The 115,041-nt window shown below is 41.7% G+C and overlaps 4 long non-coding RNA genes and 1 other non-coding gene across 6 annotated transcripts; 3 read left to right on the top strand and 2 right to left on the bottom strand.

Annotated features, from left to right (window-relative positions):
* Nucleotides 1-10,240: 10,240 nt before the first annotated feature.
* Nucleotides 10,241-15,325, top strand: LOC125753526 (uncharacterized). The gene is made up of 2 exons (XR_007405573.1): nt 10,241-11,182; nt 14,806-15,325. It is a non-coding gene; the product is annotated as an uncharacterized LOC125753526 (long non-coding RNA).
* Nucleotides 15,326-20,576: 5,251 nt separating this feature from the next.
* Nucleotides 20,577-20,680, top strand: LOC112674322 (U6 spliceosomal RNA). Its single transcript, XR_003145373.1, has one exon. It is a non-coding gene; the product is annotated as a U6 spliceosomal RNA (small nuclear RNA).
* A 17,457-nt stretch (nt 20,681-38,137) lies between these two features.
* On the bottom strand, nt 38,138-48,344 carry LOC112673357 (uncharacterized). The gene is made up of 3 exons (XR_003144743.1): nt 48,201-48,344; nt 38,745-38,941; nt 38,138-38,531 (listed from the first exon to the last, which is right to left on the bottom strand). It is a non-coding gene; the product is annotated as an uncharacterized LOC112673357 (long non-coding RNA).
* Nucleotides 48,345-60,723: 12,379 nt separating this feature from the next.
* On the top strand, nt 60,724-97,403 carry LOC125753545 (uncharacterized). 2 transcript variants are annotated; one of them, XR_007405629.1, is made up of 3 exons: nt 60,724-60,970; nt 93,161-93,238; nt 97,013-97,403. It is a non-coding gene; the product is annotated as an uncharacterized LOC125753545 (long non-coding RNA). The 2 variants fall into 2 exon arrangements; XR_007405630.1 differs by lacking the exons at nt 93,161-93,238; nt 97,013-97,403 and adding exons at nt 66,267-66,440; nt 68,066-71,802.
* On the bottom strand, nt 96,204-113,621 carry LOC112673356 (uncharacterized). Its single transcript, XR_004808874.2, has 3 exons — nt 113,070-113,621; nt 112,847-112,990; nt 96,204-97,085 (listed from the first exon to the last, which is right to left on the bottom strand). It is a non-coding gene; the product is annotated as an uncharacterized LOC112673356 (long non-coding RNA).
* Nucleotides 113,622-115,041: the final 1,420 nt, after the last annotated feature.

Here is a 115,041-nt window from a genome sequence, read left to right as displayed (position 1 = left end):
GGGCACTGTGAAAGGCTTCCTGGGTGGTCCAGTAAGAGCGGTGCCAGGCCAATCAGTTCCTGACCACCCTGGGGCAGGGCTGAGGGCAGCGCCCATGGGGGGTGTCACTCAGGTGCCTGAGACTCAGGCGCTCTGGGAACCAGAGCAGGGCTTAGAGACCTTTTGATCACATGGTTAGCTTCCAGAACAGGAAGGCAGCAGAGTGGGGGTTTGGGACAATACTGATGCCCCGTGCAGGCCCCCCAACTCCCTAGAGGGTCACAAGGCCGGGCTTGTATTTAGTTAGTGGTAATGATCTCGTTAGGGGTATGAAGGGGCCACCACCAAGACATCCGCTCTTGCCAGTGGGTCTCCCCACCCAGCTCTGCCTCTCCTGTGTGGCCTCACAAGGGACGTGAACTGTGATTAACAGACTTCTAGTGCTTTAGTAATTTGCAAAACAGCATTAAATAACGGAAGTAGAGGACAATAGGAATGGGCCACTGGCTGGGCAGGAGGTGGCTACCAGTAGAGCCAGGAAAATCCCTGGAGCAGGGCCCTCGCACAGCTGGCAGGGCACAATGTCACAGCTGGCTGCTGGCAGGGCGCCCGGCGACAGGGCCTCTCGTCTGCCCAGGTGGTCAGACTGAGCTGGCCTTTTAACTTCTCAAATTTTTTAGAAAGGGAAACAGCGGGGGGCGGGGGAGGGAGAGCGAGAGCAAGAGACTCTTTTTTTTTTTTTTTTTTTTTAAACTCTCTTGTATCTTCAGTAGGAGAGAAAGTAAGAGAGGCTATTGAGCAAGAGAAAGAGATTAAGGAGGAAACAAAGTGACAAGCAGATCATAGAAACCCCCTTCAATGCTGGTAATCCCTGACATCCAAGGACAAATATGAATACTTTTGTTCTTGAATTTAGATTAACTTGGTGTCAGGAGGGAAAGTGAAAGGAACGTTGGTCTGGTTGGGCCTCCCGTGAAGCTCAGGAAGGCCGGCTGCCTGGGACGGACCAGGCCGCTCTCAGAGGTGTGCACCAAACACCACAGCAGCCCCAGGCCTCCGCAGCGGGCAAGTTATTAACTGTGCAATGGGAGGGTGTCCACCCTGCCTTCCTTCTCCTCTGGACCCCAAACACAAGGTCACCTCAGCCCTGTGGACGCAGCTTAGCATTCAAAAATCATAAAAGTTTGGTCTTTTTAATATCCATCTCATGCGGAAGATCTGATTTTTATCAATGTGTATTCAAACTTCCATGTATCGAGGCCATTATCCACAGGTCTCAGAGCAATAGGAACCTGGTTTTCTAGGAGCCTCATAATGAGGAGACTGGTTTGATTCGAAGAAACTTAATGACTTATTAAGACCCAGGGAAAGGACACAATAAATCAAGAATTGTCTGGGCGGGATGCGTTTTCAGCTTCTTGTAAGTGCCATCTCTGAACCTGCTGGAGGAGTCCAGCATTCAGCTTGGGTAGCACTGATTTATCTCCCATCTACTGCTTGGAGTAAACAAACCCGACACCTTCTTCCAAGAAGTTCACCTCGGGCTAAATGTATTTTACCGCTGGAATAGTCAGCAATGCTGCTGCCAACCCAAACAGCACACTGCGGTTCCCCTGGGAAATGTCTTTATGGCTTTAAAAATGGTGCGCCAGTTGGCACATTGGGCTTGCCCATGGGATTCATGATGGGAGTTGGCAAAATGGGTTCTTAGTTTCATAAAGAACCTGTCTGGAGTGACGATTGGAGAAAGGAAAAAGGATGTGCTCTCTGTGGGGCAATATCCAACATGCGAGGTGCTTCAGTGGGGAGGTATCCACACAGATGACCACTGGTAACTCAACATTGTTTCTCATGATCAAGGTTAAGAGATAATCTTCCTTGAAAAGAATGGCATAGTGCAGCCAGGACTGAGACCAGAGTAATGTTGGTGGTGGAGGTGCCAGAGAGGGGATAAGGACTTGGCAGGGGGGCACGGTGGGTGTCATCGGGTAGTGACACAGTGACATTTCATGGATGCTATATTTTTAGGGCCACATGGCATGCAGTCAGGATGACTGACAGCCTTATTCTGTGATTTACTGAGGAGCTAGGGATTTGTCTTGACAGCATGCTTGATGTGTCCCTCTGCAGGACTGGCAGGCTGCAGAAAAAAGAGCCTGGGGACCACCAACCCCCCTCACCTCTGGTGCAGGCCGGAGCTGGTGTACATTCTGCTCCTCGGAGTCACTGTGTCAGCCTCGGAAACCCCTGCTACAGGCTTCACATGGGGCCCCTTAGAGTCTCTTCCTGATTCAAAGAGAAGAACAAAATGTTTTTGCTAGGACTCTTGTTTTTGTTGTTGTTGTTGTCGTTGTTGTTTTTTTCCCCAAGGAGATCCTCCTTCAGCCAGCCAGGGCTGCTGTGCCATAACACGGTACTACCCACTGAGGTGGCTTAAACAACAAAAAATCAATTTTCTCACAGTTTTGGAGGCTGGATGGTCCAAGATCAGGATGTCACAAGGGTTGGTTTCTGGTGAGGTCTTTCTCCTTGGCCTGTAGGCAGCCACCTCTTCACTGTGTCCTCACACAGCCTTTCCTCTGTCAGTGCGAGGAGAAAGATGGAGATTTTTGGTGTCCCCTCCTCTTCTTCTAAGGACATCAGTCCTATTAGGTCCGGGCCCCACCCTTATGACCTTATTCAGCATTAATTATCTCCTCAAATGCCCCATTTCAAATCTCATTTAGAGTCAGAGTTTCAACATATGAATTTGGGACAGGGACATAATTCAGTCAGTAACAGACCCTTTTCTAGAAAGGTGTGAAGCGGGTACATCCTGGGAATTCTGAAAGAATTAAGGGTAGTTTCATCTTCTTCAGCCAAAATAACTGCTTCAGGAGAATTGCTGCTTCTTTAGCCAATCAAAATTGGATTTGTACAAGGTTCTCAATTTTACATGGGAAGAGGGTCTTCCTGGGAGAATAGCTAAAAATAGCAGTTTTTAAAAAGCTTTGGGAATTCTGTATGATACAGTGATGATGAACATATACCATGAAGAACATATACCATCATACATACAGAATGTAGAACACAAAGAATGAACCTTAATATAAACCTCAGACTTTAGTTAATAATGTATCAATATTGGATCAATGATATCAAATAAACCACATTGATAATAATACTAATACTAGGAGATTCTGTGGGCAGGGACTATCAGGAACTCTGTGCTTTCTCATCAGTTTTTCTATAAACTTGCCATAAAGATTCTGTAAACCCTTCTGCAAAACTTCCCTTAAAAAGTAGTCTATTAATTTAAAAGCAAACAAACAAAAAAGCATGGGGTTGAGTTTTAGCCAGAGTGGAGAATTTTAGTTTTTATTTTTATTTATTTATTTATTTATTTTTTGAATTTTAGTTTTTAATCTGTAGCCACAGGGTGCTGCACACAAGGCTATGGATCCCCTGTATCCCCTCAGTGCTCCCCACCACTCACACATCCAGCACATCCCTTCAATCTGCAGGCACCCGTTCCTCTTTGCTGGGGCATTTTCTGGCCCGTAGTGTGGGGCAGGTCAGATATACTAGGAGGAAATCTTCAAATAATGACTCAGAGATGTTGGTAGAGAAATGCCAGCTCCCACACCCATGGGCAGAGTGCTCCGATGTTTTCTACACTGTCCCCGGGGGACCCCAGAGGGATGGAGCCTCCATTGCTCGCTGTAGAAACCTGCTTGTGAATAAATGCCTTTTATCGACTCCCTTCCTCTCCTTGGTTTATTTCCTCATGCTTTCTTGATGTTGCCTTAATTCACAGCCAGTTACTAGCTCTCGCTCACATTAGTGTCTAGGAGAAAAGCAAACACAGTGTGGATTTCTGCTGGATGGATAATCTTTGTTGGAGGCCAACAGCATTCCTGCAGGTGCTTCCTGACTATCTCAGACACATGGCTGTCTCAGACACATCCCCATGAGAGATGCTGACGTTGGAGTCCTTCTATGGGATGCTAATTTACTGAATTGAACAAGTATATAGGTATTTTAGGTTGAAGTTATTAAAAATTTCTCTTTCTCATGCGTGATTAGGTTTACAAAGTAGGAAAAACTGCACTCCTACTTCACAGGCTATCTTGGAATCACAGGAAGAAACTACTGTGTAGCACTATGCTACCTGGGAGTGTTCTTGCTAACTTTACCGCTGGCACGATCACTATAAAGCCAGATGTGAAAACCAAATAAATTAGCTAAGTAGTCAACAAGATACATGTCCTAGGTGCAAACTTAGTTGGATTGAATACTCCACACGGGAAGGACTTAAAATTTGAAAAAACAATGCTAAAAAAAATTTGGAAGATTTGCATCTAGGAAGACAGTCTCTTTAAAACAAGGCACCTGATCACTATGGCATCTTTCGGCCAGCTTTAGTGAGCTAAGGCATATGGGCACATAAGACGTTGTCGCTAATTTTGCTACTTTGGTTTGTATTTAAGGCTCCAGCCAGGAGCACTTAGGACCTTCCCGGAGAGGAGCCCTTGACAGTTTTAGGGCTTCCTTTGTTGTCATTCAGGACTGGTGCTAACAGGCTCAGGCAGGAGGCTGCTGGGAGAGGCTCTGGCCATGTGCCTCCACTCCTGCAACATCTGCCATGGGACAGATGGATGCCATGCTGTGGGTTCCTGAGAGGATGGTTCTCCTTCTCTAGAGAAGCACCGAACCAGCTATTCTTAGCCTACATGGTTACTTCATGTGAACAGGGAAGTCTGAATATGATACAATTATTCAAACAGGAATAATAAAAGACAACAGAGACATTCTCCTCTATTCCCAGGCTTTAAGTTTTGCTTTCCTGAGACAAGCCGGGTTGTAGTTCCTCCTGTATTCATGCAGATATATTTTATGTGTATTTTGCATATGTTGTTAAAAGCAACCAGTAGTGTGGGAGGTCCCAAGTAATCCTCTCCTTACGCGTGGTCGATGGCGAAGATGATGGGATGTCCTTCCCATCATTAGGTAATTCCCCTTACCTCGGACTCCACCATAGTGGACCAAAGGGAGGTGTTCCTGCTGGCCTTGAAGCAAGGGCTGTCATGTGCGGGGGAACCATGTTGCTGGGATTGAGGGTGGTCCATGGGAGCCGAGGGTCAGCAAGAATCAGATTCTGCCAACAACCAGCTTGGAAGAGGAGCCTAAGTCTCAGGTGGGCTCCGGCTCCCACTCCCGCTGGGCTGGCAGGTGGTGGAAGCAGAGGGGCCAAAAAAACAAAAACAAAAACAGAAACAAAAAACCCTAACAATCCATCTTGGAAATGATTCCAATCAGTACTTTCTTTAGCTGCTTCTAAACAGCTGTTTGTCTGATGTCTGATTAGTTAAGATCTTTCTTAAAGAAGGTTATGTTTCATGAATCAAAGCTTAGTAGCAGCAGCACTTGATAATAGTCTTAGGCTGTCAACCAGGCAATGCTAAAATAATTTGGCCAAGATAATTCCTGATCTGTTTTTATTGGTTGGCTTATTGGCTTGAAGGTCAAATTCATGAAGATCCTTAAAGATTAAGGTAATTTCTAATGGCACGTACTTAATAAATGAATTTATCCTGCTATGATTTTAATATGCAGATGCATTTTCTTCTCTTAGGAAAGCCACACCAAAGACATTAGGGACGTCTCGCAGACACTAGTGAGTTTTTCACTGACTCAGTTTCCCTTTCCTCTGGCAAGTAGCTAGACCTCGTGTCTCAGTCACTTGGGTTCAGTTTGGTTGTGACTTCTGGTCAGTGAAAAATGGTGGAAGTGATATATGCTTTTTTGGGTCTGGTCCACAGAAACCTCCCATTGGATCTGCCACACTCTCTCCTTCCTCCCACTGGCCAGCTGGAAGCAGAAGCATCAGGAGAGAACGTCAGGTTCTAAAGGATGGTGAAACCACAGGCTGAAAGGAGACTGGTCTCAGAATCACCACGAGGAAGGCTGCCTCTCCTGAAGCATTATGTGAACGAGAAAGAAACTTCCATTGTGTTAAGCTCCTGAAATTAGGGGGTTCAAATTTCAGAGATCCTCTCCCAGCTGATAGAGGGCTGAAAATTTGCTTTCAAAAAGGGTTCTTTGTTTTTAACCTTTGTTTTTAACCTAAATCACACTGGGATGTTTTTAAATTGCAGGGTGGCCTTATAGAGGTGATGGGATGCCATTTCTTACAAACTGACTTCAGGGGCCCATTGGTTGTGCAGCTGTCAGCACTTTCAGGGTCATGCTCAAAGTGGATGTTCGGCAAACCTTATGCACTGAGTTCTAGGGGTCAAATACACACAGTGGTATTTGTGGTGGTTCTGACTAACCTCATGATCTCCCAATAATTAGTTGCACACAAATGCTAGGTCTTTGTTTTCCTGGACATGTTGAATCCACCTTGTTCTCTTAGTTTTTCAACTTATCCTCTTGTTTTTCACCTTATTATTTGATTTCCCAGAAGCAATATTTGAATTCAACACAAGGCCATCAAAAGAATTCCCTGCAATTCTGTTATTTTTTTTTTCCCCATAGGAATATACACTCTTCAGGAAAGCCAATCTACAAGTGGCTCCCACTGAATTCAAAGGACTTGGCCTTTTGATCAATGAAATACTTTTAATACTAGTTACTTATTGAGTGGATAGTTTGCACTCCGTGGGATTCTGGAAATTTATATGCATTTTTCTGCTGGACTTTGAGCTCTGGGAGGTCAGGGATCATGGCCTTTCTTTCTTTAGCCCTAACTTATGGCTCAGAGGCTCATGTAATTTATGGTCAATAAATTCCCACTGAATATAAGAATTCTTCAATCAAAGGCCTTTGACTTTTATGGACACATATATGCTAGTTTCACCCACATGCTGAAGATGACTTCAAGCTTGATGTGTATTGGAAGAAGGATAGATTCAGTCAAGAATCCTGGTTTGATAAGGTTGAGATTCCAGTTCAATGATTCATCTTCTGTCTAAGGTCATGGAATGAGGATTGGATGGATAGACCTTGGCTTAAGAGTCTGGAAGAATCAATAAACTACCCACAGGGAGGAGAGGAAGCTTTGGAGAAAATGGGAAGGTTCTCCTTAGGAGTAAGAAATACTTGCCTTGAAAAGTAAGGGGAATTACAAATATTTGCCTGAGGCCAATTTTTCTGAAAATTTGCTGTTGGCAGCTATGAGAATTCACTTGACTGGACAATCCTGTGAAAGCAAAGAATTAATTCCAGGAATAAGCCTAGGGAACCTGAGATCATTGCTGCTTGCCTCCTTTTAAGAGAAGATGCAACAGGCTCAATTGGCTTGGCAGGGAAAGAAGAAGGAAGGAGAGATGCCACTCTTCCTTTGGGAAATTGCCACACCAGCACTAGTGTGGCCTCATGGTTGTGCCAGCTGAGAACTTGAGTCCTTGGGGTGGTGTGCGCAGCTACTTAGGAAACCCAAGGTGGATGGGTTATTGGATTAATTATTTTTTGATGAGGGTATATTTTACAGGCTTCAGTAGAAAGAATGGGGGAGGCAAGGTAGTACAAAATCACAAACGATATTGGGATGAAGGAAGGAGCATAGAACTGTGTTCAAGGACACTTCATGCTTTCGGTTGAGTTCTATTTCTACTGAACCATGTGTCATTTCCCCACGTGCAAAATTAAGGAATGTAATGAGCTGAAGGTTTCCTTTCCACTTATCCTAGTGAATCTGGAGGAATGGTTAGTCAGCCCAAAGAAATCTTCACTGTTCCAAAGGCCAGAGTCAAAGGTTCTTTGTTATAGTACTATAGGTTGAAATGTAAGATAGCGACCTAGTCTTCTTGTAAAAGAAACTTGTGCATATTCCATAGTCAAAAATTCACTCCTAGGACCAAGTTGTACTCCCTCATTTTTCTTTGCCTATTTGGGAATGGCCTTGGCTCCAGATCCTCATTAATTTCCCTTGAAAAAGAAGACTGTGCTATTGCATTTCAAGACATTATAGGATGGCAGGGATTCCTGTGTGACCAACCGAGACACAAAGTACCTAAGAAAGCCAGTTACAAAGAAAGCCATTGTTGAAGCTGAGGAATAGAAAGCACATGGGGGAGAGGGGTGAATTTTGCAGAGGGAAATAGACAATTTGAGCAGGCCTATGTGATTTGTTTCTATTGCTACTTTTGGGCAACTGCCATTGGCTGAATTTTCAACTATTTCCTTCTGTTTTTCCTATGTAAGAACAGCACATGACGACTTTTGATGTTTTCAAGATTTAAAAGTGTGGTGGAAAGGGTCAAGTATTGGTTGACAAAACAGAAACAAAGCAAAATAAAAGTCATGTTAGAACTTCCGGTCCCCTCCCCGCCCCCCAAGAAAAAGAACTTCTGGTTTCCATCTCAGGCTGATTATTAGTGTGTGCAAGTCCCTGCTTTTGTCTGAAAGAAAGTAGGTGTTATTAGATGTTTGTTGAAGCTTAGTTCAATATATCTGTTTATTAAATATTAATCTCCTAACTATGCTGTAGCATAAAAGAGTATTTTCTTTTCGATAGGAAAATTCTTTTAATGAATGATCACAATCATGTTTCTCCCACTTAAATTCCATGAGTTAAAAAAAATGTTGAACATCCAACAACACAAGTCCGAAATTTAATGGCCTTCACGTTATGAATACCACTACAATAGAAAATAAACTCATCACTAGATTTCAATTTACTTACAAAAGATCCCAGCTGTTGCTCAATGCCAAAATGGGTAGAGACTGTTTGGTTCACAGGACTGGATCTCTGGCTATTGAAAAAGCATTTATAGGCATTCTTAGCAAGAAGAATCAGCCTAGTGAATAATACAATCATGAGCTATGGTTCAGATATTCAAGTGCAAGTGTCCAGAAGGTGATGTAGCAGCTAATCTCTGAGGGTAGTTTTGAAAATAATGACATTTAACTTATTAGAGCAATTGTTTTCATAGAAAGCAATGAACTTCTGTAATGAATAATAAAATCCAGCATTAAAATTACATCCTGATGGTAGAAATCATGAAACTGAACACAGTTGGTTTTGCCATATGAAGTCGCCCATATGGGGGAAAAATCAATGCATCTAAAAGTACTTAGGGAACTTATTTAAAGAGGAAAAATACTAATGCACCGCTGTTTCTTCTGTGTATTTCTAGACAACATACTTGCCAAATTCACTAAGAATAATTTTAATGATTATTCAAAGCATAACATGAAGGAACGGGTTTAATCTGATTACGGTAATGACATTTCTAATGTATTTATTTAGAGTAGTGATTGCTGAATTGCACTGATATTAGCAAGCTTGCCCTGTTTACTGGAATGCTGATACATATTTAAAAATCTGTCTTTGAATAATGCAGCCTGAGCATGTGGACAATAGATGGGGTCTTCTGCTTCCCTCCTTTATGTCTTATCTGATCTGCCTGCCTTGATTTGGAATGCACCGCCCCCCCCCGCCCCCCCCCCCCCAGCTTTGCTATTGTCGATGCCTTTGCTCTCCCCCACGTCCCGGGTTTGGCCTTACTGAGCCCTGATGTCTGATACACTTGCAACACCTTGAAGGAATGCAGCTGAGAATTCATTGTTCCTCTTCTTGCTTTTTAAACATCCTCACGAACTCTCCTCTTTTTGCCTGTTTAGGAACAATTTCTCACGCTTGATTAGTTGATTGACCAACCTTAAAATTAGTGCATCTGTAATTTGTGAGTAGGATCAATTACCTCAGACATTCAGCTCATGGCTCTTTCGGCCCCATGTGAGAGAAGCTAGCTTTAGGACTCTCCCACCTGAGGCTTTTTACAAAATAGTACTTTCTGATCTGTACCTAGTCCTCATCATATGTCCAATCCCTTCTGAAATTGTAAACTCAACCGTACTAATTCCTTTCATTCTGTACTTTCAGAGTCTTCAGTGGAACTTGAAAGTTTTAATCCATCAGATGTTAAGAATGAGATTGGTATGTATTTTTAAAAGAGTGGGGTGGAGATCCAAAAGGACAAAAGAGGTCTAATCCAAGTCATTAGGTATTGGAATCCTCTCCTATATAAAAGCCTTTTGTTTATAAGAGAGCTGAGTGACTTGAAGACCTGTAGCTAAATCATCCTTTGGATTCCACTGAATTGATGGGGTGATAGTTGTGTCAATCAGTTGATGTCTGAAGAACACCAGCTACATTCCAGGCTGTGGACACCAGGGCAGCTATGACAGGTAATGTCTATTCATGCTCCCATGCAGCTTTCTGGCATATCATTGACTCCTGCTGGAGTGTGTATCCTGGGAGATACAGGTCAGTAACCATGTGGAATTGCATCAAGTTTGCATGTGAGTGCAGGATGATGGTTTCCAATAAGCGTCGTACTGCCTGTACTGATGGTCATTGAAATGCTTCCAGTCTGATTGGTATAAAAATGACTAGACTTGGCCATACATAAAGAACCTGGGAACAGGGCTCCTGTGGAAGTGGGTGGCCCTTGGCAACCCTCAGTAGACCAAGGTGGGGATGGCAGCAGGGCAGCAAGGCCTGGGCAATGCCTATCCATTGCCCTGGGGAAGACCTGCATGGTGGGAACTGCAGGGCAAGCAGGGTGGTAATCTTGTTGTCAGGAGGTGAAGCTCCAGGGTGTGTGCCATGTCAGATATGCAGGCTAAGGTACGATGCTCCTTCCAGCTGCAAAAAATGACCCAGAACTGGGGACCTAATGACTACCAATTTAATAAGAAAGAGCTTGATGAGTTTTCCTGTGTTATATCATGCAGACAAAGGTTGTCTATGTATGGACCTTGTCTGTCATTCTCGCTGTAGAATTCCTAGCACCTACCACAATACCTGAGCTGGAGCAGGTGCTCAGTAGTATTCAGCTAGTGACAGTAAGTTAAACCAAATGTCACACTAACAAGTCTAAACTCAGAAAAAAAAAAATATATATATATATATATTAGAATGACTTGATTAGCTGTAATTATATTACTTGATAAGAAATTTTATTATAAGATATATGAGTATAACAAATTATGGGATATAGAAGATAAATATATACATAAATCTAGCTTATTTATAAATTTTAAAGATTTATATGTTGATTTGTGTATTAATTTATATTACTTAGCAATTCTCAAAATTGTTAAATTTTCTGAATGTTATCATCTGTCTATATATGGATTTTTCAGGAAACACATAACCACGGCTTCTAGCAAAATTTCAAGTGGTTCTACTATTGGCAAAGCCCAGCACAAGGTACAGATGGAAGCTGCCATAACATATGTCTAGATATCTGAAACTTATGCATCAAACTTTTAATAAGGGTTTATCCTCCCACCTTGAAAAATATTCCTTTGTAAAATGACCTAGAAGACCAGGTTTGTAATCAGGACTCTTGGACTCCTCTGAGTTCCTATCAGCATGCAGAAAAGTTAGCCCCTAGTCCTCAGCAGATGACCATCTTTCCCACTTCTTGGAGGACTTGAACAGAGCCCATAGTTATCATGAACCCACATTTCTGGATTTTCTGAGATGGCTTAAATTTTAATTATTTTGTCATATGATCCTTTTTAAAAATTCATTCCCAGGTTATCTTATCTGGACCCATGGGATTTTATTTTTAACTTTTTGTCTTGAAATAATTATAAAGTCACAGGTAATTGCAAAAATAGACCCATGTACCCCTTAACCTATTTCCTCCAATGGTGATATCTTGTACAGCTTTAAGGCAATATCAGTTCATGGATCCTACCCAACTACATGTTGATGACTCCTCATTTTATTTCCAGCTCAAACAGACTCCTCTGCCCTGAGCTCTAGATGCATCTATTCCTATCTGTTCTGCATTTCCATCTGGATGTCAGTTATTTCACATTTCATATATCCACATAGAACCTTGATCCCTGGCTTTCCTAATTCAAACAAATATTCATTTTAGTAAATGGTCCTGCCAGCTACCAAATTGCCAAGATCAGCAATGATCTTGTAGTACATTTGCTTACTTGTTCATTGTTGGTTTATCTCCATGGGCACTTGACAGAGACCTCATCTGTCTTCTCCACTATAGAATTCCCAGCATCTCCTATAATACCTGGGCTGGAGCACATGCTCAGTAATATTTGTTAAATGAATTATTATTCAGGGGTGCCTGTGTGGTCTAGTTTGTTGAGCCGACTCTTGGTTTTAGCTCAGGTCATGATCTCAAGGTCTTGAGATTGAGGCCTGTTTCAGGCTCCCAGCTCAGTGGGGAGACTCTGAGTTTTTTTCTCTCCCTGTGTTTCTCCATGCTGCCCCCACCTTCATTCATGGGCTCTCTTCTCTTTCTGTCTCTTTCTCTCTAAAATAAATAAATAAATCTTTTTAAAAAAGAAATATTATTCACTTAACAAATATTTGTTAAATAAATAGATGATTTTGGCAGAGATAATATGGCAATGTTATGGTCTCAGATGACACCAAGTCTCAGGATTTGGTTTTCTGAGTCATGGTTTACATGCTTATGGGATAGGTGGCTGTAAAGGGATAATGTGTATCTTACAAAGTGATTGAGAAAAAATATATTGGCCTGGTTAGGAAAACTTCAACCTGAGAATTTAATGAAAAGCAAAGATAAAATGAAAACCCAGTAACCTCCCTCCTCCACTTCCCTCCCTCCATCCCTCCCTCCCCTCCCTCCCTTTCTCCCTCTTCTCTGTTGATTGCCCAGAGTCCATTTTCAAGTAGTCTTTTGAAGAGAGTACACTGGACTTGTTCTTATTTTTGCATGTTTGACTGACAGTATCTTTCTTTGACTTCACATACAAAAGAAAATGAAACTGAACATACCTTGTTTGTTCAGCATATCGTAGATACCATTCATTGTCTTCTGGCATTTAGTATGGTAGTGAAGTGAGGTCAGCTGATATGCTTTCCTCTTTTGATCCCTGTCTGGATGTTTGAAAAATATAGCAAAATGGTTAATGTTCATGGGTTCTGGAAATAGGCAGTTTGGACTCCAGTTTCTATTTATGACCTCAGACAAATTACTTCATTGCTATGAGCTTTACTTATCTCATCTGAAAATGTGGAGTACAGCACCCATTTCATGCAGTCACCATGAGAATCAAATGAAATACAAATGTTTTAGACTAGTGCCTGGCATATAGCATATGCTCAAGAATACAATGCTTTACTTGTCCTTGTAATTGAAAACATTTGCCAGGAGGAGGCCAGATATTTATTACTATTGTTAATTTTTGCCTGACATACAACCTGACTACTCAGGTTTTGGTCTTGTTTATCTTTACCTTTGTTTCTCAGGATATAGAATTCTCTGCTTCAAGCAGCGATCCTGCATCAGTTCTGTGTTGTTCAAGGGGTTGCTTCTAGGTCTCTCAGAAGCTGAAGTCCCAGTTGCTGTTGCCTTCTACAGGACAGCAGCCCAGCAAGCTGGAGGCCCCAGTATTATATGTACTGTTTTGTGTTTTTGTTATATTTCTTGTTTGCAAAGATGAAGAATCACTGCTTGTCTCTTCATATCTCATGCATCACTGCCCTGTGTTTGGAAAAGCAGGGTTTTTTGAAGTTGGAACTCAGTGCTCATCTTGACCAGAAAACTCACTTGCGCTATCAACTTTATTTTGCCTCCATCACCTGTTCTTAGCCAGTTCCTTGGTTACTCTGGGCTCCTCCTCCAGGAATTGTGCAGGCTTTATTCTCCATCTTGAATGCTCTTACCCACCGCACTCCCAGCATAGTGCTTCTCTCCAGCCCTTCCACATTGGCTCATGCCAATGGCTCTTCTTCAGAGAGTGGCTATCAGGTAACTGAAGCCACTTTGTTCCCAGAGAACCAGAGTGCCAAGGAGTTCACAGGCCACAGGCAGTAGCCAACAGATGTGTATGACAGCTCAGTCCCTTTTCATGAGTGACACAAACTCTCGGCCAGACCTTACATCCCAGAGTCCCCTGTAGGATCAGTCCAAAAGCACCCTCTTCAAGACTTTGTCCTAGATAGCCTGCTGTGGGGCTCCCCATTGCCTTTTTGTCCTGCTTCTCATATCTTGCTGATTTTTCCTGGGACCACCCTAATAAATCTTTTCACAGTCAGTAATTAGATATTCAAGTATTTGTTTGCTAGTTTCTGTCATTTTTCCCCAAAACTTTAAGTCCCAGGACAGGAATCCATATTTGAACAACGAATGTGGGACGTGACATTCAGTGACTGCATATTCAATAAATTAACAAAGAAAGCCACAAAGAGACTGAGCAAAGTCATAAATGCATGAATGTAATTGGCCTATACCCAAGTTTGGGAGTCCAGTCCTCTCTTCCCAAAGCCTCGAACGCACAGAAGCCTTGTTTGAAGATATAAATACCCTTCTATAACAAGGTGACATCACACATACTCAAGCTTTCCTCTCTTCATTTATTATAAGGCTAGCTGAACACTTCAATGCATTTAATTCACCATTACTTACTTGTTCTTTATTACCTCCATATGCATCATGTGAGTTTGTGCATGTATATTTATACAAACTCTTATTATTCAGGTTCATAAAATATCCTTTATAAGAGGAACTATATGTGACTGACCCAGATGCACAAGAGGATATGTTTCATTTCTCAAGAAGAACCTTCTGTGCACCCTGCCGCCTCCCTGCTCCATGAATTTACCCATGGGACCTAATGGTTCTAAAAATTGAAGCAGCTGCATGGGCCATAATTTACTGACCTACTGTGTGCATGACAAATGGGTCTTAACTATAACCAGCTGGGGCTATTTTTTGTCAAAACCAGATTTTGAATCCTGCACTTGAAAGCTTCTAAGTTATTTTTCTGGTACTCATGATTGTGTGTGTCTGTGTCTTTATACCTGTCTGTCTGTCTGGGTACGGAAAGAGGGATAGAGACGTACCTGGAGAGGAACTCAGGTAAGTGGATTCTTATTAATCACAGGCAAACATATTTTCTCATTTAGCAAAGTCAGGCTGGCATATCCAACACTTGTCTGAAAAAGAAAAAGTTGCCATTTATATTAAACTCCAATTGCAAGGTCAAAAGCATCCTGAACCTACAAAAGGTTATATTTACAAGAAAAAAAGCCATTTAAAGCTGGGCTAGGAGGAATGTGTTATCTCTGTTGTGTAGCTACAATTAGCATATACTTTATACCATTTAAAAATAAATATTAAGTGGTTTCAATTAAATCGTTATTAATCTGAAAAGATCAACATTTGAGGAAAGTGACAGTGCTCTCTCCACAACCTTTCTGAAGTCTATAAACAACAAGCTATAAAGAGTGGTTGCTAACTTTGGTGGGGGGTTATGGCTCCTTGGAAATCTAATGAAAGCTATGAACACTCTCCCCAGAAAAAAAAAAAAAAAGACCCATAATTTTGCAAACAATTCCCAGGGGTTTGCTGACCATCTGAAAGCCATGCATGAGTCTCACATTAAAAATGCCTTCTCTAAAGGAAACATAAGATGTAACCATAATTTAAAGGAAGTCATGATCTTGTTAAAGAACCTAAGAAATTGCTTATTCATACTCTCACTTTCCAGATATGGGGAGAGATCTGAAGACGGTATGAAAGTCACACAACAAATTGGTGGCAGAGTTAGGAATTTGGATGCTATTTTAAGTTGGCTTCCTTAGAAGCAGACCCTGGAACAATGATTGGCGGGAAAGTGATTTATTAAGGAAGTGCTCCCCGGGGATACCAGCAAGGGCATAGAAAAGGAGCAGGTCAGGCAGGGGTGCCTCTCACGCAAACACCTGCCAGGGATAGGGTCCCATGGGGAGCTCTGGAGTAAAAGTTGTGCCAAAGGAATGGATCAGCTTTCATACCTGTACACCCTCTTTACAGGTTAAAAAGTAGGAGGAATTGGACTTCCAGTAACAGTCCTCCAAAAAAAAAAAAAAAAAAAAAAAACTGCAGATGTCAGGTGGGGGCAGAGCTCAGAAACCATAAGAGGGGACTCCAAAACCTGCCAGATGGAAGGTAGCTAATGTGACAGCCAAGTTTCCTTGACCCAATGCTGTGGCCCCACCCCACCACACACACACAAAAGAGGCACATATAGACTTTTTGGTAAATGACCCATTGCTCACTCTCCCAAGATTAAAGAGATGTGTAGTATTCATTTTAAACTTTAGTCTGGAGCATGATGAAGGTTTTTCGATCTTTAAATGTAAGCTTTGTGCAGAGTGGCACCAATGTCAATAACTGCCATCTGGGCATCTTCTGGAGTTTCCACGATGCACGGCCTCCAGGGGTCCCATTCTGTCCCACTCTATAGAGGCACCCTAAACTCTGCCCCTGATAGCACCCCCACCTCCAGCCTTATGTATGCCTCGAACAAGAACCAGACAGGTTTGCTTTGTTTCTGCAGAGAACTTTATTTTGTGGGGTTGAAAATCCCTTTTTCCTCCTGTGCAACATAACTGTGTTGCAGGAGAGACCATCCACACATGTTTCTTAGTCTTGAAAAGTCTCCCCACTATGCCAAGTCTTCAAACTACCAGGAGAAAAGATCAACAACCCAATAGAAATCTAGGTAGCAGAAACAAAAAAAACAGTTGGGAGGCCAGATAGACTGACACACATGGCCAGACCCTACCTGAAAATAGAAATGTAATTCACATTGTGCAGCAACCAGTTTAGGAAGCCAAAACCACCATCTCTGCAGCAACTGGCCCCAAAGAGCCAGGACAATCAATAACTGATAGCTTCCCTAATTTATGCCCCTGCATCCAACTTGGGACCGACTAGAGAAAGTCAAACATGTACCTCTAACCAGTCATGCAGGATGCTGGCTGCTAGTTAGCCCCCCCGCAGCCTCCCTAGGCCAACAAACTGCAATCAGGGCACACTTGACCTGAAGCCTTCCCTTTTTCCCACTGCAAATCTTTCTAACCCCTCTGCCTGCCTTTGAGTCTCTGCCAAACCCCCCAAATGGTGGCCAGCTCCTTTGCTCTAGCAAGCCCTGAATAAATCACCTTTAATTGTTCTCATTTGGGTAGTCCTTGTTTATTTTCATACCATTCATAGGAAAGGCCACTACATGTGGGGAGAAAAGGAGCACCTGGGTGGCTCAGCGGTTAAGCAACTGTCTTTGGCTCAGGTTGTGATCCCAGGGTCCTGGGATAAAACACTGCATGGGGCTCCCTTCAGGGAGCCTGCTTCTCCCTCTGCCTATGTCTCTGCCTCTCCCTGTGTGTCTCTCATGAAAAATCTTTTTTTAAATGGGATGGAAAGCTTAATTATAACTGTTTTTAAAAGAAATGCAAATTAAAACAACAATGAAATGGTGGGTTTTTTTCTCTTGATTTGAGAGCAGTTTGAAAGTATTAAGCAAAAGGCAAAAATGTGCATGCCCTTAAACCTGGTCAGTCTAGTTCCAGCAATTCATTTTGCAGGAATCATCTCATAAATACACAAAGTTATGTACAAAGATGTCCCATGTTCAAATATTTGTATAAAATAAATGTCCAAAGGGGGACTGGATAGAATGTGGGACATCCGTGCGGTTGAATTCTGTAAGACATCCCACGGAATAAAATGTCAGGGATAGATAGACGGCAGAGTGAGAAAGACAAAGCAACGTGGATGTGTGACTGGACACACCTTTCCGACTATTTCATATGACGTCCATAATGGTGCATCCCAGAAGTGGGGCTGGAGGATGGGAGAAGGGCTTTCACTTTATATATTTCTCATTGTTCGTGGTTTTGTAATGATCACGTATTACTTTGGTAGTGAAAAAATTAAAATAAAAAGAATCTGCTGGGAAATGCAGTGGTCTGCATGAAATGTGATCCTGAGAATGTTATTCACTCTCTCACCTATTTTCTCACTTCTCTGCATACTGTGGTTGAGTTATGCAGAATAAGGCATGGGCATTGGTTACAGCTTTGATTCCTGGAATAATAGTCCATCTAATTAGGAGCCCACTCCACTGACAATGCCCGGCCACACCTTGTCCGAGGCAAGGCGAACACATTGGTGCAGGTGCTAGAACAATCACATCTCATTTATCTGCCGTTGCCCAGGAAGGAGCCCAGCTACGCTGGTGAATTTTCCAAAATAATAGCAGCTTCCCATCTGTTTAAAGTGCCAGTCTTTTTCTAATGTACTCATTTTTTATGGAGATCTTTCTTAAATAGATTTCACAACCCTTCCCTTCTCCTTGAGAGTACAGCGATCATAATATAACCAATTCCCGATGATTTGGGGCGTAGTTCTGACTATTGAGCCCTGAGCTATGACATTTCAGCGCCTGATCTGGGAGAGACCTAAGTGAATGGGGAAGCTTCCTTTGAATCTCCACCAATCCCTGTGATTTTGAATTCCTTTCTGATTTGAAAATATCTCCTGCTTCTCTCACTTTCAACTCCCCTTTAGATATAATGTACGTGTTGGATCCTGCTCTGGCTAGGGCAGCTCCTAGCTATGCCTCATTTCCTTTGATGCTCCATCCCAAAGCGGAGCCAGAGTAAAGGTGTGGGTGAACATGGTTCCTGGGAGGTGATCCCAGAATGCAGGGTGAGGGCATGTGGAAGGATGGGGAATAGGGAAGGCAGCCAGCACAGTGGGTGTTAATGAGCAGGTTACTGTGCAGGTGACAGGAACTCGCAATCACAATGGGGACCCTCTGAGACACAGCAGGGACACAACTCATTGCTGTGTTACTGAGGACTGAAAAAATTGGAGTATTTATTCACCATCTCCCCTGACTGAGGATTGCTGGAGGAATTGAGGGGAATCACATCTTCAGCACTTTGCATCTGCATTTTGGCTGCACCAGGCAATGCCTTCAGACAGAAAGACACAAGAACCGACCAAGATGACAGGACCAGAGCACCAAGAGTCAGCTACACTCTCACACAAGCCATGAAGTCAGCAATGCTACCCCATTTTACAGACTGGGGAAATGAGACTATCTGTCCAGGGTCACAGAGTTAGCCAATGATGGAGCTAGGATCCTCACCTGGGTTGAAACAGTCCCAGAATTTCCCTTTGCTGTCACAAATGGCTGCTATGCATCCAGAAGCCTCTGGGGACCCTTCTAAGTTGTCACCTTATGAAAAATTAGCTGAACAGATTATTAGGCCTGAGAAGGTATGATTCCACCTGTTTCCTGAGGTATCCTGATGCCCAGAACAGAGTGTGGCATGTGACATGCATTCAGGAACGAATTTCTGTATTGATGGGGCCGGGGAGCATTACAGTTCATTGTCTAGAGGTGTAGCTGCTCACTCCTAGAGGCCCAGTTCCTGTGTGTGTTCCCATTCATTCATTTATTCAACTAATATTTACTGAATACCTAACGTATACAAGGCAGCATGCTAAGTGCTAAATTTTCAGTTGAGAGAAAAATATCCATGAGTTCACAGTCTCCATGGAGTTCACAGTCTAGAGAAGGAGACAGACATTACTCAAAGGAATCACATAAATCACATCTGAAAAAGCCTCTTGTTTGCCTTTCAATTTACAGAAAAAATAAGGACAGTAGAATATATTAGGCATGGTATGGAGAACTGTCAGCAAAATCCAGCCTCTATGAAACTTTATAGGACAATCTACTTCAACAAATAAATTACAATGGGAGAAAATAAAGAGGTGGAAAAGAACACCTACACACTAAAAGAAACTTAAAAGACGTATCAACTAATCCCACGACCAGACTCCTATTTGATGCTGATTCAAACGAACTATAAAACTTACGACAATAGCTAAACATTTGGAACTGACTGGGTATTTGTTATTGAATGATTATTGTTCTTACTTTCGATGTGATATTATTGCAGTTGTGTTTAGGAAAAAGAGGCTTTATTGTTAAGAGAGACATACCGAAATATTTACAGATGAAATGATAGGATGTCTCGGATTGGATTCAAAAGGGAGGAAATGGACAGGGACTGTGGATAAAACTGAATTGCCCAGGAGTTGACACAATACTGAAGTTGGTAATGATGGCTTAGGAGTTCATGATACCAAGCTGTCTATTTTTGTATATCTGAAATTTGTCACAATAAAAAGTTTATTGTGGAAAAAAATCACACAAGTATTTTGTCACAAACTGAGACACCTGTCAGGAGGACCAAGGACAGGTTACCATGAGGACCTGGAACAGGTGAGCCTGATGTACGGGGAAGCCAAGGAAGGTTTCCCTGCAGGACAGGATGTTTACTTTCCTGTATTGATTCTACCTACTCGAAGTACTATGTTTGGAAATGTATTATGAAAGCCATATTTCTTTCTCTCTCTCTTTCTTTCTTTCTTTCTTTCTTTCTTTCTTTCTTTCTTTCTTTCTTTCTTTCTTTCTTTGAGAAATCCTTCAAAGTATATAATACTAAGCAGGTATATTTTTCTTCTTACCTCCATATTTGTTAAATTGCTTCTTTTTCTTTCCTAACTTGAAACCTGCTGGTTTGAGTGGGAAACAGAAGTAGATCCAAGGACATCATTATCCTAATAAAATATCATACTTAAATTGAAACTCCAGGGATCCCTGGGTAGTGCAGTGGTTTAGCGCCTGCCTTTGGCCCAGGGCGCGATCCTGGAGACCCGGGATCGAATCCCACGTCGGGCTCCCGGTGCATGGAGCCTGCTTCTCCCTCTGCCTATGTCTCTGCCTCTCTCTCTCTCTCTCTCTCTCTGTGACTATCATAAATAAATAAAAATTAAAAAAAAATTGAAACGCCACAGAGAAGACTAGCATGGTCCTGTGTAAGGATGACACCCAAATTCAGGAAGCATCCCATATTTTGTGTCTATGTAGAAGATGGATGTTGGCTGTACCTCTTGTGGCAACCATTTCACAATATGTGTAAATCAAACCATCATGCCTTATGCCTTCAAATTACACAGTGAAACTGGGAAGAGAGTGATTACTGAGATTCCCTGTGGAAAGAGGGTTAGCATTTTGTTTGGGTTTTTTAAGATTTTATTTATTTATTTGAGAGGGAGAGAGGAGTGTACAGAGGGAGAGGGACAAGCAGACTCTGTACTGAGCAAGAAGCCCAACATGCTGGACCCTGAGATCATGACCTGAGTCAAAGCCAAGAGTCAGACATTTAACTGATTGAGTTGCCCAGGTGTCCCAAGAGGGCTAAGGGGCTTTTAAATTAAGGCCATACATTCTTTGAAGCTCCTCCCATCTAGAGATGTAGACCATGTCTGCTCCCCTTTGTATCTGGGCCAGTTTGTGATTTGCTTCAACCTAATGAGTGCAGTGAGAGTGGCAAGGTGTGACCTATGAGGCCAGAGAAGCCAGGGAAGCTTCACCTGTTTCTCTTGGTTCATTCACTGTGGGAGCTTTAGTTGCCATATAAGGAGTCTGATCAACCTGGGGCTACTGTGCTAGGAGGAAGCCCTGGCTCTATGGGGAAGCCACATGTGGGTGCTCTGATTGGCAGCCCCAGCTGATGTTCCAGCCTAGCTAGCATCGACTACCAAACCTATAAGGAGGTCTCTAAATGACTCCAGCCCCCCAATGGGTAAGTCACCCTCAGCTGTCAAGTCTTTACAGCTTCATTCCCCCCACATGGTGGAGCAGAGTCAAACCATACCCATTATGCCTTCTTTGTGAACAAAATAAAATTGTTATTTTGTGCCACTAAGTTTGGGGATGGTTTGCTATACAGCTGCAGCAACCAGAACATAGGCCTAGCTAGAGGACTGGTAAGCAGATATTCCTAAAAAGTATTTAATAAGGGACCTCGGTGCTTCCACAACATCTGTGGAAAAGTTGGAGCTAAGGAAAGCAGGGGCCTCTGCTGGACCACACCACTGCACAGCAGGTCATGAGACTATGTTTGCTCCTGCCCACACAAGTGCCACTAGCACAGTCCTCCTCACACATGTCACTGCAAACATGGAGGTCACAAGCTGCCTACCAGCCACCATCTCTGCAGAAAGGTGGCCTCCACATCCCTTCCACCATCCAAATTTTGTATGAACAAATATAACTGGCAAAAACTGAATCAGAACCCTTGCTGCAAGGGAGCCTGGAAAGACTAGGATTTGGTTTTTCGACTTCCAGCTTCCACAGTAGAGTGGGAGGTAGGACATAGAATTAGATGTAAGTCACAAATCTTGGCCCTGGGGAGTTCTTTCTCCTCTTGGAGGTGGAAGAAGAGCCAAGTTGAATTCAAGTTTTCCATTTTGATATTTACGAATGTAAACCATTTGTTCTAAATGCCTTTTAGAAAATAATAGAATTTTTCACTTTACAGAAGAGGTGGAGCAAGACAAGGCATGGAGCATAAATGATCTACATTTGTGAGAACACATAAGCAGAACCAGGACCATGTAAAATGGCAGGTGCTGGAAAGGAGACCTGAGTCCCCAGCTGAGAGGAGCAGGGAGCATTGGAGAGGAGCAGAGCAGGGCTGGCCTCCATCCCCACTATCACACCTGTGAGGTCAGCCACTTTACTGTATTAGGTAATCCTAGAGCCTGGGGAATAGTAGCCTACCTTAAGGACTGGATAGAGCTAGAAATAACCAGTACTTGGTATTTCCTTACATCTTGGTTGTCATGCCTTCTTTCCGAACCTCAATTCTCTTACCAATAAAATGAGGGATGATAGCTTATTGACTCTCAGTATATTATAGGAAATCATATGTGAAACTGCATAACAGATCATCCTCTGTCTTTTCTGATAGGTGCGTTTTCATTCCTGACACAAGGCAGCAAATGGTTGAGATTTCAAAATCTGGATTGTAAATGAGTTTCTTTTGTAATCTCATGTATTTCTCTGCTCCTTGAACACAAATAGTAGTATTGCAATGTCTTTTTTCTTTTCAATCCTGCCCATGCTTTTTCCCCCTAGAAATATTAACGTGAGCTTGCATATCTTTTCCTTTGAAAAAAGTATCATGGAGCTGGATACACAAAATGGAATCAGTAACTTTCAACTTGCTTCACCAGTAGTGTATCTGAAGGCTCAGATAATTTTCTTCAAAGCTTCTCTAACCTCTCAGGCAGCTGGTATTTGTTATAACCCCACCTGGATGGATCTGCTTGAGACTCTTCTATCTTCCACTACCTAATGAACTATGATCAAGAGGGCACCTTCAGCTGGTCTTACAACTCACCATGGTGGTAAACAATATTTAGTCAAGTTGTTCTCATCATCACTTTGCAACAAGCTCTTACAAAAACATGAGGACTCTTAAGTGGCTGTTGACTTGAATGTGATAATAATGTGGCTTTTGGCGAGGCCACATCATACCCCTTATGTTGGTCTAAAAGTTGGTAAAGATGTTCTATTTGTGCAGCAGCTATCTGGTATAAAGTGGGCATACCTGTAGCTTCTGCTTTATGAAAACCACCTGGCAAGCTCTGATCAAAACTCTTCTTGGCTTCATGAGGCAGTCGGAACTCAATCTTGGTTCTATGAATTCTCCCCAAACTTCAAGATGTCTCTCCAACTCAGTCCCACATCAGGCTCCCCACAGGGAGCCTGCTTCTCCCTCTGCCTGTGTCTCTGCCTCTCTCTGTGTGTGTCTCTTATGAATAAATAAATAAAATCTTAATAAATAAATACCTTAAAAAAAAAAAAAAGAAATATGGGAAGAGAGTGCTGGCCTAGACCTGAGGGAGTGCCCTGAGGGTTGCATTTCTGTAAACAAGTTTCCAGAATATGCATGAGAGAGGGAGAAATTAACTGTGAAGTCTGTACTAGAAATGTAAGACTGCTTGTCTTTTCTTTGTCACTACCTCTCAACACAACTCATCACAAATATAGATAGATAACTAGTAGTACAGAGTGAGTCATTCCATTGCCTGAGATGTTTTAATCAGATTTTCTCTCACAGCAATTTGAACTAAGAGACCCAGAGACTCCAGTTAGGGAGTGACTAGCACAAGAACTATAAAGTTGTTTAACTCTGCTGCAAGTAACAGGGCACATACAACAGATGTATAAAGAGAAGTAGTGACAAGAATGGTGTCAGCGGGAAGTGGCAGAGTACAGATCTCCAAAAGTTCAACCCTCCATAGACACAATAAATCAAATGGCAAAAGTTGCCAGAACCAACTTTTTCAGAATTCTGGAAATTAACCAAAGGCTTCCAGCATCCTTGGGAACATATAGAAATATGGTGAATCTAGGTAAGAACAGAAAGCTTGCAGCACTTTGACCCCTCACTCCCTGCTCCTCAGCTCAGTGATAGCCTTAAAAAGTAAGTCCATATTCCTAGTTCCAGAGGAAGTAGAATGAAGCTCAGTTCCAAATAATTGTGGTTGTTTGTCATGGTGGTTCACTGGAAGACCTCATGCAAATTGCTTCTTATTTGGCCTCACTTGAAGAATTTCTAGGAATCTAGGATACCTGTCTGCCTAGGGCTGGGTGTAGCTGTGAGCATGCTCAGCAAGACCTGAGAAGGCTCTAAGCTCTCACCTCTGACCTCCTGGAGGCTCTACATTAGCAGGAAATTAAGACTAAACCAGAGTTGAGTGATGAATTTATGTAGCAACACAAACAGAGACTCCAGGCGAAAACTTGGAGACTTATAGACTCCAGGCATTTGAGAAAATCTTTGTCCAATCGTTAGTCTACCATAAGCTTACTGAGTATAGACTTCAGTAGCTACACATAGAGATGTTATAGAATTTGTTCAGAAAATTCATTAAATAAACAAATAATAATTTCAACAATGAACAACAAAACAAATCCTGAGGAGAGGGGAGAATCTAGTTCCCAGAGTTTTGACATTATATTACTTGAAATGTACAGTTTTCAATAAATTTTATAAGGCATGCAAATAAACAAAGTATGATCCATACATAAGGGGTGGAAGCAATTCATAGAAACTGTCCCAGAGGAAGCACAGACATAGGATTTATTAGACAAAGACATATCAGATATTTTAAATATGTCCAAGAACTAAAAGAAAGTATGAAAATGATGTCTCGACAAACAGAGAATATAAATGGTGTAGAAATTATAAAAGCAACCAAACAGAAATTCTGGATTTGAAAAGTATGATAACCAAAATGAAATATTAACTAGAAGGATTCAACCACAGATTTCAGGAGACAGTAGAAAGAATTAGTGAACTTAAAGATAGGTCAGTCAAGATTATCCAGTCTGAGGGGTAGAAAGAAAAAAGAAAAATGAAGAGCACCTTAGGGACCTGTAGGATACCATCAAGATACCAATATACACATAATGAAAGTCCCAGAAAGAGAAGAGAGAGAAGAATCTAGATAAGCTGATATTTGAAGAAACAATATCTGGAAGTTACCCAAATTTGATTTTGAAAACTTTAATCTATCCATGCAAGGATCTCAAAGAAGTCTAAGCAAGACAAATTCACCGATTCACATCTTGACACCTCAAAATCAAAGTACCAAAAGCCAAAGATGAAGATAAAAATCCTAAATCTATCAAGAGAGAACTCATCATGTATAAAAGACATTCAATAAAATGATCAGCTGATTTCTCATCAGAAAACATGAAGACCATATGGCTGTGGGAAGATATATTCAAAGTGCTGAAATGGAAGGAGCCCAAATGTCCATTGATAGATGAATGGATAAAGCAGGTGTGGTACACAATGGAATATTACTCAGTGATTAAAAATAATGAAATCTTGTCATTTGCAATAACGTGGATAGACCTAGACGGTGTAAGGCCAAGTGAAATAAGTCAGTCAAAGAAAGATAAATATCATATGACTTTAGTCAGATATAGAATTTTAAAGACAAAACAAACAAACAACAATAAAAATGCCAGACTCTTAAAACCAAAGAGCAAACTAGTGTTTGCTAAAGGGGAAGTGGGTGAGGGGAATGAGTGAAATAGATAAAGGGAACTAAGAGTATTTATCTTGACGAGGACTGAAAAACATATAGAAGGGTTGAATCATTATTTTATACCTGAAACTAACACTGTATGTTAACTATACTTGAATTTAAAAATTGGCATAAAGAACCCACAAAGTACTGAAATAAAAAATAAATTGCCCATCAAGAATTCTATGTCTGAGAAAATTATCCTTCAAAAATAAAAAGGAATTAAGATTTTCCTGGATAAACAAACTGAAAGAGTTCATTGCTAGCACATCTGCCTACAAGAAATTCTAAAGGCAGACCTTCAGACTGGAAATGAAAGGAAGGACAAGTCCACATGAAGAAAATAAAGAGCATGAGTAAAGGTAATTACAAGTAAAAAAAAAAAGGGGGGGGGGTATTATGTAAATATAAGACAGTATAAATGTATTTTTGGTTTATAACTCCTTTTCTCTTATCTGACTTAAAAGACAACTGTATAACACAATAATGATAAATGTAAGTTGTTGGACAATGTGTGAAGATGTGATTTGTGACAATAATATAAAAAGAGGAACTTTATAGGGGCAAAGTTTTTATATACTATTGAAATTAAGTGGCTATTAATCCAAACTAGATAGATATAAATTAAGATGTTAATGGTAATTTCCAGGGAATTAATAAGAAAATAAGTTAGAAATATAAAGTAAAAGAAACAACAAGGGAATCAAAATGGTACACTAGAAAATATCTACTAAACACAAAAGAAGGCAGTAATAGAGTAATTAAGGAACAAAAAACCCACATAAGATATGGAAAACAAATAGCAACTTGGCAGATATAAATCCTCCTATATCAATGATTACATTAAATGAAAATGGATTAGTTTCTCCAATTAAAAGTCAGAGGTTAATTGAATTAATTAAAAAAAAACATGATTCAAGTATATAATGCTATCCACAATAGACACACTTTAGATTCAAAGACACACATGAAAAACTACAACAAAGAGTACAAAAATCCAGCAAAGATACAAAATAAATACATAGAAACCAACAACCTTCATAAATACAAATAACGACCAGATCAAAGACATAACAGAAGGCCCTGCTTGTAAAAACATTAGTATAGGTGAAGCACTTTCAGAAGAAATGTGCACAGCCTCTATGAAGAAAATTAAAATATCACTAGAGGATACAGAGAAAACTTAACAAATGGAAAGACCATTGGACAAGAAATGTCAATATTATAAAGATGTCATTTCTGGTCAAATTAATTTAGAAATTGACCACAAAGCAAATAAAAATATTAAGTTTTTTTAAAAAACTAGATGGCCAGTTCATTTCTGAGTTTATATGGAAAAAAAGACATTTTAACTAGTGAGAAAGAATCTTACAAAGTATTATATTAGAGATTAGATCATAGGGTGTGATATTTTATGAAGCTTCAATAATTAAAATAGTGTGATACTGGCACACCCATTGAACACAAAAGAAGACCGAGCAATAGACCCTCAAATATAAAAGAAAGTAATATGTAATAAGGGAGGCATTTCAAATCAATGGGGAATAGTTGGGACAACTGAGTAGCCATCTGAAAATAAATAAAGCTTGATCCATCCTTACCTTACATGGAACAGAAATAATTTCAAAAGAGTCAAATATTTAAATGTTTAATTTTTTTTTTTTTTTTACTTGAAATACCAAGAAAAAAAACACAAAGAGGAGGGGCACCTGGGTGTTTCAGTGGTTTGAGCATCCAACTCTTGATCTCAGGTCAGGTGTTGGTCTTGGAGTCGTGAGGTCAAGCCCCACATGAGTTTGGGCCCCATGAACCTACTTAAAAACAAACAAACAAACAAACAACAACAACAAAAAAACACAGGAGGATTTTTTAAAATAACTTTGTAGGAGATGACACTTTTCTAATGCTGACTCAGAAGCCAGAAGTTACAAAGGAAAAGACGGACATGAATATAATGTGAAGCATCTGCATGACAAAGTAAATCAAGTCTAAGGGGAAAAAGTATTGTGGCTCATATCAGGGCCTAAAGTCTAAAAAATAGATGAGTAAATGAATAATGCAGATTAAACTTTTGCTTATAGCCATTGCACTGGATAGAATAAAAAAAAATTGAGGAAGTATGCTTTCATCATTCAAAAACGAGTATCTGATTCAGAGAGAAGTCACTCATGTCACTAACGAATGAGTAAAGTTCCAATATACAACTCCATTGCTTCACTTTCATTTTAAATGAAAGTCTCCACATTCTCCCATCAACTGCAATCAATTGGTAGTGGTACCAATGGCAATAGGATCAGGCATTGACCCGAAGTCACAGAATGAGCAGGAACAGCTGAGAGCAGCAGGACAGAGTTTTTAACAAGCACATATGAGGCATTCCTCTGGGAACCCTGTGAACTAACTGACCTTGGCAGAGTGATAAAGTTAAAGAGAGAGGACCTAATTGCTAGCTTAATTGGCTACTAATGTCCACAGGACCTCATGTATACCTACAGCCCTGTGAGGTCTAGGGACATGCAGGTTACAATTAATTATGGATTGAGGGTGACATTTTACATTACAAATATCAAAATAGCTTGACAATGTATATTATAAAAGGGGAAGGCTGTGATTTCAAAGTGATGAAACCAATTGACACGCCCAGAGCCCAGTGCTGTCAGTGAGGTCTTATGAGAAAAGTCATAAGCGGCGATACGTATCTGGAATATTCTACCTCTGACTCTGTAAGTTACTAGCTTTGTGAAGAGGGCAGTTGTAAAACTTTTGATTTGCTTGTCAGCAAAACAGGCTCCAGTGCTAGATGGTGCCATTGTCTCACCCAGATCCCAGTACTGGGCCAGCACACCCACCCTCAATGCAGTTGGGAGTGTGAGCTGCTGACCACTCACAGCTTCCTACCTTCTCCCAAGAACTGCCCCCGTCTGATGGATCTGCCTCACCTGGGAAGTTAGAGCCCCTGCCCTCCTCCCCAGGCAGCTCCTATATGACTGACTGCCATAGAGGCACAAAAGGCCAGACCTCTTGCCTCCAGGGGAACAATACAGAGTAGCCTAGATAGTGCTCTAAAGCCCCCATACCCATCCCATGGATCACACCACAGTGAGGACCACAACCTTGCTGGGCTTCTTCCCTTGTCCTATTCTGCTTGGCCCCCTCCCTTACTGAGAACCCTCTCTCAACAATTCACAGGCACCAGAATCCCTGCTTCAGACTCTGCCTCTAGAGACTTAAACTAAAAGAGAGTTTTAATTCCTGCACTTCCAATTTTACGTGGTTGCCATTCTGATACAAACTTCCAAGACCGGTTGAATTGAAGCCCTCTAGGAACCATGAGGACCTATGTGGGGTACAAGGTGCAAGGGGGGCTCAGCTGGGCTGGGCCAGGCAGGATACTAAAAGAGCAGTGGAAAGCAGCGTCATCGCAGGAGTGAAGTGTTGTTGCCAAGGAAGCAAGTCAAGAGCAGACACAAGTCAACTCTAGCTGGAGGTGAGGCTGTGGCAGGTCGCCTTGACTGCGAGCCTAAGAGGGCAAAACAGGGTCCTTCAAGGGCAGTCCCTCAAGCAGAGGCCTGAGCTAGGCAGGCTGCTTGGTGGGTAAGCTGAGCTTCCCATGAGAAGGAACAATGAAAATAGAGTCAAATAAGTTCACATGAAAACAGCCTGAAAAGTGAAGTGCTGTATGGATGAGAGCTGGCGTTCTCCTTCATGTCCACATAAATGGGCTCCTAGGGGTGCACTGTGATCTAGATCGTAAACCACTTTCTGAAAGCTGGACAAGGCAAATCTCCTGTGTGGAGTCCAGCTCTGAGCCAGCAGGACGGCATGCGGGTACACTTAGGTCACAGGAAACTGCTTTCACAGACCAAAACCCTTTTGCTGGCATTAAGATAAACCATGATCTACCAAACTTGCAGGCTGCAGCAGAGCCTTTAATTCATATATTAGAAAAGTAGAAGGGCTGAAGCCCCACAACTTAAGCTACCATTGCCAGAAGCCAGAAGAGGAATTATAAAACGCAGGAAAAGAAATAAAAGACAAGAGCAAAAATCAATGAAGCAGGAAATAAATGTGCAGGACAGAAAACCCAGAAATCCAGAAGCTGGGTATTTGAAGATGAACCGAATTAATAAATTTCTAGCAAGACTGATGGGGAAAGAGAAGAAAAGATTGACTTCCAGGCTCAGGAAATGAGATCCATTGCGTGTTAAATGCTCTTGAGGGGGGGTGGGGCTTCTGGGGAGCAGCCCCGGAGATGCCCTGCAGGATCGCGGGCGGGGAGCCCAAGCTGTCCCCCAAGCTGTCCGGTCACCCGCGGCCTGACTCTTCACGGCAGATTCTCCTCCGCGGAGCTTTCATGTCCTGCTGGAACCGACTTTTTAATAAAACCATTTGTCCTCCAGAGTGGGGATCGAGCACTAGCAAGATCAAGATGGAGCCTAAAAACAAGATCTGGCTTGTTTGGGGTTTTGTTTCGTTGCTTGTTTAGTTTTCCGTCTAACTGGGAGGCGGCGCTGCCGGGGAGTGGGACCTCTGCGTGATCTGCAAGGACGGCCGCCCCCTCGCCGGCGGGGTCCTCGCGCCGCACCCGCACCCCAGGACCTGGGCAGGCTCTGGGACCGCCCGGCCCCGGCGGGTACACAAGTGCCGTCCCGCGACTTGGAGCCCAGCCGAAGGGGACGGGCGGCTGCGGCTTTCCCTGGGCTGGGGAACGTCGCCCCCGGCTGTGCCCCGCCCGCACTTCTGCTCCCCGGATCCAGAGAAGCCTGCATCGCTGTCCTGAGCCGGCCTCGGGGAGTGACCGCCGCCAGCAAGAGGCCACTAAGGGGAACGGGTGTCAGTGGCGTCCGCTCCTAAGGAGGCTCCCGCGTGGGGCCTGTGACAGGTGGCGTGGAACACACCTTCCAGGGGAGCAAGTTGGGGTGTTTATTTGCTAACACCCCTTCGTGCTGGGTGGAGGGCTTCTCCCTGGAGTGTCAGCTCCATTTGTGAAGAGCAGTGTCTGGTCCGAAAGCTTCTCCAGGCAGCAGTGGAGGAACTTGTCACAGAGTCCAAAGGCTCTGAGGAGGGCCCGAGGTGCGCAGGCAACATGGTCCAGCCTCTGTGTGCATTTCTCATTTCTCCTAGTCCAACCCACAGCCAGATCAGATTTCTTTACCTGTTCTCTTCCTGTTCCTGACAGGTCATCCCAGTTCCTTCCAATGCATGAGGTAGCATTTCCTCTGGGTGCGCCTCCCCTTTTCTCTTATTCTAACTCCTACTTTACGTTCAAAGGTCAACATGAACATGACTCCTCTTGGAGACTGTCAGTATCAGTTAAATCTCTTTCAAACATTTAAAATCACAACACTCAACTCCAATGGGCTTCAAAACAAATTATTGGCTCATTAAACTACAAAGTCCCAAGGGAGAGCAAGCTTCAGGCTCAGCTTGCCTAAGGTTCAATTGAGGTCACCAGAACATAGCTTCTCTTGGCTCCTGGATTCAGCCCTGTTGGCCTCCACACAGTCACTTTATTTTCAACAGCAAGGTGGCTGCCATAGCACTGACTCCGCATCTTCAAGGGAGAGGAATGAGATTTTTTTTCAGTAGCCCTCGAACAACTCCAACTTGCGAGCATTAGACCGGCTTAAATTACCTGCTCATCTCTGAACCAATCAAAGTAGCTAGAGGAAGAAATATACTTTTGCCTTTGGCCTGGGGCAAGGGGCTCGGGCCATGTTTGAACCAACAGGTGATGATGAATTGCTCCACAAATAAAACTTGGGGATCCTGCCTAAATAGGGTGAGGGAATGCTGAGGGACACAAAGCAGCAAATGTTCTCTTCTGCTTTCCTGGAGATCTCACACACACACACACACACAAAAAGATCTCACGACACCACCACCCAGCTTGAACCAAGCTGTGACCTTAGCGCTGGCTGTACTGTACTTGTAACTACTTTATGTGATTCTCTCCGCGGATGCCTGGTGAAAACCTTGAGGAGACCACGATTGATGTGTTTTTAGATCTTCACACATACTTACACCTCCCAGCATTACAAATTAGTTAGGTCCTTAGTAAATGCTTGTGGAATGAATGAATGATCAGATCTAAGCAATCACGTAGCCACTTAAATCAGAATAAGCACCAACACACAAAAACAAAGACAAGTCTCTAGCTAACAGATTGAGTTTTTATTGGTTTGTTTTACAAATTTTATTTAAATATAACATGCATAAAAAGTACATCAATCATAATAAATGTTCACACACTGACCACATTTATATAACCAGAAACCAGATCAAGAGACAATATTACCCAGAACCCCAAAAACTTTCATTTATTACCCACCTCCATGGAGAGCTAGTACCCGACTTCTAGCATCATAGATTAGTTTTGCTTGTTTTTGAACTTTGTAAAGTGTTCATTCTCATTGCTGTATACTATTCCATTATGGGAATATGCCATAATTTATTTACCCATTCTACTGTTGATGGGTATTCAGGCAGTTTCCAGTTTGCGGCTATGATAACTAGTGCTGCAATGAACATTCTAATGTGTCTCTTGTTCGTGAACATGTGGATGTATTACTGTCACTTCTACGCCTACCAGTAGAATTGCTGTCATAAAGTGGGCACGTATTCAGCTTTAGAAAATGCTTTAAATTTTCTAAAATGGGGGGTACCAATTTATACTTTCACCTGAAGTAGAAGAATTCAAACGATTGAAGTTTGTAGGGTTCATCTTTACACCCCATGAACACATTTTGGGTATCTTCACAGAGTTATGCATACAATAGATGCTTGATAAATACCTATGAGATGGATGAGTTAAGGCAGGAAGGAATGAATGAAGTAGCCCTCTGAAGAACACTGAAGAGCCACAGAATTTGCTGAAAGCAAACTTTCCCCTTCCTTGACTACAATGTGAATTAAACGGAAGACTTTGTGGAGGATTTCATTCATAATCCCTTCAAAATGAGTTAGTCCCGCTATGTACTAAATGGATTATGCATGAATCCCAAAACAAATCCGACTGCAATTAATGTTTTAATAAACCAGTTGCTAGTGTATGCAATACCCACAACTTGTCAGGAGGGATTTTATTATATTTATAAACATTAATTAGGTGTTTGTTATTGTCAAACTAAATTTAAAATAAATCCACAGCATCACTGGCCACTTGGGTGAAAAAAGTCTCAGTGGTGACTGTAATTAGAAAGTAGATGTGAGGGAAGAGCATTAATTAGTTAGCTAATGGCGAGCTTTCCACTAATTGAAATGAGGAGCCCCTATCTTGCAGGATGATAAAATATTGTAGGTGTGAGAGTAACAAGTGAGCGCCTTTGGTTATTAATAATAAGCCAAAATATTCGCTTAACCCTTCCTTTGCAGCATTTTCACACAAATGTTCATTGCCTAATAAAATATAAAGTTATAAGTTTTTTTTTTAAGATTGTATGTATTTATTTGAAAAACAGAGAGTGTAAGAGAGAGAGAGAGCACAAGTAGGGAGGGGAGGCAGGGGAGAGGAGAAGCAGGCTTCCTACTGAGCAAGGTGCCCAATGTGGGCCTGGATCCCAGGACCCCAAGATCATGACCTGAGCTGAAGGCAGATGCTTAACTGAGCCCCCCAGGCACCCCATAAAGTTTTTTTTTTGTAATAAAGATAAGAACAGGAAATGTTTGGCAGAATGAAACAGAATCTGCTCTTGCCAAAATAGAGAATGGGCTCCTGATGGCCAGATTTAATTTTGGTCCTTGTCTTTTTAAAACTCATGACCGAGACAGATGACTGCCTATTTTCCTGGTTCTCCTACTTCTTTGGACTCTCGTTCTCAGTTTTCTTCCTTATCCCTTCTCTCTTCCAACTTGCAAGCATTGGTGCTCTCCTAGAAGGCTAGCCCTTCCACCTTTTATTCTCGCACACTTTCTCCCATTACCATCTCCTGCATTGTGGTGGTTTCAACCTCCACCATTGTGCAGAGTCAGGGTCTGCATCCCTTGTCCTGAGCAACCAAGGTTCCACACTCAAAAATTCCCATCATCTGTTCACTTTTCCTAGTGGCTTGACCCCCAGCGACTGTGTAGGAGACATGTTTGATGCTTTGCCCAAATGCCCTTGAATCCCTTCTGTTATCTCGTGTTCTCCTTCCCTCACTTTTATGTGGTTCTGCTTCCGCACCCAGAGAGTTGGAGGTGCTGGCATTGCCCTGTGGGACCAGGCTGAAGCTGGGACCTGGCCTGAAATCTTAGCCCTGCTCAGTTGATTCCCTTGGCTATCCTGCTTCCTCATTCCCTTACTACTCTCCCCTGGAAGCATGTCTTTAATAAGTTACATGCACATAACTGTTTCCAGAAAACTTGGCTTAAGATATACACCCAGCAAAATGCATCCTCTTTCCCTGAGAAACATCGCTCCTTCTATTATCAACTCCTACGTGGTATTACCACCATCTAAGAAAGGATAACATTACACCCTTCCCCCATGTACCTGCTACTTTCAGCTGAACAGAAATCCTCCCCAAATCCCAATGATACAATTCCTCCACATTTCCTACCATCACTCCTCCCTCTCATCTGTTGCAGGAACATCTAGCCGCCCTCCAAAACCTCATGCTTCTTGTATGTGGTACCAGCATGTGGCTAGGTCTGTACCACAGATCCAAACCATCTTGTATCTGAGTGGGCTCTGTGACTGGTGCTCTATCTATCAAACTGGAAATGATGTGTGTCTCCTCCAGACCACGGTCCCCAAGAAGTGGGTGAGACTCTCCCGCCTTCTCTTCCTGCCTCCTGCTCCGAGGCAGAGAACCTGAGGTCCTCAGCACTATGGAACTGTAGGAAGGAAGGGGTCTGGGCTGCTGTACTCCTTTGTGGAGAAAAGCCTTCCAACTGAGCAGAACACTCTCCCCTAGACTGTGATGTGAATAACAAATAAGCTTATGTGGTACTAAGCCCACTGACATTTGGGGGTTTGGGTGTTATAGCTGCCACCATGCCCTTGATTATAACACAAGTCCTGCTGCCACTACTCAAGTTCAGATTTGGGGTCATCCTGCCATTATTGCATTAGCTCCTGACCTGGTCTCCTTCCTCCCTGCCCTTCACAGACTTACACTTTACTATTCAGTGTAATAAAGCGACCCCATGGAAATGCAAATCTAACCCTGCACCTCCTTCACTCTTTAAAACTCTTGAACCCTGCCCTGTTAAGTATAGGATAACAGTCAAATTCTGCAGCATCTTAAGACACCCCTGTGGTGGACAGCTGAAGGCATCCACTGTTTCACTCATACCTGGACAGTCCTTCCTTGCATTTACCCAGTTGGTTCCTAATTGTCCTTTAAAACTTAGCTTGGACTTAGCTTCTGGATTCCTCTAGGCTGTGTTATCAACTGTCCTTGGGGGGCTTCCTTCAGAGCACATCCGCAAGGCATGGAATCACCACTCCCTATCCCTCTCCTGGACCAGCCTGCATGCTTCCCAAAAGTAGAAATCACAGCTTTCCATTCCAGAAGTTACTCTATCCCTACTGCCAGTCAAAAGTTTGTTGAGTCAACTTTTCAAAATTATTTTAAGGTCAGAGATCACTTCCAAGTTCAACAAATATGCAAGTTACCTATAGCAGAATAAAGTCCCACATTTTGTCGTTTATGTGACCTTGCTGAAGTGGGTCGAGGAGCAATTTGGCAGTTATAGGTTGGAGATAATACGAGAGCGGCGAGAGAGAGAGAGAGAGGAGAGAGAGAGGCTGACAACTGGAGGGAAAGGAGAAATCAAGGACATGGGTGTGGGACTGTGGCTTGAAACCCTATTTTAGTCCCAGAAAGAAAGGTTCTGGCTCAGTTGATCCAAGTTGAGAACAGGGAGCCCAGGTGTCTTCGCTACTTGTCTAAGTGCATCCAGCCAGTCCCAGGCCAGTCTAGACTAGAGTCCTGATCACCAACACCCAGGCCTTCCTTTCTTCTACAATCAAGAGCTAAGTTTGGTCCAGATGAAGCCAGAAGCCTCCATCCACTAGTAACAACTTATTTTGTTTTTCCCGGTAGACCCCTAGGGACTAAACAGGAAGCCTGGGCTTGCGAGATGAGTAAATCTGAGAGGGAACGATTCTTTCTTAGCCCTAACACTGAAATTTTAAAATTGTTTCACGTCTCTCCTTCTGGCTTTGACAGATTTCATAAGAAGCCCCTCAGTCTGTGGGTCTTACAGAAATGAGCATTTGAAGGAAAAGATGTCCGTTGGAAAGAGTACCTAACCAGTGCTGCTATTTTCACATGGTTTACTCATGCAGGGGGAGAGGCGGGCTGCTTCATGAAATGTAGCAGACAAGGAAATTTCTATAGAGGCCTCTAAATCACTTAATGGCGAGAGGGATTCCCAGACGGCTTTATCAGTGTCTACGTAAAATTGTTAGATATCAGCACCAACTAATAAATTTGAGTTGGGGCTTGGTTTTCTGACATTTGCTCAAATCCTCAGAGAACCGTAGTTACTGTATATCCTTGTACAGTATTTGAATTCTGAATTGCTATGCGTGGTTGTTTGCCCACTGGGACAGGAAATAAAACTCCATAATAGAATGTCATTTTTTAAAAGTCTGAGCATTACGAGTTGCAGTGATATTGTATGACAAACTCATGTTTCTTTTTTGTCTCAAATGTTTTATTCTCCAGTAAAACTCATTTGCATTGTTGTCCCATACAGGGATTTGTACATCCCGGTACATGATAAAGATGCAGAAGGGAATTAGGTCACTAGGCATGCTCTTTTTTCTTTTAATAACCCCGTCCAACCTCCTCCTTCTTAATCCCATGCAGACAAAAGCAATAGAAGCTAAACCTTCCAGAGCCGTGATAGGAAAGGCAGACGAGCAAATCCAACATGCATCCTTTCACTCACTATGGATGTGTTTAATTAATCCCATGTGGACTGGTCTTATTCAAATAAAACTATATTTTATAAAACCACTGCCTTGTTTTCTGGTCTGTGTGGTGACCCCTGATGGAGACAGCTGGGCCATTTTGAGTAGTTATTACAGGTCTGGGTTTCTTTGTGCTAATGGCACCATGCCGGAAAGAATCTGTATTCTGTGCGGGGTAAAGCCATCCCCAGTGGGTAAGGAATTAGGAGAACATTAGAAGGGTACGAAGCAGCAGCAGCAGCAGCAGGCAAAAAAGGGGTGGGTGAGCAGGGGACAGGGGGAGGGAGGAGGCAGCTAGGTCCCAGATGCGCCCCTGGGGCAGGTGGTGAACTCAGAGCTTGGATGGCTTCCACAGGCTGGCACCCACATAGGCAAATTCTCACTGTGTCAGTGGAGCTCTAAAGAGACAGTAGGCTACTGCAGCCTTCCAGTCTTTTTACTATATGCCACTTCCTGCCCAGGACAATCCCACATTGGTGAATTCGAAGTCAGGTTGCCAGCACAATGACAGTATCAGAGAACACTCCATCAGACCTTAGTCTGTGGTGTCAGGCCTTCTCTGGCATTGACTCAACTAGTCCTCACAAAAATTCTATGAGCCAGCTGTTGTCATTATCCCCTATTACAAGTGTGGAAATTGAGGCATGGGATGGTTCGATGAAATGTCCAGTATCACTCAGTTAGCTGATAGCAGAAGCAAACATCACCCAACAGTGGTGCCCTCTCAAACCTCTCTGTTGGTCAAATATTTGGGCATGTTGGGCAGACATTAGCTGGATGCTCAGTAGGGTCTGAAGCAGGTAATTGTAGGTATGTGATAAGGGAAGAAAGGGCAGACTTGTTGGGCTTGAGAAATGGAAAATTTATTTGATTTGAGTTTTCAGAATCTGTCCATTTTACCATCAAAATCCTCACTGAAGGAGGGAGTATAAAAATTTCCTTTTAGGGATACCTGGGTGGCTCAGCAGTTGAGTGTCTGCCTTTGGCTCAGGTCATGATCCTGGGGTCCTGGGATCAAGTCCCACATCGGGCTCCCTGCAGGGGGCCCACTTCTCCCTCTGCCTGTGTCTCTGCCTCTCTGTCTCAAATAAATAAATAAATAAATAAATAAATAAATAAATAAATAAATTAAATATCTTTAAAAATCTTTTCCTTTTATGTTTATGGTGGGGGGCATTGCTCTGCAAACCTCCAGGATAATAGCAAACTCTTAAGAAAACCAATCTGAGAATCCTCTCTGATTCAGCCTTCTTGGTATTCTTAAATTATAAAGCTGGAGTTGGTCCTGCTGTGTCTTTCAGAAGTGACTCTGCACTACACTATACTGTCCCAATCGCGTGACAGCTGGATGTTGAAGACAGGTATGTTTCATAACGTGCAAGCATCACTCTTTCATAAAGATTTGCAGTCAGAGGACATTAACTTGTGTTCTTTATTCAATCATTTCCAGCCTGTTTTAGAGCCACATGGAAGATGCTTTATCAAGGGGTGTGTGTGTGTGTGCAAAAGTAAGATGATGAATTTCCACTTGCCTTTCTTTTTTTTGTGGAGTTTTATTGTTTTAGCAAATATGAAGGAGGTGCACAAATGACAAGTTTCAACCCAGTGAATTTTCACAAGTGAACACACCATGCAGTCAGCACTTAGCCCCTCAAACCTTCTTCACACCCCAACACCCTCCCTTCACCATGAAAAAGTATTATCCTGACCTCAGCAGCAGAGTATTCATCTGTGTTGAAATTTGTATATCAATGCAATCACAGGTCATCTTTTGTATCTAGCTTTCTTCTGCTTCACACTGTGCTTGTGGGGTTCATCCATGGTGCTGTGTGTAGTGGCGATTTATTTATTTTCACTGCTGTGTCAGATGCTGTTGTATGCAATATGCCCTCATCTGTCTTCACACTCTCCTGTCGGTGGACAAGATGAACTGTTTAAGTTTGAGATTTTAATGAATAAAGCTACTCTGAACCTATTGCTGGACAGAGGTATTTGTTTCTTGGGTACACATCTAGGAGTGGAATTTCGGTTACAGGGCATGCGTATGTTCAGTTTTAGTAGATACTGCGAAACACTTCTCCAGAAGGTTGTACCAGTTCACACCGCCCCCAGAATTCACTTACTATTTTATTGCATTTCACAAAGCCACAATGCTCTATCATTTATGCTTTGTATAGTGGTATTGCTTTCTCTTCCTGCCTACATTTTTTGCAATCTTCTGGCTCGTCACTCATTGTCCTTCCAAACCCAGACTCAGCCTCTGGAGCACTGAACTGCAAGTGAAGGTCATGGCACATCAGTAATTTCACTGTTGATTTGCCTGTCAAGGAGGAAGACCAGGAAGGTTAAAAACAGGTTTGGAATTATTTGTACTTTACTCCAATGAGTGTCTCCTTAAACTTCATCCCCAGTGGCCATTTAGAAATGCACATATACAGAAACCTGCCAGAGATAGTTTGAGCAGGTGAAGAGCACAGACATGAATTTTGAAAAACAATCCATAATGTATTCTTTTATTCTTAAGGATCAGCTCATGGGTTTATATGAATTAAATTTTTAGCAGTAGATTCAAACTAATTTCTACTAATAGAGCTGGTTGGATTTTGGAGACTTTATGGTTGTAGACACCATTCTGGCTTCCTTCCATTATTTGCTGATGGTAAGGATAATGAGAATAAAGCACAAACCAAGAGTCAACACTGATCACTCTGAGTTGTCCTTCCACTGAAACAAAACTATATCTTCAAGTTGGTAGGTACTAAAGTCTACCCTTCCTTCCCTTCGTTCTTGCTAAAGAATTTATTTTTAAGTAATGGATGGAAATGAAGGTAGTGAGTGGATGGGGCAACAAGGAAAAGAAATCATCTTTTATCAGTAGATCAAGAAAGAATAAGACTCAGACAAATGGAAGGAGTCTACTGTATATGAGCGGGTTCAGGGGGCCAGAGCACCCCAAACTCACCCCTCTGGCAAGCCTTTTCAGTTAATCAAAGAGATGTTTCTTCCCAGTCTTTTGATTCTTTTCTACTTTTCACTGGAGACTATGGAAAGACATGATTTGAGGGCTGGCTGCTCCTGCTTAGCACCCCCTCTTCCTAGTGAAACTTGCATCAAAGCAGAATCTTAAAACTGAGTGTCAGGACTACTCTTAGTTTCCTAGAGTGGCCGTAACACACTGACCGGGTGGCTTAGGACAATAGAAATGTCTATTCCCTCACAGTTCTGGAGGCAAAAGCACAAAATTAAAGTGCCAGCAGGGCCAGGCTCCTTTTGGGTAGCAGCCTTCCTTTCTTGTCTCTTCCCAGTTTCTGGTGGTGGCAAGCAGTTGCTGGTGTTTGTTGATTTGTTGCTGTGACACCCCAATATGCTTCATCTCCCCTTGTGTGTCTCCGTCTTCACATGGTGTTTTCCTCTTCTTATAAAAACACCAGTCACTCTTGATTAGAGTCCTTTCTAAGGACCTCATCTTAACATGATTACATCTGCAAAGACCTTATTTCCAAATAAAGACATATACCCAAGTACAGGGAGATGGGGATTAGAACTTCAATGTATCTTTTGAAGGGGACACAATTCAACCCATAACACCACCTATCTTAGGTTGAATTCCCTAGAAGCAGAGCCTGAGAGGAGGATTCTTGTTTCAGTGATTTATGCAGGTTGCACCCTCAAGAAAAGGGGACAGATGGGAGCAGGAGAGGACAGCTAAGTCAGGACACAGCTTCTAGTGAAGACCAGCTTCAACCACATTCCACAAGGAGCTCTAAAGAATGAATTCTACCAATCGGTCCCATCTTTAGGCAAGGGGACTGGCTTCTTATGTCATCATATCAGTCAACCATTGACCACAAGCCACCCTGGGTGTATTTCTTGGGCAAAGTGTTCTGTGTGCTGAGGAGAGTTTCCTGAAGAAGAGGAAACTGCACTCAGAGAAGAAGACAATCCTCACAGCAGTTGGGGCATCTATTGGGCACTAACATCAGCCCCTCCACTCTCTTTAAACAGCTAATTTGTAGAAGGTGATAGCACTGACGTGTTTGCTCTCCTCCTTCTCCCCAGACTCACTCTCCCTGCTTCCTCACTCTTGCTGCCTGAACTTATCTCCCAGGTAAGCCACCTGCATTCACATCCTTGGCTCAGGCTCAGCTTTTCCAGAAGCCCCCAGTAAGACAATTGCAAGGAAAGACATTTTACAGCCAGTTTGTTTGAAGAGTATAATTTACCCAGGATTGACCAGCAATTGGGCATCTTCTGACGAGTTTGATTATGGCTGGGCATTCACACTTGGTAAGCCAGGTTCAACACATAAAAAAATCTGGTCTCGGTAGTCTAGTCTGTATGTGCCGGACCAAACCCTAAGTTCCACTTTTTGTTTTTTGGTTTGTTTCTTTTAAGTAAAGTAAATTTACATACACTGAAATGCATACTTTTAAGTAAACAATTTGATGAGTATTGACAAGTGTATACACCCCCATAAAGAGAATCTCAGCTAAGACAGAGAGCATTTCTCATACCCACCCCCCAAATTTCCCTCATATCACTTCCAGTCAAAGGAAACCACGGGTCTGATTTCCATTACTTTAGATTAATTTTGTGTGTTCTTCAACTTGATATAAATGTATTCAGACAGTATGTATTCTTTTTTTTTAGTGTCTAGCTCCTTTCACTCAACGTAATGTTTTTGAGCTTTATCCTTGTTGCATATATTAAGAGTTTGTCCCTTCCATTTCTGAGTAACATCTCATTGTGTAAATATACCACAATTTAATTATCCATTTTCCTGTTGATCAATATTTGGGTTGCTTCTACTCTGGGGCTATTATGAATAAAGTCACTACAAACATTCCTGTACAAGTCTTTGTGTGATTATATATTTTTATTTCTCTTGAGTAAATACCTAGTAGTAGATCATAGTAGTTGATCATTTAACTTTTAAAACCTTTTTCCAAAGTAGTTGTACTATTTTATATTCCCACAGGAAGTATTTGAGAATTCCAGTTTTTCCATTTTCTTGCCATATTTGGTTTCGTCAGTCATTTCAATTTAAGCCTTTCTCATCAATGTGGCCAATTTTAGTGGAATGTGATGGTTTGGATTATTAACTAGAGTGAACATTATTGACTCTCTTCCCATGGTGACAGTGTGCACCTCCTCATCCCATTGGTATTGGGCTTGGACATGTGACTTAGTTTGATCAATGGAAGATTAATGGACATGAAAGAAGCAAAAGTGTATAGTGTCCTTGTGTAGTAAGCCTCGTCTCCTAACATTTCTATGAATGGTGTGAGAAAAACATAAGCCAGCTAATCCACCAATCAAGTAAGGAGGGGAGATGTAAAGAAGAGCTAGACAAATTGCTTGCCCAGGGCTACACACAGTTGACCAGCCACCTTAGACATTTTGAGAATAAATGATCATTGTTTTAAGCCAATGGGCTGTGGGAGGATTTGTTACACAGCAGTACTGTGGCAGTGATTGATTGCCACAAATATAGACAATTGTCCTTGTCAAACTCATCAAACTGCCTAGAAGCGTAACCCTCAGCTAGACTGACTGCTGAAGTCTGTGTTTAGCTAACATAGTGAATAGCTGCATTCAAACTACTCCAGGCAACCTTGAACTCCCTGCCACTCAATATTTATCAAAGCCTTGATTAAAAGAAACAATATTTACAGAAGACTGCCTGAACGTTATGCCATCCATCCATTGCCCACATTCTCTAAAATATCTTTCTGTAGTAATACCAGGTGGCAGAGAGCTATGTCCTAGGACTGAATTGTTTTCATTCTCCCAGAGCAGCTCCTACTAGGTTGTGCATTGGCATTATGCCATCAGTGTATCTTGGAGGAAATCATGTAAAAAATCTTTATAATACTTGTGCTTGTATCTGCTGTAAGGACTTTGTTGAGGACACTCTATGGATTGCATGGGTAGGACAAAGGGGTGGGATTGTTTCTGATTTTAGTACCTGGGACAATTGAAACCTAAAGAACTGAGTCTTTATTAAATAATGAATCATGTGGTATAATTATCTAGCCCAGTTTCTTTCTTTGTTTTGGCCACCACAAAATTCAGACCAAATTGGTGGTCCACTAAATTTAACCTTTGGCCATGCATTTTTAAAACTATCTTCACTTCAGGCTGCTCCCTAATTTTCTTACCCAAACGATTTAAAATTTTATTTAGTCTTCTTTTTTGTGTATGAGTTTTGATGGGGATTTGGTTGCAAATGTGGTAGTAGCCATCACTGGTTCTATGATCCACTAACTGCCTGGTTTCATCACAGAGTCCTCCCACTTAGTTGTTCCCATCAGTTCAGCTTCCAAGTACCATCACCTTGCCCTCTCTAGTTCAGCAAATGTGTACTGAGCACATGCAATGCCCCAACTCTCTCCTAGGCACTGAGAAAAAATACGAACACAATTGGTTCTTACCCTCAGGGTATTTGCAATCTATGGAGAGGGTCAGACAACTCTGTGCTTAACTCTAAATTTAGAATAACAGGAGTACCTGTACAGTCAGCTGTTGAGGGGATCAAGTTGGAATGACATAGAGTGCTCAGCAAATTCTCTGTTAGTTTTATTATAATCGATATTGCTGTATTCTTATTTCTTGATTACTTTGACATTGTCTTATCTACTATTCCCATCTCCAATTTCTCATCATACCAAACTTCCACTGAATGTTTTTGCCAGAGTAATTTTTAAAATATAACTTTTCCCATTATGCAGATATGAAAATGTGTAATACATAGACAAACATATAGAGGGAAATACAAAATTACTCCCTCTCTTCAAAAATATATGTTTATGGGGCACCTGGGTGGCTCACTTGGTTGGGCAACCAGCTCTTGCTTTCAGCTCAGGTCATGGTCTCAGAGTCCTGGAATCAAGATCCTTTTCAGGCTCCCCTCTCAGTGAGGAGCCTGCTTAAGGATTCTCTCTTTCCCTTTCCCTCTGCCCCTCCCCGTGCACTCTTTCTCTCTCTCTGAAATAAATTATATATATATATATATATATATATATATATATATATATATATATATATATATATATAATCTGTTTAACATCTTGGTAAGTTTATCCCAGACTCATCCTTTGCATATGTGTATATGTGTATGGGACAGTTCAGCAGAGGAATTTAGAGTCCAGGTTCTGAAACCAAATTATCCAGATTGGAATTCTACCTTCTACCCCTTAACATTTATTTATTTATTTATTTATTTATTTATTTATTTATTTATTTAACCCCTTAACCTTTAACAGGCTATTTCATCCTCCTTTTCCACTGGGCCCATTTTTAAAAAAATGGGATCTAACAAAATATTCTAGTGGGCCTCAGCCCAAGACAATCATGCTCCTTCCAAATGAGTTGCAAAACCATGATGTAGGTTTTGTGAAAGAAGTAGTTGATACTGCTATATCACTCTTAATTGTTCACCCACAAAAGTGAAATGTAAGGGTTGGAGGCTATCAAAGAAAAGGGAGCACATTTTTATTTATTTTATTTTAAAGATTTTATTTATTTATTCATGAGAGACACAGAGACAGGTAGAGGGAGAAGGTAGAGGTAGAGGGAGGTAGAGGGAGAAGCAGACTCCATGCAGGTAGAGGGAGAAGCAGACTCCATGCAGGGAGCCCGACGTGGGACTTGATCCAGGGTCTCCAGGATCACACCCCAGGCTGAAGGCAGGCATCAAACCGCTGAGTCACCTGGGCTGCCCAGGAGCACATTTTTTAGAGCTATTGCTGCTCCAAGTCCTCCATGCTCACAATGGAGAAAGAGTTGGGTGTTCCCGTTTAACTGGAAGTCAAGGAAGCAGCCTTTATAGAGAAGTCAGAGAACACGGTGAGGTCTCCAGCAGCCATGGAGACTCAGTGGACGGGTCTGGCCTGAGCCAGAGACCCTAATGTGCAAGGTACAAGTCAGATGTTCTAATGGAAGAAGCAACTTGAGGTGGCTGCGCTGGGAACATTCACTCCCAGAGTCTGGAAGGACAAAGGATGTATGAATGTGTCTCATGCACCATCCATGAAAGAGTGCCATGACGGGATTATTCTAGAAGCTTCCTGGGAGTCATCCGGAGAAGCAAAAAGATGAAAGAAGGTAGAGATACAATCAGATGCCTTTTGGGTGAGGAAGGAGTCGTAAGGGACCATCTGAAGAGAGATGCTTTCATCAGTAATAAGGGAATCAAAGGTGGCAAATCCCCAAGCAAGTGAGAACCCACAAGTACTGCCCTTGAGGAAAACGGGCAGCCTTAAAACATACTGATGCAGAGAGTGCTGACACCAGCTCTCCACGTTATCCAGTTACCAAATATCAACTTTCCTGCCTCTTCCTCCACCCCACCCCCAATCCAACTCTTTCCATCTATATCCTAGAGCTCACTCTCCCAGACTGAGAAGCGGAAAAAAATATAACCAACAATCATGTGTAAAGTACTGATTACAACCTGAACTACACATATTAATTATTGACTAGATGGCATTATATTACATGAAAGTGGCCAGAAAATGCATAAGACACCTTAATTTTCATCTGTGGACAAGAAGAGAATGAGTCCAAAAGAATAAAGGTCAAGAAGCCATGGCACAAATAAAGCTACTTTGGGATTACAACCTACAAGCCGTGCTATTCGCCATGTTAGCTAGAGATGGGTGACAACAGCATCTACCTCATGCGGTTATTATGATAAATAAATGAGCTAATGCATATAGAGCACTTAGAATAGTGTCTGACAAAATTATACTATCACCAATTCATCACCACTCTAATTAGTGGTTTAATCATATCTACTAAAGTCTTAAGCTTAAGGATCATAAGCAGTTAAATTTGTATATGATTTAATAAAACTAGGCTGTGAATTTATATTATATTTAGCCATTTAATTATAACCTATGTCATTAAACATGTTTGTAAGACAATTTTTTTGTTGATTACAAATATTCTGTCCCATGGCAGTATAACAATATGTTGACACATTTGGCTGCTCCTGAAGTTTATAAGAGTCATTCATTAAACTTCAACTCAGTCTAGAAATGCTCTCCCTTTCTCATCTTAACTCCATCTACATCACATTATGCTTCAAGCAAATCAGGATTTTTGCCTTATCCCAAACAGGAGCAGTAACTTTTTAGCTTTTTTATTTGTTTCTCACACAATTAACATTGACTGTCTTATTTACCAGCTCCTTTTAAAACTCTGTCCATCCTTCAAGCCAAGCTTAAATGTTATGACTTACAAGCAGTCCTCCTGGATTTTCTTCACTTTATCTTCCCTCCAGATGGAAATACTTGCTTTGCCATCTGCCTCGGTGGAACTTAGCACTTTCCATGGCACTTTTTATTCTGTTTCCTGAGGTCATTATTTGGATGTGTTTCTTATCTCCATATCTAGACAGTAGGCAGCTTGAGGACAGATAATGCCCTTTTTTCATTTTGACATACCCCCTTTTATTTGAGCACACATACTAGATTCCACTTATTGTGCAGAGTGATGATACTAATAAACAAGATACAAGCTCTACAACTAAGGACGGCCCTGTGTCATATGAAAAACAGATGTTGTAGTAGGTAGTATTGCTTTTTCCAAATAAATGCTTCCCCTCCCTATGAGAGGGTTATATCACGATATTAGGTTCGGTCCCTGATTTGCTTGGTGTATCAATTTGCTTTTGCAGGGTAACAAATAGCTCCAAATCTTAGTGGCTTAAAACAGCAATCATAGCAGTTCGTCATTCTGGGCTAAGGATCTGAGCTGAGCTCAGCGGCATGGCTCTTCAGCTGCTCCTGCTTGAGCTCACTTGCACTACTGCAGTCAGCTGGGGGATCAGCTGTGCTAGGTAGTCCAGGATGGCCTCACTCCTGTGACAGGAGGTTGGTAGGCAATTGGCAAAGGTCCTTGGTTATCCTCCAGCAGACTAACTCAGGGTCATTGATAGGGTGGCCAAAGAGTCCCAAGAGCAATAAAAGACAAGCCATAATAACATGCAAGCACTTTTCAAACCTCTGTATCACAAAAGAATGGAAATAATCTGCCTCACATCAGGGGAAACAAAAAATATATGGTCATGATGAGCCAATTCAAACTGAAGGTATAAGAGATCAGAAACCATAAATAGGCAAAAACTAATGAGTGAGAAAAACACAGAGAGAATTAACAACTAGAATCAACAAATGGGAGAAAAACAGAGGAGAGGTAAAGAGAAAAGCCAGGATTCTAAGAGAGTTCAAAAATTCCTGGTAGCTTTGAATATCATTCCAAGTTCAACTTTGCATCATAGTAAGTTACAATAAATCCTCTTGTTCCTTGTTCATTCAAGTGAGCCTCTGTTCCTTGTAACCAAAGATATTTGCTATAACAAGTATCAGTGCCATGAGTGGGATTGCATGGAAGCAGACACTCATAAGAGGCAGAGGGTGTTTGGAATAGGCGATCAGGTATGTGAGAGAGTCTTTGTAACTTAGGATAGATTCCATTTTAAACAATAATGCGATGTGACATTAAGCTACTGTTTGTGGTTCTTTGTGACTCAGACCACCTCTGCAGGTCATGCTTTGAGAGTTTGGGTAGCCACAGAATAGTTTAAAGATAGGAAGAACAGGGTTGCAGGGATCAGATGAATTCAAGACAGTGGGGCATTTCCAGTGGCTGAAGAATGATTACTGTATCTGTATCTGGTGCAGCTGGAAGCAGACCTTTGGAAACACAGTGTGACCTACTGAAGGATGCCCTTCCTGCTGAGTGCTGACACAATGAGTCCATTGGAAAGCAAGTCTGAAAATGCTCATATGCACTGCTGAATTGCAGCATGGGTCAAACTCCCAGTATTAACATGTTCTATGACCCGGGTTAAGTATCTGATTGATAAAGACTGACACTTTGCCAGACTTTGAATATAGGATATGTGGAAGACACCCAAAGATTGGAGATCCCCATACCCTAAATTCTTCCTGAACACTTCCCACTTCAGTCGCACACAAGACATTGCTCTCCATCATCAATGGGTAGTGGACAACAGTAGTACTTCTCCCAGGTCCCCCAAGATAACTTTTTACTATTTTAGTGGGTCTCTGATATTGATGCCCTTTTCCAGACAAGAACCTGCACTCGTGGCTCTTAGAGGCTACTAGAGCCCATTTGGGGAGTGCCTGGAAATGGACCTAAGATTCTGTACCCAATTCCAATGTGCAGAGTTTTCCCTCCACTGAGCATTTCTCTGACACCAGCTGGGTGTCCTACAATTCAATTCAATTCTGACACTATCTCCCAGGTTTAAGCCTCAGTCCCACAAAACTGCTTTCTGCCCCCACTTCAGAAGCCAGTCTGAAGTCCAGATTGTCACCTATGCTTCTGATCAACAGCAAATATCAGAGGTTCCAACAACTCCCTGGGTTTGGTGAATGTGCTAGAGCAGCTCACAGAACTTAAAAAAAAACATTTCACTGACTACACTAGTGGTTTATTATAAAAGGATACAATGTAGAAACAGCCAGATAGAAGAGATGCACAGGGCAAGTTATGGGGGGAAAGTCTCAGAGCATCCATTCCCTCTCTCTTCGAGCATGTTCACCTACCAGGAAACTTTCTGAATCCTGTCCTTTTGGGATTTTATAGAAGCTTCATTACGTAGGTATGATTGATTAAATCATTGGCCATTGGAAATTGAACTCAATCTCCAGCCCCTCATCACACACACAGAGGTCAGGAAGCCATCTTCCTGAAAGTTCCAACCTTCTAATCACATGATTGGTTCCAGTGGCAACCAGCCCCCATTCTTAGGTGGGATTCAAAAGTCACCTCATTAAATAAACAGAAGGCACCTTTATTTCCCTCATCACTGGGGAAATTTCAAGAGTGTTAGGAGCTCTGTGCTAGAAATAGGGACAAAGTCCAAGTATATATTTCTTATTATCAATCACAATATCATAGTACTCTTTGCATGACTTTGCCTAAGTAGGATCTTGGGGAATCTGTCCCATCCTGACCCTGCATCCCCATACCCCACCCCCACTCCCTTGTTATCTCAGGAGTACTTCCTTAACAAATCACACACAGTCTTTATTTCCAGGTCACATTCTGGACATCCAGACATAAAGCAGAAAAAAACGGGTACAGAAGCAAAGGAGGGTGGGCAATAGTTGCTAAGTAACAGAAAACACCTGTACAGGGTCACTTTCTCAAAATCTTATCAAACATTCCCAGTATGTTGGGTGGCTTGGTGTGGAGAGCTTGATAAGGCATTGTCACTGGTTCGGCCTTGGGTAAAAAGAGCACAGGCCCAGAATAGCCTAAGTTCTTAACATGTACCACTTTTAGTGCCAGTGCAAGTGCATCTAGAATGAGTGTCTCCATTTACTTCTTCAGATGTCAGTTTTTATTTCAGGTGATAAGAGATTCTAACAAAAACGCACCTACATGAAAGATGGGTCAGAAAGAGATCCAACACCATATTCTATTCATTAACATTCCTTGAAATCACTGTTGTTTGGTTATAAAATTCCATAATGCCACCAGTGGATGATTCAGAGGAGGTGAGCAAGCAAGAGTTTGAGGTGAACAGAATCACTATCATTGTGGGAATACTCATAATCATGGGTTACTGGCCTGCCTTGTAAGGCAGAGCCTATTTTTGGGACCTCAAAGCATTTACCAGGTTTCCCAAAAATTTAAGAAGGAAAAGGGAAAAAATGGGGTATGGTGAAAGTTTTGTATATACTTAAAATGTTTTAAAAATCTCCTCCAAATTTAAATGATGTTGAACAAGTGTTCTCATTTGTCTTTGATTGAAAACAAAAACAATTTGGGATATCAGAAAATCACTCAGAATTATCTTCACATCAATTCAGATGAGGACCTCGTCTTGGGATCTCCCACATCTGGTTCTTTTGGAACAAGAGCAAGTATGTAACCATGCTATGTTAAGGACACCGCCCGCACATAGAGACAAGATCATCATTAAAAAAAAATTATCCTTCACTTGGATTGCAACTAATTCTTGAATCTCATTGTAATTAAGCTGAGTGAGCACAGGCTTAAACCAGCAAGTTCTACTAGCAGAATCCTTCTTGGTGAAATTGCATTATAGACTGAGGAGGTGAGCCACCCCACATCACAATATGACTTCCCCTAACATCTTGTCTTTTTATTATTAACACCAAAATTGTGTTGAGTACCTGTTATGTGTGTCACACTGAATTGCATGCTGGACATATTTTTAATGTCTGTTTAAGGTGAATGTTTAAACCTGTGAATGGTTTTCAAGGCCATTAAAAGAAAGCCAGTTCAGCTGCATAGAAAGTTTAGATCCAGAGGACAAAGGGACGCAGGCAGAAAAATATGCATGAAGATCTCGACTCGGCACAAGGGCTTTGCTCAGAGAGGGCTGGCCCAGTTCCCATTGTACGTAAGAGTCAGGTGGGTGGGTGTCCCAGCCAGCCATGGGCACCAGTCCACCAACAGTTCTTATGCCTGTAGCCCCAAAGTAAGTAGTGATCTGGTTTAGAGGAATTACTCCAGAGAAGTCTGGATCCAATAGATACATATGTTTTTTGGCCTGGGGCTTATCCTGGCTATGCAGTCAGTCAGTTTGGGTCTAATGGTTACCTATCTCTCTGAGGATTCACATCAAGATCTCAGATCTTCTCTTTTTCCTCACTGGCCCATTAAAGTCTCTGCTGGTACCTGTTGTGCTTCCAGCCCAGTACCCATTCCTCTTCAATTAACCCTTTGATTTGCCTTTGGGAAACTATGGCCAGGAGCAGCATTATAACCTATGAGAAGCTATGAATGCAGGAATTCAAAGTCCAAAATATGAAGCCACTGTGCTTGAGCCCTGGCAATACTGCTTACCAGCTGAGCAGCCTTAGGCAAGTGACTTACACTCTCTGAGCTATAGTGTCCTCAACTATAAGAGAAGGGTAAGCATAGCTCCTACCTCTTAGTGAGCACTAAGTGACTGAGTCTGTGTGTGTTGCACATGCTAAGTGCTGAGTCCAGGTTAATGATGGCTGTTATCACTTCATTATATTTAGTCTTCATAGAGATACCGGTCAACATGCCCTAATCATTTCAATGGGTGAACACATGACCCACACTAGGCCAATCAGACTACTTCTCCTGGGAATTTGCTTCTTGGGCCAAGTGAAAGGATAGAGAAATTCATGGAGCCAGTTTATTTTGGGATAGTGCTGTGACGATGCTGTGTGTTTATTTCCTAGCTCCCTGGATAGCTGGGTTCCAAGCCTTCCCAGGACCTGGCTCATCATGTTCCCCTTTGAATTCTGGGAGCTATTTCATGTCCTTCCAACACATCTCTGTTTTGGTAAATTATTCAGAATCTGTTTCCTTTGGCTGTAACCAAAACACCCTGACCAACACAGAGGATCCCTCATAACACTGGGGATACCGCTGTCTTTGTGTCTTTGAGTCCCCTGATTTGCTCAGTCACATTCTCTGGAATAAGAAAAGGTAAAAGGATTTCTACCTGTAGAGATGTGGTAGACAGCAGAGATCTACTACACAGATCCTCTTTGAGGATAGACTTGCCCAGATGCATAAAAGTGACCCCCAAACTTAGTAGCATGAAATAGTCATCTGCTTTATTCATGGGTTCTGTGGGTAAGAAACTCAGATAGGGTAGAGCAGGGACAGTTTGCCTCTGGTCCAAAAGACCTCAGCTGGAAGACTCCAAGACTAAGGGCTGAAATCACCTCATTCCCTTGCACAATGACTGAGGCCCTGGCTGGGGCTGTGGCCAGAACACCTACTGTGGCCTCTCCCTGGGGCCTGGGCTGGGTTCCCAGGGCCAGTGTTGAGAATCAACAGAACCAGATGGAAGCTGTATGGCCTTTGATGACTTGGCCTCAGAAGTCACAGTGTCACTTCCCCTATAATCTCTTTGCTTCCAATTTCAAAGGGAGGGAAAAGAAGGGAGTGACAATGTTTTAGAAGAGCATGTGGAACCAAAAATATTGCTATGACTATTTTTGGAAAATACCATTTGCCACCAGTACATTTAAAGAGAAAATACAAACCATAAGGCTTGGCTCAGTAGGAGAGCTACAGCTTAGCCCCCAAGGATGCATGAAGGAAATAAACATCTGCAATTAGAAGGAAAAAATGGTGAAAACATACAGATAATGTGAAATATACATGTGTTTGTGTCTTACAAGTAAAACTTACAAATAAAACCATTAAAACAAGCTTGGAAACACCTGGACGCTAAACCTCATGTAGACCATAATCCAAACTAGGATGATTGCAGCCTTTGGAAATATTGCAACAGACCCAGAAAAAGATGCTATTCTATCATTACAACCCTTCACTCCAACTACAAGGCTAAATGAAGGATATCTTGCTTGGGGATGAAAGGAGATGGCTGGACCAGGCTTGTGGTAAAAGCCTGCTTCCACCCTAGAGATAATACCAGAGATGAGCCAGCTATTCCCTGATGGGGTAGAAACTGATGCCACCTTTCCTTCTGGAGCAGACTCATGATCCCAAGGCCAGGAAAGCCATCCAGCAGAGGCCTCTCTGCTCTGGAACTTGCTCAGTCCTTGCATTGGGGTGAGTCAGAAGTTCCAGGGGCTGATACTTCAGGAGCAACACTTGACCCATGGGAGTTGAAGAACAAGTCTAAAGAGTGCTGTATCCCAGGACCCAGCTGGATTGAGCCCCTTCTTTTCTCTGTTTCACTTCCTCACTCCCCGACTGGGAATGCTGTTTAGCACCTTCCCCAAGCACACTAGATGCCTTCAAATCGCAGTCTTATGGCTGGCCTCTGGAGAATCCCAACCAAAACCTCCCATCTACAATCCTGGGAGACAGGAAAATAGAAGTAGAGGGGAGACAGAAAGAAGCAAGCATCTTGGGATGTCCAACAAGTGGGATGTGGAATTGTAGGCCTGTTTGCATATGAGGTTGATCACCGTGACATGTGATGATGATCAGTTTTCAAAAATGGATTTTTGTTCCATTTGGATTGTTTCTTTTTAAGCTGCAGGGTCACAAAGCTTCATTGATAGGCAATATGAGGCTGCAAGGAGCAAGGTGGGACCTCAGGCAGCTCCTTTACTGCTCTCATTCACTATTCTTATCTATAAAATGGAAATAACAATAGTAACTACTATATAAATGGGTTTCATAAATGTTATGTTATCCTAGTGTCCTGGTACCTGGAAAGTAGCAAAGGTTCAGAAAAAAAATATATATATATATATAGTTTTTATATCCATAAAGTCTCCCCTTGAAGTCTGAGAGCTCCCTTTAATAAACCTGGTCTAAAACAGAACACACCAGCTTCCCCCAAATCCATTTCCATCAGCATTCTTCACCATATCACCTAGAATGATTAGTTGCTAATAGTTGGGAAGCTATTCAAACTGGCTTAAACAATAAATAAAGATTTAACCAAGAAATGACATTTGGGGTAAATTGGCACACATGACTGGAACCCCCAAAGAGGGCTGGTGTTGGGCCAAGTTAGTATCTGCATCCAGTATCTTTCTTTTCATTTCCTAGCTCTGCCTTCTCAAGGCTGGCTTCATTCATGGCAGATTCACCCTTCGGGCAGTTCTGACTCTGTGTTCATTCACACTTTCCACGCAAAACCAATTCCTGAGCTTTATGGCTTGAGTGGGTCAAGGCAGTCTGCCCTGTCATCCTTGAACCAATTAATGGCCAAGGGGAGGGAATAGTGCTGACAGGCTTCTGACATAACAATCTGTCTGTCCCACCCCAAAGACCACTGTGCCATCCTTAGGAGGATCAAGGGTGGGCATGGGACCAAAAATGGAGTGTAACTTGCAAGAGAAAGGGAAATGAATGCTGGATGGCCAAAAGTACCAGAAACATATAGACGTCATCTATCTCATTTCTGGTCCCTTCTTCCACCTGTTGCTTATTTTAGAAAGCTTGAGTCCTTTCTCTTCTTTTTTTTTCTATCCCCAATTTCCATGACTTTTTTATTAATCAACTTCTTAAATACCTTTCTCATCCATCTACTTTCCTCCATTCCCATTTTAATGTTTCATCTTGCCCAGGCTGCCTCAATGGCCTCAGTAGCAGTTGGAAGTCAGAAGCCTCACCTGATATGTTAACAGAAATGGAATAAAATAGTTATTCACTTTGTAACTGAAAGGATAAAAAGTGAACTCTAAAGAGTCTTGGAACAGCAGCTGCAGGAAGCAAGTACCATTTCTAGGCCTGGGGGATAAAAGAAGTGTTTGGAAGTACCACAACTTAGAAGCATGGAGAAGGGGTCCCATGGAGCTGAAATTCAGACCCTTGAAAAGGAGCCCTGGCCAGTTCTGTTTAATGAGGAAGGGGGTGAAAACCCAAATTTGTTATCATCGTTTTCGCTTTCCCATCTAGGAAGGTAAGATATGGAGACATTGCCTAAGATCATCTTAACAGGGCATCTAACAGGTACGGGGAAGCTATTCCTGCCTCCTGCCTCCTTGTCTACACAGGAACATCCTTTCTGCTCCTGTTTTCCACACAGTTCAGAGAAGAGAGGGGTTAACACTGTGTGCCTGGCTTGCAACAGAGTCAAATGCCTCATTTGAACATCTCTCTGCCTCGCATGGAGGGAACTGCCCACGCCCACGTCACCCCAGACTCTGTGATGGCAAAAGTGTGATTCCGAGGTGGATGTTCACAGGCTCCAGCTCATCTGGGAGATGTATAGCCATGCGGCTAGCTCTCCCTGGGCTGCCATTAGCGCTTTATCTGAAAAGGCCAAGCAGCTCCTGCCCTGTAAATTATACCTCATTTCTTTAAAAAATGTGTTATGGATGGAGAAGGGGCAGAGAAATGCACAGGAAGAGATACAGCAAGGGAGGACAGCAAGGAGGGGTAAATAGGTAAAATAAATCGGCTTCGAGCATGCCTTTTGACCATTTTGCTTTAGTCTATTGATTTGGACTTTTTCCCCTTCCCCGGGAGTGATCAATTTTTCGGTGGATGGAATACAGTAATGTCAAGCAAACCCTTCAAATGGGTTGTCATTAATTTGCCTTTTGCTGGTCCTTGTTCACTCGGAGCAAGATGTGTTTAGCTTTCTCCAAACACTATTGGAGGTGTACTCTGGGGATTTTCTGGGACTGATTGGCACAGGGCCGGGAATGTGGGCCTGGGATGGGGCGAGCAGAGCTGGTGCAGACTAATGAAGGCAGTGTGTTTGTTCATCTTTACAGAGTCACTTATTACCGCTAATTGGGAGGGACAGTTCAAATAAGCACAGAGGAGCAGTTATCACATGAGCGTGACATGGTTTTAAAGGGGCCTTCCTGCATCCCTGAACTCCCACAGCAGGCTGGCTGGCCGCCTGGGCCTCAGGCCTCCAGAGAGCGGAGGCTTTGTCAGAGCGCCCCATAGAAGTCCGCAGCCTAAGAAAGCTCGGTTTGGCAAGTCATCGGAGGGAGCCACAGACGCACAGCTGCCTGGGACACTTAGAAAGTCAACAGCTGACGGAAGGGGAGGACTCTGAGTTTGGCTGTAAGTGGACTTGAAGATGTGATTGGAATTAATTTGCAGAACATAGAGGATGTGTTCTTTAAAGGGCCCAATTGGTTTTAGAGAACATTCATTTGTATGAGTGTTCAAATATTAATAAAGCAGCTTACATCTCTTAGGGTTCTGCCACTGTATCTTTTGATTATTTCCCTTGTAAGAAGACATTAATTTCCTCTCTATTCTATTAAATAGATGTGAGTGAATGCACCATGTCCATCCCAATATTATGGCCAGTATTTCCCGATTATTTGGATGCATTTGTCCAAACCAATTAATCATTAGTCAATGCTATGGAAAGACACTTGGATTTCCCAGAGGTCCCACAAGGAAGTAGTGGCCCTAATCCATTCATCCTACAAGGGTGGTAAGTGCCTCGAATGAGCCAGGATCCACTCTAGGGACTAGATAGGAACTGGGGACATAGCCCTGAAGGAAATGAAGTCCCTCCTGTCCTGAGACGTGAAGAGTAAGCAAGTAATGCACAAGGTCATTTCAAACCAAGATGTCATTTGTAGAGACAATGGAGCAAGGTGTGCTCATGCCAGTATGTCACTAGACTTTTGAGATGCCTGCACTTACTCTTATGGAAAACAAAATCAAGCAACATTGACAACAGGACTATGGTGGAGCCCAGAACTTTGATGAGATCTCAGGTAAGGTTACATTTAGTTGCCTGTTTGTAGATACCAGCAATACAAAACCTTCTGATTCAAATTATAATCCTGTCCTGAGGAAGTGTGTGAGAGATTCTGGGGCTATACTGTTGTCAACTGAGCAAGTTTCTCATAAGCCCCAGTTTTGGTGCAAAGCCATAGTACCTTTCCTTGGGGCTGGTTTCAACCCCACTCTGTCTCATGATTTATACTTTAAAACTGCATACACACACACACACACACACACTATCATCATCAGCTTCATCGTTGCACATACACACACATCCAACTAGTGGATGGTAGCATCTTAGGAAGAAAAAAGAAGTCATTTCCTTCCTCCTGAACACTAAAAATTGCATGATCTATTTATGACAGAAGCAGATGATGTGTATCTGGGCTTCCACTTTGAAAGTATTTTCAAGAAGGTGACTGACTTTCCCCAGTCAAGACAGCAGACCTCAAAAAAGGAGTATCAGTTTATGAAATCCATATAAGCCATTCTTGTAAACCTTTGCATTTGTTTTGAAATTTAAATTGGAATAATGAGCTATTAAATCTGACTAGTGGGTAAGCAGTCTAATGCTTTCCTAGAGAATGTAAGCCTTGGTACTTAACAAGAAATTAGGTTTGGGTTTTTCGGCATGGAAAATAGGAAATTATTTGCTGGGTGATACATTCCATTTTCAATTTCCTGTGATATTAAGAATGAATTTGTTGTTCATTGATACCTTCCAAGAGACCCCAACATAGGGAAAACAATGCCCCCTTCACTTCTGCATGAATGCATTCAGTTCTTTTCTTCACATCTGGAAGTCATTTATTTTGCTCTGAGACATCTGCAGGAGCTGTTGACATATGATGGAGGCAAAAGGGCTGGCAAGCATGGTGAGACCCTGGACAGTCGTCACTCTTTCTGAGGCCTGGCTTTGTTGGAGGCAAGAGAAGAACCCACTTCCCCACTGGGTGATGAGTACAGGTTGACCAATTAAACCAGTTGAATGAGCTTAAAATGCCTTTGCAGGGGGGAAAAATGAATTTATCTTGTAAAAATGAATCCTTCATTTTAAGAGCTAAAAGGAAAACATCTGGCTCAACACTCTGTGGGATTTCTTTCTTAATGGGCCAGCGCACAAAATGTCTTTTTGTAGGATGTATATGTGTGTATGAATTGCTGTGTAATATTGAAATTTGTTGTTTTAAAATAACTCCATGTGATGGACGCTTTAGCCTCTTTCTATTGGTCATTGATCAGAAATCCTTGGAATCTACCACCAACAAATGTTCGAGGGGACGAATTGGGAACACCAAGCCAGGTTCTTTGGAGAGGCAAAAGCATTTGTTGGTAAAGCTGGCCTGAGATTCCTCCTCTGCTTTCATGAAGAGCATAGCCCAAGCCCCTAAGTGAAAAAACTAGAGGGCTGTGCTATGTAAGAATGAGCACCAGTGCTCCAAAATATAGAATAAAGGATGTAGGAAAGCCCTATTGAGCTCACACCAGCATCTCACTCCTTAAAATACCTGAAACACTACCCTTAGAACATTATGGGAGTAGTAAGCAAAGACATCTCCTAGCAGCCTTTTCTACCATGCCAATCCCCAGAGAGCAGCCATTCTTGGACCTGCTAGTTCAGTGGGCAACTCTAGCCATCTCAGCAGCATGATGGGAAGGAAGGAAAGAGGAGAAAGTGTGAAGATGCTGCTTAGGGCTGGAGGTCAGGAAGGAAGCTCCAAAGACTGGGTTTGACTACTACCTCATTTTAATAAGAGCCTGTTCTGCTTAGAACCCAAGGAAGGGGTGGGAATGGCTGAAGAGAAGGGACAAAACTGTGGGATGGGATTGTTCCCCATAAAGCTGAATCCTTTCAGGCTTTCACCAGACACACTGAAGGGAGGGGGGTGGGGAAAACAGCCCGTGGAGGTATGCACTAGGATGCAGTGATGGCAGTGGGTAGAGGATGTCTACAGTGGGGACAAAAGGAAGCCACACAGGACAACCTGGCACCTTGTGGAGCCAAAAGGCAAGATGTTGGGTCTGCACACTAAGTGTGCCTTGGCTTAAAACTAATGTGATGAGGAAATAACTCTGAATATTGGTAATTAAAACTTCTTCCTTGAAACACAGGAGTTTCTTCCAGCTCCTAAAATCATGTTCTTCTAAATCAGAGACCAGATCTACAAATACTGCTCACTGAGCAGCAGGAGGGAAAGGAAAGAGGGCACCGATGGCCGTGGCCTGTGACAGAAAGATTTAATAGGTATAACCTGCAGCATTTTTCTGCTCTGGGAGAGTGGATAAAAGTTCCCCTGATCTAATGACACATTGGAGGGAAGGACAAGCCACAGGGATAAGAGACAGAGAGAGAACTGCAGGACAGACTTACCTTCCACAGCCATGCCAGGTACTTACAAAGAATCCATTCATCCCTTCTTTCAAAAAATATTTATTGAGTGCCTAGGATGTGGCAGTAACTGTTCTGGGCATTTGGGACATGTCTATGAACCACACAAATAAAGATCTCCAGCCCTGTGGAGCTTACATCCCAGCAGGGAAGACAGACTGTAAACAATAAGCAGAAATAAAGTGCATGGTCTCTTAGAGGATAACATGTCAAGAATAAAAGAAAAGCAGAATGAGGAGGGGGAATCTAAAGTACATGGGGGGGATTATCATCAAGCATGGTGACAGTGAGCCCTACTGAACTAGATCACAGTCAAGACATAGAAGCACTGAGGGAATAAGCTGGGTAGGCAGTGTGGCCCTCGTGGCCCATCATGGCTGTGCAGTGAGGCCCTTATTTCCAGGGGACAATCCAGCCATGGCTCACTTTAGAGTAAAACTTGTCTGTGTCCCGCAGAATCTCTTCAGCAACCCGTGACCCATTCTGTGAAAGTACCCACCTTCGGCCAACCCAGCACACACCCAAAAAGAGTAGATGAATATTCTTAGAGAAGGTGATGGAGGTTTGGAGAGCCTTGATGACCAAAGCAAAGTGAGAAAATAACATATGACTAACTTGCCCACTGAGCTAGGACAGCAGTGGAACCCTCCACCAGAGTGTATTCCTTCTATTTCAGAATATCAGCCAAAATACAGCCCCAAATGAGTTGTCAGATATCTGAGTCTTTTGTTTTTATTGTTTCTTCTTGGTTGGGTTTATATTTTACAGGTGACTGTCCCCAGGACTTAGCCTACATCTGGTGATAACTTTCTGATTTTGTTTTTATTTTTTTAGACTTATTTCATTTTGACCATTGAGTCATTATGCTTCCTATTGATTACACTTATTAATATTTTTCTTGTCAAAGGTTTTGTCAGTTGCTTTATTTATGATGACATGAGTTCACTAGAAATAAAGCAGGGTGTAAATAACCCCCACATGGGTAGGATCTATGAAACCCATTTAGTTTCAAGTTTCTGCGATTGCCTTAATTTTGAATTCTGCTACCAACAACTTTATCACAACGTAGAAATTCAAACTTTATGTCCCAGCCTGTCACTCCTAGTGAAGCAACCTGCAAATTGGTGTAACCAGGTATTGACTCCTTGGCTTAGAATATGTGGTCAAAAAATAAAATTAAATAAATAAAAAAAAAAGAATATGTGGTCATGAGAGACGTGTCCATGTTCTCGCATGTGCACAGGTGCATGTGTCCATCCACTTTGCAGTTTTTCCTCTTTATGGGCCCCCAAGAAGATTTCAGTCTTCCTACTTCCCTTATTTGGAAACAACCCCAAAAGCTGATATCCCCAAGAGCTGAGATTTGGTCCCCAGAATCATGAATCTCAAGTTCCCACAAGCCTTTGTCTTTTGCTACTAGTATCTTTCCCTTGGGTGTAGGTAAAAAGCATTCCTTGGTAACTTTGACAATTCATCCCATGCCTGTCTATAACTATAGCAAATCTAGTCCATATCTATCCAAAAGGTCAGTTCAGTGGCCCAGAGTATGGTTTGGGATATTGACAACCTCAGAAATATATATCTAAATGAGTTCCCACCCTCTCTTTATCCTCCCCATTTTATAATTATTGCTCTTATGGGACATTAAGAATAAGATAGAGAAAACAGAGAGCAGTTGAGATCCAATGGTGTTTTAATGGCTTCTAGCATGAGCTAGTATGGACAGTTGGAGCCTAGCTCAAAGGAAACACATCTTGTCAAGGGTTATACAACTCAAAAGCCCTCTTCCCATTCCAAGTTCCACTGTCCCTATGAGGTTTGCCCATCATCATAACAGCCTGTGTCCATGACAAGCAGTGGGACACAGGTAGAATTAGCAGAGGCCTTCATTCCCATGTTGGCCTCCCTCTTTTTGTACTCTCAGTATCATATTCTACAGAACACTACACACAAGCCGTTGAAGGTTCCTAATGAATACTCACTTTCTTTCACATCTTGGCACCAAAGCTGTTGTTTTAGTCTTTCTTTATATCCAGCCCCAGTAGGTCTCATTGGATTATAAAATCAAACTGTCTATGAGGAAGAAGACAGACAAGATGGCCTATGGTAAATGCAAGTGAAAAATATTAATGGGTAAATATGATAACTTGCCATATATAAAGGGAGTGGCTCAGCTGCCCCAACTCTGACCAAAGGCCCCCGTGCTCTTCTAGATGGGAAGACAGTGCTTCCTTGTATCCCACCTTCTCATATGTAAATTTGGGAAAGCAATCTATATTAAAAACTGTCATCAGGATTAAATGAGAGAATATGTGTAAAGTCTTCATATGCTGCCCACTACATAATAAAATTTAATAAGTGGTGGTGGTGATGATGAAGGTTAATGAGTGGAAGCCAATTTTAATTACTTTCAATGTTATTGCTTGATGCAAGTCAATTAAGCATTTATTAAGTGCCTCCCTAAAATGTCTGTGGGAGTGCATGGGGAAGGCTGCACTAATTAGGAGAATTGGACTGAACAAGAAGGTGTAGCCCTACAATATTCTCTGTCCTCTGGCAGTGAGGGGCTAATCCTCTGATGCCTTCATCTCCTACCTAAAAATGGGGTTGGCGATATCTTTCCTGACCCACCTCAGAAGTCCCACATGAAGAGACGAGAAAGTGAATTGCATGATTCTTTCTACCCTAATCAAAACAAAGCCAAACTACAAGACACACATCTGCCTTTGGTGATGAAATATATGGAATACTCCGTGATACCATGCTGCGAGCTCTGTGGTAAGCCTGTTTTTCTCACTCAATCTAAGCATTTGACAGTGGGGGCAACCATATCAGACATCTCTTATCCCTGGAAATAGTCTTTTCCAAGTGTTCAAATTCAATTTCCACAAATATTATTGAGGACCTACTATGTACCAGGCACTGCTAGGCCCTAGAATTGTTGGAGGCAATAAGAATGTTCTATATCTGCATGGCCACTAACCCCTGTGGTTGTTGAGCCTTTAAAATGTGACTAGTGTGACTGAGGAACTGAATTTTTAATTTTGTTCAATATTACTGAATTTTAAACTAAATCTGAGTGACCACATGTGACACGTGACTGCCATGGACAATGCAGGACTAGACTCTGGAGATTAGGCTCTGAACAGAAGGGCTGAAAGTCCTTGCTTTCTTGAAGCCTATTTTCTAGTGAGAAGGGAGTGGAGACAGACAAAAAGACAAAGTAAAATACATAGTGAGTCAGATAGTGGAAAGGGCCCTATAGAAAAAAAAAAAAAAGGAAAAAGCCGAAATAGAGTCGGGAAAGGCCCGAATTCTAAAAGGAGTAATATACTTAACTGTTTCCTTGTCCTATAAAGATGAACCTCTCAGATTTTATTTCAGGTACCACCTGAAGCAAACTGCAGGGTCCAGAGGTTTTGAATACTTAGATTTTGAAGACTTCTAGGAATCAGGTGTCTGATTCGGACGGTTGCTTCTATCCTTCTCAACTCTGTACTCAAAATACACCACTTCTCACTTGGCACAATCATCAGAAATAATGTGTAGCTTAATAGAACTTCTCCATTAAAAGGTTTTGGAAATAATATATGAAATTAATGGTTTACAAGAATAGTTTTAGACACTTGAAAACATAGCTAACCTAAAGACCTTCAATGCACCATGAATACATTCATTCCCCGACTAAAAATGAATCCCAAAATTGGTTTTGATTTTTATTTAAAATTCAAATGTCTGATGTCCTTAAATTGAACAAATGATATTTAAAAATATCCATATCAGTCTCCAACATCTGCAGATTGTGATTTGCATTTTGAAATTGGCTGCTTGAAATGAACGACATGAGCACTGCCACTCTTCCCTGCCTCCCTCCAGTTAGTTAATGAAATGCGAGAGGTCAACCCTTTGTCCTTAAATTAGTTCCCATAAAAATCTTTTTGTACTTTGCTGCTTGTTATGATGTCTTGAGGCTGAAGGAAACGTTGCTATTAATTACATCTTTGTTGAATATGGATATCTATTCAGAGTTAGTTGAACAGTTTCAAACAAAATTAGCATCTTGCGACACTCAGGCCAGCTTTGGGTTGGTTATCAAGAATATTTTTCTTTTTTTTCTTTAAAAAAATTTTTTTTAAGCAGCTAAGAGAATGCTCTTTGGCAAGTGTGTATTATCTAATATATTCAGCTTTCAGTTGCTACTTTTTTCCAGATGAAGATGAGCTTAATTGAGGTTGTCCTTTTAAGTTTGTAGAGCCCTTCAACATCTCACACAAAAGCATCTAGAGGCTTTTCATTTGTCTTGAGTATGTTTCAGATGTACAAATATTATTTACTTTAAACTCCAAATCAAAAGGTGCACTGTAACTGTTTTAAATAAAACATTAGTCAAGACTGAAATATATATAAATTCAAAGCAAGGATTTTTTTTTTTTAAATCATTTATGGGAAGGGAGCTCAGTTAACAAATTTTTGAATACAGAGTATAGGAACTGTTTAGCAATGCACTTCAAGCAAGCACTTAATAAAGGAATTTATTTTCAGTTCTCCAAAGATAAATACTACAAACCCACTCTACAGCTGAGCTATGAAGTTAGCTTCCCATTTTCAAATGCTTTTAAACGTTTGCTTGAATGGGATGGGGTAAAGTTTGGTTTTGAAGAAGTGAGATTGATCAGTGAAATGTACCCAGTGTACTTGTCCACGGGGCCATTTGGAAGGAATGAAGAAAAACTATTCAGCCCCAGGCTCAGGGCTATACAAACCAGTTTGTATTATGAGGGTTATAAAGGTTGGTAAGTGGGACTCCAGCCCTGGAAGGGATACCCAATCTTGTGAGCATTGGAATCAAGACATTGGAAATTATAATACATCCTAGGGAAGATGGAAGAAACTGTGAAAAATAGACGAAGTTCTCTTTTTGTTCTTAATAGAATAAAAATAAGTAAAGCCCCAAGTACTACACAAACAAAGTAGATTAACTAGTTTAGGAATAAAATTCTCAAACCCTGTGAAGGCTAATTATTCCCTATTGCAGGGAAACAAAGAGTATGAATCTTTCTTCCTCCCATCAATATCTTAAAAAATATGTTGTAGTGATTTTTATTTCTTTCATTTTCCTCCTGCTCCTTTCCAGAATATGGACCCAGAGTGTCCCTTGTTGTGAAGCATGCCCTGGGAAGAGGCGCTAACCTTGCATCGCTTTTAAGTGAAATATACATTTTTCTTTTTAAATGGAAGCTCACAATGACATTGTGTAGAAGGGATCCCAGCACCTCCCACCCCACCCGCCTGGATTATCACCATGTCTCCTTGAGCTGCACCTCTGGAAAAAAATGTGAAGGAGGTAGCCCTCTGGAATGAATAAATTCTGCAGCTGCCTGTAATTATTTATTAAAATAGATTAAAGAAATAGGCTAAAAAGGAATCCGCCACCCATGTTAGAGATAGCATAATAAGAGGACACAGAAGAGAAAATTAATACCAGGGAGGAAAGAATGTTAGATATGTGTGTTCAAGAATACAGCCATCTCCGCATTGTTGGCTCACATGCAGACATACTCTCGGTTTTCATTTGGCCGGGTGGGCTTTGCTAATGAAAACGTGGGTTACTAATACGGATGTGTATGTCTCTAATTAACATTAGAATTGAGTGGTAAACATAACCAGGAGAGAATTCCAGAGATGGATGGGCTGAAAGAGAAGCGAGTGTATTGGGGGGAGGGCGAGGAGGCAGGTTCCAGAGAAGAAATCGGTCAGCCCTTGTTCAGATGGGCTTAATTTTGCCACTTGAGTCAAAATTGGAAACCCGTTTTCTAGCACAATTGCTTCAGTGTTTAGTGGGCACTGTACTTACAGGCTCCTTTTATTGAGGGAGAATTTTATAAACTTAGCACACCATCATCAAACCATCCTGGGGGTCAACTTTCCACTTGTGCCTCTAGCTCTTACGCAAGTACTTTTATAGTGTCTTCTAATATATAGGATTTATCTTCGGTTCTGAGAAGAGCTTTTAAACTTAATCCCTCGCTGGAGTACTAATTTGTTTCTTCATCCTTAAAACAGTACTTGCGATTAACTTTCATCACATGCAGTAGATTTTTTTAAATACAGCCCCTCCAGAAAAGTAGGTTTGTATTCATTTTTTGCTTTCCTGCTGTTGTTTGTGATGGCTGGGGGGTGAGTACAGTGAGAGGGGGAGAAATATTGATCACAGATGCTGATTCTATTAATGTATTTCTTCTTTTTTTTTTAGTCCAAAAAAGGTAACTAGAAATTATATTTGGAGACAGCTGCCTTAGAATGTTTCAAATCGTATTTGGCTAAATAAAACAGAACTACCACCCATCTAAAAAAGGGATGATATTTAAGATATGCTTCAATATGCCACAATTTATCCCCCCACCTCCGCTTTTTTCATTCTGGCTTATCCCATGCTATTTGAGTATAATATTATTCCATGATGTTTATGTATGAAAGACAATACACTTGCATATGTTAGAGAGAAGAAAGCTTTTTCTAGGAAAATGAACATTTCCCCTTTTCTTACGATTTCCGTAATGATTTATCAAAGTAGCAAAATGCCTTATTTGGAAGGCTGTGTTATCTCTAAAGACAATCTGCGTTTTACTTCCTTTCATACAAGGCTAAGGTAACAGAGATAATGCAGAGACCAAAAAATGCATTGGAATCCTTTTAACTGTAGGAATACTTATGAATTTTATTGAAGCTCGCATGTAACCACTTTTTAAATCCAATTTAATAAAATGTGTGTTTTTTCTTAATTATTAAATGCTCAGCCCCCAAGATTACGTCCACAGAAAATTTACATTTCCCACACAATATATGCTTTTCCTTGTTAATTTATTAGGGGAAAAGAAACCCACATATGAGCATATCCAGAGAAATGCTTTGAATTTACTCTTCTAAACATAATGCATGGTACACAGAGAGAGCAGTGGTACTGTATTTACACGTGAGCAGAAAGCAGAGACCCCCAGTGTTTCACTTCCGAAAATGAACAGAACTTTACGAAAATGTACAGCTGGAAATGTCATTCCAGTGGATCTCTACACCACAAAGCTATTACTGTTCAGTAGCTTTACCAATATTGTGCTTCTGTTTATCTGCCCATTACCATCTTAACAAAGTAAATCATTCCTGTTCTGCCCAGATCACATTTCTACACCCGCCCTCCGAAAACCAACATTTGTTACCTATAAACTGGGGACGCTCGCTCAGTGATAAGTATAATAGCTTAAATTGAATTTTCCTCCGAATGATTTAGTGAATACTAGAACACATTTTTACTTTGTTGTTTAGACTCAAGAAGGCATAAAATCTCCGCCATCTATTTATCATGTAGTTATTTTAATGTAAACATGTGTCCATTTAGATGAAGTGTTTCCATTATTAAAGCTAATTCCGACATGTCTCAGATAGACCATGAGAACGGAGCTCAACTCTTACTGATGGGGCACCGAAATCTGTCTCTGCTCAGCCTGCTGTCAGATATGTCTTCATTAGTTTTTTTGTCATTCACCGATGGCAAATGCTGTATAAATGGAATGACGATCAGGTCCGCCTTGATAACTTGTCTTATCTCATTAGTTTTCACATCAAAGTTAATCAGCAATGTGAATTGTAATTGCTAGAGGAGACAATGCGTAGATCACTGGTCGGGTTTTTTTTTCCCCCCTGCATGGCATCTTGAAACATCAGCAGGCTGGTTGGAGCAGATAGGCTCGGAAGGAAAATGATGTGGAAGGCATAATAAGCAAGCTGCTCGGAATTAATGAGCTAACCCAATAAGAAAAGAATGGCCAATCAATGTGAGTTGGGCAAATATAATTTAGAAATAATTGCTTGATTGGTTGCCTATAGAAGACTGATTTGACCACACACAAGGATTAAGAATTAAGATGTCAAGGCAAAAAAATAATTTGGCAACTGAGGGCATGTAATTTTTTGTTTCCTTCCCTTTATGATTGAAAGAGATGGGTGTTTGATATGCTGTTCACCAGAATGAAAACATTAGACACCCTCTTGTTCTTTTTCTGTTCCCCTCACAATGCAGGCCCATTGAGAATACAATTGTGATACTCCTGGACAGGACACGAAAAAGGTGCAGATTAAGAGAGATCGAGAGCGAGAGCATTCCCATTTATAGCAGCGATGCCCAAAGGCTGACTGTGTTGGTACGAGGTGTTTTCATCTGCAGAGCTGCAACATCGTTTGGAGGCATGACCAAGTGAGAGATGCGGATGTTTGCAAAATATATCGATTGTCTGTCCTAGGCCCAAAGAGTTCTGCTCACATCTCCTATTGCAATTTTTCCTAGAGCTCCTAATGTGATTTTCCCTACAGCTATTCACCAATTAGTAAAGGTCCCTTGCTATAGTCTTCTGTCTAAACTATTGGGGAGGTTCAGCCAGAAGGTAAATTTGCTTTGATCTACATTACACCTAATTGAGTCACCAGCAATGTCTCTATCCCAACATCAAGAAATGTGAAAATGTTAGATTATTTCACTGGGGATTAAACCTAATTTTCGCGTGTTCTGCATTAACCTATTAGGCTGGCTAATCTGCATTGCTAATGTGGCTGAGGCAGCTGTCACAGCTAAAGAAAAACATGATCATGCAATCCTTGAATGAATGATTCCCGGCCTGATTAGTCTTAGTGAAGTTAGCTGAGCCCTGGTGATAAGGAAGGGAAATTCCCAGGTTGCCAATAGCTTTGAAAATTATCAGACTGTAGGCAAAAATACACCTCATGATTCACAGGCTTCGGTCCAAATGCCGAGTTGAGTGACATTATTTAAGACTGACTAAGGCTAACTAGAATTGTCGCTCGCATAAATGTTTGTGTTTATTTTAAGGGACTAATGTAATGGATGCAGATTTAAATGCTAATAGAAGCCAGCCAGACACATAAAACCCCAGGCGTTGTTACTCTGTTGGTCTTTTATTAACACAGATTAAATTGTAATATTTTCTAGATAAATTGGCAAAATCAGGAAGATGCATTGCCCCCCAGAATGCTGGATAGAAACGACTCTTGCAAGACTTCTAGTTTTCTCATGGATGTACAGTGCAGGTTTACACTTTAGCTATTCTCCTTCTTTGCTGGCTTTTTTTTTTTTTTTTGAAAGAAAATTAGGAAAAGACATATATATATTTATAAGAATGAAAATGGGTTTCTCCTCATTGGCCAGAACCCCTCTCTCTGCTTGTCTACTTAATTGCAAAGGGTAGGCGTGTATTTTTCTTCATCCCTGCACTTTGTGTGGAGACAGAACTGGCTGCCTCCCCCTGCTTCTTGTCCATTTGATTTCAAAGGCCAGAAAACCACCATGATGGGTAGCCTTCAGTTGTGGGAAGTGTTCAAGGGGCTGTGGTGGCTGCAAATAGAGTTAGGAGTCCATTTAATCCGATTACTGCTTGTACACAATTGGCCTGCCCAACCCACTGTGGACAGAAGCCTTTACTTTGTTTTTATTAGCCAAGAATCAGTTATCAGAAAAGTGGAATTTTGCCCCATCAGATTGCCCAGACAATCAACAGAAAATAAATGAGGAAATAGTCTAATGTGTCAATATTTATCTATTGGCCCTAATTGGACTTGTTGAGCATGTGGGGATGGCAGCTCTAGTTTATCTGTGCACTCTTGATCGCCCCTCCCATTGTGTAGACACTATAGCTGCCACACACAGGGTAATGACATCTCAAAGGCCAAGAGCACTGTCTGGAGAATAAATGCATTTTAAAGGTCTAAGAACACTGGTCTGCAAAGCCAGGGAGAACTCAGGAGGAAGTAGACCCCAGCAAATTGCAAGGCATTTGTGACTGAAGTGGGGCATCCTTTCCCACCCAGGTTCCTGGCACATTGTCTTCTGGTTTTCCAGGAAGCTCAGCTGGTTCCAAGCCTGTGGGGACAAGGCCTTCCTCCTGTTCTTGTTGCCTATTGTTGGTTTAAAGGTAACAGTAATCAAAATCACTGTAGCTAACAATATTTGAGCACTCATTACGTACAAGATGAGATTCTAAGCATCTGACATTTGAATTCCCCCATGCCCCAGAGATGACTTCTCCCATGAGGCCCATTTTCCAGATAAGTAGCTAAGGCCCCAAGAATAGCTTGCCCAGGGTCACTCAGCCAGTGGTGCTAGAACCAGGCCTTGAACCTAAGTAGTCTGACTCCATATTCCTAATTACCACCAGGCCCCAGGGTCCAGGCCTGACCAGAGAACCAGTGTCTCCTTAAATATTTCACCCCAGGCACTCAGTTTGCCTAAGCACCAACCAGAGTCCCCTTCCCTGGACACCTTCTCTCCTGTCAGTGACTGATCTTTCTCCTCCATCCTGAAAAGCCCGAGTCCACGACCATTGGAGTAGAAATTGGAGTAGAAATGGTGCATAATCAGTTGCTTATGATCCCATTGACCAAGTGTTTCCAATAACACAATCCACTCAGTCCTCACAGCATCTTTTCACGGAAGGAGGAACAGAAATTTCTATTATCCCAGCCTCCTTTTTAGGCCTCTCAGACCACAGTGACACTTGAGTCCTGAGTCAGTGAAATCACTGCCTAGGAGTCAGGCCTCTGCAACTTATCTGAACCACAGACAATGCCTGTGAACTGACTTCCTTTCCCTTGTGCAGCTGAAAAGCAACCTCCCCCGGCCCTCCTCCCCAGTTGTCCGAGATGAGCTGTGGTTCTCAATTCATTCCAAGAAGATTGCAAATGGATCAATCACAGAGTACAACACACACTGGATTGGACCTTAGACAGACACAGAGCCACAATCTCTTCTATAGCCAGCCTATTGCACAAAGTTAATGGGCTTTTTTCTTTCTAGCTGGATCAGATAGCATCCTGGGAAGTCTTTGTATCTCTATATCGCAGGATCGCTATACTGGTGTGGGAATGGTGACAAACCTACTGCTATGAATTCCTGATATTATCTTTCAGCAAATTAGATGTGCCTTCCCTATGAATAGCAGAGTGAAGAAAGCAGAGACAAATTCTTTTAAAAAAATATTTCTTTGAATTCTATATTACTCACACATAGATTATTTTCTCTTTCTACCGAATCTACTGGGTTCATTCTTTCTTTCATTATGTATTGTGCCATCACCATGCCAAATAAATTTTTGACCTCCTATAAGAGCTTCCCAGAGAGACAATGAGGGTCATTAATATTGGCATCATCTCAGTGCCAGTTGCATGGCTGTGTAATATGAATTTCTTCTTTTATAGTTCTGGAGGTCCAATGTCTGAAATGAGTCTTGTAGGACTGGAGCCACGGGATCAGCTGGCTTTGTTTCTTCTGCAAGTTCCAGGGGAGAATCCATTACTTGCCTCTTTCATATTTTAGAGGCTATGGCATTCATTGACTCATAGATGCCTCACTCCAAGTTCTGCTTCTGTGTGAAACCCCTTCTCTCCCTCTTATAACGATCCTAGTGAATACATTGGGCCCACCAAGCGAATCCAGAATAATCTCCCCATCTCAAGATCCTTAACTTGATGCTATCTGAAAAGTTCCTTTTGCCATCTAAAGTAACATTCACGGGTTCTGAGTGTCAGGACTCAGGCCTCTCTAGGGGGCCATCATCAACCTACCACAATATGCACTAGATCTTGGGAAGAAAGGCTAAGTGCTTGTCGACCACTCATTTATTCATTCCTTTGTCCATCTGCAAATATTGACTTGCAGGCACTAGGGCTGCTGCAAGGATCAGGATGGTGTTCACATTGGCATGTTGTATCTAGGAAATGAGTTTGCCACCCACTAAATAATCACACTGAAAGCCAGTTCATTGCCGTTGGGGTTCCAGCAGGAAAGGAACAGTGAAGAGAAGAGATGATGGGGCAGGTAGAGCTAATCCGGAGCAGGCACTGGTGTCCAGAAAGCCTTCCTTGAGAAAATGACGTTTAAGCCAGGAGCTGAGGGAAGTGTTGGACTTTGCTAGGAAAAAAGTAGGGAAAAGTGAAAAGCTACAAAGCCAAAGTGGCCACCCAAGCCTCAAATAATTGTCAGTCTAGAAGAGAAGTGTTTAATTGTGGTGACAATAGTTTTACTCTACTGTAGTCAAACTTGAGGTCCCTGCTGTGAGTGAGCATCAGTGTTTGTGCTGTTTCCTAAAAGGGTAAGGAATCCCTGGAGGTGAGAAGAATGGGGGGTAAGTCTTGTGTGTGTTTAGCTGTGTGTTTAGCTGCAAAGGAGGCAGAAAGCTTTCCCAGTTTTTCAGTCCTTGTGTCCCAGCCCTCATCTGAAGAGAGGCAGACTTTTGCTGTGTTTATTCCACTCAACTACAGAGTTAATGTTGGTGCAGAGCCAATTGGCCCTTCTTCTTGGAAGGCCGAGGTATACAAGAGTTTCTGACAGATGAACTTTCCTCCCTTCTGATTGGACTTGGTGGTTGCATAACTTCCATGAGCCAAATGTTCTGTCCTGAGCCTCAGGATTGCCCCTCATGAGAAGCCTCTTATTCACTACAAAGGAAGTGGTAAATTCACAGTGAAGAAGCCTGGTAGGCAAAATTCTTTAACCAAGTGATCAGAATTAACACAACCAGTAATTGGATTTGACATAGTGCACCTCTTTATAGGATGCAATGAAAAGTGTACAACATCAACAAAACTCAAAGACAACCTACAGAATGGGAGAAGATATTTGCAAATGACATATCAGATAAAGGGCTAGTTTCCAAGATCTATAAAGAACTTATTAAACTCAACACCAAAGAAACAAACAATCCAATCATGAAATGGGCAAAAGACATGAACAGAAATCTCACAGAGGAAGACATAGACATGGCCAACATGCATATGAGAAAATGCTCTGCATCACTTGCCATCAGGGAAATACAAATCAAAACTACAATGAGATACCACCTCACACCAGTGAGAATGGGGAAAATTAACAAGGCAGGAAACAACAAATGTTGGAGAGGATGCGGAGAAAAGGGAACCCTCTTACACTGTTGGTGGGAATGTGAACTGGTGCAGCCACTCTGGAAAACTGTGTGGAGGTTCCTCAAACAGTTAAAAATATACCTGCCCTACGACCCAGCAATTGCACTGTTGGGGATTTACCCCAAAGATACAAATGCAATGAAACGCCGGGACACCTGCACCCCGATGTTTCTAGCAGCAATGGCCACTATAGCCAAACTGTGGAAGGAGCCTCGGTGTCCAACGAAAGATGAATGGATAAAGAAGATGTGGTTTATGTATACAATGGAATATTACTCAGCTATTAGAAATGACAAATACCCACCATTTGCTTCAACGTGGATGGAACTGGAGGGTATTATGCTGAGTGAAGTAAGTCAGTCGGAGAAGGACAAACATTATATGTTCTCATTCATTTGGGGAATATAAATAATAGTGAAAGGGAAAATAAGGGAAGGGAGAAGAAATGGGTGGGAAATATCAGAAAGGGAGACAGAACGTAAAGACTGCTAACTCTGGGAAACGAACTAGGGGTGGTAGAAGGGGAGGAGGGCGGGGGGTGGGAGTGAATGGGTGACGGGCACTGGGTGTTATTCTGTATGTTAGTAAATTGAACACCAATAAAAAAAAAAAAAAAAAAAAAAAAGAAAAGTGTACAACAGCTCTTCTGGGGTCTTCCTGCCTGAAATTCTTCCTCTCAATATAATCAAGAGGAAACATCATACAACCTCAAATTGAGAGAGTTTCTACAAAATGGCTGACTTGTATCTTCCAAAACTGTCAATATCACAAAAGACACATCTATTCTTTGTCTCTACAGGTTTGCCTCTTCTGGATATTTAATATAAATGGACAATATATAGTCCTTTGTGACTGGCTTCTCTCACTTGGCACGATGTTTTCAAAGTTTGTAGCGTGTATCAGTACTTCATTTCTTTTTACTTCCAAATAATATTCCCTTGCAAGGATACATCACATTTTGTTTAGGCATTCATTGATGTGCATTTAGATTGTTTCTGGTTTGTAGCTATTCTGAATAATGCCGCCATGAACATTCATGTGCAAGTTTTTGTGTGGACAATTTTCATTTCTCCTAGAGGTATACGCAGGAATGGAATTTCTGAATCATATGCTAACTCTGCTTAAACTTTGAAGAACTGTCATACAGTTTTCCAGAGTGGTTGCACCATCTCACATTCCCACAGTGTATGAGGACTCCAATTTGTCCACGTTCTTGCTAACACTTGCTATTTCAGCCATCCTAGGAATTCTAAACTGGTAACTCACTATAGTTTTAATTCTTTATACTATTCCTTTTTTTAAAGATTTTATTCATTTATTCATGATAGACATAGAGAGAGAGAGAGAGAGAGAGAGAGAGAGGCAGAGACACAGGCAGAGGGAGAAGCAGGCTCCACACTGGGAGCCCGACACGGGACTCGATCCCGGGACTCCAGGATCACGCCCTGGGTGGAAGGCAGGCGCTAAACCACTGAGCCACCCAGGGAATCACCTGATTCTTTATACTATTCTTAAAACCTTTCTCTAAGTCCGAAATTATGTCAAAACAGAAAATGGAAAGAAAATGTCCCATACTATAATTAGTCCTAATGAAAGGACATTGGAGAGAAATCCTTTCTTTTTCTTGGGCTGAGTTGATGAATCAGCAAATAGATTCTGAGGATAAGAACAGAGCCAGTGACCTGAGTTCCAGAAATTTGGATACTTTCTGGATTCAATGTTTCTATTCATTCAATCAAAAAAACATTTATTGGGGATCCCTGGGTGGCTCAGTGGTTTAGCGCCTGCCTTCAGCCCAGGATATGATCCTGGAGTCCCAGGATCGAGTCCCACATCGGGCTCCCTGCATGGAGCCTGCTTCTCCCTCTGCCTGTGTCTCTGCGTCTCTCTCTCTCTCTCTGTGTCTCTCATGAATAAATAAATAAAATCTTTTTTTAAAAAAAAAAAGAATTTATCAAACTCCAGTTAAAATAAGTTAATAAAATGAACTCAAGGAAATGTGTACTGCTATACTTTCCATGTAAAAGTGAACTGCCTTTGAAGCTTCTTCCTGGTGGAGCTTGAAACTAACACATTCAGGAGTGCAAAAGATGCATACCAAGTATGAAAACCTACATTTATCTGTTCCATTAAGAGACCACAGTCAGCATTGCCACTATGATTAGAGCTATCATCTGGTAAAGTTTATGGTAATTTTCTGTCATCTGCCACGATCCATTTGGCTTTTGCAGAGGCCATACAGTGAATTAGATGAGCATATAATGGGGACCACCACCCTTGCATTCTTAAAGTCTCTTTGAGAGTGATGCAATTCTTCGTGGGATGTGTCATGATTCTATCTTGGCCAGGTCAGAGGAGGAATGGTTTCAAAGGCTTCCACTTGGATATTCCTTCCAAATTATTTCTTAATCTTCAAAAAAGAGAGTCAATGTAAGGATTCTTCCAGGTGTTAAGGACCTCCATCCTGACTATGCATATGGGTACTGAAAAAATAACCTTAAGGTGGTTGTGAGGATCCACTGGAAACACTGTGAGATGGACTTGGACCAGAATTTAATTTGTCACCTGATCTGCATAAAGCCCACTCAAATAGAAGGTCACTCTAATAGGATCTAATTCTGCTGTCCCTGTCAGTTCACATCTATATCAAATAGCTCTCTAAAGGCCTGCATATTTCCTTTTCTTTAGTGCACAAGGACTATGGCACATGTCCAATGGTTGGCTAAATTGACTGAAAACCAAATAGGACACAGAAAAAAATCTTAGAACATGGAGGAAACTCAAAAATTCCAGACCCACATAAAAAACATGAACTTCATATCTGGGTTGGATGCCTCCTTGGTAAGGCTCAATATCATCTGTAAAGTGGATTATTAATGCCTACCTTGCAGGGACATTCCAAGTCAATATAGAGAACAGAAGGCATGACACAAAGCAGATTCTCTATAAATAAGTAGACGTTTCTATTAATATTAACAATGGGTTATCTCCTTGCTTTATGCTTCACAGTTCATGTGGCACTCAAATATTCACATGGTACAATCTTAGTCAGTTGAAATTTGAGATATTTATGAGTATGGAATAGTTCCACTTGATACTCTGAGATAAAAGAATAATAAGCACCTGCGTATAATAAAGAAAGTGTTGCTTTGGGGCAACTGGATTTTACCAAGGAGCAAGAATTTAGTCTAAGATGAAATGAAAACAAGGAGACAGAGTTATATACTGCCTTAGTTTGGATTCTGCAAAAGCAGAACCTGAATTAGGGACTTGGGTGCTAATTCGAAGGAGGAAATCAGGAGAGTCTTATAAAAGAAAATCAATTGCTTTAATATTATTGCTGCTGTGGGAACTGAGGCTCTGCTGGGAAATCACAAAGAATGCCCTGCTATATTGTTCCTTCAAAAAACAACAACTTGAGAATTTTATCTTTTAACTCTTATCAGCGATTGATTGAAGGTTACTCCTGAACATTGGCTTCAGCTTACTTAGGGGCACCTGCTATTGAGCATGGCTCCAACAAACCTACAGAAAAAGCTTTGTGATGGGTCCTTGAAATGGACACAAAAATGGCTTAGGAGATACCTACCAAAGCTGAAATTAGAGCCAAGCTTAGGGCATATCAAACAGGACACAAAAAAGGCTCCTACATACACTCTATGTCTTCATATTCCATTACTACTCATTGGCTAAGCCACTAAGGTGTTTTATTTTTAATTAAGTTCAGTTTACCCATCTGCAGTGGTCCTATAAGAGACCATAATGATGTTGTATTTTTATGTGATTTTCTGGCATTTGCCTTGGAGGATGCCTACCACAGAGCAAGAAATTCCTTGAGAATCTCTTAAACATCATGGCTTTTCCTGATGCACAGTTACTATATGTGGTAGGAAGTAGAGAGCATGGGCTAATAGGGCCAACACAAATAGCAAAAGCAAAACGTACTACTTGGATTTGGAAGAGTGTCTAAAGGATTTGGGTTCTACAAACAGCATTTTTGGCAGTGTGGGGCAGCTGTAATCCTGTGTCCATAATTTCACTTTATTTTAAGGAGAGCTGTGCCTATTTTCTTTTAGCTGATAAGAATTCTCCTTGCATCATGAATAAATTCCAAAGCTTATGTGAAAATCCATTTGGCTCTACCTCAGAAATTTCCCAATTTCCCATTTGGGGCCTAAGTACAATGAAAATAGTTTTCTTTTAATTGATTCTGGAGAGAATTATAATCACTCTTTGGTTTGGGCCTCTCAGCTTCAGGAGGCGAAAGAAGTGTGTGTTGATTGGCTCTCTCGCTTCTTGGTGACCCCCACAAAGGTGTACACTATGTCATCTGTCCACCCCATCTATTAGGAGCCTGGGTCTATGGAATGACAATGGGGTACTGGCAGCCAGAAAGGAGATCAAAGTCTACCTGTCAGCCCAGTTTCCCCTTGATAATCAAAGAAATACAAGAGAAATAGAATTTCTCTGAATGAATTTTTTATGTAAAGCCCTTTTGAAAATGCCATTAATAATATGAGCCAAAGTTTCATAAACACTCCTGTAACTTAGAGAATACTCTTTTCTTTCTCAAGATGGAATGTACATCCAGCATCACACAATGAAATACATTCTTCTTCCTCAGCATCATTTCCCTCATGTTTAGAATTTGTAGCCTATTTGTTGAGAAGTGACAGAAGTCCAACTGGAATTGGCTTAAATTCAAAGGGAACCAGATCATGAAAGTCTTGGGTTATTTTAAAGAAACAAGGGCAGTTATCTAGAGCTATGAGAGGAATATATCTGGCCTCAGGAATAACCAGATCCTGGAACACACTTAATCCCCAGGTAGACTCTCTCTCCATCTCTTGGTTGTGTCCTTCTCTGAACATCTGCACCATTCTTCTCTCTATATGGATCTACTTTTGTCTTTCTCATCCATAAGGTAAAACTATACAGCCTTAAATAATTTCTAAACATTACATCAAAAAGCCTAGCCACCAGTACAAAGACATTTCAGCTCAAAAATTCCTAGAGAAAGACTCTAATTGGCTTACTTCACACCAACCAACTGTAGTAAGAGTTCCAGTCACAGAACAACATGGTGGACCCCTATATAAGCATGGTGAGAAGTCTCCAGAAAAAAGGAGATCATAGGTTGCCAAACCATAACTCTGTCTTACCAAAGGACTGGAACCAATGAACACTAACATTTAGTAGCTTTAACAGCTGCATTTTCTCCTTGACTTAAGCTGACACTCAGTTCAAGGAGCCAGTGATTGTGTATTTCCCAAACAGAGGTGGAAATCTTCTCTAGCCAAGGCCTGAGCCTGCCATAGTGGAATGCCCAGTTACTCACGCTGCCAAGTCCCCTTGTTCCCAGGGCTTTTCATTCCATGAACTATTACACATCTAAGCTTAGAAACAGCTCTCTTGGGCACACTGTAATACCCACCTGAATATCTTGCCAGCTGAGGTTGCTTTTGATCCAAATCAGAATTCAGTATCCCCAAGATAGAAACCCTGGGGATCAAGAATATTTAGAATTCCAAGTCAGTATTGCAGAATGATCCTCTTTGTCTTCTGTTTATTGTAAGATCAACACTTCTTTAGCAACTACTGTTACCACTCATTCATGCATTCTGCAAGACTTTATTACATCTCTAGTATGGACAAGGCACCATCTAGATTCAAGTGGTAAAAAAAAAAAAAAAGAAAGAAGAAAGAAAGAAAGAAAGAAAGAAAGAAAGAAAGAAAGAAAGAAAGAAAGAAAGAAAGAGAAAGAAAGAAAAGAAAAGGGAAAAAATGAATGCATTGATGGAACTCAGTTATTTGTTTGCATCTTGTCTCAATTCAGTTTGGGCTGTTATAATAAAAATACCATAGACTGGGTGGCTTAAACAACAAACATGTATTTATTTATTATAGTTCTGGAGGCTTGAAGTCCAAGATCAGTATGCCAGCATGGTCAGGTTTGGTGGCAGCCATCTTCCTGGCTTCTTCTCATGATGGAGACAGAGAAAAAGAGAGATGGAGGAAAGAGGCAACTCTCTTGTGTCTCTTCTTATAAGAGCATTAATCTCATCATGAGAGATCTACCCCTATGACCTCATTATCTCACAAGGGCCCCTTCTCCAAATACCATCACATTGAGGATTCATGTTTTAGCATATAAATTTGGGGGGAATACAACCATTCAATCCATAGCACATCTGTTGGAAAGACAGATGTAAAAACCACTTGTGATACAAAAATAGAATTAAGTGGCACAATAAAGGGAATTATTAACTAGAATTATTATGCTGAGAAAAAGGATAGAGGGCTCAAAGAAGAATTCATAAGGGTGATGATAATTGGAACAATACTATAGAAATGAGCAGTTTCCCAAGGTAACATGGAAGAAGAATGAATTCCAAACAGCACATGAATGAGATTTCCTAAAAATCAGAGACTTCATACTCACAACAACAGCAAACCAGTGGCTGATGAGGAATCCTGCTATAGGGATTCATGCATTTCCCATGTCCAATTTTAATTTTCCAAGAGAGTTTCCTTACTGTAGTACTGTAAGCTAAACTATAAAAAACACACTCCAAAAATATATTAAGGTGAAAATCCAAATAGAGAATTATTTCTGATTCACAAGACAATTGGCTCACACCCCCCACTCCATACCATAATTTAAGGTTTTGGATTCCTTTCATCTGTAGCTCTGCTAGCTCATAAATCTTCATGTGTTTCTATGTAGTTGATGGTAGGAGAGTATAGTGGAAGCATCCTCATCTCTCAACAGCCTTAGCCCATTGATGACACCCAATCACAAGCCTGCATTTGTTTGTCAGGAAAACTGGGAAATGTACCTTCCTAAGCAGCCACTTTTCAACTACATCAAACTCTTAGATGCAGCAAGTATTGATTTTGGTCACCAGCCAGCTACCTCTGCCACGCTTACAATAAATATAAACCATCTATAAAATATATGTACCTTTCAAACTACTGACACAAAAATGAGCCACATTAAGAATTTGAAACAGAGAAGGAATAAAGAGAACCCAAGTTTTTAAGTTCCTGCTTAAAAATATTTCAAAGAAGGTTTTATTTACCTTCAAATATGTATTATTTTAAAGATTTTATTTACTTATTTGAAAGAGACAGAAAGACAGCATGAGCTGGAGGGATGGAGGGAGAAGGCGAGAGAGAGAATCCAAGTAGACTGCAGACTTCACACTGAGTATTGGAGCCTGATGCAGGGCTTGATCTCAAAACCCTGATATCATGACCTGAGCCGAAACCAAGAGTCAGATGCTTAACTGACTGAGCTACCCAGGTGCTCTCAAATATGTGTTATTTTACAAATTTTAAAATGACAATTGGCCATTTTTAAGTAATCTTGATAAAGTGATATGATATCTTTAAATGGTATCTCCCTTCTGACTTTACTTTTGGTGTAATCAAATTCATTGTAATTTTATTTGATTAATTAATTAATTAATTTTGAGAGAGAGAGAGAGAAAGTAGAACTGGTGGGGAGGGGCACAGGTAGAGGGAGAGAGGGAATCTTGAGCAGACTCCATGCCCAGCTTGGGGCCCAGGCGGGGCCCAATCTCATGACCCCTGAGATCACGACCTGAGCTGAAATCAAGAGTCAGAAGCTTAACCAACTAAGCCTCCCAGGGGCCCCCACTGTAATTTTAAAATAAGAAAAACAAGAACGTAAACTTGTTTTTTAAAAACAACAGCAAGAGGGCAGCCTGGGTGGCTCAGCGGTTTAGCGCCGCCTTCAGCCCAGGGCGTGATCCTGGAGACCCAGGATCGAATCCCACGTCAGGCTCCTTGTATGGAGCCTGCTTCTCCCTCTGCCTGTGTCTCTGCCTCTCTCTCTCTCTCTCTGTGTGTGTGTGTGTCTCTATGAGTAAATAAATAAAATTTAAAAAAAAAACAGCAAGAAAATACAATTTAATTCTAAGTGTTCCAATAGCTATTATATGAATAATAAGTCAAAAGAAGAGGTGCAGTTTTCTTTTAATGTCATGCTGTTGTTTAGGTAATAAGAAATACTAAGTAATTGGCTTTAGATTTTTGTAATTTTTTCCCCTAAGTTCCTGTTAATTTCGTATTCTAGTAGTCAATGTATTTTCAGTGAAATGTAAAAATATTCCCATTCTCTTTGAGCAGTATTAATTTTTTGAGATCTTATGGCTTGTCACTTGAATCCTGTAGCTGTCATACATCTGGTATAAGCAACATTTGTTTTTGAAGTGTGTAGACCATCTCTTCATATTTCAAGATGTAATTTTACATTTATGCATTTTAAAAACAGTCTGGCCATAATCTAGATGCATGCTTCTAATTCATATACCTGCACATGTGACCTTTGTGAAAAGAAATTTGCATGTATAATCTGTGTTTACTTGTAACTCTCTGGTAATATACTGCTTATATTCTGTGGACTCAAGTTTCTGAAGTGAAACTTGAGTTTCAAAAAAAAAAAAAAACCTAAAAAGAAGAGGTATTTTAAAAGATCAAAAATAAAAAAGATCTTTTTCTTCATTGACTTATTTTGTGTATGTATGAGCTAATTTGTCCTAAAATACAATGAGATTTTATTTTACTAAGCTGCCCTTTCAAAAATTGTGCATGCAATTATACAGTTAGTAGTTAATCCTAAATAAATAATCAGAAAAGTGTGCAAAATTGCATTTTTATAGATCTTTAGCCTCATAAAACATATGCTCTGTGACAGTATCATATTGTTTGTAATCAAAAATAATAAATAAAGTTTGCATTTAAATGCCCCAAAATAAGAAGTGGGTTAAATAAGAGAAGCACAACCATGAGAATAATCTGACACCTCTGGTTATTCCTGTTCCCTTTATGCAGTTGGAATTAGCACTTCTTTTTTACCCTCTAAAGTATCTCAGTTTGGATGATAAATTATATGATCACCCTACACATGAAGACATAATATTGCATCCTAAAAATGCATGATGTATGAAATTATATAATAAAAAGGTAAATTTTTAACAATTTGTTGACATATATAAAGGAGTTTGCTATCTATAGATTTAATGCAATTCTAATTAAAATCCCAGCAAGTTATTTTGTGGATATCAACAAACTGATACTAAAGATTATATAGAAAAGCAAGACCCAGAATAGCTAACACAATAATGGGAGAAGAACAAAGTTGGAGAACTGATAACCCAATTTCAACACTTAACAGTAATCAAGACATTGTGGTATTGGTGAAAGAGTAGACAGATTAATTGATTAAATAGAACAGATAGCCCAGAAATAGACCCACAAAAATATAGCCAACCGATCTTTAATAAAAAATGTAAATATAATCCAATGAACAAAGGGGAGTCTTTTTGACAAATGGTGCTGGAACCACTGGACACCTACACGCAAAAAAAAAAAAAAAAAAAGAATCTAGACATAGACCTTACATCTTTCACAAAAAAAAAAAAAAATTCAAAATGAATTATCCACTAAGTGTAAAATGCAAAACTATGAAACCTCTAGAAGATTGCAAAGGAGAAAATCTAAGTTACCTCCAGTTTAGAGATGACTTTTTATTTTTTTATTTTTTTTTTGTGATGACTTTTTAGATCCAGCAACAAATGTATGATCCATGAAAGAAAAACTTGAAAAATGGGATTTCATTAAAATTAAAAAATCTGCTCTGTGAAAGATAGTATTAGGAGAATGAAAAGACGAGCCACACATCAGAAGAAAATATTTGCAGAACATATATCTGATAAAGGGTTTGCATCTAAAACACACAAAGAACCCTTACAATCTAACAATAAGAAAACAACCTAATTAAAAAATGGTCAAGATCTGAACAGACACCTCACCAGAGAAGATATACAGATGGCAAGTAGGCATTTGAAAAGATGCTCAACATCATACGTCAATAGGGAATTGCAAATTAAAACAATGAGATACCACTACACACCTGTTTGACCTAAATCCAAAACTGGATCCAACTGACGGCACCAAATGCTGGCAAGGATGTGCAGCAACAGGAACTCTCATTTACAGCTGATGGAATGCAGAATGATGCAGCCCTGTTGACAAACTGAACATAGTCTCACCATAGATCTAGCAATCATGCTCCTTGGTATTACCCAATGAGTTGAAAACTATGTGCACACAAAAGTCTGCACAAATATTCATAGCGGGTTTACTGAGAACTCCCCAAACTTGGAAGCAATCAAGAAGTCCTTTGTTAGGTGAATGGATAGGTATAAACTGTGGTTTATCCAGACAATGGGCTATTATTCAGAATTTTTTTAATGAGCTAACAAGCCACAAACGATATGGAAGAAACGCAAATGCATATATTGCTAAGTGAAAAGAGTTAATCTGACAAACCTACGTGCTGTATGATTCCAATGATAGGATATTCTGAAATAGCCAAACTTACAGAGAAAGTAAAAAACAAAACAATCAGTTGGCGTCAGTGGTTTGGGGGAAGGAAAGTGGGGTGAATAGGTGGAGCACAGGGTATTGTGAGGGCAGAGAAACTATTCTGTGTGATGCTGTGGTGGGCCATACATGACATTATGCATGTGTCAAAACCCAAAGGACATACAACTAAAAGACTGAACCCTAACGTAAACTATGGAATTTACTTAATGAACAGTATCAATGCTGGTTACTAATTCATTAATTGTAACAAATGTACCACTAATGCAATATGTTAAAAGAAGAAGAAGAAATGTTACAGAAAGGGGGTATATGGGAACTGTACTTCAGGGGCGGAGAGGAACTGCACTTCCTGCTTAACTTTTCAATACACTTGAAACTTCTGTAAAAATTAAAATCTATTAATGTAAAAATGCAGTTTCTATGTGGTATTATTGTATGAGCTCATATTTGTTAAAATATACATGGCTCAATGGGCTAGGAATCTAGAAGATACAAACCAAAATGTGAAGCCATCTTCGCAAGATAGAATTAGGAGAGGGCTTCTCCTTCTCTGTAACTTCTAATTTTTTAATATGTATTGCTTGAGTTATTAAAGAGGAGAGAATTTTCTTGTCTCAAGAATCAGTTCTCAAAGCGTTAAGTGTAACGACCCTTACCACGTTCTGGGCATCTTGCATGCAATAGCCCTGACAGGTCTTTTATGCCCATTGTATGGATGCAAAACTGAGACATTAACTACTTTGCTCAATGTCATGTATGTCCCTACATGTTTTGAGAGGTTTTGAGAAGGATGGGCCAAGCACTCTCTTCTCCCTTTTTGCTTCTACATAGATAAGTTTATGGGAAAATGTTTATCAGCTTCCAATGTCTACAAGTGGAAGTGTCCACTTGAGGTGTCTACAAGCATGTTAGCTTGTAGCTCCATGTTACCACGGAGGTCCTCACCTAATCCAGGGAGAAGCTGTTTACCTTCCTCAACTGAGGACGAATGTCATTGTTGATCCAATGGAAGGTTGGGCATATATCACATAATCAGAGCCGGAAATTACATTAAGCTCGCACAAAGCACTCGGTGGATGCTAGCTTTCTCTCTAAGACCATGAAAAGCGAATCGTTTTTCTAAAGTGGTACTATGGCTGTGTGTCAGCCTTGTAGCCTGGTTACCTGTTTGCATCTAGAGTAGCCTTGTAGATAAACAGCTTGTCAAAGGACAAAGTGAATTTCTGTTCATGTTATTCTTTGCTTCCCTATGTAGTCTCTGGGAGGGAAATGGGCTGCCTTTGGTCTTCTCTTTGTTTTTAATTATTCACATACAGAGGCTGGTAAATATTTCATACTTCTTAGCAGGGCTGTTTTTTGAGATGGCTACTTTAAAAATCACCTCCCAGAATGATTCTAGAGGACAGCCCTTGAGGCCACATCCTAGACTGTGCCTTGACCACTGCCTGGAGTTGTCAAGAAGCAGAAGCAGATTCTGAGACAGGAATTCAGGTACAAATAGGCAATCACTTGGCAAGCAACACCAGAAGAATCACCATTTGGGGAGGGGGGCCTGAGACAGGAAAGGAAAATATCCTGGGGGCGGGGGTGGGGTTCTCAAGCCAGTTACTGCATTGCCCCTGGAACCTTCAGTGGACAGGCTTCCTTGGGTTTGTCTGTTTGAGTGAACAACATGCCGTTCTCCAGCATAGCAAGCACTGGCCGCTCCCTTGTTCTGTCTTTCCCTCTACCTCTTGGTTGCCTTTGTCTCAGTTTCCTACCACCACCACCCCTGAAGTGGACCCTGAGACAAAGAGAGCATAGGCAGTTTGTGTGGGAGGTGATACCAGGAAGTACAGGGTGTGGGGGAAGGGGGAATGAGATGGGCCAGGGAGCAGGGGTGAGTTCAGTCCACACTAAACCTCTGGGGCAGTGGGGTTCTCTACTCCCCTCTTCCTATAGAAGTGACCTGTGCCTTTAGGAAGAAGAGCTCGAGATTGTCCTGAAGGTCCCCTGTCTTCAGTGTGCCCACCGCCCCCTCCTGCAGGAGTGCTGAGCAGGGATGAGTTTGGGCTGCATCAGGGACTTGTGAGAACATGCCCATGTTTGTCTCCTAAGCCTAAACTGTGTTTTCCGAAGCACCACGGAGCATAGTTAGCCTCTTGAGTGGCAGCTTCCAGCATCAGTGGGATGGAAGGCATGGTGTGCCTGGCATCAGGGAGATCTGCACGTCCCTGTCCGTCCTACTTCCAGAGACTTTTGAACAGTGCTCTAAAAGTCCAGCAGGCACAAACCTTCCCTCCCAAAGTTCTCCTTCCTCCTGCACAGAACAAGAGCTGTGCCCCCACCCCATTCTCCTGCTTGCCTTTTTTGGTGGATTTAGGAGATTGGATTCCTTAACTCAGAATGAGAGCAGATGGAGCACTTATATTTTCTTAACTCAGACACCACTTCGTGCAGTGGGGATCCTCAAAGTGCAGGTTTCAGCCCTGCTCATGATATGTATGGTTTTCTAAACCAACTTTGTGTAATCTCCGGTGCACAATGTGTGATCTCTAGGGCAGGATGTGTGATCTCCAGTGCAAGATGAAGGAAAGAATCGAGATAGAAAAGGAGACAACAGTCAGTTTAAGGCTTTTTTTACAGCAGGAGTAGGGGAAGAAAAACAGACTTGAAATTTATTAACATCTAATCCTGTTAAGATTTTCTCCACCATATGCCAGCACAACAGCATACTGGAAATGTGTACTAATTACCCCGTAGTATCATGTGTGTATGCTTTATACGCAGCCCCTGACCTTTTCGTTAATAACTTTGCGTCATATTCATTGACCTGAAACAAATTGAATTCAGTGGCACTCACTCAAGAATTGAATTACACAGTCTTCTTAATTGGTCCCTTATTTATTTAAATGGGAAAAAGTAACGGCTTGCCACCTGTAATATTTTTCCAACAAAGAATTCCAATATTTTCCCTAAACTAGATGATTTTTTTTCAATCATTTAGCCATGAATATATATTAACTGTGAAACTATAGTTCTGGTATTATCTCTAAAAAGAATCTCTTAATTTTCTCTTTCATTGCCGATGCTCTGAAAAATGCTGATATAGAAACGTATTAATTAGAGGAGATTTATGTAAATCAGCTGGGCTAGGAAGGCTTCTCTGGGAAGTGGTCCTGCTAACAGGCAGCACTCCACCTCCGGCACCAATAGTTCCGTGGCCTTACCCTCCACAGCTCTTTGGAGCTTTCTCCTGTGATTTAATATACATCCGGATGGCAAAATCGGGAGCGCGGAGACAGGAATATGTTAAGCATGTGAAGATATTTTCCACTGCATTTGTTAGTTTTAAGTCCTTGAGCTGCATTGTCTGTTGACTGGAGGGGGACAGAAATCTAATTTCAGGAGTTTAGTGATGTTCTCCTATCGACGGTTTCACAGGCAATAGATACTGCCGGGAACATTGTTCTTAACACCATTCACTCATCTCTTCCCTTGGAGGATTCTTGCAAGCGATCGAAGAGATAGGAGCCGCTAGAAATTTTTGGCTTTGCTTTCTAATTCCAGTGTGAAATTAATTGTCCCAACTGCAAAGAACTACTTACTCCTTTACTTACTATATTTAACTTAAAAATGCAAATGTTATTAGTGGACTGATGACTGATAAGGGTGCCTTTGTGCCCGGCTTTAACCTCTATTAGTGAGGATTATGAGGACGTAGCCACATTGGCATTTTCTAAGTGTCACCGTGACAGCACTTGCTGCACAAATGCCTAGCTGTCACCGTGAGTTTTATCACTCGGTTTTTCCCTCCGAATGTAGACTAATAAGCCCAGAAATTACAATTGCCTCCCTGCCGAATCTGTGATAGGCGGAAATAATGATATCAGTGCCCTGCTAATCTTCTTGCCTCTGCGCTTGGCACTGTCCTATTGAGTCACCTGTCACACTCCGCTTTGATGAGGCGAATTCAATCTCCCTGCTGTAATGACAATGGGGCCATTTTAATGTTTGGAAATGATTATGTGGAAGCTTCGCTGTGCTCTGTCTTGGCAAGCAAGCCAGGGCGCTATGCACACCAGGAGAGCAGGCTCTGGCTGGTGGGTAGGCAGTGGTAATGCTGAGTTATTGGGAAGCGGGCATAGAGTTGGCTTCATTGTCAGCCTTCTGTACTGGTCCTGTAGGAGGGAAAGGTGGGGAGGGGAGGAGGTGGGCTCACTCTTGCAGAAGCATAGCCATTGGCTAATCTCTCAGTTGCCTCTAGAAGGATTTCCCAGGACCATCTGTGCTGTTCAAGGAGAGAGGGGTGGCTGGAGCTTGTAAATAACTACTGTCACACTACCACCATCACTTGCTGGGCTAGGGGCAGGACAGCAATACGTGAATTTTGGAGTAATGTTCAGGACATTAACCAAAATCAAACTACTCTTACCCCAAGCCTGCTCTTTCCTTCTTCTTTGACAGTAATTCTGTTGCAGAGCCTATGTGTGTGTGTGTATATATATATATAAATATATATATATTTATATATATATATATATATATGAAAATGCTGATGAGATCTGGAGCAACCAGAGCCATTACCCATTGCTGGTATCAATTTCTAAAACTACTTTGGAAAATCAGCAATCTCTACTAAAGCCAGACATAGGCAAACCCAGCAATTTTACTCCTAAGAAGATTTCCAGTGGATATGCATGTCAGAGCAGCATCCTTCATAACTATGCCAAATTAAAATTCATCCAAATGCCCTCCAACAGAATTGATGAACCGACTAGGAGTAGGGTTACAGAGGAACACTGTGCAGCCACTAGAATGGTTGAGCTGCAACTATATGGAGGAATCTCCCAAAAAGGACGCTGGATAAAAGAAGTGAAACTTAAAATGTACACATATAAAGTATTGCATTTATTAACATTCTGAGGCTGACAAACTGCTCCTGGATGTGAGAAGTTGGGGTGGTGGTGAAGTTACTGGAGGAGGCTAGCAGGGGAGCTTCTTGGGGCTGATAGTATTCTGACTCTTGATCCAGATGCTGGTTACACTAGTGTATTTGGTTTTTGAAAATGTATTGATTTGTGTACTCCTCTGTATATACTATAATAAAGAGTTTTAAATTACATTTAACTTAATGTTTTTACTGTAATATATGAGGCATCTGTGTGTTCTCTCTGCCTCTACAGCACAGATGACTAAGAACAGATGTCACTTTGTAGCGGAACTTCAGACTCCTTCACCAATGACCTGGCCTGTGCAAATGGGATCTGGAAAGGAGGTCTATTGTTGAGAAGCAAGAACATTGAACATTGAACACTGAAGCAAGAACATTAGCTGGAGACGGAAAGTGCTGTGCCACCTGAGTCTCCAGCACTTCCAGCATCATGCCAGTGGGGTCTCTGTGAATCCCTTGTCTTTGGCCAAAAGAAAGAGAAGGTGCTGGCAGCCAAAGAAAGTGTGTCAGCTATATACTCTTTAGGAGGCAGTGCAAGTGTCATAGTCCATAGGGATGAGGACTCAGGTGTCCTAGGACCACTTTCCAACTATATCTCCTACAAAGTCTTCCTGTCTTGCTTCTAATCATAGCTTTACTGATGCAGTCACCAAATATAAGTCATGTGAATAAAAATTGCTCCCTTTTGAAGCTACTACTTATCTACAGCTTTCTCTATGTAAACAATAAAGCTCAGGGAAAGCATTATTATCTCTGGTAATCAGATCCCAGAGGGATAACAGCACATAGAGCACACATAGCCTACAACCTCTGATCCCTCCAGAAGGCAGCTCCCAAGTTCCCTGTTAACATGAAAAAAAAAAAAAAAAGGTGTGCAGAAATGAGTCCTAAGTCAGCCGGCAAAATCGTGTGCAATTGGACTGGGCTGGGCTCTATAATGTAAATTTCTTGGCTTACTTCCAGATCAAAATGGAAATCCCCCTGGCCTACTAAGTAGTCTTTAAACTCACTCTTTACCCTCATTTGTTTCTTCTGGCAGGCTATTTTGTCCATCTTACCTGTCCAACATAAGGTTGGTTTAGCTTAGTGGTCACATGCTTATAGTTATAATAAAAGTCAACTGCAAAAGCATTTTAATCTTATTAACCAAGACACTCAGCAAAACTTTAGTCTTTCTTAAATGTGGAGCCACAACAATGTTTTTTTGAAATAATACCAATAACCATAATAATAGCAATGAATCCAACAAGTTTTAAATTATTTTCAAGAAAATAGTGTTTTTTCTACCACCAGCTAGCAATGTGATATCTTAGAAAAGTTCTTGATCTTCTATGAACTTCAGCTTCTTCATCTGTTTGGTAGGATAAGAAAAGCACATGACTGCAGAGTTATTTTGAGGATCAAATGAGATAATACATGCAGAGTGGCACCCAGGATATTGAACGCTCTTGATTAATGGTGGCCCCTACAGCCATGATGATAACAATGCTACTTCCTTGAGCAAAGCTCATCAGCAAGCTTCCTTTGCCTGAAAAACAAAACCACAGTTGACTATGGCAGCCAAAGTCCTTTCTGATCTGACCCCAATCGTCTTCTCAGCCCTAGCATCTTCAACAGAATAGACCCCTCCCCATTTTCCAAATCTATTCTGTCCTTTTTTTAAAATTGAGGTATAATTGACATATAACATTATATTAGTTTCTGGTTAAAAGAAAATGATTTGTGGAGCACCTGGGTAGCTCAGTTGTTAAGCATCTGACTCTTGATTTTGGCTCAGGTCATGATCTCAGGATCATTGGATCAAGCCCTGCATCTGGCACCATGCTAAGCATTGAGTCTGCTTATCCTTCTGCTCCTCCCCTTGCTTTCTCTCTCTCTTTCTCTCTCTCAAATAAATAAATAAACTCTTTAAAAAAACCATAATGATTCGATATTTATATATATTATGGAAGTAATTACCACCATAAATCTAGTTAGTATATATCACCACACATAGTTACAAAAATTTTGTTTTCTTGTGATGAAGACTTTTAAAATTTACTCTCCTAGTAACTTTCAAAGATGTAGTACCATTATTGTTCACTACAGTCACCATGCTGTACATGACATCCCCAAACATTACTCATTTTATAACTGGAAGTTTCTACCTTTTGGTGCTCTGGCCTTTTTCTCTCTCCACTCCATTTCCCATAAGCATCTGTGATAGAATTTCTTCCTTCCTCTCCCTTTATCTCTTCCATCTTAGAGCCTCCTATTTCTTCAAGGCACAGACAAGAAGTTCTCCCCTTCATACATTCTTGGCTCCATTAGGTGGAGACTTCCACTTTGGTGGCACCCAGAGGCAGACACACACAGTAGGATCTCATGAGTTTTAGTTGTATGGCTGAGCAGTTATCATTCCACTACTACTCATGCAATCCCTCTCACTTCCCAGCCTCCCTTGCAATGTAATCAGTTCTGACTAACGTAGTGTGAACAGAAATGATGGATGACACATTTAGGATGAGCTCAGCTCTGCAGTCCCTCTCTTCAAATACCACAGCAACCTCAGAAGCCACATGACCCCAAAGAGGCAGCTAGAAGATGGTAGCGGTTCCATCAGCCTGGGTCCCTGACTGAGTGAGGACAGCCCCCAGCTGACCTGGATGGAATGTCCAGATCTTGTGTGAACTACTGATCTGCAGCACTTGGTGCACCACATCCACTCAGCCCGAGGTGTGCAATTTCCTCCTCTGTGCTCTCAGATCCCTCAGAATCTGTATCTTAACAGGCACTGTATGACAAGAGCTGGGGACACTTGTGTGAGTACAGATGAACTTTCTTCCTGGCCTCCTAGAATTCTGGGATCAAGTCAGCTTCACCTTTGACTCCCCCCTGGCCCCTCCCAGGGGCTGAGACATGGTAGGAGTTCAGAAACATCTGTTGAATTGACTGTGCTTCCCTTTGCTTCCAGATTAAGACAAAATCCAAATGTGTAAAAACACTGCTTTAAGTAAGGATATTTTTCTCTAAGTGTAGTAGTAAATGATTATTATCCAGCTTGGAAAATGTCTTCCCTTTCAATAAAAGAACCCTCTTAAGATAGCTCCAAGCCATTTGGATTATGAAACATTATCATAGTTCAGTAAGTGCTGGTGTCCTCCTCCTGGTGAAGACTCTTCCCAGCCTCACTGGTTGAGCTGTGAGTCACCAAGCACAATGATTTGTGGCAAGTTTGTGATTTTGAATAGCCAAATGGTGGTGTGTTTTTCCAAAAGCAATCTTCCCTGGAACAATTCTCTCTCTCTCTCTCTCTCTCTCTCTCTCTTTCTGTGTGTGTGTGGGGGGGGGGGTTTCTTTCATTAGTGAATCAACATGTGTCATAGTTAAATGGGTACAGATGATAGATTTTTATCAGAATCAAGCCCATAGCATCATGACCGGAGCACATGTGGTTGCTACCTGTGTATGCAAACTAAGGCACAGAGTAAAGGAAATTCATGCACTGAGGGGGATATTTGTAAATCCTCAGTTTGTTTAGATCTGTTCTTTATTGCTTGCAACTACTGACCTCCTTATACATAAAATAATCACCTATAATGACAGCCAGCCTTTCATTTCATTTTCAAAAAATCTACTTAGAATGTTTCAGAATTTTTAGACAACCCTAGCTCAGCCTGATTATTTTGTCTAACTTGACAAGGGAAAAATGAAAAATAGAAAAGAAAGTGCCCTGCTTTGAGTGAACAGACTAAATTTATTTATTTTTGCAAACAAATTGTGAAGCCAACCAAAATCTTGGCCTAAGAGAACCCTAAACAAAAGAAAATACCAGTTTGCTAAATTCAAAGAGATTTTGTTTGAACAAAAAAGAAAAGGTATATATGTCTTAGGAAATAAAAAGGTGAAACAAACAAAAAAGATGCTCTACATGGGAACTTATATTTCTATATGTCACTAAAACAATCAAGCAGAAGAAAGAAGCATTAGTGAAAACTGAGTGCATTTGGTACTTACTATGAAAGGGGAAAATATGATTTCAGAGGGTGGGGAGAATAGTACAAAATCAATTCTGAGGAAGGAGAAGGGGTTCCTTGATAGGTTTGTATAAAAGAGTTCCCATAATACAACTGAATAAAAGCCTATTGTTTCCAGCCTTCTAAACACAGAAAGACCTTTGTATAGAATAGAAAGTATATTATTGGAAAAGTCTCTGCTCCCAAGAAGAATGATGCTGGGAAGCTGCTCCTGCACAGGCAAGTATTCCAGATGAACACGTATCATTGCTGAAAGATCGAGATTTGTAAATGGATCCCAAAGGAAGCTCTAAGGAGTAGATAGAGAAAATATGGCTCCCAGAACAAAATACAAGTTTAAGAGATAAGCCTAAACATCAAAAGGGGCTACTACAGGAGCAGAATTGAAAGGCTTTGCAGACTAGAAATCACTCTTGACCAACCAGCATGGCCACGTAAGCAAGTCAGGCTGGCGACCTATAACAAACTGCATGGTCTCTACTCCCTAAAAAAGTTTGTGAATATTATAGAAACATTAAAAATTGCAGGCATCTGAAAGGGGAAGAGGACTAATTTCTACTCCAATCACAAGCTAATGAAGATGTCTTTTGAGCTTTACCTTGTGCCTTGGTTGAGAAGCTGAAACTTTGATGATCAACATGTGCCAGATGATCAAGGATCCTCAGTTATCAACCAAATACATGCCTATTTTGGGAGGCAGTGATTTTGATCTCCCTCTTCATATTTCCAGACTTGGAAGCAGCCAAGAGGGCTCCAAGAGAAAGGTTTGAAGTGAGCTCCTTATTGCAGAGTAGGTTTAGCATATGCCCTTCAAAAGTTAATGACCCTACTAATGTGCCCTTAGCACACAGTGGGGGACTCTTTGACTCTCTTTAGGCTCTCAGGATCTTCAGAGCTGGAGCAGAGGAGATAGGGGGAGTAGATTAGCAGAAAAATAAATGCACAGCACATTTTTTTGTTATTTGGGAACACTTTTCAGTATGTTAAAGATGTAGATATGTCTACTTTAAATGTTTTGTTACTGATTTTGAAATCTTGAGGAATCTTAAAAAGAAATTCTCTCTTGTTCCTTTATAGAAGGAGTTTATGAACACACAACAGCTTATAAAATGAGGGCATTGTCTACTGTAATAAAAACAGCTCTCAGGGTGCCTGGGTGGCTCAGCGGTTGAGCATCTGCCTTAGGTTCAGGGCGTGATCCCGGGTCCAGGATCAAGTCCCGCAGCAGGCTCCTCTCTAACTATGTCTCTGCCTCTCTCTGTGTGTCTCTCGTGAATAAATACACTTAAAAAAATCTTTTAAAAAAACAACTCTCAGGGAGGGCTCCCCAGAAGCGGATCCTGAGATGCAAATTCTTAAGCAAGTCTTCTTAAGAAAGTGCTCCCAGGGAAAACTGAAAAGGGTTTGGAGAAGCTGGAGAGGAAAAGAAAGGAAGCCAAGAAAAGGTGTGGTCCAGGCAAAGTCCTGCAAGGGATAGCAGGAGCCTGGCCTCACAGGGGTTCAGGAGCATAGGTTACGTCTCAGGATTATCTCAACCTGGGGCAAGTGTTCAAAGCACCCCCGAAGTCAGGGAAAGCCCACAACAGAAAAGGTAAAAAGGTCCCTGAGGGGGGATAGGCAGAGTGCTAAGCAACATCTTTTCTGGTGGATACCTTTAAAAAGCATGTGACATAAGGAAATGCAAACAGAGTTATCAAAAAGTAAGAGACAGTGGCTGAGTAATATTCCATTGTGTATTTATATACTATACACACACACACACATGCGCACACCACATCTTCCTTATCCATTCTTCTATCAGCACCCACTTGAGTTGCTTCCATATCTTGGCTATTGTAAATAATGTTGCAATAAACATAGGGATGCATATATCTTTTTGAATAAGTGTTTGCATTTTCTTTGGGTCAATACCCAGAGTGGAATTACTGGATCATATGGCATTTCTATTTTTGATTTTTTAAGGAAGCCCCATACTGATTTTTTTCCAGTGACTGCACCAATTTACATTCCCACCAAAAGTGCACAAGGCAGAATCTAAAAAACAAAACAAGCAAAGAAACAAAGTCGTTGCCACACGAGGGAGGATGGGCAAGAAGGGATGAAGGGAAGTGGGAAGTACAAGCTTCCAGTTGTGGAATGGATAAGTCACAGAGATGAAAGGCACCGCACAGAGAATATGGTCAATGGTATTGTAGGAGCGCTGCATGGTGACAGTAGGTAACTACCCTTGTGGTGAGCACAGCATAACATACAGATTTGTCCAATAACTATGCTGTACACCTGAAGTTATACTGTAATATAAATATACGAATGAATGAATGAATTTCGAAGTGGGAGTGGGAGAAAACAAATGTATTTTTCAAAAATTAGAACAAAGAAACAGCACAGAGGACTGGCAGACTGTTAGTCTTTTGTGAAATGCGGTAGTCAGCCTCCAAAATGGCCCCCAAAGATGCTCCCCTCCTGGTTTTTATAATTCTGTGTGGCCTCTCCCCTACACTGGATCCTGGTTGGTCTGTGTGGCCAATAGAGTATGTCAGAAGTGATGGTATGTCATCTCCTCAAAGCTAGGTTATAAAAGATATATTGATTTTTGCTTCTCTCTTGGGCCACTTGTTCTAGGAGAAGCCAACTGCCATACCAAGGAACTCCCACAACCCCGCGAAAGGCAAGGAACTGAGGCCTGGAGCCGACAGCCATGTGAGTAAGCAAACACGAGCAGATCCTCCAGCTACTGTTAAGCCTTCAGATGGCTGCAGCCCCTACTAACCTCTTGACTACAATCTCATAGGGAGTCCCTGAGTCAGAACCACCCAAATAAGCCACTTCCAAATTCTTGGCCTTCAGAAACTATAAGATAAACCACTATGTTTGGGAGTAATTTGTTACAAAGCAATAGACAATGAATGCATGAAGCATGTGCTCAAAGCATGTTTTGCGCTCTTAAGAGAGTCACCAAACACTGGGACCCAAACAAATCCAGACATCAAACTGAGAGAGAAGTCCAGAACCAAGCCAGGGAGAAAGTGCCGGGTCACAATGGTTGCCAATTTCAACTAAACAGATTCAGGGGTACTAGGAATATTTCCCATCCTGTTGAATGAATAGCTGCTTCCAATTAGAATCAGTGTCTCAGCTGAGGACAGAGAGACTTCCAGGTGGTTAAAGAAAAAAATGTAAAACTGAAATATTTTAAAAAGATTTTCATTATGATTAAAATAAAATAAAACTTTTCTAACTGACAAGGAAGCTTCAATTGTCTGGAAGCTAATTCTTTCTTTCTTTCTTTCTTTCTTTCTTTCTTTCTTTCTTTCTTTCTTTCTTTCTCTTTTTTTTTAGAGAGAGAGCACATGCATTCACAAAGGCAGAGGGGAAGTAGCAGAGGGAGAGAGAAAGAGAGAATTAAGCAGGCTCCACGCTCAGTGCAGAGTTCACGAGGGGTTCAGTCTCACAACCCTGAGATCACGACCAGAGACAAAACCAGGAGTCAGACACTTAACTGACAGTCACCCAGATGCCCCTGGAAGCTAATTTTTAGAGAACACTTGTGGTTATCTATTCAACAATCATCCCCAGCCCTTTTCTCCATGGTGACAGAGACTACCTCCTACTTTAGAGACTATAAGTATATGATATTCAGTTCCCCAACCTCCTTTGTAGTTAGATCACAGCCAATGGGACACAAGGGCAGTCTAAAGAGGAAATTTTTGGAAAGATTTTCCATAAAAAAGAGACACATAGGGCAAAATGCCCCTTCCTGCCCACCTTTAGAAATTGTATGAGAATATTCTACTTGGATTTGTAGTAGTGGTCTTGCTATCATGAGGAGCAAGACAAAATGTTCACAGAAAGGCTGGCTGTCTCTTCTCTCTTTCGCGCTCTCTCTCTCTCTCTCTCTCTCTCTCTTTCATAGCTTCAGGGTAGTCAGGTCAGACCTCTTATATGGTGGCCTAAGGCCCTATAGAGAATGTTCCAAGAGAAGGAATGAGGCCTTTCCTAACCTAGCGTCAGTGCTCACACAGTCTCACTTTGATTTTGTTCTATGCATCGTGTAGTCACAAAGTTCGGTGTTATGCTCAAGGCAACATAGATCTGCCTCTTGATGGAAGGAATTTCATGTAACTGTTGGATGTGTTTTTAAATTGCCAAAAATATCCCAACTGGTGCCTTTGGGTTCTACTGACAACTCTAGAGAAATACAGCATGTCTGTTTTCCCTCTGTGGGATGACTTTGGAGGACCACCCCCCCTCCACAAGACTTCTCACACCATCTTTATTGGGGAAGCTGGTTTTCCCTCAGAGCCGTTATTAACATTTCCATCTTTGATAAACCTATGAAACTCCTCCAGAGCCCAAGACGGGCTCACGTCCCGGGTAAGTCATGGCAGCAGCTCACAGAACAGGGCTTCCCAGATGGTGGCCTGAAGAGTGAGCAGTCCCTCGACTGCCAAGGTAGTTAATTGAAAAGGCAGAATATTTTCAAAACTAATGGTTCTTACTCAGCTCTATTAAATAATAGGGGTTGTATTTTTCTTAATGTTACTTGCTAAGAAGCTAAAAGTATTGTGGTGACTCTGTTGGATTCGGGTTCCCTCCTCCCAAAAGTAGACGGCTGAAAGAGAGAACGGGGTACATGTGGCTTACTTATGATCCCAGGAAGCAGGACGTGAAAGAGCAGGACATGAGACAAGGAAGGGAGAAGAGTTAACAGAAACTGTGGTAATGAAAGGGTTATCACTGAGGGCAGCCAAGGACCTCCAAGTGACTGTGTAGAACCATATCTAGCAGTCCCACTAAGGGTCAAGGAACTTGGGTCTTTGTCTACTGTCTCCTGTCCCTCATCCATTGTAGGCCACTCCTGGGGGCATTTACTCCCTAGCACCTCCAGGCTTCCCCAGCCAGAGAAACACAGAAAGCCACAGGAGACCTCCATGGTAGGCTGAGTGAATATGGAAAGGCACTGGCAGTGCCTAACGACCAGCTCCTGGTATAAATATCTCTTCCCATCAGCTTTCCATCACATCGAATTCTTTTAGAAGTAAACAGAGTACACATGATTTTTCAAAAACAAGATTCATTCATTAGAGTTGGTCACATATTAATTTGGAGTGTATGGAAGAAGTAAGCCTTGGATGTGTATCACTGCGGAACCACAGCACATCGTAGCTGATATGATCCAAGCTGATCAAAAGGCTGCAGGAGAGAAAAGTGCTCACCAACCGTAGACCCCTGGTGCTAGTTGACTCATTAACCAGAAACTGATTATCCAGATCTCTTGATTCTCCCCCCACCCCCACTGCTGCTGGTCTTTTCCCCTTTCCTTGCTCATTAGCACCCCTGGCAAAGGAGCGATGGGTATGATCAAATCCACAGGAGTCCTTTTTTAAAAACTTGATTCAGGCCAGAAGGAAGAATAAAGTTGAAACTAGTAACAGATGATATAATTTTTCTTCTTTTTTTATTGTGGTAAAAGACATATAACATAAACTTTACCACTTCAACCATTTTTAAAAGTATACAATTCAGTGACATTAAGTACATTCACACTATTGTATAACCATCACCACCAACTTTTTCAACAGTCTGTAGAACTTGGGATTGTCTATGAACATTGACTTTTCATTGTGTCCCTATTGTCTATTTATTCAGATATTCAAGAGCTGGTTGGACTAACAAAATGTCACTTCTAGATAACTGAAAATAAGTATTTTTTTGGTATTTTTATATCAAGTATTATGAAGCAAGAATGTTATATCAGACAGGCATTGCTATATAATAAACCATTCCAGAATATAATGACTTGAAACAATCATCATTTATTTAGTCACTATCCTAAGTAATGGCAATCTGGCTGGGCTTAGCTGGGTGATTCTGCCTCTTTGGACTAGACACAGTTGATGTTGGCTGGGCACACTCTTGTAGCTGTTGTCAGTTGCCAGGTCCACTAAGGTCTGGCTGGTGTAAGATGGCTCAGCTGGAATGGCTCAGCTCAGCTCATGTGTTTTCTCAACTTCCAGCAGTCTTATTCAATATGGCAGCTCAGCAGGACCTCAAGAGCAGTGAGAGGGCCAGGGCTCAAGTACTCTTCTTGTTCCTGCTTATATCACCATTGCTCCTGCCCCATTGGCCAGAATAAGTTCCATGACCAAGCCTAGAGTCAGTGTGATAAAAACTACCAAAAAGCATGTAAGCAGGAGGCATGAACAAACTGGGCCCATTACTGGGATGAATCCACTGCAGTTATTATCCTTCCTGGGGCTAAAATTCTGTGTGAAAATAACTATTTGTCTGAGACCATCTTAGTTTACATTAAAGTATTCCAGCCCCATTCTGATGCCCAGACAAGCATTTTCAAGGGCTGCCTTTGCACAATTGATATAACTGAGCCAGAGCCATTTGACCCCAGCTGACGTCATCTTTGTGACCCAACAAAATCACTGAATTTAAACCATATTATTTCTCTGACCCAACTAGGTGAAGATCTGATTGGGCATCATGGTTAGTGTTACCTCTTCTGATGGTCATCTTGCATCATTATCTTCTTCTCCTGAAAGAAAAAAGCAGAGGGTTGGAAGAACTTTGTACCATGGGCAGGAAACAACAACAGGAGAAAGAAGACTGTATACAGAATTGGTTTCCCCTTTCTAAACCTGTGTTCCCATCTCCAATCCATCTTCTCACCAGCATAGTGGGGCTTTGTGCTGGTTAAAGGATCTTTCTTGCTTAAAGTGTTCTCAAAATAAAAAAGTAAGCATGCTCTGTCTCTCACATTAGATTTTGATGAAATGAAAAGTCTAACTCAAGTTTTTTAATATTTGGATCAAGAATTTGTCATAAATTGGGAAACCTATAACCTCAAATTTAAGGTGTTAAGTATATTTCTTTTTTTTTCATTATTATTTTATTAAAGTAATACTTGCTCTTGGTAGTAAATTGCCTGTCCTCTTTATCCCAGACCTCTAGCCCCCAGTCACTTGCCCAGAATGCTATCTTATTACTAGTTTCTTATGTACTAGCGAACATGTGTATGTCTGTTACACATACATTGTAGATTGAAGCATATTAAATTGCCACTGTTGAAATGTTTTGACCTACAAAAACAGGATTGTCCTATCATATAATCTACCTTTTTAAAAAAGATTTTATTTACTTATTTGACAGAGAGAGAGAGAACAAGCAGGCAGAACAGAAGCGGGAGAAGCAGGCTCCCTGTTGGGCAGGGAGACCAATGTGGGGCTGGATCCCAGGACCCTGGGATCATGACCTGAGCTGAAGGCAGATGCTTAACCAACTGAGCCACCCAGGTGCCCTAATATCTATATCTATATCTATATTTATATCTATATCTTTATATATATATATATATATTTATGTCAATAAGAGCATAAAAATACACTGGTCTGCATCTTGGTGTTTTAACTTATCTAAATGTCCTGGAGACCTTTCTATACCAGTATAAAAGGCTTGATGTTATTCTTTTCCATGACTACAATTTAGGTATGACTATAATTTATTTAACAATTCCCTTTCTGATGCACACTTAGGCTTGTTTCCAGTTTTTGTTATTACAAATCCTGCCAGAGTTCCTCACTCAGCATTTGAATCTGGGCATCTGCAGGATGACATATGGAGATATGCAATGACAGTCTGCTGTTTTCCTGTCTTGTGGTCTTCTGGCTCCTTGCAAACTGACTCAAGCCATGACAGATCCCCTAAGTCGTTGGCTCCTGTGTTACAAGATCAGTTATAAGGGATACTAGGAACACCAACCAAAATCTTTGTTCTTCCCACTCCCTGTAGCTTTAAAATTGGTTTGACTCCTAAAACCAGAAGGATTTGAATGCCTAGCAAACCCCTCCCTTTGTGGGCAGGAGTCTTGTCTGGAAGCCCTTCAGTGTGAAGAGATGCTTATTTCCCAGACAGACCTGATTCTTTTTTTTTTTTTTAAGATTTATTTATTTATTCATGAGAGACACAGAGAGTGAGAGGCAGAGACACAGGCAGAGGGATAAACAGGCTCCATGTAGGGAGCCTGACATGGGACTTGATCCCTGGACTCCAGGATCATGCCCTGGGCCGAAGGCAGGCGCTAAACCACTGAGCCACCCAGGGATCCCCGACAGACCTGATTCTTGACTCTGCTGCTCAGTAGTTGTGTGGCTTTGGGTGACTTATTTACCCTCTCCACACTTCCTCAGTGAACCTGAAAGGTATGAAATGGTATACCTATTCCATAGTGTTCTGATGAGGATTAAAAGAAATGATGTACCTGTCACACAGTAGGCATGCCACAAATCAGCCATTTGCTCCTTAAACCAAGTTCCCATAGCCAAAACACTTAGTGTTTTCCTAGAAGAGCTAGGCCAGTGATGATTGTAAGGAAATATAAAAAAGTCTTCTGCAAGCCCACCTTGCTGGCTGGCTTGCAGGAGGCAGTATTTGTTTTCTGATCTCAGTTATCGGTGGATTGTGATTCCTAATCCTTGAATTCTGACCCCATCTTTGGCAGAGAGCTTGGCTTCAAAAGTCTTATTCCTAAAAAGTTAAAAGATAGCAGGCAAGAGAACATATTCCCAGAATCCTTACAACACCAGATGTTTTATCTCTTTTCCTAGCCTCTAGCTCAGTCAGATGATCTGTAGACATGTAATTATTCACCGTCTAGACTGAGCCATCTTGTCGACCACAGAGGGCGAAGAAGGTCAGGAATGGAAAGGAGTCACTAGTCAAAGGGCCCAACACTATGCTTTTATTTGTTAATTTTAGGATAATGTTTTTAGACTTTTTAAGCACATGCTCATTTTTGAGAGATCCATAAAAGCAAAAAGAAAAAAAGCAAAACCTTTCTAGAAATCACAGTTTTCAACTTTTGATAAACACCATTCTGGACATCTCTCCACACACTTACACAGCTCAAGTGTTCAAAATATGGATAGGTGGCCTATTTGGGTGGAAATGATTATACTAAATATCTTATTTGTTTACTTATTTATTTTTTGTTTTCCAACCTACCCACCCCAAATCCTACCCTAGAAAAGTCCACGAGGGCAGGAACCTTGATTATCTTGTCCTCTGTGGGGAATCCTCAAAGTCTAGTACAGGTCTGACACATAGAGGACACTCAAAACGTGTTAAATGTTGAAATATTTCTACTTGGATGTCTTTATAATTTTTTCTTTCACCTTGCAGTTCAATAGCTACTCCAGGATATAACTTAGTGTTGATCATTGTACATCCTTTTTTTTTTTCTAGAACGTATTTTTCTTTTTTTTCTTTTTTTTTTTTAGATTTTATTTATTTATTCATGAGAGACAGACAGAGGGTGTGAAGAACGAGGCAGAGACATAGGCAGAGGGAGAAACAGGCTCCTAATGCAGGACTCGATCCTGGGACTCCAGGTTCACACCCTGAGCCAAAGGCAGATACTCAACCACTGAGCCACCCAGGCGTCCCTAGAACATATTTTTCTTTCAATGTTTCCTTATTTTAGTAAAATTTTCTTCTATTACATTCTTAAGTATGTTGCTCCGTTTTCCTGTTTTCTTCTTCAGAAACCATAATTGTGGATACATGAGTCTCCTTTATCTCCAATATCTATCATCCTCTTTGTATTAATTATTTATAATCAACTTTTCCATTTCATTTCATGCGATGATCTCAAGCCTATACACGGTCTCTCTTTTTGTCTTTATTTTCTGGTACTTATTTCCTGTAGCTTTAATTTCCTTACCCTAAGGGCACATCTTTCCCCAAGTCTGTGTTCCTGGACCAGCGTTGCTCATAGTAAGCTCTTTAGGGTGCATGCCATCTGGGCTGTGATAGGGTTCTGGCTGTCCATTCCGCACCATTCCCCTAGCTTCCTCTCTTGGATTTGTATTGTGTTGTTTTGTTTTTTGAGTGGAACCCTTGGTCACAGGCAACAGAAACAGACTATCAGGGTACAAATTCATTTTTTAGCTAAATTCCATCCCTGACCTCACTAAAAGCAGTGGATATCTTTTCATAGAGATAAGAGCATTCCCTACCTCTTTCCTGGGCTGCCCATGAAACTGGATCTCAACACTCTAAAAATCCTTGGATATGTTCTTCTTGATGTTGACAAATACTTTTGAAGAAATACATATCCTTATCAGAGTTTGAGGCAGCGTGTATTAGCTGTCAGCTTACTCCCTCATCTCAGCCTCGATTTCTTGGCATTTGCCAGCAATGATTCATACTCTGGGGTGTGATACTGTTTCAGATTCCTACTTCATTGATGATGGATTGTATTCCCTCCATCCTTTGTCCTTTTTGCTAATTTGGATGGAGTTCAAACTCAGATTAGAGTGAAGATGCCACCATTTTTACATCACTACTAGGTTAATCAGAGGAGTCAGACTTGGACCAGATGAAAGGGCTTTTTGCAACTGGGAATTATGAGTCTGATGCCAGTTGAATTCCTGTGATGCTCTCACTTCTCAAGTTCACCCTCCCCAGCCATCTATCTCTGTGGTGAAGACACTGCTTAATGCATCCACCACGTGCCTCACTAATGATGCTTTCCACAGGCTTGCTGCATTCTCCTCTCTTATAATAAGTGCTATGTGGCCCTCAATGCCTGGACCACACATTCATTAATATTTATGCTTCCCGAGAGTGATGGGGTGTCCCGGTGATTTGCAGACATGAGCAGGTGCCCCTAATGGAAGAATAAGTAGGAGCCGTCTCTTGGGGAATAGCAGCTTTCAGTCTTCCTGTCGTAGAAAAGAAGACTTTGGGTTGGTAATGGAAACATCCACAGCTTTCGTGGAGTAATCTCCAACTATCCAACTGGCTGACTTGGACTACAGTTGTGAGAAAGGTTGGAGAAAAGATGGAGAGGTAGCTGATGTTCCCAAGTAGAGAGGAGAGAAGTCCTATTTCCTTCCCTAATCAAAGGCTTCCTTATTACTGTGAAGTCAGAGACAGAAGCTTTCTAGTGGCGAGTTACACATACCCCAGTTTGTCTCCTTGCACACTCAGATTCCAGTTCCCTACTCTAACATGTTATCGCATACTCACAAACTTTTCTTCAATGCATGAAACCTTAGTGAAATATTATTAGTCATTATCCATATTGGCTATCAAATGCCATATCTACTTCAGCCTTTGATTTAGTTGTCAAGTTATGACAATGGAAATAAACAACCAGTCCCATGGGGTGGGGTCAGGATACTGCCAATTTCTGCCTGCTGAAATTTCCTGTGGCCCATTGGTTCAAATAGGGCAGCTTAGGGTAACCTCTATTCCATAAATAGACAGTGCTGAAGTTTTTATACTTTGTTTTGTATTAGCTTTAAATATCTGGCAATGTCCAGTTCACTAGATTCTGCTGACCACATACAATGACTCCCCTATGCACACATTTGGAGTGTGTCATTTCTGCAAACTGTACTCATGTGAATAAAGTAGGAAACATTATGATAGGAGTCCAAGCTGGTGTGACTTACAGTCTGCCAAGGCCTTTGTTAAAACAAGGATGTTGACTGGTTTTCCTGATGTGGTGATTTGAAAATACATCTGCAAGTTTTTGACTCTCATCCCATCAAAAGGTAGGGATTTTAATTCCCTTCCTATGGAATATGAACTGATCTTTATGACTCATTGCTAATGGATAAAATGTGGCAGAAGTGTTGATGAGTGACTTCTGAGTAAGGTCTTAAAAGGAGCAGCTTCCACCTGGCTGGTTCTACCCTCAGAACTCAGACATTTTGATGTTTTGAGAAAGCCCCATCATGTGGAGAGGCCACATGGAGGTGTTCCAGTTGACAGACCCAGCTAATGTCTAGCCAACAGCCAGCACCAACCATCAGACATATGAGTGAAGAGACTTTGGGTGAATTCAGCCCCCACCCTTCAAGCTTGCCCAATTAACACCACATAGAGCATGGATAAGCAATCCCTGCCCTGCTATATTAGTATGCTAGGGTGATCATAACAAAGTACCACAGACTAAGTGGTTTAAACAAGATTTGTTTTCACGCAGTTCTGGAGACTAGAGGTCAGAGATCAAGGTGTTGGCAGAGTTGGTACTTTCTGAAGGTTGGAAGAAAGTGTCTATACCAGGCCTTTCTCCTTGTCTGGAGGTCACATGGTCTCCCCTCCCCTCTCACACCTGGATCCAAATTTTTTCTTCCTATAAGGACACCTGTCACATTGCATAAGTGTCTACCTGAATGACCTTGTTTTAAATTAATCACCTCTATAAAGACCCTGTCTCCAAATACCCTCATATTCTAAGATACTGGGGTTAGGACCTCAACATGAATTTATTTAATGGAACACTATTCTACCCCTTACACCTGCCACGCCTGCTCAAACCATAGATTCATGAGCAAAATGAATGTCGTCGTTGTTTGTGGGCCTCTAAGACTCAGAGTGGTTTGTTATGCAGCAAAAGATAACCAGCACACCTAAGATAGATGAATAACTTGGTTCCTGGTGACTAGAATTTGTTCTGCAAATGTTCTCTGGGAGCAGTACTGCACCCAGTTGGTACCCATAAGGCACCAGGCCAGACCACAGGCAAACATCTGGAAGACAGTTTCAGGGACTACATGTTCAGTGTTATCTATTTTTCTGTTTTTGAATTTTGCTCTTTGATTACAAAGCCACTGAAGTTGTCTCTAGTCAGAGAGACAAGGAGGACAAATGTTTATAAGTACCAGTATGGAGCAGCAGAAGGATGTAGTCAAATAAAAATCTATGGCCAGATGTGGAAATATCATTGGGCCTCATGGCAGTTGACTTTGAGACCTGTTCTAGATGCAAGGAGGCCTTGGGCTTTTAGCAGAGGTGAAACAGTGCTAGCAACAGGCTTTCCTGAGCACCCAGTCTGGTCCAAACTCTTGTTCCACCTGGCACTAGCTGTATCATCCTGGGAAGGTCACTTAAGGTCTCCATGCTTCTGCTTTCTTGGGTGCTTCATATGATAGGCTAACCATTTTTATCTTCATTATAGAGCTTGCCATGAGTGAATTCCTCTTCTGACTATTCTGTCTCCAACTGGTTTCCTTTGGTTACTCACCATTGCTACATCTTATTACTTCAGTCTACACAATTAATTTATTCATTTACTCAACAAATGTTTATTGAGAACCTACTCTATGCTAGGCACTGAGGGTATAATAACATTGGGTCAATGACCTCATTGACCTTGATCCTATCTTGCTCTTTACATCTAAAATTCTACCTTGTGACCTTCCAGCTGCTGTTTCCATCACTCATGGGCACATATCCTCTGCTTCTTAGCTCAGATCCTTGAAAGAGGCACTCAGATTGGCCTAGCATGTCTTTTCAAGTCAAGCCTCAAACTGTTTCTAACCGACTTTCGTATTTGGTTGCCTAAGATCAGGCACCCTGATCCAACCAACTGTCTTCTAGAGCAAGAGATGGGCATGAAGTCCAGAACATTGCCTCACAGTGATTGTGGGGTAATAGCTATGATGGGCAAACTGGAAGAAGTCCTTAGAGCAGTACATTAGGGTGGAGAAAGCCACCGTGGATTCCAGCTGGAGCTTATAGTACCCCAGGGAGAGTTTTAGTCAATTTCACACAACACAGGCTCAAGGAGGTGATGACTTGAAGACATCATGCACCAATCTGCTAGCTCCAGAATCAGGCTAGAAGCCAGGCCTTTGGAGGAATGTCTTGGCACTGAGTGATTTCACCCTACCTTGATTAGCAGAAACAGTGCTCCTTCCATTTCCTCTTGGCATGCACCATTCCCAGTTTGCAAGTCAGCAAACTTAGAGGGGGTTTTCACTGGCTGAAGGGGTGTACTTGACCCCTCAACCAATGCCAAACAAGAGTTGATGCATACATACTCTGGCTTCCCTGTCCCTCAGATAGGACAACTGTGAGATGTGTTCCACATTACTTCCCTGATGTCCAGCAGGATTGAGCCCCAGAAGCCCATACCTGCAACCTGCTTATTAATGCAAACATGTTAGTTTCTCTTCTATTCTTCTCTACCTGTACTTTCTGAAGAAACTCTTCAAATAAACTACTTGCACTCAAAATCTCCGATCTGTTTCCAGAGAACTGAAAATTAAGACACCTTGCAAGAAAAAACAAGTAGTGAGGCCATAAAGGTAAAAGGGAGGCAGGGAATCAAGACATGAGCAGAGGTATGGGTAGACAGACACAGAGATAAAGATCATTCATGCAGTATTACTAAACCATCGGCTCCACAGGTAATTCACCTGGTCTGGAGCTACAGAGAAAAGCAGGCTGCAGGTGAAGAGGTGCAACTCTTCCAAGAAGGGCTACTTGTAAACTAGGTGTCCTGGTATCATTCTTAAAATGTTCCATTCTCCCACTTGTCATCTCATTCATTGCTGAATCATTAATCATGATTTATATGACATTGACTTTTTTCAGAAATCTTGACTATCTCTTTGACAAGACATTAATAAAGAGTGGGACTTAGGGTGTCAAGTTTTTATGAGCAAAAGTGTCCAAGGCCATCTCCAGATGGGTATTCTTGGCTGCTTTCACCACACTCTCCAGAGACTGAAAAGCAATTGTTTGGCTGGGCAGATAGAGCTGAACTGAATTAAATTGACCTGCATGATACAGAAAGTAGCACTGAGCACATTTAAGTAAGGGGCTTTGAAAGAAATCTATTTTATTGTAGCTGAGTGTTGAGATTATTTTAAGGAAGTGATTAATAGTTTAAAATGCACGAATGATGTCAGCATCTAAAATTAAGATAGATGGGGAGAACAACATACTTGGTCCTAAATAAAAAGCTAACTAAATCTTTATTTCTTTCTGCGTTTTTTTTTTCCTTTCACAAACATGAATTTGGCTGCTTTCAAAAGCCAGTTCTTATGCCTACATCCTGAAAAGAAAGACGACATTTCCATTAGTAGAATACCAGCAGCCTCACTTAATCCAGATACACATATACCTAAAGGCACCTTTGTTCCAAATATAATTATTGCTCTGCAGGAAAATCTGGTGTGATTCTTCTGATTCGGAGTTTTAAGCCTGTCTTTAATTTCACATAACTTTATTAGAACCCCTAGAGATGAGAGAGGACACAGTAGGGGAAGGTAGTTTTCATGATAAGCAAAACCAGGGCATGTGGAAATTCTTTCAACTCAGGCTTCTGGCTCGAGTTATAAACTCTGATACAGAGTTTGGGCTCTTCTACCACTTAGGCACTGGATGAACAAACATGTGTTTTAAAAGCCTCTGCAGCCCGCAAGTCCTGCCCTCGTGCACACATGTGACTCTTAGAGCACCGTGGTCATGGTCAGAGCAAAGCCAAACCCTCCTGTGGAAAGGGTTTCTCTCATTGGCTTCTCTCAAAGTCAATGTTTGCTGGAAAGGCAGCAATTTCTTTCCTCTTCAAAAGGACCTTCATGTACAAACTCACTCCCACCTACTGTGCATGTAAATTATTCATCAGTGATATGGCCTCTATTTCTGACTTTGATCCTTTTCTTCCTCGGGATGCCACAAGGAGCATGAGAAGGCCGGTGAGTTATCAGAGGGCTTTTGATCTCCTACTCACAAATGACATTTTGTTGGGGAACATCTGGGCCCCTTCTGCAGCTGCAGGGTGGGTCAAAAAGGAGCAGAGTTTGGGGGTTCTGAGGTGTCCACCCCTTAGCATCAAACCATCTTCAACACAAAATGGGATGGGGAGAGAAATGGGCACGCTTCTCCCAGAACCAGCAACTGCTCACACGGTAATTAACAGGCACCTGCAACGACTCTCCCAACAGGCAGGGTGGTGTGACTCAGAGGTCCGACTGTCCAGAACTGGTTTCAGAGGAATTACACAATTGGAGTCATGTACCATGGAGCTTTCAATTAAGTAAAAATCACTGGGGGAGGAAGCCAGGGATGACTGAGGGGCAGAGACCCTCCAAAATGTTTTCTCTTTCTTTCGAGGTAAAAACAAGGTTTTCCTCACAAAATGGAGTGAAAATGTAAGGCACCAAGAATGCTGGAAGGGAAGAACAGGGAAAGGTCTGTGTTTCTCACAGGTCTGAAATGAGCTCTCCGTGCAGTTTGTCATCAAACTATTAGTAACTGGCCATTGTGGCTGGCATTGAATCTTCAGAGTGCTCACAGTTTAAAGACCAAGGACAGCGGACTCCTTTCATAATGGCAGTGTAAACCACTTTGCATTAAGTAGGAACAACAACCTTTTTAAAAAGAATGTGGCAAAATAATTACATTTCTTGTTGCTTTCCTTTCTTCCACATCACATGAGCAAGCACATCAGCCTCACTTGAATGGATAAAAGGAGGACTTTTTTTTTCAGTGAGGGCTGCTCTCAGGGGAAACACACCCATCAGTAAGGAACCCTTCATTCTGTCATGGCTGACTGGGATTCTAGGCTCAGCCTGGGCTAATTCACCACAACGTTTGGGATTTGCTCATGCCTCTTCTTTCTGGTTGACTGGGGAGCCATACTGGCAGGAATATTTACCCTACAAATGTCCTGTTTGATGTCTGAGTCCTGGTGCATTCCTCCAAATTTTCTCTCCTCATTTTTTTTTCTTTTTATTTAACTGAAGGTGATGTCCTCTGAAATGTTAATTCTTTAACTGGGAAGAGCCTTTAAATAGGGATTTGGCAGTAGTTCTGAAGTAAGTTTCATCATTATGTTGAAGAAGCCCTTTCAAATGCATTTGAAATCCATTTTTAGAATTTCAAAATAAAGGCTGTTAATGTTTTCCAATGGTACATTAAAAATTCAACAGTATTGTCCTCAGCATGGTCTGTTTTGATGCAGGTTACCTGGTTGGCTTAGTTTAAAATTGATATCATGAGTGGCTTGAAGTGCATTTCATCAAATGTTGATATCTAATGAGATATTTAGGGGACAGATCATTTTTTATATCTTGAATGCCTGATGTACAAATCACCTCATCTCTATAAAGCAGAGGGAACCATTTTAATTTGGTAAAGTGGGAACAGATTATTGCAATCTTTTTATGTTTCCTGATGTCAAAAATAAATAGCCTTGGTGTTCCAGAAAGCAAAAATCGCCCAGCTGAGAACAACTCACACACACGCACTGCTCTCTCTCTCTCTCTCTTTCTCTCTCCCCCCCCTCACATGCACACACACACACACATGCATTCACATACACCTTCAGCTTCTCCCTTGCTGCCTCCAGTTGTGGGAGGAGAGAAGTCTCTAGAATGAGAGCAAATGAAACCTGGTGAGTTTGCACTAGTGACTGTTGTGCTTCCTTTCTCCTTCTGGCCACTGTGGCGTCTGATTATCAGAAGACCCACCTGATAGTGGTAGATGCTCCCAGATGTGTGTGGTACCTACGGCTCCAGCCCTGGCCTCATCCCTCTGCCCTCCCTGGGGAGCCTAATTAGACATGGTCAAGGCCAGAGTTTCTAAGTTTGCCTGAAAACTCGAACTGATGGAATCGGGTCATTTAGGTTTCTAAATAGCTACGTGTATGCTTGGAACCTCGAATTATGTGCTGGATGTTGGCCCCCACATCAGGGAAATATCCACGGTCCTCAGTCCTCCACCCCGGTCCCAGCCTCACTGGCTGCAAGCGCCGCCCGGGGCCACCGCATCTGAGCTGCCCTCCTGTCTGCCTCCCAGGGCGGCGCGGGGGGCCAGGGGGCAGCTGAAGAGCGTGACCGCCATCGCCATCGTTTTGGACAGGCTGCGGCAGAGGGGCAGGCCTCTGGGTGCCCCCGCCCGAGCAGGGGCCGCTTTGGAGGCACAGACGCCCCCGCGTGGGCCGAGCCTTGCGCTCGCACCTCCCGGGAGGGGAGGAGGCTGCAAACCGTCAGATCGCCGCGCGGCCCCGCCAGCTTCCCTCTGCCCCGAAACTTCTCCTAATTAAGCCAGTCCATCTAACTACGGGGCGTGCCATCAAACAGGTCTCCAGATGCTTCCGCTGCAGCCCGTGGGCGCTGGTCAAAGCCGGCGAGGCTTGTGATCAGCGACGCGGGCCCTGCGTGGCGGGCGCGGGCCCCTCTCGCCCCGGCGCGCCCCGCTCCGAGCGCCGCGCAGTCCGCCCTCGCTCGTTTGCTCCGTCGCCTGGCGAAGGCTCAGAGCGCGATTACTAAAGTTAGGGAAACATCCCTGTAATTAGCCCGGCAACTCTAAGCACAAGAAATGGAAATTAGTCACAGGATCATAAATGAGTTCGTGCATACATTACATTGCGCACGGCCCTGGGGGCCCAGTGTTTGCGGCGTTGGCCAGCACCCCTGTGTGGCAGCAAAGCCGTCCTCCCCCAGCGAGGGGAAGGCGCAGGAAAGGCGGTTTGGCTTGAATTACAAATTCTGTGATTCTTTTGTAGACGGCCAGGCCATCGGAGTAAAGTCTGTACTGAGGCTGGGGAAAGGGAGACGACGAGTAAACAGTGATTTTCCTGTTGATTTTTATTTTGTTTCCCCCGCATCTGTTAACCTAGAGCCATCAAGGTGCCTCCAAACGGTGGGCTCGTCAACTGTACTGCTTCACTCATTAGAAGCAGTAGTTATAAACTCTTTAAATAACCCTGATTCTGAACTATTTTCGAAGTCACTCCTCTTCCTAGCAAAGGCCAGGAAATTGGACTCAGGCACACACAACACGGCATTTGCATCAAAATAATACAGCAGGCAGCAGCAAGCCACAATCACATCACTCAGAAGGAAGGAATAGAATACAAATTAAAGGAAGAATGTAAATTTTTTGCCATTAAGCTTCAATGACCATTTGAAATGGTACAAGGCACAAAGGTTCTTGATGAGCGTCATCTAGTTTGATTATTCATACTTGTGTTTCTGCTTGAATTAAAGCAGGAGTGCGAGAGCCTGTTATGGGAAAATATTTGAATTGATAGTGAACTCTCACCTTGCCGTGCATCCATTTACTTTTCAAATGAATACCAGATAAGTTAGTGCATTTTCTAATCGGCCTGTTTTCCAGTGAGTGCTGTCATTACATACCAATTTCTTTCAGAAGTGCTTGCTAAGAAACATTAACTACTTACAAATAAGGAGCTGTCTGTCACCGGCTGCAGTCTTCAGCTCACAGCATTTCTGCTAGGACAGTGTGAGGGCTGGAGAGTCCAAGTTCCCTTGCCTGTCATGGCTTCCGGCCTCTTCCTATTTCCCAAGTGAGTCTTTAAGAGTAGGCAGGGTCTTGCGGACGTGCTGTCTTTATGGAACCAGGTGGAGTCCTGCCCGATGCAGAGCCAAGCTGATTTACCGTGGAGTAGTTATGTCACTGTAGGCAGGTGGCCTGGGTCTTCCCCACCCTGGGATCCTATTTGCTGAGGCCGGGCAACCAGAACAGATTCTGACACAGACTTTATTCAAAACTGAAAGCATCCCTTTCTGGACATAGGTCCCATCACTGGCACATTCAACAAAGAAACAAAATGGAAAAGGTAGATCCCGAGGGTTGTGGTGGGAGGAAAGAGGGGTGGTGTCTCGTATAAAAACCATATGCCCAGTTTTGGACAAGAGTAGATTTGCAGAAACTATGGTGAAGGTTCCAGAACACTGCTGCACTTCAAGAAGAGACTTAAAAAATATTTGCGCAGAGAGAAAGGAAAAGATCCTTATTACTCAGTCTGCTTTGGGATCACAAGCATCTTTTTTTAGGTTACTTTCCTGTTGAATGTTGCTGGCCACACATTTGTTGAAATGTGTCAATTACTTTTTGATCAAAACTTTTTTACGGTGTGCCTGAGTGGCTCAGTCGGTTAAGCATCCAACTCTTCACTTTGGCTCAGGTCACAGTCTGAGGGTGATGAGATTGAACCCCATGTTGGGTTCCACACTGGGCGTGGAACCTGCTAAAGATTCTCTCTCTCCTCCCTCTGTCCCTACCCCACTTCCTGCGCATGCTCTCTCTGTCTCTCTCTAAAAATAACAATACTGTTTTAGGAGTAATCACATGGTAAAAGAATATAGGTGTACCCAAGTGAACAAAGCAATGTTCACAAATGTTGAGTGACATTGCCTTCAGATGATTTTGTTGTGTAGACTCTGGTTCATTCATTGACAGAATCAGTCCCATGCTGATTTGCCACAGTGATGAGCAAAGCACAGAAAATGTGAACACTTCATGTGTTCCCAAGGTAAAGAGAAAAAGGAAATAAATGCCTTGCAAACTACCCTTTTGGGTGGAAAACAGGGGGACCTAATTCCAAGTGAGAAAAGAGTCCTTATCAGGTTTGAATCCAAATGTCACCTTATTTTTATTTATTTATTTATTTATTTATTTATTTATTAATCTATTTATTTATTTTTAAAGATTTTATTTATTTATTCATGACAGACACAGAGAGAGATTAGCAGAGACACAGGCAGAGGGAGAAGCAGGCTCGGTGCAGGGAGCCCGATGTGGGACTTGATTCCGGGTCTCCAGGATCACGTCCTGGATTGAAGCCAGTGCTAAACCGCTGGGCCACCTATTTTTATTTTTTAAATATTTTTATTTATTTATTCATTTGAGAGAGAGAGAGAAAGAGAGTATGAGCAGAGGGAGGGACAGAGGGAGAAGCAGACTCTCTGCTCAGCAAGGAGCCCAACCCAGGACTGTATCCTAGGACCCTGGGATCATGATCTGAGCTGAAGGAAGACACTTAACTGACTGAGCCAGGTACCCCGGTTACCATTATTTTTAAAATAAAAAATAAATATTGTAATCCTCAAATTGGTTAATCCTGTAACTGATTTAAGAGTCAAATGTGGGGAAAGGAACAATTGAATGTGTCATGACCACCCATGTTAAGGAAGGGTATAAAACTGAGTGGGAAAAATTAGAGAGGGAGACAAACCATGAGAGCCTCCTAACACTGGGAAACAAACAAAGGATTGCAGAAATGGAAGGTTGGGGTGGGTGGGGAGGGGTATGGGGTGACTGGGTGACCGGCACTGAGGAGGGCACTTGATGGGATGAGCACTGGGTGTTATACTATATGTTGGCAAACTGAATGTAAATTTTTAAAAAGGTTAAAAAAAAGGAAGGAAGGATATAAAGCCCTTTTGAAGGTAGGGACTTACTGTGACCAGATGTGCCCCGCACAAACATACACACACAGAAGAATACTGAAAAACATATTCTACGATCTGAGTTAATTATTATCCTTCTCAGAAATGTATAAACACTCATGTATCTAGAGAGGTTATAATGTCCAAAGCCATTTTACCAGGTGTATCACCTGCATTTAGGTCTCAAAATCCTGACAATGTATTCATGGATTTATAATTTTAAAAGAGCACTTATATTTCAAGGCTTCAAATAAATAATTTTATACAAAGGAATGTAGTCATTTCCCTTTTGTCTACTTCTTTGAAAAGCTGTTAAGTTTTCTGAGACATTGAGTATAAGCACAAGCACCCACAAAACATAACTGAGTAAATATGATAATAAATGGCCACATATTCTTTTTCTCTCTGCACCCACGTCCACCTTTTGGAAGTGCCCTCTAGACGTGAGGTTGTCCATTGCTTTGTCTAATTTGTTTTGGCCAATGAACATTAATCAGTGTGACACAAGCAGAAATTTTAAAAGCATGTAACACATATGCTCTTGGTGTATTTGGAGATCACCATGTGAGAAGCCTGAGGCAGCCTACTTTCTAGAGACATGTGGAGAAAAGACTGAGTAACCTGCCAGTGATCACACTGGAGAGCAAGGCCATAGTCTACCATCCCTCTACCAGACAGTCATATGCAAGACAGACATATGCAAGAGCCCAACGGGTATCAGCCAAGCCAGCCGAGCCCAGTAGAGCCACCCACCAACCCACAGAATCACGAGCTAAATTTGCACTCAAGGTGCTTTATGTGCAAATTATGTGACCGAGGCCCATTCTCATTTAAACTCTCTTTTGTTATTGAACCAACAAAATATTTTTGTCATTCATGAACCATCAAAATTGTACTACTACAGTATGCTATTATACATACTGTATAAGTATGTACACCAAATCATCTGTCAAAGCTGACCCTTCATCCTACAGGCACTGTATTGGAAATCACACTTTTCAATATTTTGAAGATTGAATGAGAGTGAGTGGGTATAGCACCTGCTATCAGCTACTCTGCCGATGTCCCCTAAAATCTCTTGTCATTTTCACACAAACCCATCCCCATGTGCATTCATTCCCAACAGCCAGTATCTGCATCTCTTTGTTGGAGGACAGCCCTTGAGCTGCTAGAGCCCATTTTCCTTGAAAGCATGGAGAACTGGAAGTCTGGTGGGTAACATGCCATCCCATCCCACTTCTGCCACTTGCAATCAACATATCTCTGGCTGACTGACACTTCTGGACTCCAGACTTCTCACCATCCATGGTCCTGTGTGAAATCCAGTAGATGAGCCCGTCTCTGAGAATCATATTCTGGCTAATTCTTCTTGGTTGCATCTTGAGTGTGGTATTTCCTCTCTGAGGCTCTTAATGTCTGCTCTGTTTGCTCATGGAATGGGATCCTGAGAAAAATAAGAACAGGAATTTCACTGTTTTGTTATGACAAATAGCTTCAGCCTCCTCCCTAACCAAAACTCTTACTTTGTTAGGTTTCCGTTTCCTCTTCATATTTTTCTTGGCCACTGTGACCAGTGTTAGCCTCTTTGCCATTGTCTAAAGGTAAAGAAGGAGGAGCATTAGATGATTCGTGATCCAACATAAAAATCCCATTGACTTTATTTGACATAGAGAGAAATTGAACATGAGGGAGTTCTAAACTTTTGCTTGAATCATTCATATGAACATGTGCATGTTTAATTAAGTTGTCAGAGGTGAAGCTCTTGCCACAATGCACAGTGGCTCTCAAATCTTACTTGCTTCAGAAACATCTGTGATGCTTCTATAACATACAGATACCTGGGTTCCCTTCCAGACCTCTCCAATCACTGTCTTTAAAAAGGGTTAAAAATGAGAACTCTCCAGAGAACCCAATCAAAATTGGGCCAAGGACCTGAATAAACATTTCTCCAAAGAAGATATACAAATGGCCAATGAGTACATGAAAGAATACTCAACATCACTAGTCATTAGGGAAATGCAAATCAAAATCACAATGAGATACCACTTCATATCCATTAAGATGGCCTCTGTCAAAAAAAAAAGAAAGAAAAGGAAAGAAAAAGTGTCGGCAAGGATGTGAAGAAATTGGAACGCTTGTGTATTGTTGGGAACACAAAATGTTGCAACCATTATGGAAAGTAGTACAGCAGTTCCTTAAAAAGAAAATGACCATATGATCCACGTAGTCCACTTCTGGGTATATACCCAAAAAAATTGAAAGCAGGGTCTTGAAGAGATATTGGTACAGGCATATCCATAGTAGGTTTATTCACAATAGCCAAAAGGTAGAAATAACCCAAGTGTCTGCTGGCAGGTGAATGGATAAACAAAGTGTGGTATATACATACAATGGAATAGTATTCAGCCTTGAAAGGAAAGGAAATTCTGACACATGTCACAATATGGATGAGTTTTGAGACTATTGTGCTAAGCAAAATAAGCTCATCATGAGAAGACACGCACTGTATGATTCTTCTTATGTGAGGTACCTGGAATAGTCAACTTCACAGATACAGAAAACAGAATGGTGGCTGCCAGGGGTTGTGAGGAGAAGAGACTGCCATAGGAATACAAATAGTTTAGAGACTGATTATACATCTAACCTTAATCTGCATCCATGACTCCACTCCCAACTTCTCAAATCCAGCTCATCGATATGGTCTATGACAGAATCATTCAAACATGAATACATGTCAAAATCCCCTGGAGATCTTGTTAACACAGAGATTTCTGGACCCCACCACGAAAATTTCCAATTTGGTAGTTGGATTTGTATTTCTAGTAAGTTCCCAGGAGATGCTAATACTGCTGGCCTGGAAACACTTTGAGAACCACTGACCTATTGGTTTAACTCAACAGTATGTCTAGAATTAAGCCTCTTTTTTTCTTTCTCCGGCCATCACCAGTTCAGACTCCCATTCCCAACTGCTCTACTTAAAAGTGATAGTTGCCAGCATTCGAGATCCTGCACGAGTGGCTTTAGCCTCCTTGGCGGTAGTGGGAAGAATTCAGGACTGGACTCAAGTGCCCCAGGAACTGCACTGAAATAGCCATGCAGTCCTGAATGAGTTACTTCACCTTTCAGGACGTAATATACTCATCAATAAAATGGTGATGATAATATCTATTTTGAAGAGTTATTTTAGGAAAGAATGAGACAAGGTATATAAAGATGCTTGCAGTAGGGCTGTCCTATAGGCCCTCCACTGCTGTTCCTCTTCCATCTTTTTTTTTTTTTAAGATTTTATTTATTTATTCATGATAGTCACAGAGAGAGAGAGAGAGAGAGAGAGAGAGAGAGGCAGAGACACAGGCAGAGGGAGAAGCAGGCTCCATGCAGGGAGCCCGACGTGGGATTCAATCCCGGGTCTCCAGGATCGCACCCTGGGCCAAAGGCAGGCGCTAAACCGCTGCGCCACCCAGGAATCCCTCCTCTTCCATCTTTAATGGCAAC

Source organism: Canis lupus, chromosome 24, assembly GCF_003254725.2.
Source record: "Canis lupus dingo isolate Sandy chromosome 24, ASM325472v2, whole genome shotgun sequence".
Lineage (NCBI taxonomy): Eukaryota > Metazoa > Chordata > Mammalia > Carnivora > Canidae > Canis > Canis lupus.
Note: the sequence above shows the minus strand (reverse complement) of the source record. Positions and strands in the feature narration are given on the sequence as shown.